The 144,179-nt window shown below is 37.7% G+C and overlaps 5 protein-coding genes across 6 annotated transcripts; 3 read left to right on the forward strand and 2 right to left on the reverse strand.

Annotated features, from left to right (window-relative positions):
- Positions 1-4,714: 4,714 nt before the first annotated feature.
- Positions 4,715-59,875, forward strand: LOC149847764 (alpha-L-fucosidase 2-like). The gene is made up of 10 exons (XM_089999860.1): positions 4,715-5,035; positions 5,321-5,466; positions 6,731-7,692; positions 9,003-9,135; positions 17,168-17,326; positions 21,141-21,365; positions 21,523-21,624; positions 21,865-22,000; positions 58,985-59,180; positions 59,315-59,875. Exons 1-10 carry the CDS (start codon positions 4,825-4,827, stop codon positions 59,619-59,621), a joined length of 2,577 nt encoding a protein of 858 aa, XP_089855986.1. The 5' UTR covers positions 4,715-4,824; the 3' UTR covers positions 59,622-59,875.
- Positions 59,876-65,191: 5,316 nt separating this feature from the next.
- LOC149847765 (uncharacterized) lies at positions 65,192-74,090 on the forward strand. Its single transcript, XM_089999978.1, has 3 exons — positions 65,192-65,376; positions 65,481-65,599; positions 73,878-74,090. Exons 1-3 carry the CDS (start codon positions 65,231-65,233, stop codon positions 73,883-73,885), a joined length of 273 nt encoding a protein of 90 aa, XP_089856104.1. The 5' UTR covers positions 65,192-65,230; the 3' UTR covers positions 73,886-74,090.
- A 3,728-nt stretch (positions 74,091-77,818) lies between these two features.
- On the forward strand, positions 77,819-78,346 carry LOC149847766 (zinc finger protein 7-like). The gene has a single exon (XM_090002179.1). It carries the CDS (start codon positions 77,819-77,821, stop codon positions 78,344-78,346), a length of 528 nt encoding a protein of 175 aa, XP_089858305.1.
- A 21,194-nt stretch (positions 78,347-99,540) lies between these two features.
- LOC149847767 (cyclin-A3-1-like) lies at positions 99,541-102,495 on the reverse strand. The gene is made up of 8 exons (XM_090002180.1): positions 102,196-102,495; positions 101,418-101,644; positions 101,258-101,333; positions 101,063-101,139; positions 100,584-100,617; positions 100,323-100,472; positions 100,105-100,239; positions 99,541-100,019 (listed from the first exon to the last, which is right to left on the reverse strand). The coding sequence occupies exons 1-8, from the start codon at positions 102,493-102,495 to the stop codon at positions 99,951-99,953; spliced, it is 1,068 nt and encodes a 355-aa protein (XP_089858306.1). The 3' UTR covers positions 99,541-99,950.
- Positions 102,496-104,613: 2,118 nt separating this feature from the next.
- Positions 104,614-136,469, reverse strand: LOC149847768 (homeobox protein HOX1A-like). 2 transcript variants are annotated; one of them, XM_090009437.1, is made up of 9 exons: positions 136,384-136,469; positions 133,899-134,642; positions 129,046-129,211; positions 128,798-128,921; positions 128,602-128,714; positions 128,087-128,473; positions 117,790-118,122; positions 105,843-105,932; positions 104,614-105,769 (listed from the first exon to the last, which is right to left on the reverse strand). In XM_090009437.1, exons 2-9 carry the CDS (start codon positions 134,429-134,431, stop codon positions 105,380-105,382), a joined length of 2,136 nt encoding a protein of 711 aa, XP_089865563.1. In that variant the 5' UTR covers positions 134,432-134,642; positions 136,384-136,469; the 3' UTR covers positions 104,614-105,379. The 2 variants fall into 2 exon arrangements, with proteins under 2 accessions (XP_089865563.1, XP_089865570.1); XM_090009444.1 differs by lacking the exons at positions 104,614-105,769; positions 105,843-105,932 and adding an exon at positions 117,648-117,699.
- Between the last annotated feature and the right edge of the window lie 7,710 nt (positions 136,470-144,179).

Raw genomic sequence — 144,179 nt, forward strand, 5'->3', positions numbered from 1 at the left:
GCAACTGGAGTGTTGTGCGATCGTAGAATGCCATTGCGGTTGAAGGGAAAGTTTTATAAGACGACAATTAGGCATGCTTTACTATATGGTACAAAATGTTAGGTTGTCAAGAGACATCATATTCAAAAAATTAGTGTAGTTGAGATGCATATGCTTCGATGGATGTGTGAAAATACAATAAAAGATAAGATTAGAAACGAGGAAATACGTAAGAAGGTAGGTGTTGCATCCATTGAAAATAAGATGAGAGAGAATCATTTACGATGGTTTGGACATATTCGACGAAGACCTAATGATGCTCCAGTTAGAAGGATGGAGAAATGAAAAAATATATTAGTTAAAAAAGGTCGGAGTAGGCCTAAGAAGACTTGGATGGAGATGATAGGAAAGGATATGAATGCTTTGAACCTCACCGACGACATGACATTGGATAGAAATTATTGGAGGAGAAGGATTCATGTGGAAGACCCATAATGATTTTCTTATTTGGTTCATATCGCCGACCCCAATTATTTTGGGATGAAGGCGTAGTTGTTGTATCAAATCAAAACCATCTGCACTTTTTTATATGTAAAGTGTATCTGAATTCAGCCCTACTTTATCGGATTAGGACCAGAATCGGATGTATTCCACACAATATCAATTTATATTCAGAGTGAGGTGTAATACGAGCCTACGAGATCCATTTTCACACGTATCATATACACGAGTCCATTGCCAAAATCAGCCTTTTTTCTTCATACACAAAATTTGAATAAAATCACATCTAACTTGATTCAGGCCCGTCATGGAGTGGATCGTAATGTATCCAAATCATATTCACCAACATAAACACAAAAGAGGAAAACACGGAGGCACCTATATCGGATCCGCATCCTTTTCTATAAGAATATACACCTATAAGAATACAGAGTTTGGACCTGGATCTGACCCGATTGAAGATATTCCTCTATCGTTTTCCATCTCAGGTCCAATGATAGGTAAAATCCTATTGCACAAATTCAATTGATGTCCACTTGGAAGCGCAACACCTGGTAATTGTGCTGTGGGTCCCATAGTTTTGTGGGACCCTGAAACACCCATCCACCAAAGTATGCCCCCCCCCCCCCCCCCCCCCACACACACACACACATTTATTGAGTTGATCACCTGATCCGGATTCAAGGTTAGAAAAAGGGTAAAATCCATTTAGGGGCCAACTTTTGGAGCACGGATCGAGTCCTTTGACATAGGATGGGTTCCATCCTCCATTCCGTCCAATGAACAGATAGCATTGGCCCACATTTTCAGCAGGATGTGGACTAATCTTAGCCGTCCAGATGCTTCGGCTCACTGGCTAGGATCGACATAGAATGGCACTCCTATGTCAAAGGACTAGATCCAATGAGCAATTTTTGTCCCTAATTAAAAAGTTGGTAAAACCCTTGAGGTCCCTCATGTCCACTACCGAACACGGATCCCATCATTTGAAATAGGATGGATTTCATCCTACATTCAATCTTAGCCATCCAATAAACGGCTAGATGGTTCTGCTGGATGGCTAGGATTGAATATAGGATGAAACCCATCCTATTTCAAATGATGGGATCCGTGTCCCTGTCCACCGGGGATTACACCCAGCTTCGACCTTGTCACAACACTTTGTTGCATAGTTTGAGTTTTTGACATCTACTTTGAGGCAGAACCAAAGAAAGGATTTTATAATTGGGGAAGTGGTCCATCATACATATGTGGATCCAATTATTAAGTCGTTTAGCCCACAACTCCAAAGGAAAGAAACAACATTTTGCATTGCTTACATTATCTGGCACTTATTAGTGCTGCTAATCACGTTTTCCAGCTAGGGTTGTCTGATGGGCTTTGCCGGACATTCAAGGCCGAATCCCAGACCCACCCACATGGATCAGACACGCTCATTATTTTGGATTAACAGGATCCAAGTGTTAACTGGACCTGCAGTTTGTTAGGACATTTGATATGGACCTGGATCCGATCAAGGACCCGATCCAAGTAAAACTCACAAGGAATAAGAGTGGAATTCAGGCCAATTTGACAAATCCCGTTCTTGGGAAAATCTCACTATGTAAAGAAAATGTTGGTTTCTCTAAGAAAATCCTGGGAAAATGTTAGCATATATAAAAATATAAATATATCATACATATAAGAATATAAATAAACATATAAATAGCATAAAATTCTGCAAATTTTATTGTTATTGTGTTCATATTGCGATAAAACCATTATATCCAAAAGATATTTTAAAAATATCGTGTGTGCTTTTGTTATCATATCAGCATCTGAAGATATAATATCATGAAAAAAATCACATTTTCAAAATATATACGTATAGCCGCTATATTTGCTACATAGATTCGAACCATAATAATCTTTGGCCATTCGTATTCTTACCTATACATGCTTATGCCAATTCCAGTTTTTCTAAGCATTCCCACGTTTGAACTGACCTGGGTCCGGATCAAATCCAACCCGTTTACTTCCCTACAATGCTAGTGGACCACATCATGAGACAGGACCAATAGCAAATATCATATTATATTTTCACACCACCATGGCGTAGGTTGGTCCACTAAAGCACAGCAGAGGAACATGCCAGGGAATCGATAAACGGAAAAAAATGAACCCAACACCTAGTTAGCCATTGAGCTTGCGTGTTTGGCTAATATGCACCATTGAGTGTCATAAAAAATTTGCATTGCACTACAAGAAAAATGCTAATTAGCGACCAAAATTTATGGTGAATTTTTCTGTTGTAAATTTGCGATGGAATAGCGAGAGAAAACTCTCCGTTGCTAACATTCGAAATATTTGTGAAATTAGCGATGAAAAAAATTCTATCGCAAATTCATCGCTAATTAGCGACATATTTATACCGAAAAAATTATGTCTTAAACTCCGTCGCAACTTGGCGACAAAAAGTTTGTGTCGTTATTCCCGTCTCTAAGTCGTGACAGATTAACGACGATATTTTTTCTTCACCAAACATTACAAGAAAAAATGCTAATTAGCGAGAGATTTTTTCGTCGCTAATCTGTCTAATCTGTCACTAATTAGTGAGAGAATTAGCGAGAGAATTTTTTCGTCTCTAATTCGTCCCTAATTGGCGATGAATTAACGATAAATTTTTTTCGTTGCTAATCCGTCGCTACTTTTTAATTTAAACCGACCCATTTAGGGCACAAAATTTTCCTTCTCTTCCCGTGCAAAATTTAAACCGACCCAGTCGTTCGATTAAAGCGTCGGACGACAAGCTTCTCTTTTAGATTGTCTGGCTTCCCCGAGAAGCCTCGCAGGTGATGGCTGAAATGTGACTTTGTGGCAGAGGAACGCGAGGAAGAAGAAGAGTTGGAGTCACACCTCTTCCTCTCCAACTGAAGCATCAAAGTCTTAGCCACGCTTTCCTCTCCGTCGTCCTCGTCATCCACTAGGCAGGATGAGAAATCGATCGAGAATCGGCCTAGCCTCCTCTGCTCACTTTTCAATCGGCTATTGAACGGTCGCAGGTCGGCGAACTCAAAACCGTGGTGAGATTTGATTGAATCACGTTTCTTGGATGCTCTTTTATTTTTTTGCCGTGTCTCAAGAAATTTTTTTTTTGAGATAAAATAAAAAATGGCTACAATTATTAATAAAAATCTATTTCATATGGACAAATCAAACTATTTTGCTGCAGTCAGAGCTGGACCAGGACTGGGCTAAAAAAAATGGATAAAAATCTATTTCAAATCAGGGCTGGGCTTTAAAAAAAAAAATTAACTGTTTCGGGACCCCGCCCCGTTCCGCCTCTGCTATGTGCTGTCGATTAAGGGAGTATAAACTTCGTTGTGTTTTAAACAATATCGAAACTTTAGGTACTTTTTTTTTTATCTTCAAATCTTGATGTGTGTTTTAAAACTTTGCTAAAATTTAACAAAACAATGTCCGTCCATGTTAGGGTTGTGTCAAGTACTCTTGTGTATTCGAGTCGTGTTAAAAACTTGAAATTATTATAAAACCATACATGTTTGACTGACAACCGAACACTATAAAGTTTATAGTGTTCACATAACATGCAGTCACACTGCATCATGAATCGCCCACACTTACGCACCCATCTTGGCATTTCTTGAGATTGAGATGGGCATGGTCTCCATCTTGAGATGGGTGGCTGTCAGAGGGGCACAGCATCATGTAGCATCGCTGCATAAAAAATACCCTTTAAGTTTCATTGCTTTGGATGCCATCTACGAGATGAACGTCAACCCGATTATTTTTTTTCAGCCCTTCATTTTTTTCTGCTTTACATGCTGTTCATGTACAACGTTTGGGTTGCCGTTGATCACAAGGATGAACGGCATCCAACGGCCTCTGATCTGATCGCGTCTCATGTGACGTCTAGCTAGCATTTAAATATGCCAAAAAGGCGCAATCTTTTTGGTATGCAGAACAGAATCAGCCACTTCACATTTCACACCTACTATCTGAAGCAAAGACATGGGTCCCACCAATCCCTTTTTTTTAAAATCTGGCATCGGTCCAGTCACCAACAGTACCAGCCAAAGCTTATAATAGAGTCAAGGGTCCAGGACCAAAACGACTTCTTCAACCTTCTTCTCTACTTAATAATTCACTGTTACAGTAATAAAAACCTGTTTCAGGGACAAGGACAAGGTCCCCCAACAAAGCCAAAAACATTGATTGCTCACCGGTTGCTGCCCACACCGCTTAAAATGCGCGCACCCGTGAGCCCCGCACTCCTCAATCACCGCCATCACCTACGCGTCCTCTTTCCGCTGGTCTGTGCTGCTTTGTGGACAACTGGAAGGAATGGAGGAGGACAAGATGATGGTTGCAGAGGAGGAGGGCGGATGGGTGGTGGTCCGATGGCCGCCGGCGGTGGAGACGACGGAGGAGGAGGCGCTGAAGATCGTCTTCCTCGAGCCCGCCAAGCACTGGACCGACGCCTTGCCCATTGGCAATGGCTGCCTCGGCGCCATGGTCTGGGGCGGCGTCCCCACCGAGACGCTGCAGCTTAACGGTTGGATTGGATACCTCTCTCTCTCTCTCTAAGCAACCAACGGGTTCTAGAAAAATAAGTAACTTCTGCTGGGCATGTATCCTTTTTTTACGAACCAACAAACAGATTCACAATTCACAACCAACATCTCTCTCTCTCTCTATCTGTCTGTCTCTCTCTCTCTGAGAGAGTTTTTGTTTTTTTTGTGGTTATATGGTGAGTGGAAGAAGAAGAAGAATTTTGTGAGGAAATGGTTTTGGTTTGTTGGGGTGGTGGGATTTGATTGTTTTGGATGATGCGTCGCAGAGGACACGCTGTGGACGGGGGTGCCCGGAGATTATACCAACCCCAACGTGCCCGCTGTTCTGACTCGCGTTAGAGAGCTCGTTGATCAGAGTCGGTTTTCTGATGCAAATCAGGCGGCGTTCGATATGGACGATCACCCCTCTGATGTGAGTTTCTTCTATTCTCTCTGATTGTTGGGTCTTGCTTTCTGTTTTCGGGTTTTGTGATTTGAATTGTGAAGGTGGTGGGGCTTGTTTCTTTAGGAGTTTTGCTGGGGTGATGGTTTTTGGCATTGTTTCGTTGGGATTGTAATTTATGGTGTTCGAATCAACGTTTGATATGGTTCCCTTATTGACTCAGGAGTCGTCTTGGATGTAACTTAGTTCCATTTTGATGCCTTATATCTGATTTTGGTTTGCACCCATCGTCGCCTCTTACGTCCTTGACTTGCATTTTGTGTAAATATCGGACTACCACTTTATGCACTCTGGTGCAAGTGCTTATGAAACTTCTCTAAAAGTTTAGCTTCTATTTTCTTCCATCCTTGTTTGTTTCTTTTTTGCTGGTCGATTGTCGGGAAGATGATTTTACTCGCATCAATGTTTGCGGACTTCGTAAGACGCAGAATTTTTCCTGATGATTTTTCTATCTGTGGGTGATGTGAAAGCGATATGCTTTGTCTCTGTATGTTTATGTAATTATTGCATAATACGAAGAGAAGATACTAAAGGTAATGTGCTTCTTTCTTACATAATTTGCCTGTTTTTGCAGAAATATGAGAATGTAGTATGAATATTTGATTTGCAAACATGAATATGCAAAAACATAGTGGCAGTTTTAATTTAAGTTATATCAGAAATTGATAACAGAAAGTTTTTTTTTTTTATTTATAACCAGAAGAAACTGCAACCGACAGGAAGACCTGGTTGCTCTGTCTCAGTCTGCCATACTACGGTCATCATGCTGGCGGTGTAAAACTCCGAGGATAGGACCCTCTTCCCCGGGGGCTATGTTGGGCGTAGGCTCACACAGAAGGGTGACACTCATGGGAATCAAACCTTGACTGCCCATCTAGCGGCCAAGGCCCCACCCCACTATGCTAACCCTCTATGGGGCAACAGAACTTTTTTAATAAGTAACTCCATTAAGGATTCTGCTAAGCCTTATTGAGCATTTGAGATGCAAAAGAGTTCAAATTAATTAATGTCGTCTTGCACTGTTAATACAGAATTTTCTGTGTGGCAACTAGGACGGCACTGTTGTCTGCAGCTATTCATGTGTTGAAATAAAATGGAATGTATATTTGATATGTTCTTGTGTTGAAATATAAATATAACGTGTGCACTTCTTCTTTAACTCATGCAAGAATAGTGTTTCCCTGTCTATATCCAGCCTTATGAGAAATTGATGTTTTACTTGTCATTGGTGAAGGTTTATCAGCTTCTTGGTGATATCAAGCTGGAATTTGGTGATTCACACATTGGTTATGCTGCAGACACATATCTAAGAGAGCTTGATTTGGACACAGCAACAGTTAAAGTGAAGTATGTTATTGAAGGTGTCGAATATACAAGGGAACATTTCTCATCCAATCCACATCAAGTACTTGTTACAAAGTTATCAACGAATAAATCAAGCTCCCTTTCTTTCACTGCATGTTTTGACAGTAAAATGCATCACAATTCATATGCCAAAGGTGATAATCAAATTATGATTGAAGGGAGTTGTCCTGGTAAAAGAATACCTCCAAGAGTCTACTCAAATGATAATCCAAAGGGTATCCAGTTTTCTGCCATTCTTGATTTGCAGATTGGTGGTGACAATGGAGTGATACAAATCATTGATGGTAAAAAATTGAAAGTTCACGGATCAGATTGGGCTGTCTTGCTTTTATCAGCATCATCATCATTTGATGGACCTTTTGTCAAGCCTTCTGACTCTACAAAGGATCCAACTGCATCATGTGTGACTACAATTGATACTGCTAGAAAGATTCCCTATTCAGAACTTTATGAAGGCCACTTGGAAGATTACCAGAGACTCTTTCATCGTGTTTCGCTTCAGCTTTCTAAAAGTGCCAAGGCATGCAAAGATGATGCAGTACATATATCTACTCATGTCGTTCATCAGACTTCTGAAATGAATGGCGATGCATTTGCTAATAAAAAGAGCAATTTTTTGTCAAAATCTAATTCTACAGCAGCACGAAGAAGTGACACTGTTGTATTATCTACTGCTGACCGAGTGAAGTCTTTTAAAATTGATGAGGATCCATCTTTGGTGACACTTCTATTCCATTATGGTCGGTATTTGCTCATATCATGTTCAAGGCCTGGAACTCAGGTTGCAAACTTACAGGGGATCTGGAACAAGGACATTGAACCCCCATGGGAGTATGTTATTCCTTAATGGTGTTGATTCTTGTTTTTTCCTTGATACTGTTCATTCTTGTATGTTCTTGGGGTACTTAAATTATACTGAAGAAAAGTTGGCACATTTTGTAAAGTAGATGAGAATTGTTTGTTAGAATTTTAGCGCTTATTCTGTGGCATTGAATCCTCTGAAATGCATATGCCGATGGTAATTATTCAAGTTGAGAGCCTAAGATATCAACTTCTAAGTCCATTCTTCATATTTCTATAATAACATATTAGGACCTATAGATAGCCCAACTATTGGAGCGTCTTGAATTGTTGGAAAAAGTCAATCTTGGAAACTTTATTGAGTTATTTCAGCAAATGTTAAATATTTTTATGCATTCTTTCTTCCACTTTATCATAGATTAATGCCTGATGAAGCATAACATACTGTCAGTTAAAGGAAAATTTTCTTTCCATCCCAAAATAAAAATCTGTAAGCCTGGTCAGGCAAACTGTGAATTTACCTTTGTGTTTTTTTCAATCTAGAAACATACCTTTTATGCCTTTACTATTGAAGGTCAAGCATGTGTTTTTCACTGGTGGATGTCGATGTCTTTCATTAGATATTTCATTGTTTTGATGCTCAAAATTTGATCTTCGTGTATTTAGGAGCATGGTTTTTGCTTTCATTAACTGCAATTTGAAATGCCACAGTGCATAAAATCCAATAGTTGCAACTGATGAAGTTAGTGAGATGCTTGCTGGAAACAATCATCAGTGTGAGCTAAAGAACTGTAAGAGAACTCCTCAGAGAAAGCAAGATTTACTGGTTAACTTGTACTTCTTGCTTTATTGCTATTAAAATGGCATAGTGCGTGTGATTCAATAGTTATCATCAGTTGGCTGCTGTTAGTGAAGTGCCAGCTGTAAACATTCCTCTTTGGCTGATGAATTCCTAGTGAGAGTCATGAGGAAATGAAATTGGCCCACATTGTGCTACTGAGGGCCTGATAAATTCTAAAATAGGTACCTGCACTCCATCCTGACCTAAAAAGTTTGCTACAAACCTTGAATACTGCTCATGATGGGACTTCATGAATATTAAAAAATATGTAACATTCTTTAAATGTGAGGGACACGTTCACTTTTCCATGCTTATAGCATTATGACCTACTTGTCTTCTTCACATTCTTCAAATAGATTACAGTTTTGTTCTTTTCTTGGTAAAAGTTCTTATAAAAGTAATGACTGCATATTCTGTCTGTTCTTAGTTTCATGTTTAATTATTTCTGCTCAATGTTTGGTGTCGAGAATAACTGCAGTGCTTTATTTGTTCCTTTCAGCTGCGCACAGCACTTGAATATCAATCTTCAAATGAATTATTGGCCTGCCCTTCCTTGTGATCTTAGTGAATGCCAAGAGCCCTTGTTTGATTACATGTCCTCTCTTGCAGTAAATGGGAGAAAAACATCCAAAGTGAGTGAACCTCATTCTCTATCATAACAATTTCGTTCTGTTGTATGTATGTATATGTGTGTGCCTCTCTCTCTCTCTCTCTCTCTCTCTCTCTCTCTCTCTCTCTATATATATATATATATATATATATATATATATATATATATATATATATATATATATATAGAGAGAGAGAGAGAGAGAGAGAGAGAGAGAGAGAGAGAGAGAGAGAGAGAGTTAATATTGTTAAAATACTGTGTATATGTTTACCTAATTGTTATACGTATATTTATACAATGTATGTATATTAGGGGTATTTTGGTTATTTAATAATATATAATTTAGTACAGTCCAATAGGAACTGTAAAGTCTTTTGTTTTCTTTAATTTTTTATTTTTTATTTTGTAAAGTCAATTGGACTGCCTTCATGGCATGTGAGCCCACTATGTAAATTATGTTTTTTCTAAAGCATTTGTGTGTGAATACAAAATCCATTTTTTATATTGTGCTTTTGCGCATTTTGTGCCTTTTGTGCTCTTGTGGAATTTGTGATTTTGTATATCTCTTTTATGAGATTGTAATCGGTCCATTAGAGACCATAGTATACTTGTGCACTTGTGTAGCCCTTCGTGGCATTGTGATTGTGTGTTTCATTACATGGTATTAGAGCTAGGCTCTTGAAGTGGTGAAAGCTATCTTGGGATTGCTCTTTTTTTGGTGGTGCTCTTCAATCCTTAGTCCTCAAACACAAGTCTTCTTCATTATGGGAGAAAGAGATTCCGCCTCCGTCATCTCTTACAAGCTCAACGCAAACAACTATTTGATGTGGGCGACCGCTATGAAAAATCACATCAAAGGTAAAAAAAACTTTGGGGGTTTGTTAGTGGAACCACTAATGAACCTCAATTTAAATTAACAAGAAGAGGAGGAGATCAAGTCAAAGCCCTATTTGAAGAAGAAAAAAAAAACTTTGCATGAATACCAAAACAAGTTGGAGGATTGAGAAGCTAGTAATGCACAAATTCTCTCATGTTTCATAAATACCATGGAGTTCACGATCGCCATCAACATCATCAAGTTTAAAAGGGCATGTGATGCAAGGATCTTCCTAAAGAGCACCTTCATTCAAAAAGATATGGCTAGGCCATTTTTCTTCAAGATAAAGGTACATAATACCAAATAAGGAGATAAAAGTGTAAGAAACTTTTATGGTATTTTATCTCCTATTTGGGATGAACTAGCTATGTTAGAACAAAAATGAGAAGGTTTGGCTATTGAAATGAGAAGGTTATAAGTTGAAAGAGAAAACCTTTTCTCTTTTCTTTATAGTCTTCGACCAAAATTTGAGCAAGTTAGGTCCTCTTTGCTTCATAGGACTTCTTCTATAAGTGAGGCTCTTGCTTAAATTTGTCAAAAAGAAATAAAACTTAGAATGCACAAGTCTAATGATGAGGTTCTTACTGTATCAAAACCCAAAATTTTTGTAAAAACTTATAAACCACCTCACTTTGAAAGAAAATTCAATGGAGGACATAATGGGGGAGGATACAAAGGAGGATACAAGGGTAAAATTACTTGTCATCATTCTAAAGAACCGAGGCATATAATACCGGATTGTCCCAAGCTCAAGAAAGTGACCGTCGTAAGTGAAGAACCTTAAGAATTAAAGAAAGGGGGCAACTTCAATGATTTAACAATTGCCCAAATAGCGGAGGTCGTCTCACAAATTCTTAAAGCCACTCCTACATTCGGTGCCACCATCTTCTCTTCTTCTCCTTCGGGTAAGTCTTCTTGGATTTTGAATTCAGGAGCCTCTTTTCACATGACTCATAATGAGTTTCTATTATCCGATTGCACTAATTCAGATTTTTCATGTGTATCAACCGTCGATGGTACTTCTTTAAAAGCTAAAAGTATAGAAAATCTCAACAATATTTCAATTTTTTTTTCTAAATGTGAGGGTTATTCCAAAATTAGATTTGAACATTTTTTCAATATCTCAAATTTTCAATTATGGGTGTAAAATATTCTTCTCATCTAAGGCTTGTTGGGTGCCGGATCTCTAGTCAGGGAAGCTGATTGGGCAAGGCCACAGAAGATGAGATCTTTACTATATAGATTCCTTACGTTTACCCAAAAACTCTTTTTGTAATAATATAAAAGACATTAATTTATATATTTGGCATAAAATATTAGGACATAAGTATATCCAAATTATCTCATTTTTGAAAAAATTTTGTAAGGATAAAAAATTTGCATGTGAAGATTTTATACTTGGAAAAATGCAAATGATGCCTGTTGGATCTAAAACTTCCTTGTCTAATGAAATCTTTGAATTAGTGCATTCAGATGTATGGAGTCCCGCTCCCGTTATGTCAAAAGGTGGTTATTCATATTGTGTTATATTCATAGATGATTTTAGTAGACATACTTGGATCTATTTCTTGAAATTCAAATCCAAAGTTTTTTCGTGTTTTAAAAATTTTTATAATCTCTTTAAAAATTAATTTAAAACAAATATTAAAATATTTTGCTCCGACTAAGGCGAAGAATTTCTTTCAAATGAATTTCAATTGTATTTAAAAACTCATGGTATTTTACACCAAAAATCTTGTCCTAGGACCCCCCAACAAAATGGTATTTTCGAAAGAAAGCACCGTCATATTATTGAAACGATTAGGACCCTTCTTATTTCAATTTTTTTTTGGGCCGAAGCCACTCTCACCATGGTATATCTAATAAATATAATGCCTTCTCAAACTTTAGAAAACAAATCCCCTATTGAAAAACTTTTTAAAATGTCTCTCGATTTAAAAGACTAAGGGTCTTTGGATGTAAATGCTTTGCGCTTCTTGAAAAATATAACAAACTCTCTCTTAAAGCTATAAAATGTGTTTTTCTTGGATATGTCAAAAATAAAAAAGGCTATCGATGTTATGATCCAACAAATGATAAACTTTATATCTCTAGAAATGTAACATTTCTTAAAAATGAAAATAGATCTGATCTTGAAAAACCTAAGGAAGAATCTGAGTATCCTTCTTATTTGATTTGTTACCTAAATCAAATAATGAAATTATTGATAGTAATGACATTGATCATTTTGAGTCTATTAATGGACCAAGTAAAGAAAGAGAACCAACTCATAACATCTTACAATACTCTAGACGAGATAATGAGGAGCATCTACCAATAAATGTTGAAGAATCTAGTGTTAGAATATTTGAACGGATACATAGACCTCCAACTAGGTTTGTCTCCTACGAATCATTTTCTCCAAACTATAGGACTTGCCTTCTAGCAATTCATTCATATCATGAACCATCTAACTATAAAGAAGCTAAAAACATAAAAGAATGAGTAAAAGTTATGAAAATAGAATTAGATGCATTACATAAGGCTTATACTTGGGCAGTCCAACCTCTTTCTAAGAAAAAAAAGACAATAGGGTGTATATAGGTATTTAAAGTCAAAACAAAGAGTGACGGGTCTCTACAAAGATATAAAGCAAGATTAGTTGCAAAAGGATATTTCAAGGAATATATAATAGATTATGAGAAAACATTTGCTCCAGTAGCTCGCATGACCATAGTTAGGACTCTAGTTGCAGTAGCATTCATTAGAAAATGACCCATATATCAGTTAGATGTTAAGAATGCTTTCTTAAATGAAGAAGTTTACATGGATCCTCTTCCTGGTCTGACTATTGAGAATGAAATGGTTCTTTATCTTCAAAAACCTTTATATGGGCTTAAACAAGCTCCTAAGGCATGATATGATTGTTTTAATGGAACTGTCTTGAATCTTGGATTTAAATCCTGTTATACTGACACTGCCCTTTTTGTAAGATCTACAGGGATCTTACTTATCATTCTGCTTTTGTATGTTGATGATATGATCATCACTGAGAATGATCAGAAGGAAATTGAAGAAATTAAAATTATGTTTAAAAAATCTTTTGATATGACTGATCTTGGTTTTTTGAGATAATTTTTAGGAATTGAAGTAGCATACTCATCAAGAGGGTACATTTTGTCTCAAATCAAGTTTGCAGTTGATATTGTTGCGCGTTCGAGAATCACAAACACAAAATATGCCGATGCTCCTGAAGTGATAAATGCTAAAATGAGAGCTGAAGATGAAGTTTTATTAGATGATCCAACTCCTTATAGGCAACTTATCGGATTATTAATGTACCTATATATTACCAGGCTAGACATTGCGCATGCAGTACATACTTCAAGTCATTTTCAACATGCGCCCACATCAGTTCACATAAGTGACGTATTAAGAATAGTTCGATACATGAAGAAAACTATATCTAAAGGGCTATTCTTATCCTCTTCATCATCTTTAAATCTTATTGCTTATACTGATTCTAATTGGGTAGGAGATCTCAATAACCGTCACTCAAGTACAGGTTTTTGTGTGTTTATAGGTGATTCTCTCATTTCTTGGCAATGCAAAAAATAATAGAAAGTGTCTTTATCTTTCACCGAAGCTGAGTATAGAGCGACGTCTACAATAACAACCGAGGTCGTCTGGATGAGATCATTACTTTCATATATGGGTGTTGATTATACTGTGATAACAAAAGTGCTATATATATAGGCAACAATTACACATTTCATGAGCGAACGAAACATATTGAGATGGATTACCACTATGTTTAATAAGAATATTTGAAGGGGATGATTACTTTACTATATATTCGGTCCGAGTTTTAAATTGCGGACTTCTTCACCGAAGCTCTTCCTCTATCAAGATTTTTGTATCTTCTTAGCAAACTTTCTGTGATTTCACCGTAAGTTTGAGGGGGAGTGTTAAAATACTGTGTATATATTTACCTAACTGATATACATATATTTATATAATATATGTATATCAGGAGTATTTTGGTCATTTAATAATATGTAATTTAGTATAGTCCAATAGGGACCGTAAAGTCTTTTTGTTTTCTTTAATTTCTTGTTTTTTATTTTGTAAAGTCAATTGGACCATTGGGGGTAGTCCAGATTAGTTGGACTGCTTCCCTTCATGGCATGTGAGGCTCTATAAATAGAGCCTCACCCCACTATGTAAATTATGCTTTTTCTAAAGCATTTGTGTTAATACAAAATCCATTTTTTATATTGTGCTTTTGTGGATTTTGTGGATTTTGTGCTCTTGTGAAATTCGTGATTTTATATATCTCTTTTATAAGATTGTAATCGGTCCATTAGAAACCATAGTATACTTGTGCACTTGTGTAGCCCTTTATGGCATTGTGATTATGCACTCTTGTTTCATTACAAATATTTGGTGCTATTGAAGGCACAAAATTATATAGAATTATTGAGCTATAAATCATAGGTTCAAGCTTTATATACTCAATCTGACCACATAGATGTGTTCAGGATGGTTTGTTTGATAATGATCAAACCTTGGATTGTGTTATTTCGATCCAAAAATATGATTTTTTTGAGTCATGAAATTTTAGTGTATTGTGGACCGTTATTTTTTGAAGCCCTTAAAAAGCCTTCTTATGTGTCGCAATCATATTATTCAAAACTCATTTCCCACTAAACAAAACTTGTAGATCACATCCACAAAATAAATCTTAAACCTATGATTTCCTGTTCAATAGTTCCACATAATTCCGTGCCTTCAATAACACCAAATATTAACCTTATATATATATAATGTCTGAGTATGCCCAACAGATTATTTGGACCATATGCAGTGTTATCAAAAACGTGCCTTGAGGTGCAAAAGGCACGCCTCGCCTTGAGGCGCTGCCCTCTGTGCCTCAAGGCGCAAGCTTGAGGCACATATTTTTTTTTTACAACAAGATTTCTTAGACATAATCAACAAAGTTTTTGTAGGTTAATCTCATATATTTTCCAGTTATTTTAGTTATGTAATAAGTTTCTTAGTATATTACTATATTTTAACTTTTGTTGGTTAATCTCGTATATTTTTCAGTTATTTCAGTTATTTCAGTCATGTAATTAGTTTCTTAATATATTTTAACTTTTGTTGGTTAATCTCATATATTTTTCAGCTATGTAATATGTTTTTTAGTTACTTTTATATGTTAATCTCATATTTTTTAGAATAATCTCATATATTTTAACTTTTGTTGGTTAATCTCATATATTTTTCAGTTATTTCAGTTATGTAATCAGTTTCTTAGTATATTTTAACTTTTGCTGGTTAATCTCATATATTTTCCAGTTATGTAATCAGTTTTTAGTCACTTTTATATGTTAATGTCACATTTTTTAGAATAATCTCATATATTTTAACTTTTGTAGGTTAATCTTATATATTTTCCAGTTATTTCAGTTATGTAATTAGTTTCTTAGTATATTTTAACTTTTTTTGGTTAATCTCATATATTTTCCAGTTATGTAATCAGTTTTTTAATTAGTTTTATATGTTAATCTCATATTTTTTAGAATAATCTCATATATTTTAACTTTTGTTGGTTAATCTCATATATTTTCCAGTTATGTAGTCGGTTTCTTAGTATTTTTTATCTTTTGTTGGTTAATCTCATATATTTTCCAGTTATGTAATCATTTTTTTAGTTACTTTTATATGTTAATCTCATATTTTTTAGAATAATCTCATATATTTTAAGTTTTGTAGGTTAATCTCATATATTTTCCAGTTGTTTCAGTTATGTAATCAGTTTTTTTAGTATACTTTAACTTTTTTTGGTTAATCTCATGTATTTTCCAGTTATATAATCAGTTTTTAGTTATTTTTATATGTTAATTTCATATTTTTAGTACTTATTTGAGATTTTCTATTTCTTATTGGTTGTTATTTCATCAATAAAACATTTTTTATTTATTTGTATTTTTAGATATTTTTTTATAATTTTTTTAAAGTTTTCAAAAAAATTTTTTGAGGCTTACCCCTCGCCTCAGTTTTTGGTGGAGCGCCTCGCTACGCCTCAACGCTTTTCACAACACTGATCATATGGGTTGTCTGCTATACTGGAAGCACCCTTATAAGGGGGAACCACACTTCCGATGCGGGAAGCCTGGGGGAAACTCGCTTCTCAAACCACTTCCCCATCATTTCCCCCCTTGCTTCCCCCTTTCTTTGGTGTTTTTCATGTCAATATTTATTTTTTTCGCTTCCCCCATGCCTCCCCCTCGTTTCTCACTCATTTCCTTCAAGTTTTCCTTTTTCGCTTCTCATACGCTTCCACAATTGCTTCGAAAACGAATGCCGCTTTCTGCTTCCCACTACTTTTTAACATTGCTTCCCCGCTTCCACATCATGCATCACTTTCCGTATCCATTTGGCTTCCTGGTAACTATGGTCTGTTCCATTTCCATTATAATTTGGCTTTGTATCAAACCTAATAAGTATGCTACTTATAATAGTATGTGGTATTTGAATTTCATTCACTAGGTAAACTTGGTAAGTAGAGAAACTTTTAAGAACAAGTAAAGATGCCTTTATGAAGTCCTGTTGGACAAGTGGAACCATCAAGAAGTTCTCAAAAGAATGGCACCATTGGAATCGTTTGTGCATATTTGTGGTAGAAGTGCATCATTCTATTAACATGTTCAAAACTTTGTAGACTTGTATATTAATTTTGATGTTTCTGTTTGACACTTTGCAAATGGATCTAGGTTTGGATATTCAGGATTAGATAAGTAATTAATTTAAATGATACTGAAATGAAATACTGGGATTAATAATATATTGTATTGTAGAAATAGTTGTATTATGCATATTGCAACTTGCATAATTTCTCATGTACGGTACTGTTCTTTTGTATATGCATATATTTTTGTTAACCATTTTCTTAATCAAGATGCTCTAGGCTCGTTTTTTCATGCCTCTTTTTGTTGGGTTTTACTATCAGACAGCAGAAATTTGTCAAGCGCATTTTTATATTGCTATATGTGATTTATGAAACTTATATATGGCATGATGTTTCCTTTTTAATGGATGCTGAGAAGATCCAACAATGCTTTTCTTATTTTGAATTGCATTTCCTTTCTGGCCAGGATTCATGTGATGTGATGTTTAACTTGTTTGTGCATAGGTCAACTATGAAACTGGTGGGTGGGTTGCTCATCAGGTCTCTGACATTTGGGCAAAAACTTCTCCAGATCGAGGAAATCCAGTTTGGGCCTTATGGCAGATGGGTGGAGCATGGCTATGCACTCATCTTTGGGAGCATTATACTTTCACTCTGGACAAGGTGTGATATGAAATATGGTTTCATTTGAATGGTGTTTAAAGCTGTTATTGTATTCAAAAGTGCACATTATGGGTGCTTTGAAAGATGAATGACTTGCTTTCATACTTTCCTTCTTTTCTTCTCATTTTTCTTGATTTCTGTTATATTAGTCTTTGAAGAAGGGATGTTGAGACAAATTTTTGAAGCTAGGAGTTTCTATGAAGATTATTTTGTATGTGGTACATGTGGTATTGTAATCATTGAATGCAGTGTTCTTTCTTGGATATTACCATTTGTGTGGCGAGTATGCCCAGTAGGCAATTTACTGCAATCTTATTGGTAAAATATCTGTTGTGAGGCAGAATAAAATTTTAGTGCAGTATGTAGCCTTGCATTACATACGAGAGTCTTATAGACCCAAAGAAGGATAAAAGTATATATGAGCCATATGACAACATTTATTGAGTAACTGAAACTGATCTTAGTATTGCATTAGGCTGTTTGAACTTTGGATGATTAAACAATTGCTACTTCTAGAGATTGAGAAGTTGAAATAAGGTAAAAATGTTAGAAGTGAATATTGGTCATTCCCTAATTACATCATCATCATCAAAACCAGTGTTATCAAAAACGTGCCTTGAGGCACAAAAGGCGCGCCTCGCCTTGAGGTGCGGCCCTCTGTGCCTCAAGGCGCAATTTTTTTTTTTTTTTTTTTTTTACAACAAGAATTCTGAGACATGATCAACAAGATTTTTGTAGGTTAATCTCATATATTTTCCAGTTATTTCAGTTATGTAATCAGTTTCTTAGTATATTACTATATTTTAACTTTTGTTGGTTAATCTCGTATATTTTTCAGTTATTTAAGTTATGTAATTAGTTTCTTAATATATTTTAACTTTTGTTGGTTAATCTCATATATTTTCCAGTTATGTAATCAGTTTTTTAGTTACTTTTATATGTTAATCTCATATTTTTTAACTTTTGTAGGTTAACCTCATATTTTCCAGTTATTTCAGTTATGTAATCAGTTTCTTAGTATATTTTAACTTTTGTTGGTTAATCTCATATATTTTCCAGTTATGTAATCAGTTTTTTAGTTACTTTTATATGTTAATCTCATATTTTTTAGAATAATCTCATATATTTTAACTTTTCTTGGTTAATCTCATATTTTTCAGTTACGTAATCGGTTTCTTAGTATATTTTATCTTTTGTTGGTTAATCTCATATATTTTCCAGTTATGTAATCATTTTTTTAGTTACTTTTATATGTTAATCTCATATTTTTTAGAATAATCTCATATGTTTTAACTTTTTTAGGTTAATCTCATATATTTTCCAATTATTTCAGTTATGTAATCAATTTCTTAGTATATTTTAACTTTTTTTGGTTAATCTCATATATTTTCCAGTTATGTAATCAGTTTTTAGTTACTTTTATATGTTAATCTCATATTTTTAGTATTTATTTGAGATTTTCTATTTCTTATTGGTTGTTATTTCATCAATAAGGCATTTCTTTATTTATTTGTATTTTTAGATAAATTTTTATATATTTTTTAAAGTTTTCAAAAAAAATATTTGAGGCTTACGCTTTACGCCTCGCCTCGGTTTTTTGGTGGAGCGCCTCGCTACGCCTCAACGCTTTTCACAACACTGATCAAAACATATCTCAACTGCATGGGTAAGGTCACACCATTAGACTGAATGCCCAAACTCATGTTTATAATTGTGTGTTGCACATTGTATTTCTGACAGCTCTGACAAGCTTTGAGTTGGGGATAACTTGGTCTCTGAAACATAAAGGCAATTAGACATGACTGAATGGCAAATTTATTTTAATATTTTGTATTCACCACTTATGGATCATGTCATGTTGTTGCAATCCTCAACAACTTTGTTGCGGAGTATTAGAAACTATCTATGTTTTACAGCCTTATGTTTTCTAGTTCTCAAAATTACATTTTACAGTGGATTTATAGGGATAGGGTAGCCCCTAGTGCAAATGACTTTTGCATCATGTGCAGTCAGCAGTATGGAGATGCCGAGTCTAAGACCTTTATAATTAATCCATATTTACTTTATTCACTGGACCAAGCAACTGTATGCTGGTTATGATTGCTTGAGGAATTCAGTGCCAGTACAGATATAATTACTGTAGATTCAGGCAGTGGGTAACTGATTCAATCTCTGAGTAGGCAACAAGGCCAAAGGCCATGAATGTTCAAGGGGACCGGAAGGAGACCCGCCATAGATCAGGCTCTAGGAGTAATAGAGTAGATAAGTTTGTTGATATTTATTCCACTAATAGTCCAAACTGTACATTTTGTGAGTTCTATATGAGGAAAATGGTGGTTCAGATGTCCAATGAGGATCAGGTCATTGTTTTGATCGATTGTTTGTGGCCATGGAATTGAATCTGTTCATTTCCATGTGCAGGTCCATTTGTTTCCAGCTATCAGTCTGATCTAGGTTGGATCTGGTCCATTTTCTGTTTTACCCTGATCTTACCCAGATCTAACCAAGCTTATAAAGTGGATCACTTTGCAAGATCTGGCCAGGTTATGGATCCTTATTTTAGACCTGACTTGGAACTGCATCTGGATTTGCTTCATCATAATGTCAATAAATATGTGGATCAGCCATACACCAGCGTGTTACATGCATGTTTGCAGTTGAGGAGTGAGGATTTGCATTAAATGAGAAATCTAAACAACTAACAAACATGGTTGGTTCTTTCATATTTCAGGCAGGTCATATTATCATGCATGTCATATGTCATGAATATAAGATACTAAAATTCTGTGAATAACACTATGATACTTTTCAGGATTGAGAACCAGATCTCAGTCATCATCCCTATACCTATCTAGGTTGTTTACAAAAAGTCTGGCTTTTAACTTTCTATTTCCATGTTTTCAAAGTGGTGAGATATTTTACAAGGCAATGGAGTCTTCATCAGGGTCAATCTCAACTCCAAGGACCAAAATCCTTCATCTATATCTGTTAATTAAGAAGTCATTCAACTCAGTGCTAGCATCAGAGCTTGCTGTAATAATAATTAATCCACTTTCTTTTTGTTTAATAATGACATTGTGAGAACTTGCATATATGTAAAAAGATTGTTTGGAACTGTTATGAAGACTAGCACAAAACAAAAGCTATCAAACTTGTTGCATGATTTAAGCTATATATAGTTTCATTTGGATGGAGATGATAGGAAAGGATATGAATGCTTTGAACCTCACCGAGGACATGGCGTTGGATAGAAATGATTGGAGGAAAAGGATTCATGTGGAAGACCCAAAATGAATTTCTTTTTTGGTTCATATCGCTGACCCCAATTGTTTTGGGATGAAGGCGTAGTTGTTGTTGTTGTTGTTATAGTTTCATTAAGGGGGGTCACTCCCATGATACGTTGATAAATTAAAGGGCAATCTTTGTTATATGAATCTTATCTTTTTGACACATTTTTCTCTATCATTTCTTTAGAATAGTTTGCTTGGTTCTGGTTATATGTATAGCATGGATCAGTTTTTTTTTTTTTAATTCGGTGAAATATTGAGTGGGTCAATTATGGTATTACAAATTACAGGATAGTGGTCACTGCTGGCCTCAAAAGGAAACAAAGTTATTCGACACTATGCCAAAAGCATATAAGTTATAACTTTTGATGGATATTCATGTCTAATTTATTATGAGCCACACTGAGGGAATGAAAAAAGAGCAAAGGATCACTGTGGAACTTGTTTTTGAGACACCATAGTTATTTATTGTCTTCTCAAATTATCTTTCAGTAGGTGATTTTTGCTTCTGTTTCATCTCCTGACAGGTTTTCCTAGAAAAGAAGGCATATCCCCTTTTGGAAGGATGTGCATCTTTTCTTTTGGACTGGCTAGTAGAGGGTCCAGGAGGATATTTGGTAACTAACCCATCAACTTCTCCAGAGCACGAATTTATTGCACCAGATGGTAAGAAAGCAAGTGTAAGCTATGCAACAACCATGGACATGGCAATTATAAGAGAAGTTTTTTCTGCTATGGTTTCTGCTGCAGAGGTACCTTTTATGCATTACAGTTTCTATATTCTATCATTTCACAATGATTAGACAAACCCACATTATTTTCTTTGGATTGTTTTGGTACTTTATAATAAGTGTTTTACATTTAAATGTTAGGGCATGCTTTACAAGTTACTTGACACGGCATTGATAGGTTTTGGGAAGAAGTGAAGATGATTTCATCAAGAAGATCAGAATGGCAGGCTTAAACCTCTACCCGCCCAAAGTTGCAAGAGATGGTTCAATAATGGAATGGGTAAGAAAAGATGGATTATGCATTATTTAATTGTTTCTGTTTTATACTGTCTAAGTTCCTTCAACTGATTGTTGAGAGTTGCAATTTACAATACGATACTGCTACATATCAAAAATTGCTGAATCTGTTGATGCATGTATTGCAGCTTTATTTGAGAGTAATGATCTCTATTTCAAAGAAGAGGAATGTTATCTTCTAAGAAGACTGTATGACATGTCTGTTTGTCAATGTTAAAAATAGGCCCAAGACTTTGAGGATCCAGATGTTCATCATCGGCATTTGTCACATTTATTTGGCCTTTTTCCAGGCCATTCAATTTCCCTACGGAAGACTCCAGACTTGTGTAAAGCTGCTATAAGCTCCCTCTACAAAAGAGGTATGCATCAGAAAGTGCTGGTATTTTTATCCTTTATGCTTGCAAGTTAAGTTTCTGCTCAAACTTGATTATCCTGGAATAGTTGCTGCAGTGGTTGGTTATATTAAGCTCAGGTTAATTGCATGTGCATAAATTCTCTTCGTACTTCTAATTGATACTCTTCAGATAGATAGCCTGTTCATCAAAACTGTTATGAAAATGCATTTTTTCTTAATTGCTTTCTTCCACATGCAACCTTGTTCTTTTCTCTTTTTCCCCCAAAAATATATCCAAATGAGTTCAATGTAATAGTCATAGTGATAAATGTAGATACACAAGTAAAAGCAAACAAATATAGATAAATATATGATGTCAAAATCAACTGTCAAATGCTATATCACATAAGTGCGGGTGCGGAGGGTGCGACATGGCAATTTCAAAAAAATTGGGTGTGGGGGTGCATATATATATATATATATATATATATATATATAAAGCCATGGTTGGGTTTCTCGGAACTCGGTATCAGATCGCCCGTTTGCAACTCGGTGAATCGGGCGAGTCAAGTTTTTTTTTTAATTTATTAAAAAAATATAGCAAACTCATATTATGATTTTGTACCAAAAAAATCAAATAACTTAAGGTCCTAAATCATTCATAAATACTAGGAAAAGCAAGTTTTGATAAATATGGTTCATACTTAGCTAATTTTAACATCTAAAATGCAATATCATATAATTATTGCATATGCATTCATAATAAAAGTGTGCTAATGATTCAAAAAAATGTTTATTGAGCATTATAATTCAGCTAAACTTCATTTTCTGAAAAATAAAAAAAATGAAACACACTAACACAGGTTCAGGCAAAAAACTAAGTTTTAAAAAGAACGCCCAATTGGAGTATCATATTTTTTCCCTAAACAGAACAACATAATGAAGTATCATAATTTTTTCCCTAAAATTGCATTATACTTGAATACCTTTTCCTAAATCATTTGCAGTTATGCATTATCATGTTTAATCCTGGACTTCAGTTTTTCACTTTTTCCCCAGTAAGTGAATCTACTATTTAAGGCAGTTTAACCACCAATTACTTTTCATTTCTTCAGCTGATACTTACGACCATTAAGAACAACTAAATCAGGTTTCAGATAAAAAAAATGCTAGCTGTCCAGACCCATTCCCCTGCACACATGGTTTCCTCGTGAATACTTAATTTGGACAAAGAGAAAGCACAAGCATTCTACTGAACCTTGAGCCAAAGTAGCCAATATATCTACACAGATTCAAGCATGCGTGAGCAAAACCCTTGAAAAACCAACGACTGACCACTGAATGCCAAAGTAGCCAATGAATGCCTGACCAAAAAAGTGAACTTGCACAGATTCAAGCATGCAATCAACCAAATAGCCAATGAATGTGTGAACAAAACACAGATTCGAGCAAGCAATCAACCAACAACTGGAAAAAGAAAACAGTGAACTTGCACAAATTCATTCTCCTTGAAAATCATGCGACACAAGAATCAAGATCCATGTTCGCATCCAACATCAAGCCTCACACTCACTCAAACCCCCCAAATTTTGGCCAAGAATGTAAAAAAAAAAAAGAACAGAACATCCGATTACCTAAGGCTCACCAGGAACCACAATAATGCAAACGGTGCATCCCTGGAGGCGCTACGGCCGAATTACATGTGATTTTGAATTGCATGATATGTTTTATAACAAAGCTCCAACTGAGGAGGTTCTGCCATTAAGAGAGAGAGAGAGAGAGAGAGAGAGAGAGAGAGAGAGAGAGAGAGAGAGAGAGAGAGAGAGAGAGTTACCTGTTACTTGATGACGAATGACCTTCACTGCCACCGGAAACTCAGATGCATCACGCCGGTCGTCGAAAACAACCTAGAATGGTGGCAGATCTGGAGGTCGGAGGGGGACACTGGGACGGACCGTGAGTGGAGGGGTCAGCGGTGGCTAGGGTTTTATTTGTATTTGAGTGAAGTCGTGAACAGAGGTGATGACTCGTGAAGTTCTTTTTTTCAACTTCAAGTTTTCATTTTTCAAAACTCAGCCGAGTCGTATCAGTTTCGGGAATCAACACGTTTTGGATTTTCAACCCACCAATAGGCCGATTCAGCAGTATATAAATTGCACCTAACTTGGCCGAGCTGAATCGTGACTCGTAACTCAGCCGAGTCACCCAAAATTTGGCTTTGTGATTTTTAGTAAAAAACGAGTTATACCATTTTATTGACTCTGATAGGCTCCGATCCGAGTTGACTCGGCCAAGTCCCGAGTCAACTCAGTGAAAATTCTAACCATGTATAAAACTGGACTTGGTTAGTGTTAGCTGAATCTACTTTTGGGACAGAAATGAACCTCAGTGTGGTTGGCTTCACCTGATACAAAGGAAGCCGTCTCCAAGTGCTGTACCTGCAGGGGTGTGGGTGCGAGGCAGGTGCATTGCCCTGTTAGAAGAATCCATGTTACATAGGCCAAATGCATTTTGGCTATGCTTCCGTGCATGTATTTTCAGTAAGTGAAATAAAAGTATGTTGGAAAAGGATAAAATTGGACGTGAGAAACTGATGGATGGAACCGACAATGTGATAATGGCAACCTTTATTAATTTGGGTGTGTTCACCTTGAATGAGAAAGTTGCAGCTTGGCAGGGACCTGAAGGAGCACTTCACAACTATGGGAAAATCTGTGGGTTTTAAATCTACTTATCGATTAAAAGCCAAATCCTAAATTACAGCTCATGGCTGTGGAGAGAATTTGTAGGTATCAAATTCAATTGTCAAGGTTGGGGCAGATCCATTTCCTAGTTCAAGTACTGCAGACACTTTCCCTTTAAGTGTTTGTTTTGATTATGGTCTTTCTATGCATGAGCTATGGCATTGGACAGCTGTATGAATCTTACTAACTTCTAGTTGATGACCATTTGATTTTCTAGTCACCTGTCAGTAAATGATAGCTTATGACTTGATGTTAATAGTTTAACGGTTGTTATGTCTTGGTACCCAATGTTAAGATCAATGTACTCTTTTGTGTATATATATATATATAAATAATATATATATATATATATATATATATATGTCTTCAAGTTTGAAAATATAAAAATAATCAACAGGAAATCAAAGTCTTCAAGTGTCTTCATTGGAAGTCTCCATCTTTATGTCGAGAATTTTGCAAATACAAGTCTCTCAATGTCTTCTTTGGTGATTGTCTACAAACATTTTCATTGGCCATCTTCATCTTCATGATATGGTGCATCAAATATATTCCTTTATCAATTTATCACATCTTTAAGAACATGCAGAGAGAATAAAAAATAAAGGTTCCAACTATCATAACCCAATAGTTATAAAATTAAAAAAAACAATATACTTTCAAAACAAGAATAACACTTAAGTAGAATTTTCAAAATAAGGATAATAATTTTTAGAAAGATAAGAAGAGTGTTCCTCAAAGATCAATTTTTATGAAATCAAACCGTAAACTCAAAATCAACATATTTTTTAAGAAGACATAAATGTTGATCAATAAGAAGATGTGATCACTAAAGGATACATAAATCATCAAGAAAAGATAAACAATCATGCATAAATAATATCTCAAGCATTTCAAATAACATGCATATAAAATATAACAATTCAAAAAGCGACCTCACGAAGAGAGGAGCTAATTAAATTCATGCATATAATAATGTGAACAAGCTAATTAATATGAAATACACATATATTCAATTAAAGCATATTTAATGATATGAAACAACAATAAAAATAACTATTTTTATCAATAAAATGCACATAGAATGCATGAATTTAATGTAAAGAAACAAGTATCATTCGATTACGAACCAAAGTGTTCAATATCTAGTGGACAATAAAGTGTTTACTTAAGAAACACACTCTCAAAACCCACAAAAGGGCACACACAAGAAAGCTCACAATATAAAGAATAAATTTTTTATTAAACATCTCCCAATATGCAAAAATGCTTGAAATTTTTATCCATAAACATCTTCCATACAAGGAAAAATAAGTAGTAAAAAAAGTTTACAAATTTCAAGGTAAGTTTTTAAAAATCCCACATAACAAAGAGAATGATATTTGCAAATCAATACCAATTTGCGAAAAATATGAAGAGATTTAAATTCTCACAAATATCAAGAAGTGATATTTTGTAAACTTCAACAACAGTTTGACCACCACAAGCAATCACCTCACTAAGCTTCCAAACTTCAAAAATCAAGTGTATCAGTGACTAGAACAAGAGCATAATCGTCATGCCATTAAAGGGCTAAAAATCACACAAAAGTGTGAATAAATATCTCTTGTCTACGTATAATGATACTCAAAACAAGTGTATCAACGACTAGAGCAAGAGTATAACAAGAATGCTACTAATGGCCAAAAACACACACATGATGGTGTAAATAAACATCTCTTGTCTATATATAATGATGCTCAAAACAAGTGTATCCACGACTAAATAAAGAGTATAACCAATGGGTGCACATAGCTATTGAAACATATCTCTTGTTTACATATAATAACATTTAAAACAAGTGCATCAATGACCAAAACAAGAGTATAATAAGAATGTCACTAATGGGCTAAAAATACACACAAAGGTATGTATAAACATCTCTTGTCTATATATATTGACACTTAGATAAGAGGCATAATAGGAGGAAACACACGAGGTAAAAGAGTTTGTAATGAAAACAAGCTAATATCATTAATAAGAATATCAATCTTTAACAATCTTTCGAAACACCATGGTTTCAAAAATAGATAGCCATCACAGATACACATAATTATAAGCTAAGTCACAGGGATTCGGCCAACCAGGTGCCGCACCTGCATCGACGCGGGTGCGCGTGCGGCACCCGGTGCGGTCAACGCACCCAGGGTCATTTCTGCCTAATTTTTAGACCTTAAAAAAAAGTATGCCCAATGAAATGGGCTGCATAGAGAAGGATTAGGGCAAATTTTTTTTGCCCTAATCCTCTCTTGTTCTCCTCCCGACCTCTCCGCTGGACCCCGACGTCGGCGACGACCTCTTTGTCGGACCCCAACGCCGGCGACGACCTCTCCGCCGGAACTCTCCTCCTCAGGTACTCTCTCTCACTCGCTCTGTCTCTCTTCTCTCTGTCTCTCTATCTCTCTCACTATCGTAGACACTCCACGTTCTTTATGGATGTCAAGAGCTTGCTGGCAAAGTTTTGTGGCTTCATCAAATTGCAAAGTCTGCATATGGGCTTCGGCCAAGTACCTGCAAGTTTCTGCAACTCTTGGATTGGTTCCTCCCAGAACACATTTCTGAATCTCAAAACCCATAGTGTAGCACTGAATGGACTGTTCAAGTTGACCTAGCATTGCGAACCTGTCCCCCAATTGCATATACCCAGAAAAAACAACAAGGGCATGATCTTGGCCTTCTTCCAGGACTGAGATCTCGATTGAATGCTCAAGATTAGGGATAGCCTTAACATATTGTCTCAAACTGCAATGGATTGCATTGCAGCTAGAACATACCAACTCATAACCAGATCCAAACTCGGTTTCCCATTTGCACATTTCTCAAATGATTTTACAGCCAAAATTATATATATATATATATAATTTTTTATATTTTTGCCGCAACCCCGCACCCAAGTTTTTTGAAAGTGCCGCACCCCCGCACCCGCACCCATGTGACATATATTATAAGTATTCATAATAAATACAATGGCCAAAAACAAATAAGTGATTCAACACACACAATCAAAGATCACATAACTGTCAGTTAGAGCTAAACTACATTAAAGAGGGCCAAAACATATATAGAGATTCTCAAAGTACCATATAGAAAACCAAGTGTATACACAAGTACACCTAATCATGGATACTCATAAAGAGATCAAAAAACTTATATATATGTAAGGGATAGATTAAGGCATTAAGGGCACAATATAAAAATTTATATTTTATAAATAACAAGTATGCAATGAATCAAAAGTCTTTTAATCAAGAATACACATGTCCACCAAAGATCTAAGTGGACAAACATATTCATCAATAATGGACAAGTACTAAAGTGAACCATAAAGAAAACACTTATAACACCTATAAAGAGCAAACACAGAATTTTTTTATGATTCTCAACTTAATATTTTATTAAAAACTAAGTATGCAACATAATCCCATGCAAAACATGTAAAATAATGCCATGAGACTAAGAAAATAACATAATCATAAGTACCACAAGAATGATCAATAAGAGAAACACCTAATATCATAACTATTGACCCACAAAAGATATTTATTAAAGTGAATGACTTCCCATAAGAAATTACCCTCAGTACCTTATGCACGAATAAAAAATCTTATTCATCATGTAAGGCAATCATAAGTGTACAATGATCAAATATTAATATAAAAATTATTTATTCATAAGTTAGATCATAATTTTTAACACTTCATATGCTATTTTTAATACACCAAGAGTAAAGAGAAAAATTAAACACAAGTTTAAGAAAGATTTCATAAGATCATACTTGTGAAATACACACAACATCATTATTTTAAAATATCTTAAATTATTTTAAAATATATGATCATTTTTCAAAAGAGAACAAAACAAAGTTCAATAATAAATACGAACATAATTTGACATTTATAATTATGACTTGTTCAAATAAAGTATCTAAATACCAATAATACATGCTCAACATACATGATTATATACATATATATCAAATAAAGCAAATTTTGAAAAAAATTAAGATTCAAACATGATTTAAAAAACATACATATATAATTTCACAAGATTAAACAAATAAACCTTATAAGATATTTAATAAAATCAAGTGCACCAATAATTAAAAAAACATTTACAGTTTTTTAATATATATATATATATTTTAAAGATATAAGATACATACTGGGTCAAGGTTTTTCTTGAATCCAAGCCACACAACGATCATGAATCTTTCGTGAAGCACAAGCTCAAACCAAAGAATCCCAAGACCCAAAAGAAGAAGAATTTCTTGACTCTGATACCATGTAACGAAATAGCGGAAAATGAAAAAACAATGCCATTAAGGACTTACAAGATCACAATCACAAAAGTGCACAAGTACAAACCAATGTCACTAAGGGCTTACGAGATCACAATCACAACGTGCAAAAACACAAGTTCACTATAGGACAATACAATAACCAATAAAGGGCGACAACAAAAGCACTAAGTGCATATAAAACATTAAAGAACTAAATAAAAAATACAAAACATAAAAATATTTATCTTTATTGAGCATAAATGCTTAAGAAAAGCATTGAAAAATGAAAGGAGATAAAAGCCCCTATTTATACACATACAAGAGAGAGGGAGACCTCAATACAGCTGTTGGATTCCAACAGCTGTATTAAATTACCATGTAATTTTTCCCTTTTTTATTTTTTCCTTTTTTCTTTCTTTTTCCCTTTTTTCTTTTTCTTTTTTTATTTTTTATTTTTCACTTTGGAGGACCATAAGGGGCCCCACCCATCTAGTCGTTGGGGCCCCAACGATCATATTTATGACCGTTGGGGCTCCCAACGACTAGAAGGAAGCCCCCTTTATGGTCTCCTTTTTTAGTTCCCCTCCTCTATAAATAGAGGAGGCTTTCTCCTTGTAAAAGCATGGGGTTTTCACCCTTTTCTTTCTTTCTTCAATAATATTCAACTTATGACTTTAAGTCATTTTCTACTTTTGTGAGTTTTGTGTGTACACCTTTAGTGTTTGTGTTCTTGGCTCTTGTGGTCACTCTTAAAGAGTGCCTTTGCTCTATTGGTGCTTCCGCCTCTTTTCATTACATGGTATCAGAGCTCGGTTGGTGATTGGGCTTCTCTTTATTATCTTGGGACGTGTGCCTCTCAAGCTTTTTGAAGAAAGAAAGAATATTTGGTGCCGATGGAACGTGATTCTAAAGTTGAGCTTTCTTTTAAGCTCAATGGGTCCAACTATCTTATGTGGGCCTCCGCTATGGAAAATCATCTAAGAGGTAAGAAACTTTGGGGTTTTGTTATGGGAACTACTCCCGAACCGTCTCTTGTTCTCACTAAAATCGAAAATGAGGTTGAAAAAGCTTTAGATGGCGATGAGCGCATCAAAGCTATCAATGACCATCAATCCAAAGTTGAGGATTGGGAGAGTAACCATGCCAAAATTTTGGCATGGTTTATGAACAATGTAGACCTTAAAAATTGTGCTAATATTGCCAAATTTAGAAGGGTCAATAAGGCATGGTTTTTCCTTAAGGGTATGTATACCCAAAAGGATTTTGCTCAATAATTTTTTTGTCAAGAAAAAATCCGTTCCACCAAACAAATGGATATGAGTGTCCGAGACTACTTTAGCTCTCTAACCCCTCTTTGGGATGAACTTGCTCTTCTTGAGCCTAAATGGGTGGCTCCAGAAGATATTGAGTTAAGAAGGGAACAAATTGAAAAAGAACATTTTTTTCAATTTCTTCATGGTCTTCGGTCGGAATTTGAACAAGTTAGGGCATCCCTTCTCCATAGAAGCAAAGCCTTACCATTGAAGACGCCCTTGCCGAAATATGCCAAGAAGAAACTCGACTTGGCCTAAGCATTAAGAGTGATGAAGTTTTGGTCGTTACTAGGCCCGGATCAAATGTAAAAGCATATAGACATCCTCACTTTAACAAAAATAATGGGCCTAGAAAGGGAGTGATATGTCATTATTGTAATGAACTGGGACACATTAGACCGGTTTGTCCCAAACTTAAGGGAAAAGTAGCTGCGGTTGGAGAAAATTCTCCAAAGAAGGAAGAAGAAAGTGCCAAAGAGGGAGATATCAAAGAAACTCTTAATCATATCTCCGAAGTTCTCCAACATCTTCTCAAGACTTCTTCTTCAACATCCGGAGCCGCCATCGCCTATTCTTCATCACCTCCAGGTATGTGGATACTAGACTCCGGTGCTTCTTTTCATATGACATCTCATAAAAACTCTCTTTCAAATGTTTTTTCCGAACCCATATTCTCTTATGTTTCAATGGCCGATGGAACATCTTTGAAAATTGAAAGTATTGGAACACTTGATTTTAAAAATTCTCAAAACATTTTTGTTCCTAAAGTAAGAATCGTTCCAAAAATTAATCTAAATCTTTTTTTCGTTTCCCAAATCACCGATCATGGATGCCAAGTCTCTTTCTCACCTAAAGATTGCACCGTGCAAGATCTCCAGTTAGGGAAGCTGATTGGGCAAGGCCATAGAAGGGGTGATCTCTATTTTATGGATTTTTTAACTCTTCCATCTAAGTCATCTTGCAATCTTGTAAAAGACAAAAGTATTGGAATTTGGCATGAGATACTTGGTCATCCAAATTTTGTAAAAATGTCTCTTTTTCCTTTTTTGAACAATACTTGTAAAGACAATCACATGACTTGTAAAAATTGCATTTTTGGGAAATCTAAAGTTACTCCATTTCCTCAAAGAAGTTACTTCACCACTCGGCCTTTTGAACTTGTTCATTCCGATGTGTGGGGACCTTCCCCTATTTTGTCTAAAAGAGGATTTTCGTACTATGTGGTCTTTATTGATGACTTCACTCGATTTACATGGATTTACTTCCTAAGTCGCAAATCCGAAGTTTTCTCCTTCTTTAAAGAATTTCATGCGATGGTTAAAAATCAATTTTTGGGAAACCTATCTAATTCTTAGGTCCGATTTGGGAGGCAAATATATGTCCAATGATTTTCAAAGCTATTTAAAAGAAAATGGAATTTGTCATCAACGTTCTTGTCCTAACACTCCGCAACAAAATGGTCTTGCGGAAAGAAAGCATAGACACATAATAGAAACCACAAGAACGTTATTAATTTCAAAAAATATTCCAAAATCCTTTTGGGCCGAAGCGGTTCTAACCTCAAAATACCTTATCAATAGAACCTCTTCATCTTTTTTGAAAAATCTTTCTCCATTTGAAAAACTTTACAATATGTCTCCCGATTATAAAAGACTAAGAATTTTTGGATGTAAATGCTTTGTTCTAACTCACAAAAATGATAAACTTTCTCCTAGGGCTATTGAATGTATTTTCTTAGGATATGGCGAAAAACAAAAAGGTTATCGATGTTTTGACATACTCAAAAACAAACTTTATATCTCAAAAGATGTCACATTTCTAGAAGAAGAAAATGGTTTTTCGCATCAACCAAATGAAAATATTGATTATTCCTTTTTATTTGACTTGTTGCCTCAAGAAAACATCATAGATGATCATATTGATCCTAATGAACCACTCATTGAAGATCATTTTGAACATCCAAATGATGATCAAAATTTAGAAAAAAATGTTTCAAGACAAATACAAGTCTACTCTAGAAGGAATGAAAGAAATCCACCTTGTGCCCTTGAAAAATTCTCTCAAAGTGAGTCGATCGAAGAAACCTCTCAAAGAAGATCAAATCGTATTTTCAAAGTACCAAATAGATTTGTTTCTTATGATTCTTTTTCTCCAAACTTTCGATCATGTCTACTTGCTCTTCACTTCTTTCATGAACCATCTCATTACAATGATGCTAAACAATATGCTCATTGGAATGAAGCTATGGAACTAGAACTTAATGCTCTTAAAAAGGCACAAACTTGGGAAATCATTGATCCTCCCAATGGCAAGAAACCCATTGGATGTAGATGGGTTTTTAAAGTAAAAACTAAGATTGATGGTTCATTAGAAAGATATAAGGCTAGGTTAGTAGCCAAAGAATATGCCTAAGAGTATGGGGTAGATTATGATGAAACTTTTGCCCCAGTTGCTCGAATGACTAGTGTTCGAGCTCTTATTGCTATAGCCTCTGTTAAAAAATGGCCAATTTTTCAACTTGATGTCAAAAATGCCTTTTTGAATGAAAATTTAAATAAAGAAGTTTATATGGAACCTCCTCCAGGTATGAATTTAAATGAAAAAATTTTAAAATTAAAAAAGGCCTTATATGGACTTAAAAGCTCCTAAAGCTTGGTATGACAAGTTTAGTAATGTATTAATCAATTTAGGATTTTCTTCTTGCTATACTGACACTGCTCTTTTTGTTAAGAAGACAGGTGACTCCATTGTTATGCTTCTGTTATATGTTGATGATATGATCATCACTGGGAGTGATAGGGGGTAAATGATGTAACGTCTATGTTAAAAGAAACTTTTGATATGTCTGATCTTGGATACTTGAGATATTTTTTAGGGATTGAAGTAGCTTATTCCGCGCGCGGATACATCCTATCTCAAATGAAATTAGCTGCAGAAATTTGTACCAAGTCAGGAATATCTAATGAAAAGAAAGTTGAGACTCCCGAAGTTATCAATGCAAAACTGAGGCTTGAGGATAGTGTTCTTCTTGAGGATCCAACCCCCTTCCGTCAATTAATTGGATCCCTCACCTATCTATCCATCACACGTCCAGATATAACTCATATGGTTCATGCAGCAAGCCAGTTTCAACATGCACCCACTTCGGTTCATATGGTGGCCGTAATGAGAATTGTGAGATACGTCAAAAATACCATTTCCAAGGGACTATTCTTATCCTCTTCCTCATCTCTTGAGTTAACTGCTTTTACTGATGCTGACTGGGGAGGAAATCCCAATGATCGTATCTCAATTACGGGTCTTTGTATTTTTTAGGTGAATCTCTCATTTCGTGGAGATGAAGACGCAACAGAAGGTCTCACTATCATCCACTGAAGCTGAATATCGGGCCATGGCAATGACAACTATAAAAATCGTATGGCTCAGAAGTCTCCTTGGTGACATGGGCGTCCCCATTTCCACTCCCACCAAGCTCTGCTGTGATAACAAAAGTGCGATATACATTGCCAGCAATCACACTTTTCATGAGCGGACCAAGCATATCGAAATGGATTGCCATTATGTTCGAGACGAATATCTCAGAGGAACTATCACATTACCATATGTTACTTCAGAATATCAACTGGCTGACTTCTTCACCAAGGCGCTCCCAACTCCACGATTTATGTTTCTTCTTAGCAAACTTTCGGTCTTCTCCCCGTAAAGTTTGAGGGGGCGTGTTAAATTATGTATATTTTAATATATATATATACATATACTTATATATATATATATACATTCGTATATATATAAGTATATATATACATATATGTATATATACATAATTTATTTTCTTTTTCTGTACAACCAAAAACCCGATAGGGGTGTTTTGGTAAATTATCATGTAATTTTTTATTTTTTATTTTTTTTATTTTTTCTTTCTTTTTCCCTTTTTTCTTTTTCTTTTTTTATTTCTTATTTTAAACTTTAGAGGACCATAAGGGGCCCCACCCATCTAGTCGTTGGGGCCCCAACGATCATATTTATGACCGTTGGGGCTCCCAACGACTAGAAGGGAGCCCCCAACGACTAGAGGCTCTCTCCTTGTAAAAGCAAGGGGTTTTCACCCTTCTCTTTCTTTCTTCAATAATATTCAACTTATGACTTTAAGTCATTTTCTACTTTTGTGAGTTTTGTGTGTACACCTTTAGTGTTTGTGTTCTTGGCTCTTGTGGTCACTCTTAAAGAGTGATTTTCCTCTATTGGTGCTTCCGCCTCTTTTCATTACAATGATCATCACCGGAGGAGATAAACATGGAGTTGAAAATATTAAAAAACTTCTCAGGAAAATTTTTGAAATGATTGATTTGCATTTATTAAAGTATTTTTTAGGAATTGAAGTTGCTTACTCTCCTAAAGGGTACTTATTGTCTCGGTCTAAATTTGCCTTTGACATTGTCTCAAGGTCTGGAATCATAGACCAAGATGCGACTTGATAATGGAGAACCTCTTGAGGATCCTATTCCTTACAAACAACGTATTAGAGCACTCTCTTACCTTTCAATTATTAGACCTGATATAGCACACGTTGTACACACAACTAGTTAATTTCAACACTCTCTTTTGTTCACATAGAACAGTCTTGCGTATTATTAGATATCTTAAAAAATCTCTTTCTCGAGGCCTTTTTTTGTCTGCTTCATCTTCATTAGATTTAATTGCTTATATTAATGCCGACTAAGAAGGTAATCCCAATAACAAACACTCAACCACGGGTTTTTGTGTTTTTTAGGTGACTATCTGATCTCGTGATGATGCAAGTGTTAAAATGTAAAACTGTACACATATGTATATATAATAATATTATATTATTATATATATATAAATACATTTTTCATTTCTTTCTTTTTTGTAATTTTTTTCCTTTATTTTTATTTTTTGTCTTTATGTCATCTAGTTCAGTTTGAACTAGAATGACTGTTGCTAGTCAAGTCCTGTCCAGACTTGACTAGCAATAGAGCTGTTGGACTGACACAGTCCAACAACTCTTAATAGAGTTGTTGGACTGTGTCCAACAGCTCTATTGAGTCTTCTTTCAGCTGTGTATATAAAGGGGTGCAGCCCCTCTTGTATTTTATTCCAATGCTTCTTAAGCAATTGGTTTTTCATATCAATAAAGAATACATTTTTATTTTTATTTTGTTTCCAGTTATACCCTTTTTAAGGGTTATGCTTTAGTGTCATTCTTTACACTTGCCCTTGTTAATCTAAGCTCGTGTTTCGAAGATCCCCATTTCATTTTATGGTATCAGAGCCGCGGAAGTACTAAATCTTGAGGAAAAGCTTCCTCGGTTTCCGTGCCCGTTTGCAAAAGTGTTCGCCACTTGAAGAGAAGTGTTTTATCACTTCATTAGAGAAGATTTCACATCTTGTTGTATTGTTTTTTTCTTTCTTTCTTTTTCATTTTCCTTCTTGTTTCTCTTCTATCTCTATTCTTTCTCTCCTTTTAATCGATGGATGACAATGATAAAGTCACCATCATGCCTATGAAACTAAGCGATACGAACTATGTAACATGGGCTTCAATCATGAAGCACCATATATGGGGAAAAGGCTTATGGGGGATTGTGGATGGTTCCGATTCGGAACCTAAGCTATCTCTTACTAAAAAGGAGGGAGATAAAGAGGTCCCTCTATCGGAAGAAGAGAAAATCAAGGCTATTGCCTCATACGAGAAGAAATGGAAAGAATGAAGAATATCTCATGCGAAGATAATGTCATGGCTTATCAATAGCGTTGACATTAAAAAATGCTCAAGTCTTGCCAAATTTGATCATGCCGATAAGGCATGGGAATACCTTAAGAATATGTATTGCCTTAAAGATATTGCACACGTGTGCAACCTCCAAGAAAAAGTTCGAATGATGACACAAGGAGACAAAACTATTCGTGAATATTACAATGGGTTGTCCGAACTTTGGGAAGAACTTTCCCTTTTAGAACCAAAGTGGCATTGTGCCGAAGACATCGAGCTTCGTCAGAAACAACTCGATGCTGAACATTTTTACCAGTTTATCACTGGATTAAGGCCGAAATTTGAAACCACTAAATCGGCCCTACTTCACCGAGGAAAAATTCCTTCTATTGTTGAAACTATTGAAGAGTTAATAATGGAAGAAAATCGTCTCCGGAAAGGTTCTTTAAAAATTGAAGATGATTCCGTTTTAGCCGTGTCTAGACCAGGGAATCATGTTCGATCATATAGGCCTCCTCACTTTAACCGACAAAATGGTGACTATGATAAGAAGAAAGTTATTTGTCATCACTGTCATGAACCGTGACACTACAGGCCACAATGTCCCAAACTTAAGGAGCTGAGAGAAAAAAGAGCTGCATTTGCTGGATCGGAGCCTAAAGATCAGGATGCACCAGTTTCCCTGGCCCAACTAATGGAGATTCTTCAGACTCTCATCAAAGGTGCCTCTTCCTCGTCTGAAGCTTCAACCGGCGCAGCAACCTCATCTTTTTCTGATCTAGGTAAAATTTCTTGGCTTCTTGACTCTGGTGCATCTTTTCATATGACCCCAAATAATCAAAGTCTATTCAAATGTGTTAAAAATAAAACAAGTGTGTCAAAGGTCTTTACTGCTGATGAGACTTCTCTTGAAATAGAAGGAATAGGAAATTTTGAAAAAATTTATAAAACAAAAAAAAATTTATTCCAGAAATTAGACATGTTCCCAAATTAAATTTAAATCTTTTATCTGTATCTCAAATTTCTGATTATGGGTGTAATATTTCTTTTTCTTCTCATGGTTGTTGGGTACAAGATCGCCAGTCAGGCAAGCTGATTGGGGAAGGCCATAGAGGAGGACTCTATTACATGGATTTTTTGGAAATGCCGAAGAAAGCTTTTTGTTATAATATTCAAAAAATAGAGTTGGAACTGTGGCATAAGAGACTTGGTCACCCACATATAGCCAAAATCTAACATTTTCCAAATCTAGGGAAATTTTGTAACTCTGAATCATTTGATTGTAAAGATTGTATTCTCGGCAAAATGAAAAGATTACCATTTCAGAACAGAACCTTTTTCTCTTCAAGACCACTTGAATTAATACACTCGGATGTTTGGGGTCCTGCACCAGTAATTTCTAAAGGAGGATTTGTTTACTATGTTATTTTTGTCGATGATTTCTCCCGACATACGTGGATGTACTTTCTCAAACATAAGTCTGAAGTATTTTCATACTTTCAAACTTTTCATAATATGGTTAAAAACAAATTTCAAAATGATATTACTATTTTTCGCACAGATTCAGGGGGAGAGTTTTTATCCACAGATTTTCAAAATTATCTTAAATTGCATGGCATCACACATCAAATATCTTGTCCTTATACACCTCAACAAAATGGACTGGCAGAACGAAAACATCGCCATTTTATAGAAATCACTAGGACTTTATTAATAGCAAATCAAGTCTCGAAAGACTTTTGGGCAGAAGCTGCCTTAATTGCCACCTATCTCATTAATAGGATGCCATCTTCTTCGTTACAAAATATCACTCCCATTGAAAAACTTATGAACATTTCTCTAGACTAAGAATATTTGGGTGCAAATGTTTCATATTTACTGACAAAAATGATAAACTTTTCCCTTGTGCGATTCCCTGTGCCTTTTTAGGATATGCTGAAAACCAGAAAGGTTATAGATGTTTTGACTTCAAAAATAATAAACTATATGTGTCTAGAAATGTTTCCTTTCTTGAAAAGGAGAGCTTCTTTGATTTTAGAAAATTAAAAGACGTCACTGAGTACTCCTTTTTGCTAGATCTAATATCAACATCTGATGAATATGACCTTGATTGTAACTTTGATGATGATAAAAGAATTATTGATCTTAATATTGAAAATGAAGAAGTTCATAGAGATACTAGTATTCAATATTCCAGGCGACAAGAGTCTAATCCTCCATGTGCACTTGAAAAATATTCTAACATTCCAACTAGACAATCATCCTGAATCTCGAGGCCTCCAGGAAAGTTTGTATCATACGAGTCTTTCTCACCCACATATAGGCAGTTATTGCATTAATTCACTCATATGAAGAACCATCCACATATTTTCAAGCAAAAAATGATATCAAATGGATAGAAGCCATGAAAGCTAAATTAGATGCACTTGAAAAGGCTTCTACATAGAATATTCAAGATCTTCCTTCAGGGAAGAAAACTATAGGATGTCGATGAGTTTATAAAATTAAAACCAAGAGTGATGGTACTCTTGAAAGATATAAAGCCCGTTTAGTAGCCAAAGGTTATGCCCAAGAATATGAGATTGATTATGAAGAAACCTTTGCTCCGGTGGCTCGTATGACTACTGTCTGAACCTTATTTGCCTTAGCTTCTATCAAAAAATGGTCTATTTTTCAAATGGATGTCAAAAATGCTTTTTTAAATGGAAAGCTAGTTGAAGAAGTATACATGGAACCCCTCCTGGTCTAAGTATTCCTAAGGGTAAAGTCCTTCGCTTAGAAAAAACTCTTTATGGACTTAAACAAGCACCAAAAGCTTGGTATGATAGGTTTAGTCGTGTTATGATTGATATTGGTTTTCAATTCTGTTTAACTGACACTGCTTTGTTTATTAAGAATTATGATGCAGGGATCATTGTGCTTCTTCTCTATGTGGATGATATGATCATCACCGGAAGCGATAAACAGGAAGTTGAAACAATAAAAAAACTTCTTAAATCTCATTTTGAAATGACTGATTTGGGCTTGTTGAGATATTTTTTAGGCATTGAAGTTGCTTATTCTCCTAGAGGATATTTATTATCTCAGACTAAATTTGCTTTTGATATTGTTTTCAGGTCTGGTATTACTGATGATAAGAAAGTTGACACTCCAGAAGTTGTTAATGTTAAAATGAAGATTGATGATGGAGAACTTCTTGCAGACCCTACTCCTTACAGACAGCTTGTCGGGGCACTTTCCTATCTATCCATTACCAGACCAGATATAGCACATGTTGTTCATACAGCAAGTCAATTTCAACATGCTCCTACTTCTGTTCATATGGAAGCAGTCATGCGTATTATCAGATACATCAAGTCCTCTCTTTCACGAGGACTTTTCTTATCTTCCTCCTCTTCTCTTGATTTAATTGCATATACTGATGCTGATTGGGGAGGTGATCCCAATAACAGACACTCAACCACTGGCTTTTGTGTCTTTTTAGGGGAATCATTGATCTCGTGGAGGTGTAAAAAGCAACAGAAGGTATCTCTCTCATCCACTGAAGCTGAATACAGAGCCATGACAACCACGACCATGGAAGTAGTTTAGCTCCGACGACTGCTTGCTGACATGGGAGCTGAAGCAACAAAGGCTTCACAAATGTGTTGTGACAACAAAAGTGCGATCTACATTGCCAGTAACAGAACATTCCATGAACGCACCAAACACATCGAAATGGATTGTCACTACGTCAGAGAGGAATATCTACACGGGATAATTGATCTGCCATATGTCACTTCAGAATATCAGTTAGCAGACTTCTTTACAAAGCCTCTCGCTGCTCCCCGATTTCACTTTCTCTTAGACAAACTTTCGCTCATTGTACCGTAAGTTTGAGGGGGAGTGTTAAAATGTAAAACTGTACACATATGTATATATAATAATATTATATTATATATATATAAATACATTTTTCATTTCTTTCTTTTCTGTAATTTTTTCCTTTATTTTTTGTCTTTATGTCATCTAGTTCAGTTTGAACTAGAATGACTATTGCTAGTCAAGTCCTGTCCAGACTTGACTAGCAATAGAGCTGTTGGACTGACACAGTCCAACAACTCTTAATAGAGCTGTTGGACTGACACATTCCAATAGCTCTAAATAGAGTTGTTGGACTGTGTCCAACAACTCTATTGAGTCTTCTTTCAGCTGTGTATATAAAGGGGTGCAGCCCCTCTTGTATTTTATTCCAATGCTTCTTAAGCAATTGGTTTTTCATATAAATAAAGAATACATTTTTATTTTTATTTTGTTTCCAGTTATACCCTTTTTAAGGGTTATGCTTTAGTGTCATTCTTGACACTTGCCCTTGTTAATCTAAGCTCGTGTTTCGAAGATCCCCATTTCATTTCAGCAAGAAGTAGTAGAAGGTCTCACTTTCATCAACCGAGGTTGGATATCGAGCTATGACAACAACGATGAATGTAATTTGGCTCAGAAGATTGTTAGCTGATATGAGAGTTCAAGTGACCGGTGCCTTGCGCATGTGTTGTGACAACAAGAGTGCGATCTACATTGCTAGCAAGCGAAATTTTTATGAACGTACTTAACATATTAAAATAGACTGTCACTACGTTCGAGAGAAGTATATTCATAGGACTATTGATCTGCCTTATGTTACATCAAAATATCAGTTAGCAGATTTCTTCACCAAACTTGTTGCTCCGAGATATCACTTTTTTTTAGACAAACTTTCGGTTATTGTGTCTCAAGTTTGAGGCAGAGTGTTAAACTGTACATGTATATATTTATATATATGGTGTATGTATATATATAATATATATTTATATATGTGTATTTACATATGTACATACAAATGTATGTAAATATGTTATATACATATATGTATTTATTTATTTATTATTTTCTTATTTATCTTTTATTTATTTATTTATCTAGTTCATTTTAAACTAGTGGTCCAACTAGTCAATATTTAGTTGACTAGTCTTGGAGCTAGTCCAACGGTTACAAATAGAGCCATTGGACTATCTCTAACGACTCTATTGAGTCTCCCTTCTCCCTTTTCTCTTGTGTATAAATAACGGTTATCCCCCCTCTCTCTCAATGTACACATGCTTCTTGCATGTTTTGTGATAAATAACGAGATTATCTATTTTTAGGTCTCTTGCGGATACCTCTTTTGTGGGTTTTGGTTGTGTGTCCTTAGTGGACATTTGTTGTACTTGTTCACTTGATTCTTTGGACATATTGTGGTTGTTTAGAAAACACTTGTTTTCTTATAATAAGTTCCTCACTACATAACTGTTAAAATGTGTACTCAAAAACATTATTGTAAGTATAAATATATATACTTATATACATAGAAATACGTATACATATGTTATATGTATACGTATCTCTATATATAAGTATATATATTTATATACATTTTTCCCTTTTTACCTGAAAAGGGTATTTTAGTCCTTTTACATTTTGCGCATATTCCATTTGGAATATGTTGTATCTTTTTCTTTATTTTTATATTTTTCCTTTTTGTAATTACAAAAAGGTGCCTTGGGGGTCTCCCCAATAGAGTCGTTGGGGAGCCCCCAACGGTCACAATTGTGACCGTTGGGAGCTCCCCAACGACTCCTTCGGGGAGCCCCCTTGCACCTCTCATTTCTTGTATAAATAGGGGTGTTCCCCCTTGTAATTTCCCAAGCTTGAGAGACTCAAGCATTTGCTTTTATATATTGAAATACATGCATTATTGCATGTTTATTATTTATACGCTTTTTGCGTATTTTGTTCAAGTGTTGTGAGAGTGCTTTCGTGCACTTCTTTTATAAAGTTTTTATGCTTGTTTATGTATTGTCTCTTCGTAGACAATTTCACATGGTATCAGAGCTCGGTTGGTGATTGGAGATCGTGGGATCCGCCTTTGTTCGAGTGCCTCGAAAACCATGCCTTCGGATCTTTTGAGATTGAAGTGGTGGATCTTGCTTCTCAAATATTTTAGAAGGATCTTGTGCTAAGAAGAAGTTGAAACATCGTATTGGTACGTCTTTTTTCTTCTTCTCTCTACGTTTTAATGGGTGCGAAAGAGTCTCACTTTGCCCTTGGCTTCAAGTTGAATGGGTCCAACTATCATATTTGGGCCGAGAATATGGAGGCCCACATAAAAGGAAAAGGATTGTGGGGTTATGTGCAAGGAACAATTCCGGAACCGGAACCCAAGATAACCATAATGGACGGAAGTGAAATCAAGATTCTTGAGGGAGAGGAAAGGATCAAAGCTCTTGAAGAATACTCAAAGAAACACGACGAATGGGAAATGAAGAACTTTAAGATTCTTTCTTGGTTCTTCGCATCCGTCGAAACAAAGATTAATGCCAACATTATCAAATTCAAAAAAGCATCGGAAGCTTGGCATTATCTCGAGAAGATGTATACATCAAGAGATCTATCTCATAAGTATTACCTTCAAAAGAAGGCCCTCTCCCTTACTCAAGGTGAAATGTCTATTAGGGAATATTTTGCCGATCTTTCCTCTATTTGGGATGAGCTCTCTATGCTTGAACCAAAATGGAGTGGAGAGGCAATTGAACTCCGCCACAAGCAACTTGAAGAAGATCGTTTCTTCAATTTTTTGAATGGGTTGAGACCGGAATTTGAGCAAATAAGGTCATCACTTCTATCCTCATTTACTCCTCCCTCTCTTGAAGATGTTCTCACCAAATTAAGTGGTGAGGAGACTCGTATGAATTTATGTAAACAAGGACCAAGTGTTCTTATGGTTCCTTGTAATCATGAAGAAAATAATGAGGTTAATGCCGTATCAAGACCCCGAAATAATGTAAAGACCTATCGTCCTCCTTATTTTAAATTCCAAAATCAAGGAGGAGATGGTGGACAAAGAGGAAAGCGGGACTATAGCAAGATTATATGTCATTTTTGTAAAGAACCGGGGCATATCAAGCCCGTATGTCCCAAATGGAAGAAGCTTCTCGCTATGGCCACCACCGGCGCACCACAAAAGGAAGAGGCATCATCAACTGGGTCACTCTCGTTGAACCAAATAATGGAAGCCCTTCAACCTCTTCTCAAGGGAGCTACATCCGGTGCTGCCGTGTCGACTTCTTCCATTCCAGGTAAAGTCCCTTGGCTTTTGGACTCAGGTGCATCCTTTCATATGTCCCCAAACATGTTTTCACTTTCCGATTATTCAAAAAATGCTTCTCCATCCTTTGTTTCCACTGCGGATGGAACTTCTCTTGAAATTAAAGGAATAGGTAATTTTGAAACTCAAGATTTTTTTATTCCAAAAATTAGATTTATACCTAAACTTAATTTAAATCTTCTTTCTGTTTCTCAACTCTCGGATCATGGTTGTGATATTAAATTTTCATGTGATAAATGTTTAATACATGATCGCCTGTCCGGGAAATTGATTGGGGAAGGCTTTAGAAAAGGCGATTTATACTACATGGAATCTCTTCAAGTTCCAAAATCTTTTTGTAATGTTGCCCGAAACAAAGATATAAACATGTGGCACAAAAGACTTGGTCATCCTAATATCACCAAGTTATCTTACTTACATTTTGCAAAAGACCTATGTAAAAGTTCCTTTTCTTGTAATGACTGTATTCTCGGAAAAATGCAAAGTTTACCTTTTGAGCAAAGAACTATGTTCTCATCAAAACCCTTTGAAATTGTTCATTCCGATGTTTGGGGACCGGCACCTGTTGTCTCAAAAGGAGGCTTTTCTTATTATGTTATTTTTGTGGATGATTTCTCTAGATATTCATGGATCTTTTTTCTTAAATTCAAACATGAAGTTTTTTCATGCTTTAGAACTTTCCATTTAATGATCAAGAATCAATTTAATAGTAATATAAAGATTTTTAGAAGTGATTCTGGAGGAGAATATCTCTCCAACCAATTTAAAATATATCTTGAAGATCAAGGAATCATTCACCAAAGATCTTGTCCTAAAACTCCCCAACAGAATGGGTTGGCCGAAAGAAAACATAAACATATCATTGAGACCACTAGAACCCTTCTTATTTCCCAAAACATCCCAATTTTTTTTTGGGCTGAAGCAGCTCTTGCTTCTGTTTATCTGATAAATCGTTTGCCTTCTAGAATATTAGGAAAAATATCCCCTTTTGAGATTTTGTATAAACTCGAACCGGATTATAATAGGTTACAAGTCTTCGGGTGTAAGTGTTTTATACTTACGGATAAGAATGACAAACTCTCTCCCAAGGCTATCCCCTGCGCTTTTCTTGGATATTCCGAAACTCAAAAGGGATTTTGATGCTATGATCTTCGAGAAGATAAATTATATGTTTCTAGAAATGTAACTTTTTTGGAAAATGAAAGTGGATTTGAAAAAAATGTTTTTCAACAAGAAAATTTTGATTATTCCTTCCTTTTTGACTTATTATCTAGTAATGATGATACATCTAGTGATGATGATATATCATCAAACCATGATGTGAACATTGAGAGTAATATCGAAGAGCATAACCAACAAGAAGACAGGATTTCAAATGATCCTATAACATACTCTCATAGAAACCAAGACACCTTTAGAAGTGCTATTGACCAATATAGTGAACTTGGTCCTGTTCTCGATCACCGAAGGTCTGAGAGGAATAGGAGACCTCCCACTCGTTTTGTCTCCTTTGATTCCTTTTCACCCCGATATAGGGCTTGTCTTAGTGTCATTCATTCTTATTTTGAACCAAGAAACTTTGAAGAAGCAAAGAAATGTATAGAATGGCAAGAAGCTATGCAAAATGAACTTAATGCTCTTAAAAGGGCTGAAACGTGGGATTTTCAAACTCTACCTATAGGAAAGAAAACTATAGGTTGTCGATGGGTTTTCAAGGTTAAAACTAAGAGCGACGGATCCCTTGAAAGGTATAAGGCTCGCTTAGTTGCAAAAGGGTATGGGCAAGAGTATGAGATTGATTATGAAGAAACTTTTGCTCCTGTAGCCCGAATGGTTACAGTTAGATGTCTTATCACTATTGCATCTATTAAAAGTTGGAATATCTTTCAAATGGATGTGAAAAATGCCTTTTTAAATGGTGATCTTAATGAAGAAGTGTATATGGATGCTCCACCTGGCATGGAGATCCCTAAAGATAAAGTCCTTCGTCTTCGAAAGGCCCTTTATGGTTTGAAACAGGCCCCCAAAGCCTGGTATGACAGATTTACCAGTGTAATGCTGGAAAATGGCTTCTCGTCATGTTATACTGACACTGCTTTATTTACTAGAAAATATAAGGCAGGGATTGTAATATTATTACTATATGTTGATGACATGTTAATTACATGTGATGATGTTAGGGTATTAAGTCCGTCTTGACTTCAAAATTTGAGATGTCAGACTTGGGTTTTCTGACATATTTTCTTGGAATTGAGGTTGCTTATTCGCAACGTGGTTATTTTTTATCTCAGTCTAAACTTGCTTGTGAGATTATTGACAGATCAAGAATTTCTGATGACAAAGTATGCGAAACTCCTGAAGTTGTGGGAGCAAAAATGAAGATTGACGACGGTGTTCCTCTAATCGACCCTACTCCTTACAGACAGTTGGTAGGATCTTTAATGTATCTCAGCATTACTCGACCCGATTTGGCACATGCTATACACATCGCCAGGCAGTTTCAGCATGCTCCTACAACCGTTCATATGAGTGTTGTGCTTCGCATCATCAGATATTTGAAGGGAACGATGAATAAGAGAGTATTCCTATCCTCTTCTTCTGAATTAAAATTGCTTGCTTATACTGACTCAGATTGGGGAGGTGACCCTAGTAACTGTCACTCCACCACTGGCTTTTGTATTTTCTTAGGAGAATCTTTGATCTCATGGCGATGTAAAAAGCAACAGGTCTCTTTATCATCCACTGAAGCCGAATACAGAGTCATGACATCTACCACCATGGAAATAGTATGGATTGACGTCTTTTGGAAGATATGGGAGTAGTTGTCAAAGAACCAACAAAGCTTTGCTGTGACAATAAAAGTGCAATCTACATTGCCAAGAACCACACATTTCACGAGCGAACAAAGCATATAGAGATGGACTGCCATTATGTCAGGGAAGAATACTTGAAGAAGGTCATTGATCTACCATACGTGACGTCTGAGTATCAACTTGCGGACTTCTTCACAAAAGCTCTTTGTTCGCCTAGATTTCATTTCCTTCTTGACAAACTTGCGGTTATCACACCGTAAGTTTGAGGGGGGGTGTTAAAATGTGTACTAAAAAACATTATTGTAAGTATAAATATATATACTTATATACATAGAAATACGTATACATATGTTATATGTATATGTATCTCTATATATAAGTATATATATTTATATACATTTTTCCCTTTTTACCCGAAAATGGTATTTTAGTCCTTTTACATTTTGCGCATATTCCATTTGGAATATGTTGTATCTTTTTCTTTATTTTTAATTTCTTTTATTTTTATATTTTTCCTTTTTGTAATTACAAAAAGGTGCCTTGGGGGTCTCCCCAATAGAGTCGTTGGGGAGCCCCCAACGGTCACAATTGTGACCGTTGGGAGCTCCCCAACGACTCCTTTGGGGAGCCCCCTTGCACCTCTCAATTTTTGTATAAATAGGGGTGTTCCCTCTGTTAAAATATGATGTATATTTATATATATATATCTATATACATAGATTACGACACATACACATATATATAATATATATATGTCTATGTGTCTATCTATATATATAAATATATATATTTATTTTGTAAAACCCGATAGGGGTATTTCTGTAATTTCACCCTGTACACGCATATCATTGATATGCTTTTCTCCTTTTCTTTTTCCTTTATTCTTTTTCCTTTTTTTTTGCTTTTTTCTTTTTTGTTTTTATTCACTTGAGAGGGGTCCACATAGAGTCGTTGGACCCCTCCAACGGTCATAAATATGACCGTTGGAGGGGCTCCAACGACTCTATGGGAGCCCCTCCTTGGGTCCGTTGCTGTGTATAAATAAGGGGCTCAGCCCCATGTATTTGCTAAGCTTCTCTTGAAGCATTCTATGAAGTGAGATATATTTTTTTATCTTCTTTTTGTGCTTGACCACTTTTGTGGTTTATTTTGCCCTTTAGTGGCATCTTGTGTATGTGCGTGCTTTCGCTTGGAGACGTTGCTCTTTTCATTTGGCACTTCATTACATGGTATCAGAGCCTTGGCTAAGAAGACTTCATTGGATTCTCCATTGACAAGTAATACCTCTCCACTCTATTGTCTTATAAATTTTTCTTCTAATGGCCAACAAAGATGCAAAAATCGATCTCTCATTCAAATTGGATGGGACCAATTATCGCATGTGGATGGCCGCTATGGAGAATAATCTCAAAGGTAAAAGGCTTTGGGGTTATGTATGTGGAACCATTTCGGAACCACAACTAAAGTTAACTAAATTTGAAGGAGGTGAAGAAAAAGCCTTGAATGAAGAAGAAAAAGAAAAGGCTATTCTTGATTACTCTTCTAAAATGGAAGATTGAGAAAGTGAACATGCTAAAATCTTGGCATGGTTCATGAATAACGTCGAATTGAAGATTTGTGCAAATCTTGCAAAATTCAAGAAGGCTAATGAAGCATGGTTTTTCATGAAAGGTATGTACATTCAAAGAGACCTTACTAGGCACTTTTTTCTTCAAGAAAAGGTAAGAGCTACCAAGCAAGGTGATATGAGCATTAGGGACTATTATAGTGCCCTATCCTCTTTATGGGATGAACTTGTCCTTCTCGAACCGCAATGGGAAGGAAGTGCTATTGCTACGAGACAAGAACAAATGGAAAAAGAGAGGTTCTTTCAATTTATTCATGGGCTTCGTCCCGAATTTGAACAACTTAGAGGATCTCTACTTCATAGAGCCTCTACTCCTCTAAGCGATATTTTGGCCGATTTATGTCAAGAAGAAACCCATTTGGCCTTGAAAAGGGATGTTGATGAAGTACATGCCGTGTCTAGACCCGGCAACAATGTAAGATCATATAAACCACCACATTTTTGGAAGAATAATGGTGGAGGAAGGAAAATCATTTGTCATAATTGTAATGAACCGGGCCATATTCGTCCCGATTGCCCTAAATTCAAGAAGAAGGTAGCTTCCGTGGGAGAAACTCCTCCAATCATCAATGAAGATTCAAAGAAGGATGGTGACATAAAGGATTCCATCGCTCATCTAACCGAAACTCTTCAACAATTTATGAAGATGAACGCCTCTACATCATCATCCTCACCTTCCACTTCCGGTGCCGCCATTTCTTCATTCCCAGGTATGTCTTCTTGGATTCTTGATTCGGGTGCCTCTTTCCATATGACTCCAAATGCATCACTTTTGTCAAAACCAAGTCTCAATAAATTTAAATCATATGTATCCACCGCCGATGGAACTTCTTTAAATGTTGAAGGTATTAGAAACCTTGAGAAAATTTATGACCAAAACAAAGAATTTTTTGTTCCCAAAATCCGAATCATCCCAAAACTTAATCTAAATCTTTTCTCCGTCTTTCAAATTACCGATTTTGAATGTAATGTCTCTTTTTCACCAACCCATTGCTATGTGCAGGATCTCCGGTCCGGGAAGCGGATTGGGCAAGGCCATAGAAGAGGGGACCTTTACTATATGGATTTTTTGTCTTTGCCATCCAAATCATTTTGTAATCATGTTCAATCCAAAGATATTGAGACTTGGCATAGGAGACTTGGGCACCCTAGTATTTCTAAATTGTACCTTTTTCCATTTTTGAAAAAATTTTGTAATACAAATACTTTTACATGCAATGATTGTATTCTTGGGAAAATTCACTCTCTTCCATATTCTCATAGCAATTTTGTGTCAAAAAGGCCTTTTGAACTTGTGCATTCCCATGTATGGGGACCGGCACCCGTTATGTCCAAAGGAGGCTTCTCTTACTATGTTTCTTTTATTGATGATTTTACTAGATACACATGGGTTTATATTATCAAGAATAAATCCGATGTCTTCACCAATTTTAAAGAGTTTCACGCCCTTGTTCAAATCCAATTCCAACACAATATAGCCATTTTTAGATCAGACTCAGGAGGAGAATACATGTCTAAAGACTTCCAAAATTATTTTAAAGCAAATGGAATTTTGCACCAACGATCTTGTCCTAAAACTCCGCAACAAAATGGTCTTGCGAAAAAGAAACATAGGCATTTAATTGAAACCACAAGAACTCTTCTTGTGTCTAAATGTGTTCCTAAAAACTTTTGGGCCGAAGCTCTTCTTACCGCAACATATCTTGTGAATCGTATGCCCTCTTCCTCTTTGAAAAATGTTTCGCCCTTTGAAAAATTATTTAAAATTACTCCCGATTTTAATAGACTAAGAATCTTTGTATGCAAATGTTTTGTACTTAGTCTAGGACAAGATAAGTTGTCACCTAAAGCTATTGAATGTGTGTTCATTGGCTATGGTGAGAATAAAAAAGGCTATAGATGTTATGATATTCGAAACAATAAATTATATGTGTCGAGAAATGTAAACTTTATTGAAGAACAAAATGGTTTCGATATCCACACATCTAAGGAAGACATCGATTATTCTTTTCTATTTGACTTAGCTCCTAGAATTGAATCTCCTGAGGCTATTTCTTGTGATACTAGTTGTGATGGGATTTCACATTATAATGATATACAACTACATGATAATACCTCCCAAAATGAAAACCTTAATGATATAAATGTCTATACCCGGCGGATAGGAAATAAACATCAACCTGCTATTGACAGATACTCTCAAGACTTTTCTTTAGAAGAATCTACTGACAACAATCTACCTAGGAGATCTTCTCGTACCTGTAGGCCACCACAAAAGTTTGTGTCCTATGAATCTTTTTCTCCGAATTATAGGACTTGTCTTATGTTAATACATTCATATCACGAACCTTCCTCTTTTAAGGAAGCTAAAGATCACCCACATTGGATTGAAGCCATGAAAATCGAATTAGAGACTCTTAACAAGGCCCAAACCTGGAGCATTATTCCTCAACCTTTAGGGAAGAAGGCAATTGGGTGTAGATGGGTATATAAAGTCAAAACTAAATGTGATGGGTCTCTTGAAAGATACAAAGCTCGTTTGGTAGCAAAAGGCTATGCCCAAGAATATGGGATTGATTATGAAGAAACCTTTGCTCCCGTGGCCAGAATGACTAGTGTACGAACCTTAATTGCCTTAGCATCCATCAAACAATGGCCTATATACCAACTTGATGTTAAAAATGCTTTCTTAAATGGAACTTTATGTGAAGAAGTTCTTATGGATCCTCCGCCGGGTCTTGAAATTGGGAAAGGCAATATTCTAAAATTAAACAAAGCTCTTTATGAGTTAAAACAAGCGCCAAAAGCTTGGTATGATCTTTTTAGCAAAGTAGTTCTTGATAATGGTTTCTCCTCATGTTACACTGATACTGCTTTGTTTGTTAAATCCTCTAATGAATACATAACCATTTTGTTATTATATGTTGATGATATGATTATCACAGGTAATGATAAGAAAGGTATTGATCTTATTAAAAATATTCTTAAAAAAAAATTTGATATGTCTGATCTGGGTTTTTTGAGGTATTTCTTAGGAATTGAAGTTGCATACTCCCCCAAGGGGTATGTCCTATCTCAGATGAAGCTTGCCTCTGATATTATTGCTAGGTCTGGGCTAACAGATGACAAAAGGGTGGAGACTCCAGAAGTGATCAATGCCAAGATGAGAGCCAATGATGGCACTCCTTTAGCAGATCCCACGCCTTATCGTCAATTGATTGGATCCTTAACATATTTATCTATTACCAGGCCTGACATTTCCCATGCTGTTCATAGTGCAAGCCAATTTCAGACTGCTCCTACCACCACTCACATGGCAGCAGTAATGAGGATTATCAGATATCTAAAAGATTCAATAACTAAGGGAGTATTCTTATCCTCTTCTTCACCTCTTACTTTACTTGCGTATACTGACTCTGATTGGGGGGGTAACCCCGATGATCGTATTTCGGCCACAGGTTATTGTGTGTTTCTTGGGGAGTCACTTATCTCCTGGAGGTGTAAAAAACAGCGTAAAGTTTCTCTCTCATCTACTGAAGCCGAATATCGGGCGATGGCCACTACCACAACTGAGATTATATGGTTAAAAAGCTTACTTAAAGATATGGGTGTCTCATTCTCAACTCCCTCAAAGCTATGCTGTGACAACAAGAGCTCCATTTATATTGCTAGCAATCACACTTTTCACGAACGAACGAAGCATATTGAGATGGACTGTCATTATGTTCGAGACGAGTTTTTACGAGGCACCATTCAACTTCCATATGTTCCTACCGAATATCAGTTGGCGGACTTCTTCACCAAAGCTTTGCCTTCGCCTCGCTTCTACTTCCTCCTTAACAAACTCTCGGTGATCTCACCATGTGTTTGAGGGGGGGTGTTAAAATATGATGTATATTTATATATATATATCTATATACATAGATTACGACACATACACATATATATAATATATATATGTCTATGTGTCTATCTATATATATAAATATATATATATTTATTTTGTAAAACCCGATAGGGGTATTTTTGTAATTTCACCCTGTACACGCATATCATTGATATGCTTTTCTCCTTTTCTTTTTCCTTTATTCTTTTTCCTTTTTTTTTGCTTTTTTCTTTTTTGTTTTTATTCACTTGAGAGGGGTCCACATAGAGTCGTTGGACCCCTCCAACGGTCATAAATATGACCGTTGGAGGGGCTCCAACGACTCTATGGGAGCCCCTCCTTGGGTCCCTTGCTGTGTATAAATAAGGGGCTCAGCCCCATGTATTTGCTAAGCTTCTCTTGAAGCATTCTATGAAGTGAGATATATTTTTTTATCTTCTTTTTGTGCTTGACCACTTTTGTGGTTTATTTTGCCCTTTAGTGGCATCTTGTGTATGTGCGTGCTTCCGTGCTTTCGCTTGGAGACGTTGCTCTTTTCATTTGGCACTTCATTACACCCCCTTGTAATTTCCCAAGCTTGAGAGACTCAAGCATTTGCTTATATATATTGAAATACATGCATTATTGCATGTTTATTATTTATACGCTTTTTGCGTATTTTGTTCAAGTGTTGTGAGAGTGCTTTCGTGCACTTCTTTTATAAAGTTTTTATGCTTGTTTATGTATTGTCTCTTCGTAGACAATTTCACAATAACTCTCAAAACACACATAAAGTACCTAATGCTACCCATCACCTATGTCACAGGGATTCGGCCAGCAAGGTGTTGCACCTGCGTCGATGCGACTCGAGTGCGGGTGCGGCACTCGGTGCAGTCAAACTGATACTAGGTGTGGTCAACGCACCTAGGGTCATAATAGTCCAAATATGGACTCTAGAAAAACACACAATAAAATGGGAGTTGGGCGGGGGATTAGGGCGAAAAAATCCCCCCCCCCCCTCGATGCCTCCCCTTCCCCTCTGAGCCGTCTCCAACCCAAGCCCATCTCCTCCGGTGACTTCGGCACGACGACTGCAGGTATGTCTCTCTTAATCTCTGCTTCAATCTCTCTTTCTCTCTCCCTGTCTCTCTCGCTCTTCTCGTTTAAACCCCCACCCCGCCTCTCTCTCTCCCCCAACCTTCTACTCTTCTTCCTGGGGCATGTCGGAAGGGGGTGGCTGAGGCCACTCCCCCGTCACCCTCTTTTCTTCCTCTCTGCCTCTACTGGAGGCAGGGAGGGCACGACTCGACCACTTGCGACGGTGGTGGCCAGGTTCGCCGCCTCTCGGCCATGCCACTAGTGGTGGGCAGGGCTTCGAGCCCTACTTTTTGGGTTGGCTGCGGGTTTCGGTCTTCTCGAACCTGAGCCCTGCTCTGCCCCTCTCCCCTTTCTCCTGCGCTTGTTGGTGGACCGAGCCAGCTCGATCCTGTCCCCTTCCTCTTGTTGGTGGACCGAGCTAGCTCGGTCCTGTCCTGGTTTGGGACCGGGCATGGCTCAGCCTGACTGTCGAGCCACCCTTGTGCTCGAGCAACAACAACTTCTGTTGCTGCTGTTGTTTCGAGTCGGACCGAACCGAGCTGGGCCCAGCTAAGGTCGAGCTTAGCGCGCTTTTGTCCAACACCTAGAGCTGGCTCGGCCTAACTGCTGAACCATCTCCCCTTGTTGTGCTCGAGCAACAGCAGCTTCTGCTACTGCTATCTCGAGTCAGGCCGAATCGAGTTGGGCCCTGCTAAGGTCGAGCTCAGCCTGATTCGGTCCATCACCCTAGGCCTACTCGGGTGCATCGAATCTGACTCGGGGTGGAGACAGCTCGGTCGAACCCTGCCAGCCCTCCCTCTGCCTGCTCTGTCAAGCGCAGCGGAGCTAAGCTCGGCTAGCACCGAGCCCAACTCGGTTCTCCTTGCCCCGACCCTGCCAACCCTCCCTCTGCCTGCTCTGTAGCTGAGTTGAGCTCAGCTAGCATCGAGTCCAGCTCGGTTCCCCTTGCCCTGGTCTGGCTAGCCATCGAGATCGGCTCGGTTGAACCCAACCTTGTTAGGGTAGGTTTGCCCTGACCTGCCAACCCTCCCTCTGCCTGCTCTGTAGTCGAACTGATCTCTTCTAGCACCGAGTGGCTAGCCGTCGAGATCGGCTCGGTTGAACCCAACCCTGTTAGGTTGGGTTCGGCTCCTAGCCCCTTGGGCTGTCGAACCCAGCCCTTTTAATATGAATTTTATTTTAATATAATATTTTTTTTTGTTTTAAGGATGAAAATGACGGATAAAGGGAAAATACTTGCGTCATCCTCATCCCCACATGTAAGTTTTGTTGCTAGTGTTGTTGGTAGTGGTAATAGGAGTGTTGATTCAAGTTTGTTAGTTGCATCATGTCATGATGGAGGCTTACTGTAGACACATGTGAATAATCTTGAAAAAGGTGATGGTAATAAGAGATTTTGATGCAAGCTTTGTGAGAGAGATTATGTTGGGTATTACACAAGAGTTAAGGCTCATTTGTTAAAGATATCAGGACATGGCATTTCATGACTCAAAAGAGTTGATGAGGCAATGCAAAGACAATACAAGATGAATATGAAAAGAGGAAGACAATGAGTGATTCTTGTGCAATTAGTATACCCTTTTTAAGCCACCAAGAAGATGCTAAAAAAAAAGTGGATTTAGGAGGTAAATGAACGATACAAACATCATTTAATACATATGGAAGAGAGAAGATAGATAGAAAGTAAGAAGGTATTTTTATTCTAGTTCACTTCCATTTAATGCAAGTAGAAATCCTTATTGGAAGGATATAGTGTTACCTCACTGACAAATTGTAACTTGAGTGGCTATGTACCTCCAAGCTCAAAAAAAACTATAAACGACAATTCTTGCAGAAGAAGGCAAATGTTGAGAGATTGCTAGAGATTAAGAAATTTTTATGAGAACAAAATAGAGTTTTCATTGTTTCTAATGGGTGAACAGATATTCAAAGGCATCTACTAATTAATTTTATTTCTTCTTCGCTTAGTGACCGAGTATTCTTGAAAGCAGTTGATGCATCAGGGCTAGGGGTGGCAAAAGCTGACCCGACCCACCAACCCGCTTCTTAGCCGGGTTAGGGTTTGGCTTAAACGGGTTCGTGTCGTAAACGGGTTGACCCGCCTAACCCGTTTATTAAACGGGTCGGGTTCGTGTTAGGGGTATGCCAACCCGCCAACCCGTTTAATAAACGGGTTAGGCGGGCAGGTCAACCCGTTTACACGAACCCGTCAACCTGCAACCCGTTTATATATATATTAACTTCTAACCCTACGAGAGTAGTGTTAACGTTAAAGTTAGGAGTTAGAGTTTTATATTAATGTTGGTACTCTCGACCCTTTCTCTTCTCTGAAAACCGAAGAGGGTTAAACCCTCACCTATTCTAAAAAACACTGTTGCAAGTTTTGGCGACGATACACCGGTGGAGTTCGCCCCAGTCAGCCAACGATGGAGTCCAACCACTATGGGCCTCGACCGATGCCTTAGTGGGTGTTGATCAAGCCGATTCTGCTTTCACAACACGTTTGGGGCTTTTCCGGCGATGAGATGGGTGATCTTTGACGATTCAAGCTGGACCTTCCATCGAGTGTTGTCGTCAGACTCCCTATCCCTCGAGATGTCCTGAGAATTTTGGCGAGAAGGGTCTCTAACCCTTCTTCTCGCTGTTTCCTTCTTCTTAAAAGAGGGGTTTTCTTCTTCTTAGTTTGATCTTTGATTTAAAGGGGGTTTTGGTGACTCTCACTGCATAAAAACATTGAACAAGAATATTTGCAAGCCGGAAAAACACACGGTGGCCTCTGGCGACCACTAACTCTATTTTGTTTTTCCTGTTTCTTTTTTCTTTAATGTATTTAGGGAACACCCTAGAGCAGTCACCTGGATTCCTTTGTTCACCGAATTTTCGATGATCGTCAACAGAGGGTGTCAATAATCGGAAAACAAAAACTGGCTATTATCTAAACCCCTTTCCCCTTAATATTTTTTTCTTTTTCCTATATATATATATATGCTGTAAAAGAAAATTTTATCTTTTTTTTTTCAGTTTTCACTAATTGTGTTATTCGGGTTAGACAGGTTATTCAGGTTACTCGGGTCGGTTATCGGGTCGACCCGTTTAATAAACGGGTCGCCGTGTCGTGTAATCGTGTCCTGTCGACCCGACCTGTTTATTAAACGGGTTAATCGTGTCGGGTCGGGTTACCCATTTAATAAATGAGTCATGTTCGTGTTTGCCACATCCGACCCGTTTAATAAATGGGTCGTGTTCGTGTTGAGGTATTCTCACCCGCCAACCCGACCCGATTGCCACCCCTAATCAGGGCAATATAAAAATGCTGAGTATTTGAAGGAGTTATTTATAAAAGTAATAAAAGAAGTGGGTGATCAGAAAGTAGTGCAAATCATCACAGACAACGCTCAAGTTTGTAAAAGTGCAGCATTGAGTTTGGAGAATGAGTATTATCATATTTTTTGGACTCCTATATAGCATACAACTTAAATCTATCCCTTAAGAGCATCTACAACCCCAAAGAAGAAGAAAATTCACCAGCATATGCTCTATGTTCATGGATTGAAGAATTAGAAAAAAATGTCAAAAGCATTATGAATTTTGTTGTTAACTACCATCATGATAATGTCATATTTAATAGGCATTCTAATATGAAATTGTTGAAGGTTGCTGAAACACATTTTGCGTTCATTATTGTAATGGTGAAAAAGATTAAGAAAGTCAAGAATGCTTTGGTTAACATCATGACTGATGAGAATTGAACATTTTATCGTGCTAATGATGTTGTCAAGGCTCAAAAAATTAAGAAATTCATTGTTGATGATGAATTTTGAGATAGAGTCATATACTTCCTTGAGTTTATGCAACTTATTTGGAAAATGTTGAGAGAAGTTGATAAGGATGAGCCCATGCTTCACAAAGTTTATTAAATGTGAGATAATATGATTGAAAAAATACAAGTTATAGTTTTCAAGAATGAGAGAAAAAATCCTGCATTGGATGATTCAGAATTTTTTAATGATATTCATTCAATTTTAATCAAAAGATGAGATAAGAGCAACACTCTTTTGCATTGCATGAGACATCCTTTCAATCCCAAATATTATGCAAAGAAGTGACAGGAAAGTGGTGTTGGTCGTGTCTCTCCAAATTTAGACCCAGAGCTATCAAGGCATAAAAATATGTGTATGACAAGACTTTATTGATAATCACATATTCTAAATCAAGTCACACAAGAGTTTAAAAAATTTTCATCTTCGAGGTTATATAGACATGCATTAATAGCGAGAGAGGAGGAGAATATAGATCCTATCACATGGTCGTTAACATATGAATCAAAAACACCTCTTTTTCAACGTCTTGCATTGAGATTGCTATCATAGCCTGCTAGTTTATCTTGTTGTAAAAGAAATTAGATCACATGTTCTCAAATCCACAACATGAAGAGAAACAAATTCACTAGCAAGCGTGCAGAGGATTTAGTCTATGATTATTCTAATCTTCAGTTACTTTCATGAACCAATAAGGAATGCAAGTACTAATTGCTCTCTTAGTTATTTGACTATTTCTTAGTTTCTTCATTTAAATATGCAAGTATTTAACATTTTCAAATTTAGTTTGTAATGCAAACAAGAATCATCCAAATTTTAGGATGTAAACCCAGAAGAGTGTGACTTAGAGGGAGGGCATGATTTCAACATTACAAACATAGACTTATCTTAACCTAGTCTTCCTTCTTATGATGCATTTGATGATGAAGAAAAAAATTATCAGGATCATTACTTTATCGTCATATACATTGTGTAGGATATACTTTTGATATGTAATTATGCATTGTTTGTTTCTTTTATTAGTATACTGCATAATTTATTTCTTTTCTGCTTTACTTGTTTGATTGTTTCCATAATATATTTAGGTTGATATAATTGTGGTATTAGTTTTTATGATGAAAAATAGAATTGTAGATTGTTAATTTGATTTATTTCATGCATAATGAATTGATAATTGTTTTTTTATTTCATTAGTGTTACTGTTAACTGTTAAAAATTATATACACACCCCCACACCCAAATTTTTTTAAAGTGACACATCGCCGCACCCGCACCTGCGCCCGCACCTATGTGACATAGCCCATCACTCTCTCACCCTTACACATGCACACACATCCCTTTTTATAGAGAAGGAGAGGAAGTAGAGGAAAAGAGTGAAGAAGCCCTCTCAAATAACTGAAGGGAGAGACCTCCCAACAACTAGAATTCTAGCTGTTAGGAGCCTAGTCAAACAAGTTTGACTAGGTCCCAACGGCTGGAGTTCTAAGTCCTCTCTCTCTCTCTCTCTATATATATATATATATATATATACACACACACAAAAGAGTACATTGGTCTTAACACCCAATATATTGATATAGTAAAAGATGTAAAATGTAAATGTGCTTGATATTATTTTCGTGTATTACATAATTTTCATTTTCTTTATCATTGTTTTGATTATGGTCTTTCTATGCGTGAGCTATGGGATTGGACAGCTGTAAGAAACTTACTTCTAGTTGATGGCCATTTGATAGTCTAGTCATATCTGGGCACTTAAGTTCGTACTTCACCTGTTGGTAAATGATAGCTTATGACTTGATGTTAATAGTCTAACAGTTGTTTATGTCTTGGTACCTAATACATTGATATCGTAAAATATGCTTGATATTATTTGCTTGTATTACATAATTTTCATTTTCTTTATCATTATGTTTTTGTCAAATTTTTATTCTTCTTCCTGTTTTTCCTCTCATGTACGGCTTTTCTATTTTCCTATATCACAAAAAATGGTTTACTTGTCACTTTGCCCCACATTGTTCATTTAGTGTTTAGGTGGGCCAAGAGGTCATATAATCCATTTTCAAGAGAATGAAAACAGTTTTAACTGCAATCATTTTTCTCTCTCTCTCTCTCTCTCTGCATTCACACGTGCACACTTGTGTGCCTGCATGCCTTGGAATTAGCATAGTCGGCCCAATCTTTGTATACTGCATAGTGTGTATGCCATGCTGGATATATCTGTGACAGGAATTACTTGTGAGATGTAAAAGATAAACAGAAAAACCCTACACCTAATTCCTTGATGCTGCATGACTTGTAAAGTGAATTTATTGGTGTGAATTACTGAATAATCGCCGAATGCCTTCCATGGTTCTGATTGAGATTCTAGAACTAATTGAATAAATATTCTGATGAACGTCCATGCCATGTTGAATTCCTTTATTTATACTCTACTTTCTTGCAAGTTATATGAAAGCTTTGCACACACCCCAATTTCATTTTATTCCTATATCATGTTCTTGTGTTTAATGTTGCCAGGGGATGAGGGCCCTGGCTGGTCTACCGCTTGGAAGATGGCTTTGTGGGCACGTCTTCATAGTAGTGAGCATGCATACAAGTTGATATTTCAACTGATAAATTTGGTTGACCCTGATCATGAAGGAGATTTCTTAGGTGGTGTTTACAGCAACTTGTTTACTGCACATCCTCCATTCCAAATTGATGCTAATTTCGGGTAAAACTTTTTATATCCTTCTGGGTCTCCCACTTACAAATTAAACATTCAATAGAGCCTAGGAATTAAGAAATCATGAAAATACATTGGAAAGCAGGGATCTCTGAGCTCGTTCATGTGGTTGTGAACTACAGGTTTACAGCTGCAGTGGCAGAAATGCTTGTGCAGAGTACTGAAAAGGATCTTTTTCTACTGCCTGCACTTCCAAGAGATAAATGGGCCAATGGCAATGTTGAGGGATTGAAGGCTCGCGGGGATGTGATAGTCAATGTTAGCTGGAGGGAAGGGGAGCTTCATAAAGCAACTCTCCTGGTCAAGAATCACAATGTGACAAGAAGATTGCATTACCATGGAGCTGTTGTGGCTGCTAAATTAAATTCTGGCTATACATACTCGTTCAGCAAAGAACTGAAGTGTATCAAAACGGCTGTCCTTTCTTAAGCTGATTTTTGTCCAGTTTCACCATTCACAGTCTGGTTTCACACTTTCAACAAATGCTTTTGATATCCCATACACCTGCAGAAAGAGGCTGGTATTTTTCATTCGGCTCAATAATTTTGTTAACCTCAAGAAGATTTTTTTTTTTTGAGTTCTCCATTATGTCTTTAGACGGTAAATTATTGAAGAAATTTGTCCCCATTGATGTACTTATTGCAGGAACTGGTTTTTGATAATTGAGTTTCTATTCATTAAAACCCTCCTACTTTTCAGTCCATCCGTGAAATGATGTATTTTGGTTGCAGTTAAATTTACATGTTTTTAGTACTTATTGATTTAACGGCGGAATCCTATTGATTATTGCACTTTAATTTGTGCTTTTAAGCTACGAGGTTTTTCCAAGGGTATGCAAAGTACAGTTGTAGTACACAATGAGAGAGTTTCTGCTGTTATTCTTTTTTCCTGTTTGAAGCTGGAACATGTCAAGATTTAGATTTGTTCTGGGCAAAATATCAACTAAATTAGACAAATGAGTTGACTAAGAGACAAAAGCATAGTGCTACCCTGACCTTAATGGCATTAATAATGTTCTGTTTTATCTCTGCAACAGAGTTTCTAAACACAGTCTAAGTGGAATCCTGAGCACTTCCCGTTTGATTGCAGAATAGTTCTCTCTGGACACTACTGGCTGGACACAGGTGTCTTGGACAAGTCAGCTTTTGTTTTGGGCGTTCTTTTTTTTTTTCGTTTTTATCCAAAGTATTTCGGACACCACTACTACATGGGAAGGGGGTGTAACACCTTAGGATACTGTCTTGTTTTTTTGTTATTAATAAAAGAATTAAGCAAAAGGGATAGACATAGGATAGATCCTAGAATTAAGTGGTGGGCACTGAAAGGAGCTAAACAAGGAATGTTTGTAGAGCAGGTAGTTAAGGAAGTTGATTGGTGTCTCGAGGAGGATTCAGAATCAATGTGGAATAAGATAGCGGGTGGTATGAGAAAAGTAGCTAAGGAGGTATTGGGTGAGTCTAAAGGCGGTGCACCACTAGGTAAGGATACATCATGGTGAAACGAGGATGTCAAATTAGCTATTAAGGTTAAAAGAGAGTGTTATAGAAATCTAAGTAAGAGTCGTGATAATGAGAATTTGGAGAAGTATATGATAGCAAAGAAGGAAGCTAAAAAAGTTGTTCGAAACGCGAGGGCTAAGGTATATAAGGAGGTTTATGACAAGTTGGATACCAAAGAAGGCGAGAAGGATATTTATAGGCTTGCAAAGATGAGAGATAGGAAATCGAAGGATTTGGGTATGGTTAGATGTATCAAAGATGAAACGCAAAGGGTTTTAGTCAAAGATGAGGAGATTAAGGAGAGATGGAAAGATTATTTTGATAAGCTATTTAATGATAGTCATGCTCAAGATCTTGGAGACTTCTCCATTCCTTTTCATGAGATAAATCGTGACTTCATGCGCAAGATTCAAAAGAAAGAAATTGCAGAGGCTTTGAAGAAAATGAAATCAAGAAGGGCAGTTGGCCCAGATGGTATACCTATCGAGGCTTGGAAATGCTTGGGAGAGAAAGGTTTAGAATGGTTGACAAATCTTTTTAACTTGATTTGGCGAACAAATAAGATGCCTAATGAGTGGAGGAAGAGTACTTTGGTGCCTTTATATAAGAATAAGGGTGATATACAAGATTGCACAAACTATCGTGGTATAAAACTCATGAGTCATACTATGAAACTTTGGGAGAGGGTGATTGAGTCTAGGTTGAGGAAGGTTGTCATGATATCGGAGAATCAATTTGGTTTTATGCCTGAAAGATCAACTATGGAAGCTATACATCTTCTTAGACAACTTATTGAAAGATATAGAGAGAGGAACAAAGATTTGCATATGGTTTTTATTGATTTAGAGAAGGCATACGATAGAGTACCTAGGGACGTTCTCTGGTGGACAATGATGAAGAAAGGTGTTTCTCTCAAGTACATTAGTATAATTAAAGATATGTATGAAGGAGTAGTAACCAATGTCCGCACTTGTGGAGGGGTGACAACCAATTTTCCGATAACGGTTGGGTTACATCAAGGATCTGCTTTAAGCCCTTTCCTATTTGCGATAGTGATGGATGAGCTTACGAGATCAATTCAAGAAAATGTACCGTGGTGTATGTTGTTTGCTGATGATATTGTTTTGATTGATGAGTCTAGAGCTGGGGTTAATGCTAAGTTAGAATTATGGAGACAGACATTGGAAGCTAGAGGTTTTAAGTTGAGTAAGAGTAAGACTGAATATATGGAATGTCGGTTTAGTAAGCAACGAAGTAGGGATGGGAGTGTAGTGAAGCTTGGTGAGCAAGATATACCGGTGAATGATTATTTCAAATATTTGGGATCCATCATTCAAAAGTATGGAGAAATTGATGGAGATGTAAATCATAGGATAAAGGTTGGGTGGATGAAATGGAAAAGTGCTACTGGAGTGCTGTGCGATCGTAGAATGCCATTGCGGTTGAAGGGAAAGTTTTATAGGACGACTATTAGACCCGCTTTACTATATGGTACGGAATGTTGGGCTGCCAAGAGACATCATATTCAAAAAATGAGTGTAGCTGAGATGCGGATGCTTAGATGGATGTGTGGAAATACAATAAAAGATAAGATTCGGAACGAAAAGATACGTAAGAAGGTAGGTGTTGCACCCATTGAAAATAAGATGCGAGAGAATCGTTTACGGTGGTTTGGACATATTCGGCGAAGGCCTAATGATGCTCCAGTTAGAAGGTTGGAGAAATGGGAAAATATATTAGTTAAAAGAGGTCGGGGTAGGCCTAGGAAGACTTGGATGGAGATGATAGGAAAGGATATGAATGCTTTGAACCTCACCGAGGACATGGCGTTGGATAGAAATGATTGGAGGAAAATGATTCATGTGGAAGACCCAAAATGAATTTCTTTTTTGGTTCATATCGCTGACCCCAATTGTTTTGGGATGAAGGCGTAGTTGTTGTTGTTGTTGTAATAAAAGAATTAAGCCTTCAGTTTACATAAATATATCCTTGAAAACTGAATTTTATACAATATTAAATAAAAATTGTATAAACTAAATATTAAACAAATACATGTCTGTGCTAGGGCTGGTAAACGAACTGAGCAGCCCATGAATCAGCTCGGTTCAGCTTGTCATGCACTCGTTCATGATCGGTTCGTATAACTGGCGAGGTGAGTCATGAACAGCTTGTTTAGCTTAAACGAGTCAAGCCCAAACATATGGTGTTTGGCTTGACTTGGCTCAGCTGAGCTTGTATAGATAAAATATGTATATATTTTATGTGTAATATATATTTTTAATGTAATATACAAAAAAAAGAATACAATATATATATAGGATACAGGATCCGTTGCTAAATGAAACATTTTATCAGATTTCTTGTTTTTTTAAATTCTTACTGTACAAATGTGATCTATGCCTGTTTTTACACGAATCAGTTCTTGGAGGATTTGATTTTGATTGTTGGATAGTTTTTTATAAGGTTTTTGATTCTTGGATAGGTTTTTATATGGTTTCAAAAATCAACAGTTTACAATTTTCATAAATTTTTGAGGTTCCAAATACCATTGTTTTCATCCAAAATGCATTATCCAAGTATCGATTTCTAGTAAATCAATCATGCTTAACACATTTGTGTGGTTAGAATTCCAAAAAAAAAACAAAAAATCAGATAAAATGTTTCATTTAGGACGGTGCCATATTTACCACTGATCCTTTATCCGTGTGTGTGTATATATATATATATATATATATATATATATATATATATATATATATATATATATATAATGTAATACAACAACAAACACAACAACTACACCTTCATCCCAAAATAATTGGGGTCGGCGATATGAACCAAAAAAGAAAATCATTATGGGTCTTTCACATGAATCCTTCTCCTCCAATCATTTTTATCCAATGCCATGTCCTTGGTGAGGTTCAAAGCATTCATATCCTTTCCTATCACCTCCATCCATGTCTTCATAGGCCTACCCCAACCTCTTTTAACTAATATATTTTCCCATTTCTCCATCCTTCTAACTGGAGCATCATTAGGCCTTCGCCGAATATGTCCAAACCACCGTAAATGGTTCTCTCTCATCTTATTTTCAATGGGTGCAACGCCTACCTTCTTACGTATCTCATCGTTCTGAATCTTATCTTTTATTGTATTTTCACACATCCATCTCAGCATACGCATCTCAGCTACACTCATTTTTTGAATATGATGTCTCTTGGCAGCCCAACATTCCGTACCATATAGTAAAGCAGGCCTAATAGTCGTCCTATAAAACTTTCCCTTCAACCGCAATGACATTCTACGATCGCACAACACTCCAGTTGCACTTTTCCATTTCATCCACCCAACCTTTATCCTATGATTTACATCTCCATCAATTTCTCCATACTTTTGAATGATAGATCCTAAATATTTGAAACAATCATCCACCAGTATTTCTTGCTCACCAAGCTTCACTACACTCTCATCATTACTTCGTTGCTTACTAAACCGACATTTCATGTATTCTGTCTTACTCTTACTCAACTTAAAACCTCCTTCTAATGTCTGTCTCCATAATTCTAACTTAGCATTAACCCCAACTCTAGACTCATCAATCAAAACAATATCATCAGCAAACAACATACACCACGGCATATAAAATGTAATAATTAACATAAATTATTTTACACAAACAAACTCATTTTTCGCTTCTCGTTCAAGCACGAGTTGAGTCCGAGCTTGGTCAATTGGTAAACGGACCGAGCCCCAATCAGCGCATCCTACCTTCTCTAAAAATCACACATTTGTGTCTCGGGCCCATGTCCCGTTGGCATCCGTATCAGAACCATGGACATAATCTGGAACTACAAAGCAGCAGCCTCATATATGCAGTAGCGCTGCATAGAAAAGCTATAGCCTAAAACCCTTCCGTCGTTTTCAAGAAATCACACAATTGTGTCTCAAGACCATAGCCTATTCGTATCCATATCCGTACACATTGACAACCCGAAAGTCACTATGTTACAAGTAACGTCATTTCGGCCACGTTAGGCATGGCCCCTATCTTAATATGTTCAAAACATTATTTCAATAAAAAATATGTTTTTAATATTAAAATACTAAAAAATATTATTTTATTAATTAAAAATTATGTAATTGAACTAATTTTTAATTGAAATACTCTTTTAAGTGAAATATGTAATTGAAAGATTGATTTTGGTTAACCACAAAATAAGTGAAATATGTAATTGAAAGATTGATTTTTTTTTTATGAATTTGAATTATAAAAAGAAACTGGATATGTTATTGTAAATAACACCAATTATTAATTTTTCTGTGCCCTCGTGTCCTGGTAACGTCTCATCGTATCCGCGTATCTTTGTGCCAAAGCTCGTGACCACAAAGCTGCAGCCTCACGTATACAACAGGGCTGCACAGAAAAGCTATAACCCTGGCTAAAACCCCCTCTTAAACCCTTCCATGCAGTCGAACTCGAAACCCAGAAAGAAAGTTAAATACCCTCTCTCTCTCTCTCGTTCCTTTGTGGTGAAGACGATGGCTTCTCGCTACAGCTCGGTATCTCGCTCGATAATTGCGGCCGCTCGCTCTTCTTCCTTCCGCCGGGCCTCCACCGTCACTCGCCCCCGCCTCCCTTCCTCCTTCACCACCCAATCCCGCCGCTTCTCCTCCTCCACCATCAGGTACGATTCCAAATCCGAACCAGAAGAAGAATCCCCAATTTTTTGTTTTCGTTTTTCCGCCATCGCTGCGAAACCTTAACTCTGATCGTTCACGCCCAGTTCAGGTCGCCGGTGGAGTTGGGGTGCGTCCCGTCGCTCTTTCCCCTGCACAACGCCGTCGCGGCGAGCCCGCTCACCTCGCATGTCTCCATCAACGTCCGAGCCTGCTGCGAGCTGTCTCAGGGTACCCCCCTCTGTCGTTCTTGCCCAGATCGCTAATCCCCTAATTCTTCTTTTTCTTCGCTTTGTGAGTTTTTGCTGTTCTTCTTCCGCTTCTTCTTGTTTCTTTGTTTTTTTTGTCTTTGATTCTTTGTTTCGACTCTGCTCGTGTTCGCCTGTTATGCTTTCCTGTCTGTTTTCTCCCGATCAGAACCTGGATAAGGGTGTTTTCGAAACCGCGATGGCCTTGCCGAAATTACGACATTGCCAAGGTCTTCATTTTGCTTCCTTCATCCTTGCACATTTTTTATAATTATCTCATTGGTCGTGTGTCTTTTTTCTGATGTATGGGATGATGAGCGTAATGCATTTGTATGGTGTGATTGATGAGCGTAATGCATTTGGTTTTGATGGTTATCGATTGGTTCTTGTAACATGGGAAAAACTTTAGTTTTGTAATTGCAGATGTCGGAAATGATGCGGCTAATATACCTTCGGTACATCCTCAAAATGAATGAATCGCTAATTCTCTAAAAAACGAGGCTAAACATTGTCTTTGGCTGCTACAGCGGAAACCTTCCAATAGTCACCCACTTCCTCTTTGATGCAAGCTACGGCTACCTTTCCATCATGAGTACAACTCGTGGTTGTTGTTATCTTATTACCTGAGCTTGAGGCATAGACATAGGTGGGATAGGGATAGGGCTTTGCTTAGCATATGGAAAGAAGCTCTATAAGCCAATAATACCTGTTGCTGCAGCCTCAGCCTCAGCCTTAGCCTTACCTTAATTAATTGTATATTGAAAAGAAAAGGATGGTATTTTTGTAGCAAACTGGATTTCAATAGGGGAAAATGGGATTTTTTTTCCTTGGTGTCTTTTTGACTTCCATGGACTGAGTGATGGCACATTCTTGAATAATTGTGGGCCTTTGTCTGAGATCCAAGTTTTGATTGAACCGTTGGGATAGGTTCAGTAAAATTAATGTGGCCTAGAATGATGGCTAGCCCTGAAAAATGGGATTATTTTTTCCTTGGGGTCTTTTTGACTTCCATGGACGGAGTGATGGCACATTCTTGAATATATATAACTGTATCCTCATACCCACATTTTTTAAAATTGCCGTATTGTACCCTCCATACCCGTGCCCGTACCCGTACCATTACCCATACCTGTACCCGTACCCATGTGACATAGATTGCAAGTTATTATGATCATGTGAATCAGTTCTAGATTAGTTTAATGTGTGCATATCTATGTCACATGGGTGCGGGTGCGGGTGCGACACGGGTGCAGCGCAATTTCAAAAATTTTGGACACGGGGACTCGGCTATATATATATATATATATATATATATATATATATATATATATATATATATATATATATATATATATATATATATATATTAGGACTCGGGTCGGGTCCCGACCCGGATCCGGACCGGGTTACCGTTTTAACCCGGACCCGATCCGGGTACTTTTAATACCCTATTCCCATGCTTATTTAAAGCACGTAGGGGAGGGTTTGCATTACGCAAAACCCTCCAGCTGCTCTTTCTCTCTCCCCATCGCCCGACCTTCCCCCTCGTCGCTCGCTCTCCCTCTCCGTTACCCTCTTCTCCCCCTATGCTCTCTCCGGAAGAGCCTTCCCGGAGCTCTCTCCCTCTCTGCCTCCCTCTTCTCTCTCGAACCCACCCTCTCCCGAGCCCTCGTCGGAGCCCCGTCTCGCCGGCAAGCTCAGTCCGACGAGCACCTCTCACCTCTCGTCTCTCCCGTTCTCTCCCCGAGCAACCCCGATTTCCTCTCTCTATCCTCCCGTTCGTTTCCCCCCTGTGCGCACCTTGCCTGCCGGAGACTCACCTTCCCTAGCAACCGCACGCCGGCGACCGCCCTTTTCTGCAGCGACGACCCCCCTTTCGCCGACTCCTTTTTCAGGTAATCCCCAATCCCTCTCTTCTTCTACTGTTGTTTTCTTCTGCTTCTGTTTTCTTTTTTTCTTCATCTGTCTTCATCTTCTTCACGGCAGGACGACAAGGGTTTTGCTCCTGTCGCCTGTTACTTCTGGCTGGCGGGGGAAAAGCCCTTGCCGCCTTTGCATTTTCGGTCAGTAGGGTACAAACCCCTGCCCCCACCTCGCTATCTCCCTCTTCTTTTTCGCAGTGGAGGGGGTCAAGACCCTCCCTGCCACCTATGTTAAGTTGGTCGGCAGGGGCTTTGGCCCCTGCCTCTTGCTTTCCGGCAGGCCAGCAAGGGCAACGCCCCTGCCGCATGTGCTTAGTCGGTCCACAGTCTTCTTCTTCTCCTTTCCTCGTCCTCTTCTGTTCGTCGGAGGCCTGACTCCCCTCTGGTAAATCCCGACACCCCCCCCCCCTTCCTCATCTCCTGGCTCGTCGGAGACGCCGGCAGGAGGTCGTCGACCTCCTGCCTCCCCTCTCCCAGGTGCGTTGATCGAGTCTCTAAAGTGGACGAACTCGGCCCAGGTGCATTGACCGAGTCCGACACTTGTTGACCGAGTTCGTCCCGTGTCCGAAGCCGCACCCGTGTTGGGGCGTGTCGACGCGGGTGCGTCGACCCTCTAGCCGAGTCCGTGTGACATAGGTGCATATTGTTCTCCTTGTTTGTATGTTATGCATGTAATGGTCTATAAGTGTATAGTAGCAAAATAGATAACAAATTTTGTAGGTTCTATGAGTATACTACTGGTGTTGAAGTGTGCTTTTAGTAAATAAAAATTTATTATTTAATGTTGGTATTTATTCTTGGTATTTTTGAGTCTTTTTTCCTTTTGAAAAATAAAAGCATTCTAACATGCTTCTCATTATGGCCATATTTTACTTCCTGGTTCTCTTTTATTGCTTCACATGGATCTAAACATCAGAAAATGTCCTTGTTCTTTACTTCTGTTTTGGCGAACATTTCTTGATTTGACTTCACAAGCATGCTCTTAATTACAATCATGGGCTAGACAATTTTAATTTGAGCTACTGTTGTTTACTAAAGTTATGCTTTAGTAGACTAGAAACTTTGGTGTATTGAGGCTCAGGGAAATATAGTATGAAATTAAAATGGTGATTGATATGAACATGTTTAAAATTTAAATGTTTGGGAGGGGATCTCCCTATGAAAATTTTAGACCACTAATCATTGGGTGCTGATAGTAGGAAGAAAAGGAGGGAAATAAATCAAGTTAGAAAACTAGAAGCCACTTGCTAACCTATGTCACCTGGGTACGGGTACGGGTACGGGTACGGGTACGGGTACGGGTACGGGTACGGGTACGGGTACGAGTACGGGTACGGGTGCGGGTGCGGGTGCGAGTGGTACAACACTGAAATTCCAAAAAATGTGGGTACGAGGACACTGCTATATATATATATATATTAAATATCACATAAATTCAAAATAAACTAAATATATATGTTATTATCTAAAATATATATTATATACTGAAAATATAAAGTTATAAACTGAAATATAATTATAAATTAAACACAAACTTGTATGTATGGAGGGAGGGTAAAATGGCATGTCCGGGTGTCAATGCATGTTGACACGGGGATACGTGTCTCGACACAGGTACAGCGGTAAAAATGGACTGTCCGGGTACCATACCATGACAAGAGAGAGCATCAAAAGATTTTTATAGTATCGACAATGGTAGAAAAAGTGAATACAAGGTTTGTCAAGATGAGAATAATAAACTTACATCAATAGGAGTTTAGATGTGGCAGAACATGAATATTTTTTACTTGTAATATGTTGCTTTACATCATGTTGAACAATGGTAAATGTATATATGTGTTTTCTACTCAATATCTCTGTACCTTCATTAGTACCAATTTTTTACCTATGTATATATATTATGTGTGTGTGTGTGTGTGGCCATACCCCATATTGTATTTTTCAGAACTGCCTTGTTGTGCCAAAGTATCAGCATTGTGTCCTGTTCCCTTATCCATCTCCATGTGACATGGTATCATAGAATAATATCTCAATATTTCAGAATATTTCTTATACATGTTAACTGTTCTTTTATGTAATTTCTTTTTTATGTTATTTTTTGTCAGTTTGTTGGAGGGTTTTAAATTAGAATATGTTGACACATTCATTTATTAACAAGAATATCTAGCGTATGAAAATGCTAGGATAAGGATCAAATTGGTATATGGACCAAGTTGGTCTAAGTTCTAATGCATGCTACTGTTATTATAATCTAAGATAATAACAATTACTAAATCAAGATTTTCCATGGCATCTAATGTTTTGAAAATATTGCATTTTATTGTGATATTTTCAATGGCTGATGTATTACGAAAAAATGTGACATTTTCAAAATATTTCCTATTTTAAAAATGTCACCTTTTTATTTCTGTATTAGTGCAATAAATCCAAATTTTCTGATGTTGTTATCCTTTTTTTCATATATAAGAATATATGTTTTATATTTTTATATACTAATATTTTGCCAGAAATCCAAACATTTTAGAATTTCAGGAGATTTTCTCTTGCTGAGATTTTCCCAAAAATGAGATTTGTGACTGTGTTCACACTCAGCCCAACAGAATCCACACTTGTTGCTTCTTCTTGAGCAACTTGTAAACGAGTAGTAACATGAACTGGTCAGCTACGTGTTTGACTGAGAACGATAACCTTGACAAGTACAATGGTTAGGTTGATTTGGTATGGTTATGGAATCATTTTAGGTTCTATGTTAAGTTCTGGCATGGTTTTGGGCGCAGATGTGTGTGTGTGTGTGGAGAGAGAGAGAGAGAGAGAGAGAGAGAGAGAGAGGGCTGGTGATTAGCATTGCACTTATGGTTCGAGCATCACATGCAGTAGAAAAGCTCTTCAGTGGTGGAGGCAAAACATGATTGTCTTTATATCCTAAGGCTCAGTTTAGGAGATAGTAAATTAGTAATTGAGTGACTTTGATGGAAACGAGTTAGAAGGAAATGGTTAGAAATGGATTTTGAAAGAATTAGATGAATACATCTTGTTTGACTGACAACACCTTCAGTTCCTTCAAGAATTTAGGCTAACCATTTTTTTGGTTCTCTATCTTATTTGGAGACATCTCTTTGTTCATATGGAATGAGAGGAGAATATATATAGCAAATAAGGTAAAATGAGGGTTAGTAAGTAGCAAGATTTACCATCCTTATTTACTGGCCTTAAGTTTCCCATTTCAACCGGAATCCATCAGGACGTGTTTGATGGTGCAGGTGAAATACCCCCAAGATAAAACTTTTCATTTTTAGTAGGGTTCACATGTGCATCAAATATGTCATAACTTCACCCTTGTTTTGTGCCGCTTTTGGGGAGATAATCTCCTCATAAACGGGGTAAAAAAGTCACATGGAGGACCACACAATTTTTCCTTTTTCCTGCAGTATCCCTCCCGTCAAACACGCCCTCATAGAGAAAGATTTAGCAAATACATTCTCTCTGTGAGGGAAACTAAAATAGAGAAAAAAGAGGAAATGGCAGACGTGGACTGCCTCCCTATTTTCGCAAATATTCCAATTGCATCTTCCCAAACAGGTTAGAGAGCAGTCCACATCAGCCATTTATTTCGGTGTGTATCATTTTTGTCTGATCACCACTTTCCAACAGACCCTAATAGCAAATGTATGCATTCAACTTTATATTGATTTTGTTCTCATATGGATCTGGAAACTGATCTAAACAACTACAAGAGCCTAAATAAATCCAAGAAACATGTCTAGAATTGAATGTGATGAACCAACAACAACAACAACAACTACGCCTTCATCCCAAAACAATTGAGGTCGGCGATATGAACTAAAAAAGAAAATCATTCTCGGTCTTCCACATGAATCCTTCTCCTCCAATCATTTCTATCCAATGCCATGTCCACAAGTGCGGACATTGGTTACTACTCCTTCACACATATCCTTAATTATACTAATGTACTTGAGCGACACACCTTTGTTCATCATTGTCCACGAGAGAATGTGATGAACCAACCAAAAAAAGTTTTTTCAGAATAGTCCGTGTCTTATAGGTTATATTATTGCAAAATATTATGTGCTGTTGTATTAACTCTTTCAAAATTTCTCCTGGGATTAACAGCCATCCAACCTTGCTGATGGTAACCACAAAGGGTAATAAAAAATTACAACGCCACCCTTAGTGAAGGACAATTTTGGAAAAAATAATAAGGGTTAATTTTGCTAAAAATGGTTGTACATTGGTTGGTTTTGGGCCAGTTTATTTGGATCAGTTACAAATCGGTTGACCTATTTGGACTGGTTTAATGCTCAGACGAATTTCGGTCGGTTTCATTTGGATTGGGTTGTAAAAAGGCTTGAATTTGGGTCACAAATTAGGTATTTAGAATTAGGAACTTGGATGGGGTATAATAGTCTTTTTATGTTGTCATCTAACCATGGTTAGTATAGCATCCTTCTGATAGAAGGACCAGTCTGCACTGACGGCAGAAAAGGCAGGGATAGTTTTGTAAAAACACACAAGGTATGGACTATTTTGCAATATAGCCGATAAGGCACAGACTAATTTTCCAAGAACGAAAACAAAAACAACACAAACTGTGGGTTCGTCTGCATCTGGCAGTGTTTACTGCACAATACCAGCATCACACTGAATAGGCATTGAACTCATCTCCTGGCCAAAGTTCATCTAAATTGAGATTATGAACCTGAGTCTAGGTTCTTTTAGACCAGTCTGATTAGATCCCCATCCATATGGGTTTGCTTGCATTGTTGAGGTTGTAAACTCCCGACCTTTGTTCAATATCCATAGGACAGAACAATCTATTCTATGGGCATGAACATCGTATTCAACTGGGTTCATGACACATCTTATGGTTAATCTTTCACCGTCTGTGTTCCCGGTTCTCCTATGCCATGATGGGATGGATTTTTGGATCAAGAGAACTCTCAAGCCAATGGAAACTGATGTCACACGGCTGTACTTGTTTTGTAGCATTTGTGGCAGCTCTCTCTCTCTCTCACACACACACACAAGTGATGGAAAAGAAATGCCACAAAAAGAACAACCATGTGATATCAGTTTTCGGTAGCTTGTGAACTCTATTGATCCCAAATTCTCCATCAATCATAGCATAGAGGAACACAATGATATTGATGTCCATAGATTACTATTTGTCATGGATATCAAAGGCTTAAAGTGTTAGGTCTGAGAGAGTACAAACTCAACATGCAAACCCATCCTCTTTTGTGTGTCTGTGCGCACATGTGCCTGGGCATGTATGTGCATGCATGTGTGTGTGTGCTTGTTATATATCATTATGTGTATTAAGCAGGATACTCATTTAAAAAATTAATTGTATTATTGGGGGACAGTTTGGCCTTCTTAATTTGCTTGTACATCAGTTTGATAATAGTTATGATAATGCTGATATATGTTGATTGTTTGAAGTTGTCAATCATATCTCATATCATGTAGCTGGGGTATTTGAGCTTTCTTGGGTATTCACTAAGTCGACCACTTACACATTGTAACACTGGAGCATCATTTCCCATATTCACTTGCAATGATTTTTGTAGGACATGTTGCTAGGGCTGGTAAACGAGCCGAATGAGTCTAGCCCATCTTGTTCAGACTCGGCTCATGTTCATAACTAGACGAGCCACAAGCTGGTATGTTAAAAAAACATGTATTTTAACAATGATAAATGGGATTTGAACTGCAGACCTCTCTCTTTTACTTGTCATAAGTCTTTACCAAAAATACAAAACTAACTTTTATGACAGATATTGCACTAAAATTCTACATATTATAATCTTACGAGCTTACACTAGCTGAACCAAGAATATTGTAAATGCCAAAAGCTGTTTGTTCAACCACAAAATCAGCATCTTCAAATGAGATGGATTGGCACGTTGTCATTTGTGAAACTTTGGTTAGGTTCATGTTTTGAAGTTTGAATATTGCCTGCATAATAATGTAGGAAAACTGTTTAGAAGCACGTTTTACATCAGATGCTTAGATTCCTCAATTCACCTTTGTTTCTTCTCTTTATTACTGTCTGTACGAGTGTTTTTTGTGTGGCCCACTCTGCTGCAGCTTCAACCATTATGAGTTTATGATTATCCATTCACTTGCCATTTCACAAAGTTGAAAAGCCATTTTGTTTATTTTGGAGGTAGTACTATAAGAACAATTTTATTTATTTTGTTTGTGGTGTTATTAACCTGTATTTTTTCTTTAATGTCAAATACTTGTACATTTATAATTACCATGGTCATTATTGTTATTTCACGTGTAGCTAACCCTGATTCTCAATGATCATGGCAGGTACTTGATATGTCTGTGACCGGAAATATAATTTGAATGGTCACAAATGGTTATTTAGTTTCAGCCGGCGTTGCTTCCCTGCTCATTTTGTAGCTACCAAGAATAGGAGAAACCTGAACAAGATGTTATGTTGCCATTTTTGCTTTTGGATTGAACGAATGCCGACTTTGAGCAACAAAATCTGTTTTGTTTGGACCATTTTAATCTCGCGGCTATTTCAACTGTTATTATTTAAGAAACTATCATTGAATGCAGATCCTTTTTTTTCTTTTTTACACCCCATACATACAAACTCGAAAATTAATGAGGTCTCAAAGGTGGGTCTACATTTTTTGACCATTGTCTTGGCCCTAGGACATCTTTTGTCAAGAATAGTGTTGGGTGTTCCAAGACACTAATCCTGTTTGCTTGTTGGGGATTTGGCCAGGAAGGTAGGTCCATTTTTTTATGGCAGGATGCAACGATATAAGTAGTTTGCATCATTTATGATAAACATCCTACCAGTCAGCTGTCACTTCAAAGTGTATCGTTTAGTCTTTAAGTTTAACAAAGAGCAAAACGGCTGAACGTGTTCAATAATGAAATCCCCCATGGATGTCATAACAGTGGTACAGGAATGTCAATACTACTTGAGTTAGTTGTGAAGAGCCCTAAACTCCTTGAATGAAGACAGTTACTTTCATGGATATCAGTATTTTCTTTATAATTTATGTTCAAATGCAGTAGATAATTTTTGTTAGTCTTGTGAACTTGATATGCTTGATAACATATCTACTGTTGTTTTTGGCTTTTCTTGTGATGTTTGTCATGGCATGAGCTAGAGAGCCATGTTCTTTGTTATGCTTGCCACTGGCAAAGGCATTCAGCTTTTCCTGCCCCAGATTATCGGCCAGCCCCTTCGCGTCCATGGTCACACACACACAAGGGCACATTGTTGGCGATGGATATGGGATTGACATATGATCTATCACTAATGAAAAACGGTTTGAATGTGAATTGAGAAACGGGCATGTGTGGTGGGCATTGTGTCACATAGCTCAGAAGTATGATTTGCAAGTTGACTCATCAGCAACAAAAAGATGCATATCCATCACTTTGATTGCCTTACAACTGTTCAATTATGAACAGGATGAAATTACCCTCCAAGGTTTCTTAATGTAGTGTGGTCCAGCCACTGTTGTTTATCAAATAAGGCATCCTTTATGCAACTTTAGCATAAAGAAAAAAAGGAGAAAAAGTTAACAGGTTTTGAAGTTGATATGGTGGAATCATGATGTAATCAAGAATATAGATAGTGGCCTGAAATATTCTGGGAAAAATAAAGAAAAAGGGAATTGAAAGCACTGTTTGTGGCCCTTCTGACTTTTAGTGCCTTGTGGGTAAAAGAAGAGTTGCAGGTCTTATTCCTCTTCTGTTTTAGAAAGGAAAATGCTATGAGGATTTTGGCACAAGAAAGGGTCAAAGAATTCAATCCATTAAACCCACTTTGTCCTACAGGTCTATAGCTCTCAGTCTATATCATGAGTCTGGATCGGGTGCAATCACATGGCACAAAATTTGTGCATTAAGCACCTGATTGCCCTCCATCAGGCCTTGGGCCCCACAACTGACAGGCCTGTCCCCAAGATGGAAGGTGATCAGGTGCTTAATGCACAAATATTTGTACCATCATATTGCACCTGATCTTTTCACCCATATCATGGGTCGGTTGACTAGGACAATCTTTCTCTACGAGAAATGGTAACCGGTTCCACCGGAATAAGTGCATCTTTGTTTTCACTAATAAACAGTCTTTCATGCCCACAAGGGCTCCACTCTCCTGGCTAAGGATGGCAGTGGACTGGGGGAAAGCGGGGCCCCGCCTCGCCCCGTTTGGACCGGGGATGAAGGGTATGAAACGGGGATGGAGGCGGGGATGGACGTACCCTTTTCCCTGCCACGCCCCATCCCCGCCACTTTTCCCTGCCACGCCCCATCCCCGCCACTTTTCCCTGTCCCGCCCTGCCTCATCCCCGTTTGAACCGGGGATGGAGGACATGAAACGGGGATGAAGTCGGGGGTGGAGGTTAAAATCCATCCCCGCCGGGGACGGAGGCGGGGATGGAGATTCTAATCTTGAGGGGGGGCGGGGGTGGAGACCTTGTCCCCCGCCCCGCCCCACTGCCATCCCTACTCCTGGCTAGGTGGGTCATCTATGGTGTTCAAGTTGAAGTTGAAGGATGTCAAGAGCTCAATGCCTGGTGTGTGTGTGTCTCATGCTGCAAGGTTGAAGCCAATAAAAAACTATCTTTTGCCTGAACAAGAGAGTCCACGACATAAAGAAAAAAGAATAAAAAACTCGTTTTCTTTGCATGTGACATCATTTAAACAGAAAAAACAGCTAAAACATTATGTGAGAACATTGTTGACAAGCACAGCAGCACGGTAGACCCCGTGTGTGTGAGCATGCATGCACACGCGTGCATGTGTGTGTGTGCGCGCGCACACATGCCCGCTATTGGATTTATAAAAACCCACTCACACGGCATGAAATGATTATTGGGTAGATATCAAACCATATTTCAAAAGAATGCCAATTATTGATAACTTTGGAAGTGAGATCATGCGTTTTCTCTTGCATGGTTTAAGCCATGTTGGGGTTTTCACCAAGATATTCTTCAACTCTTGCCACTTCCCTCGGGAACCTACTACAGAAAGATTCGGGTATGGTATAAACCCAACCCTTCAAGCCAATTGGCTGCAGCATTATTGTTGGCAAGCATATCTACCGTGCATATCCGTGGCACCATAGGTAAGTGGGAGTCCATGGCTGAGACAAGTGCACTACGTAAGCTTTGACTGATCAATGGAGAGAGAGAGAGAGAGAGAGTCCATGGCTGAGACAAGTGTACTAAGCTTTGATTGATATATGGAGAGGGAGAGAGAGAGGGGGGGGGGGTGGCAAAAGTAATGCCACTATTCACATGACTCAGCGATGAGCAGTAGGTGCTTTGGAAGGTGGACTATGCCTATCTCCACTTCTGCAGTTCCCAACAAAAAGATCCTGAGAATAAGTACAAGTGGTTCTGAATGCACTTCTCCCACCACCCTACTGTGCATATACTTACTGCCCACTTCTAGGGAAGAAGTCCAAAACTCATATCAAGACACTACATACGTATTCCTTTTAGTAATGAGAAGAATAATAAAGCACAGCCACCAACATTTCATCACCATTATTGGTAACCCTGTGGGGACCAAGTTATTAAAATATTATCAATGATAATAAATGGCATCTCTGGACCAATCGAAAAACCAACAAGACATGCATAGTCCTCCTTTCATGGAGGAGCCCACTTGCGCCCCCTTATGTCAGAGAAGACCCCAACTTTTTTGGTTTTTACTACCAAAACAGTCAAGATGATGAACATTATCTACTATATCTGATACCTTTTATCTAGTTCTTCACTTGATCTGACAGTTGACAAAATCAACAGGCTGACCTTTAATGAGAAAGAAAAGCCTGCTGAAACAATCTTGGATTACAGAATTAAAACTCATGTAAAACTTCTGTTATTTATAGTAAAGTGAAAGAGAAACTCATGTAAAGCTCTATCTACATGTGCAACCGTGACATGACATTGTTCTTGCTTCTACTATACCAGGCATCACCCAATGGGACCCCCATGAGGAAAAAAACAAAGGACCCCCAAAAAAATAAAGAAGAAAAAGAAAAAAACTACACTTCTCTTCATCTCTTCATCTGATGCTTGTTCTCTATTCCTTTCAACATATTCCTCCACCCCCCTTTTATATAAGGCAGCTTTATAGCACACTGCAAAGCCTTCCAAATCATCTTCTACCAGTTTGAGAGAGAGAGAGAGAGAGAGAGAGAGAGAGAGAGAGAGAGAGAGAGAGAGAGAGAGAGAGAGAGAGAGAGAGAGAGAGAGAGAGAGAGAGAGATGTCATCAACAAGTAAACCAACTTCACAGGAGGATCACAGTTCATCATCATCATCATGGTTGAACTTGAGCTTGGGAAGCAGTGAGACAGATGGTGGTGTGGATGCATCATCAACGACACCTTCAAAGATATACTCTTGCAACTTTTGCATGAGGAAGTTCTATAGTTCCCAGGCTTTAGGTGGCCATCAGAATGCTCACAAGAGAGAAAGGGGTGTGGCCAGGAAAACTAGAAGGTCTGGAGCTGGGGCAGGCATGAGCATGCACATGGCTTTTCATGCTCCTCATGTTCGCTCATTGGGTGCTCACCCTCATGCACTAGTTCACAAGCCTGTGCACAGAGAAGGCACGAGCGCAGCGAGGTTTGAAGAGAATCTGGGCTCAGCCTGGTCACCTCTAATGTTGGAAGAAGCCATGGAATTCATATGGCCTGGAAGCTTTCACATGGACCCTGCTAGTGGCAATGCGGTTACTAACATGCCCATGGAACCAGAATTAATCAAGCTGGACTTGTCTCTTAGTCTTTGAATAATCCATCAACATTTCTTTGCTTTGCTGTTTTTAATTTTTTATTTGTTACCAATATTGGAAACAAGATAGCTCATAAAAGAATTTGGTAGGTATAGTACTATTGGTTGGTATTCCATGAAAGCCTATGAGCTTTCAAAACCACACAAAACTTGATATAAAGCCCTTTTTGTTATGTGATCTATCATCTTTTTTTCTTCTTACCAAGTCTACTGAGCAACCACTTAAGAATAAGAAGTAATTTCATTTGTTTGTTTGGGTATGGCATACATGTTCCTCTGATGCCTCTGTTTTGGCTAATCTCTAAAGTTGTTTGGGCATGACATACATGTTCTTGTGATGCCTCTGTTTTGGTAGGTACATATAAAGCCTGAAACTAAAGGTGTGTTTGCATCGTGGACACACGTTGATAGGATGCGTTGGAACGTTCACGCACGTCTGTGAACAGGACAGGATGCACTGTCCTGCCCTGTCTAAGCACCCCCAAATTTTTTGTTTTGTCCAAGAGTGTCCATTCTCTGCACGTCAAATAACTATCCCTGGAATGCACCAATATTACATCCGCATGTCCCTCATTTGCGTCTGTGAGTCCCTCTCTGCGGACATGCATGGGGCCCACACTTGGTGCATCAAGCAGCAGACATCAAGCAGCAGACGACGATTCAAATGCACCCTAAAGTATACCCAGGACAGTCGCAGAGAAATTTATCTCTAAAATAATGTCAAAAGTTTCACTATACCGATCAACTTGATCATTATAGAGTTCATTATACATAAGTTGTCACAAACCTACTTCTTCAATAGGCCAGTGCGGTGTGACGGTCCTTCCTTACCACCGTAAACCTTTCGCTCGCTCGCTCGCTTGCAACTGTGAAAACTTTAATAATTGAAAGTGCAAGAAAGCGAGAGAATAGAGAGGGAGAGAAATTGCAATCACTCGAAAGTAATCACAACGAGGGTGAACAAAAGAAAGCTCTTCGCATTTACATTCATTCACATTTTTGCTCGAAGGTTCGTTACGGTTCAGATCTACCGGCTAACCCTTCAGGGTATTTTTCAACCTGAACCAAAGTACATGGGTGGCCTGAAGAAAGTTACAAGTGACTCGACACTTTACATCAAGACCCAACCAAAACAAAACAAACTCTAGACACAACTGTACAAAGTAGGTCGTAGGAGAATAGACTTCTCCCTTCAAGTCATGCATCGCCCTCGGCGCCATCTGCTTCGTAGTAGGCCATGACTTCGGTCGGATAGCGGCTCTTCATCTGAAATGTTGGCTCCCATGTCGGCTTCGTTGTCTTCTCTCACTGTACCAGATACGTCTTCGCTTTATGCAAATAATTGACCTTGTGGCAAAGGATCTTGTTGAGACGCTTCTAGACCCGTTGTGCTGCCAGGGCTCTCTGCAGAATAAGAGCGCATTGTGGCACGCTACGTTCCAGATCCCCCTCGTCTGCATGGAACAATTTTAGGTTGCACACGTGGAACACCGGGTGCACTTTGAAGTTTGAGGGTAGGTCCAACTTGAATGCTATTGTCTATTTTCTTGGTGATGGTGAATAGTCCCTCGTACTTCCTGATCAGTCCGCGGTGCCGTCCACGAAAGATGCATGTGCGATCTGAGTAGAGTTTCACCAACACCTGGTTCCTAACACGGAACCCAGCAAGACGATGGTGCTTGTTCGCCCATTTCTTCATCCTCTTGGTCGCTTTGTGCAAAAATGCCTTTTCCAGCTCAGTTTGCTCATGTCAATCTTAAACAAATTGATAGGCAAAGAATGTCCTTCCCTTCTCCTACACGATTAGAGTATGCGGGATCAACGACTGCTATCCTGTGGTTATCTCGAATGGGTTGTGGCCTGAAGACTCACTCTTCTGAAGATTGTAGCAGAATTAGGCCACATCCAGGAGCTTTATCGAGTCTTTCTTATTGAGGCTAACAAAGAGTCTATGGTATTGCTCCATTAGTTCGTCGATGTGCTTCGTTTGTCTATCGATCTGTGGGTAAAAACTTATTGAAAATAGTAGATCAGAGCCTAGTAGCCGAAACACTTCATGCTAAAATTTCCCCGTGAAGCGAGCATCGCAATCGCTCACAATGCTTCTTGGTACACCCTAGTGCTTCACCACATGCTTAACGAATAACTCCACCGTCTTCTCTATAGGGCACTCTTTGTAAGCTGGGATGAAAGTGACGTATTTAGAGAAACAGTCCACCAACACCATGATGGAACTGAAGCCATCTACCTTTGACAATCTAACAATGAAGTCCATGCAAATGCTTTTCCAAGGATGTTCTAGGATAGGTAGAGGCTCAAGAAGGCCGGTAGTCTTCTGGTTGGTCCTCTTATCTTGTTGGCAGATAAGGCACATTCGTATATACCCCTCCACATCGTCTCTCATTTGCGGCCAATAGTAATCGCGCTCAAGGAGTGTTAAAGTCTGCTTCTGACATGCCCATAAAGTATCATGACACTCCTTAAGCAATTCGCGATTAAGGCAGGCTTCCCCACTGCGACACGAATACGCGTTCCCCTTTAGTCACGATGAGGTCGTCCCATAGCTAGAATCACCAAGACTTTTTCGTCAACACCAGAGAGACAAGGTGTTGCACTGTTGTGTTCTACTGTATTCTTTCGCAAATGCGGTCCAACAATACACTCTCCAAGCGACCTTCAGAAGGCTTCACCCACACAACCATCAGTTCTACCTTGTGACTTAGAGTGTTAGCAATAACGTTAGTCTTCCCCACCTTATACTCCAAAGTGAAGTTGAACTCAGCTAGAAACATTTGCTACCAAGCATGCTTGGGTGTCAGCTTGTTCTGTGTTTGAAAATAGCTCATGGCGATGTTGTATGTCTTGAGGATAAACTAAGTAGCCAGAAGATAGCGCCATCAGGTCCTGAGGCAGTGCACGATGGTCGTCATTTCATACTCGTGTACTGTGTAGCGCCTCTCCGCATCCTTTAGCTTTCAACTCTCATAGGCAATTAGATGACCCTCCTGAAAGTGTACTGTAGTACCAAATGGTGCTTTAAAATGATGAATAATGCCTGCCTCCAACATCTCATCCAGCTGCCTGCACAACTCCTTCAATTTGGTCAGCCCCATGCGATAAGGGACTATGCTGGGGGGCTTTGCTTCAGGTGTCAATTTTAACTTGTGGTCGACCTCGTGTCTCGGCGACAGACATTTTGGCAGTTTCGAGGGCATCACTCTTCGAAACTTAGCTAATAGTGGGGCAATGGTCGGTGACACTGCTACTTTCACCTTCCTTTCTTTGTTGCGCATGGCAACTAGGAATGTTTGATTTTCACGCTTGACACCCTTTTTTAATTACATAGCAGATAGCATTGAAGACTTACCTCCAAGAGTAAGGCACTTCACTGTGTGTGAAAAGTTTGACCCCATGATTCTCAATGAGTTGAACTTCGACAACATCATCACATTCTAGCTATGAAGAAACTTCATGCTCAAAATCATTCTAAAGTCATTCAAGGACACCATTGAGAAGTTGGCTTTGTCGGCTCAACTCCCAATTTGGATAGCCATATCTCTTGCTTCACCATGGATTGACTTTGCCTCAGAGTTCACTGTCTTGATGGTCCTCTGCTTTGACCCAGGCTTCAAGCCCAATCACTCTGTCTTTTTTCACGAGACAAAGTTATGAGTGACCCCGGAGTCTACAATTGTCATAGTAGACTTTTCATTCGCAATGACTTTCAGATACATGAGCGCTTTGCTAACTGACATGCTCTCGATTGTGCAACTTCTAACTGCGTTGATCGTTTGCATGACTCCCATCCTTGGTTGCATGACCTTGGCGTCACTACTCTCCGCCTGCACTGCATTGGCCTACCTATCGTCCTTCACGAGGCACTTTGGACATTGTCTGCCAATATGTCTCTCACCATAGAATCATCAAATCACAACCATCCCTTTGTTGTCGTTATTGTTGTGCTTTTTATAATTTTGCTTATTGTCAGAATGGTGCTAGGTCGACGACTCACCTTTAATGTCACATCGATCCTCCTTCTTGCCTCCGTGGTCTGGCTTCTTCCCAACCTTAGTCGATAGAGTGAAGGACTTACGTTGTGTATCCATTAGTCACTCAACCGTAACATACACATCTTCCAAAGTCTAGAGATTGCTCCTTTCCACTTTGGACTGTGACCAAGGTTGTAGTCCTAAAATAAACCAGTTGAGTTTGTCTTCATCCAGCATATTGGGTACGTCTAGCATAAGCTTCTGGAACGTCCTGATGTAGTCTTGCAAGGCTCTAGTGTGTTTGAATTTTGCCACCATCCGATAATCTTGGCGTTGTACGTTTCTTAGCATAAAGTAGTTTTGCAGTGCATTTTTGAAGACTTCAAATGTATCAATCACGTAGTAGCCTATTTTCATGTCTCTACGCTTTGTCTTCACGAGGCTATAACATCTCCGTCGAGCAGAGCTATTGTCGCCTTCACCCTGAGGTCTTCGGCTAATATATTTTGAATGTCCAAGTAGTCTTACACTTAGAACTATTGAATTTAGCTGGCCTCGATACATCTATCTTTGATAGCCTATCGTCATTGAAGGTAACTGTCCACTGCAGAGTGAGGTTCTTCAACTGAAGCTCCTTAACTTTAGTTTGCAGGGTAGTCACTGTTGTAGTCAGCGAAGTAACCTATCTCATGAGCATGTTTTTTTGTTCTCATAGGCTCGTGACCTCATCATCCAGTCCTTTGAACGACTCAACTGCACGTGAAATCACTTCTTGTGAATTCACATCAGCTACCAGTCTGTTGACGGTTGCAGCCATCTGCTCATGGCTCCGAGGTGAACTCATCTCTTCGGCCTCAACAACTGCCTTTTCTTTGATGCTCCGAAAGTTGTAACGATGTGCCACGATGCCTTGCTCATAAATCGTTGCTTGTCGGCGCATCTCACAACACTGACTCTTGAGTTCCTTTCTCAGCTCGAGAACGGGCTCTGATATCACATGTCACGGGCTTACTTCTTCAATAGGTCAATGCGGCACAACAGTCTTTCCTTACTGCAGCAAGCCTTCTGGTCGCTCATTTGCAGCTACATAAACTTTAATAACTGAAAGTGCACGAAACTGAGAGAATAAAGAGAGAGAGAGAGAAATCGTAATCACTTGAAAGCAATCACAATGAAGGTGAACAAAAGAAAGCTCTTCACATTTACATTCATTCATATTTTTGCCCGAAGGCTCGTCAGATCTACAGGTTGACCCTTCAAGGTATTTTTAAACTTAAACCAAAGTACATGGGTGGCCCGAAGAAAGTTACAAGTGACTCGATACATCAAGACTTAACCAAAGCAAAAGACTCTAAACACAACTGTATAAAGTAGGTCGCAAGGGCAATGTCACTGAAAATCTTGAATTTGAAACTATTTAGCTCAATGATGACTTGCTACCAATGAGAGAGAGAGAGAGAGAGATTTTAATTGTAACTTGCACATGATTGAATCCATTATCTTTCTGGCCTAGACATTGGGATCTATACGTTGGGACCAATCCTAAGAGAACTCATATCAAACTCAGACTAAATCCAATAATAGGTGCATCTCCTTTCCAGATAGGACATCAATTATTTCTGTCCAAACCATTGAATATCTGGCACATATGCTCCACGTTATACTGCAATAAAACTCTTCAAGATGTCATTGGCCAGATATGTCATCACATCCTACTGTATGGACACAGGGAATTCTGTCCATGAATTATTAATAATTTCACAAAAATGGTAATTTAAAGAATGATATTCTGGTCGTAGGGCTTAGTCATCCATGTCATCTGGTGAATCTCTTGTTGGTTTCCGGGCTTGGCAGGGCCAGGATGGCAACAAAGAATGGGTCAGTTTTAGGTATCCAAGTGCTATACTAAGGCATCCAATGCCTGGGCCAACATCATCTGTTCCAATACCAGAATTCAAGGTGGGAGTGTCATCAATGCCGGCAAGCAAATCTGAAACAATGGATACGCTATCGCAGCTGGCCCCATTGGCATCTTCCATGATCACCAATAATTCAATAATCACATACACTTTTGCAAGGTTGGCATACAATCTAGTAAAAGAATAGGGTAGTCTATGAAGATATTAGAGAGAGAGAGAGAGAGAGAGTTATATCTGGCAATTCAAGAGTTCTTGAAAATTTACAAGATGGCATGTAAGACTTTTTTTTTGGAAAACTATTTAAAGAAGGCAAACAAATTTTTAATGGCATTGTTAGAAAACATGGCGAGGATGTTAAATTAGAAAAGTAATGAAGTATCTAATTTTTTACACCTATTACCCTTCTACTTTTCTAATATTTAAGATATCTAGATAAATTTGGTTTATGCATGTATTGTCAAAGCTCAGTAGTTTTAAGTGACACCACTTTTTCTTTTTATATTTACATGAAGAAACCGTTCCCAGGATGAGAGACAGTCACTCTGGCTCGGCCTGTTGTACTTACTATCATTGTCTTGGCAGCCTAAAACTCCTGCAGAAAGTCGCTTCGGCCTAGGCCCCATCTCGCTACGCTTGGGGCTTAAGTGACACCACTTACCATGTCTTTTCTCATAACGGTTTTTGCAAATTACTCTTTACCTTATGGTCTATATAGCAAAATACTATCTTATTTATGTATTTTTGCAAAATTGTCCAGGCCTTTTTGTTAACCCTCGAAAAATGGTCCTTTACACTGTCTACCTCCTTTTATGGTAACCGTTAAGGGCAGGAAAAATGATGGCCTCATTTTCAATGAAGGATAATTTTGAAAAAAATGAATAAGGTAGGGACCATTTTTGCAAGATTACTACTGTTCAACCACTTATGGTTAGGGATTTAGATGAGCGTATATGATCTTTTGTATAATCATTTAACCATGGTTAGTCCAACGCCTTCCTAATAAAAGGTAGGGATGCTGGAACGGACCAGATCCAACTCTCCCATGTATTTAGCTATTCTGGATCTGAACCGTTTGCATCCCTAACAAAAGAACCAGTCTGCACTTACACAGCAGAAAACGCAGGGACGGTCTTCAAAAATTGCATAAGGTTGAGATTATTTTGCAATATACCCTATAAGGCATAGAATAAATTGTAAAAAGCCCTTTTTACATGAGGTATTCTCTCTCTTCTATCTCTCTCTCTATATATACATAATCACGAGAATATGAGAACTGAAAATATGAGAACTAATGTGTGAACCGCAATTTTCATGGATTTTTTGTTCTTTTCTCATGAATCTAATCGTATATGATCTGTTATACATGCTTGGTTTTATAAAATTTTGATACATAAACGAGATTTTTTAAGGCTTTAAAATCAATGGCTCATAATCTTTATAAATATTCAAGCATTAAAAAATAGAGATTTGCAAAAAAAGTATTGGAAATGCCCATATTTCTAGTTTTCATATTCTAGTTCTCATATTTCAGTTCTCATATTTTAGTGACTATATATATATATATATATATATATATATATATATATATATATATATATATAACAGGGATTATTCTGCTTCCTTTTTCATATGGTCACCATTAGGACCTGCTAAAAATCATAGTCATAGGTGTTTTATGCAATTTAAACCATTAGAAGTGTTTATTGTTGCTTATTTATTAGGAAATAGGTTTTGTTTAAAATTAATTTGGTGAAAAATGTGAATATTTTATCATAAAATTTTAGTACAATATCAACCATTGATTTTTTTTACCTCTTTAAAATATACATATAAGCATAAAGATGCGTAATCAAATGCATATTTCTATTGATTAAACAACGATAAACACATCTAATGGTTCAGATCGAGCATAAAACATCTAGAGCAACCAATGGGGGCTTTGCTTGCCTTGTAGGAGCAGCAAATGCACATCTCCTTGCGTTGGGATGTTGCAGGTTCAAAACCCAATGGTATAGTTGTATAACTGGTAGGGGTCTACCTAACCTCAGCTTGCCTTCAAAAAAAAAAAAAACAGCTAAAGTTATGATTTTTGGACAATTAATTCAAATTTCAATATATACTTGAATAAATGAAAATCCTTAAATTATACATAAAAATAATTTTTATTTATTAAATAATCGTTGAAAATTTATGAGTATTACAATATATATAAGGGCGAAGCCAGGAATTTAAGCCAGGGTGGGACAAATGCATAGTGACTCGGGAATTGGCTTATGAGGAGGGTGAAGCCGCAGAATAGAGAGAGAGGGGCCTTGGGTTGTCTGGACGTGGTGTCGCAGGGAGGGTGGAGCCACAAAGTGAGAGAGAGGAAGAAAGAAAGAGAGATTTCAGTAAAAGCTGAAAGGAGAGGATCATCCCGACTTTGTGATCGGGACCTTATGACTGTCGGTCAAGGCACCAATGCTCACCCTAACCCGATCAGGGTGGGCACTAGCCTTACTCCTCTGTGGGTCAAGGTGGACATATGCCCACCATGAGCTTAATGTTGCTCTCTCTCTCTCTCTCTCTCTCTCTCTCTCTCTCTCTCTCTCTCTCTCTATATATATATATATATATATATATATATATATATATATATATATATATATATATATATATATATATATATTCTACAATCAATTGTAAAGTGACAGGCCCCCCTTTTTATTTTATTTTTCTCGTATCTAACACCATAGATGTGATCTACATGTTTTATTTAGTTTGAACCATCTTTCAGGTCACCGGAATCTGACCTGACCTGTATAAGGTTTTTCCAACAATCCAAAAATCAACAACTATGAATATATCAATTTTTTTACTTACAAAAACATGTTTTTTTGTCAAAAGAACATGATCCAAGAGTGGAGTCTTACTAGCTCTAGTATGTTGAACACATCTATAAGGTTAGATTATGTCAAATCAACTTACATCATGAGATTCCAGCTAGATTGTAGCAAATATATATAGGATAAATATTGGCTACTAATGAAGGTAAGGAACTAATGAGTAAAAATTACTTTTTTCTTGAAAATTTTCCAGTTTTTGTAAATCAAGTGTTACCATGTGAACAACATGGTTTGTTTAGTAGGAAACTTGTTTTGAATAATGTGATTATGACAAGTAATTAAGTTTTTAAAAGGATCCAAATATCAAGAGCCCACAATGTGCCAAAATTTCATTACTCAAAAGATAACATTTTTACATCAGAAAAACACATTCTAAGTTTTGATCTTTAGCAAACAAACCATGTTGAATACATCTGTGGTTAGATTGAGTCGATACAACTTGCACCTATGATTTCTAGCTTATTAGTTTCTTACCTTCAGTAATAGCAAATATTATATATATATATATATATATATATATATATATATATATATATATATATATATATATATATATATATATATATAGAGAGAGAGAGAGAGAGAGAGAGAGAGAGATTAAAAATGACAGATTTTGAAAGGGGAGCAGGTGACCCCAGATAGGAACACCAACATTAAGTGGGGAAAGAAACAAAAGTCATGCATGGCCCATCATGTGGACGTAACCAGCTAAATGATAAGGTTGCCAGGACTATGGCACAGTAAGAGTACGAAAGTAGTTTTGTGTATACTTATTTTCAGTAATCACCACCAGAGATTTGAACAGGCCATCTAGTTCTACGAGAAAGAAATAACAAAGTAGGATACACTGGATAGTAAACGCCAAAGACAACACTGTATAGTGAATTTTAGTTGGGTGGATCCCCAGCAGCTCAACTGCAAGCATAAGCCAAATTATTACTGGGTCAGTTGTTCCATTATTTTCCTCATGCAGAAAAAGAGAATAAAATCATAACCCATCAAGCAAAGAATGATATTTATATCATCATTGACATGAACGCACTAGACTCAAAAGGATACTACTGGCTTGCTACGGATAACATTGCTCCCAAAGTGATGGCACAAGAATAGTTCAGAAACTAGCAAGCAAATCTGAAAGATTTAATCCCCAAAATAGCTACGATCACTCTAAACCACTTCCACATATTTTCGATCTCATTCCCTACAAAATGTTAAAACTTTAATGGTAATGATACTTCAGATGTCCTCACAAATGTTCAGCGACTAATAGCCACAGAAGCAGCTCAAGGGAAGTTTTGTTAGTGCTCTCCTTGGCAGTTATGGTGTACCACTGTATATTTATGTCTTCCAATATGGATTTATATTATGACTCACAATATGAATCACTGGACTTGACCATCCCTTCATCAGTTTCCCCAGGATGTCTTTCTGATTCATGTCTCCACTGTAAAATTTTGAATCCCAAAACTATTCACAGGGTTCAGCCACCTTGTCAGCCGATATAGTTTTCTAGATTGAGGTCTCCAAAGTCCCAACTCCCATACAAACGACCCAAACATGTGCTTAAGTTCAACACTGGAATCATACTACCAAGTATGAAGCAAATATTTCTTAATTAAAAAAATTACAGGTCCGAGAACATCACAATTTCTTCCCTACATGCATTGAAATTTGGCATTTGTCAAGCTCTATAAAGTGCCTTTTTTACAGGTCCGAGAACATCACAATTTCTTCCCTACATGCATTGAAATTTGGCATTTGTCAAGTTCTATAAAGTGCCTTTTTTATCCTTTTTTTCCCAGCAACTAACAGCAGTGTCTATTCTTTAAAATCACAAGGTACATAATGGTCAGGGGCAAAACAAAGCATGCCCCCTTTAATGCCCAATTTTTTTTCCTTAAACTCATTTTAAATTTTCCTTTTCCTAAAGGCAAACACAGTGGAAGACCTTTTTTCAAAACACGGGTTTCAAACCAAGACCTCAAATATATAAAAATACTTTGTACATCTTTGCAAAATCATCATTTTCTCTACTTACCATTACGGCACTCTAGCTATAAGGCAACATTACCATGTTCACGCCTAACATTTCGGTACCGACCCTAAGCTAATCCTAACGTACCATTCTGGCACCGGGTCAATACCCAAAACATTTTAAATTTCATACACAAGGTTTTGGTACAAAAATACTTTTCATTCATTTCACAATATATAAGTTTACACAACACATATGTACACGATAGAGTAGAAACTATCGAGTCCATGTTGAACCATCCACCTGATATAAGAACTTGAAAATGTCAAAGTAAAGAAGGATGATACTACAACATACAACACAACAACAACAACTATGCCTTCATCCCAAAACAATTGGGGTCGGCGATATAAACCAAAAAAGAAAATCATTCTGGGTCTTCCACATGAATCCTTCTCCTCCAAACATTTCTATCCAATGCCATGTCCTCGGTGAGGTTCAAATCATTCATATCCTTTCCTATCATCTCCATCCAAGTCTTCCTAGGCCTACCTCAACCTCTTTTAACTAATATATTTTCCCATTTCTCCATCCTTCTAACTGGAGCATCATTAGGCCTTTGCCGAATATGTCCAAACCACCGTAAACGATTCTCTCTCATCTTATTTTTAATGGGTGCAACACCTACCTTCTTACGTATCTCCTCGTTCCGAATCTTATCTTTTATTGTATTTCCACACATCCATCTAAGCATACGCATCTCAGCTACACTCAATTTTTGAATATGATGTCTCTTCGCAGCCCAACATTCGGTACCATATAGTAAAGCGAGCCTAATACGAATCACAAGACTAGCATAACAAGAATCTATGGTTGGAAAGCCTGTCATCGCCAAAACTCAAATCCTAACACTAAAAGAATCGACCCTTCACTCTTAGGAGTCGACCTTAAAGTCTAAACCATAAACTGCAACACAGAGAAGTTAACCCTCCCAACATAAACACATGGATCGATCCACATGCTACACAACACAAGCTGAAAGTCAACCCACATACACTAGTGTCAACCCGAGATCCAACAACCTCAAATTCAAAGGATAAACTCGACGTCAACTTCCAAACTGAATCATTCCAATTCAAGAAAGACAATCTAGCAAAGGCTTCTAATGATATAATTCAATCATCCTAAGCTCACAACTCTAGCATAACATACATTCATGCCTCATATTCTAGAGGTTAAGGCAACCCGAGCTAACACTTCAAGTATCGTAACATCACGATACTAGCATCTTGGCCAAGACACAACTACTGCAAAAAAAAATGGCAAACTATCGACATAACAACGTACCCAATAGGTACTAGCACTTTAGGCCAAAACTCAGAATACCCCTCTAGTACGAGCTACAAGAACAAAACATCCACATACACTTAGGCACGGATAAAAAAACACCACAAAGTATTGTCTTGATACTTAGATCTGGGCCAAGACGCGACATACATAATGACACTCAACACAAAGGCCAATTCAAGATACCTACTCGGTACCATGAATTAACACCCAACGCAGATCATATACACATACGGGTCAACACCCAACAAATCGAGTTTATGCTCATCAATTTTAATCATCATTCATGCATCATTCATCTCAATTTCATATTGTCACTCTTGCAATATCCAACAATGGAATAGTTTAGGTCCAAGCATCACATATGTGGAACACCACATTTAATCATGCTCATATTTAATACAATCCTCTATGTATTGCCAACCTTGCAATACAATATAAAAAAATTGTGTCACATATGTACCGCAATTACGTCTTGACACACTTGCAATACGAACCACAAACAACGCAAAATCCATACATATTCAAACTACATAATGTCATACTTGAAATACGATCATAACAATAGACTTTCATGAATATGTACTGCCCCACTTGCAATACGCGCAAACAACTACCTCACATGCATTCACATCTACGTATTGCCACATTTTCAATATGTTAACTAAAATGAAAGAACATAAGCACATCCATATGCATCACACCACACATGCATGCTTGTGTACTCATGCATCTAACACAAATTGGGTCCCTCCTTGAACCACCAAACTCATACTAGTGCATCATTGTGCACATACCATGAAACCCAACAAACACCATGAATTTCCAACATGTACCGGCCCTACAGATCCTATCCTGACTATTCTCTAAAAATCCCATAAACTAGGCTCAATGACTAAAAACCCAAGTTTTATCACAATAAAACCAAACTTTGCATCTCCAGGAGTCAATCTCTTCATTTTAAGAGTCAACCCTCACACTAAAAAGTTCACTCCTTCTTAGTAGGAGTCAACCTTCAGCATAGAAGAGTCAACCCCTGATCTACAGAAGTTGACTCTCAGCCCAAACACCTATTACGAAAATGAAACTCATACATAGAACTCAAAATCTCAACAATTGCAGGTCCCCCTGTTTTCAAATTGATTCACTTGGATCCTAGGCTTAGCGGCCCTTACACGAGCTCAAACCACTAAGAAAACACATTCTGATAACACAAAAGTCAACTTTTCTGAGAATAGGAGTCGACTTTCTCACAACAGGTGTCAACTCTCTGGACACAAGAGTCGACTTTGTGAAAATAGGAGTTGACTATTAAGAAACAAGAGTCAACACACAGAAAGTAGGAGTTGACTCATAGAAAGTAGGTGTCGACCCTGAGAGAAGAAGGGTCAACCCAAACCCAGTAGGAGTTGATCCCCAGAATGTAGGGGTTGACCCTTGAGGCCAACCGCATAGAACAAGAAGTAGCTAGTCAACTCCTAAATTGCACGAGTCGACCCCTGACAACACTAACTCGAGTTTCTATTCTTGAAACCCAAAAATTACAAGGGTTCAAGCACTTGATTCAACTAAAAATCCTTCCCAACTCTTCTAGGGGTGTCCCAAACTGATTTGCACCAATTTTTTTCAAATTGTCATGGATCCAAAATCATATATAACTTCATAACATGCAGGATCATGATAAAAACAGAAATATCAATGCATGAATCCATATATTGCATGTCATCTTCCAAACCAACTTAATTCTAAACATGGAATAATCATAAGCATGCTATACTCAGATTTTTCAACATGAACTCACATGAAAATCATCTAAACATGTTTTAACATGGTAAAATCTCAAACTATGTATGAATTCATAGATTTCTCATAGTCATGTTAGAATCATAGAAATACATGATTTTCTATTCCAAACACTAATTTCTTATGTACATGAAGAGCTTAAACACCACCATAACTACTACTCCGCTAGCCAAACTCCTCCCACAACAAGCTAGGGGAGATGGGTGAAGAAGAGAGGAGAGAGAGTGTGTAAGAGAAGAGAGGGGATTTACATCAAACAAGAGAGAAAGAGTTAAGGGGAGATGAGTCGTCATCCACAAAGCAAAAAGAGAGAGGGGAGGGGGCCCATATGGCAGAATAAAAAAAGTGAACTTTTCATACTGCCCCTAAAAGCAAATTCAAAGTCAAGCATGCCCCCTCCATACCAAAAATACCCTTATTTGTATATCTTATTACTAAATTATCATCTTTCATAAAAATCAACATTTTTTCCAACAATACCAAGCATATCTTCATGCCAAAAATACCCTCAACCTTTCTCCAAAATACTGGGCATGTCCCTTGTTCAAAAAGTCATGATAAAAAATGACTACTATGTCTTCAAATCCAAACGGTTCCGATTCAAACTTATATTCCATCATTTTACGGTCCGCTTTTAACGATGACCAAATATTCATCAATATTTAATGTCAATCCCAATCCAAAGGCTCGTATATAATTGAATAATCTCATAAATAAAGGGTCCCCCCCCCGCCCCCACACACACAGAATTAAAGAAAAATATATATTTATAGGCCTGGACCCATACACGTTATGTGGGTCCAGGCACCTCCAAAAATGAAAACAAGAAAACTTCTTGCCATCTTGGGTTTTTAGTTTTTAGAACTTACTTCGACAAGGAAACGTACAAGAATAAAAGAAATGTTGGCTGAAATTCCTCAGTTGTTTCCAAAAATCAGAATCACCGGTCTATAGTGCAATTTTTTTTGTATCAGGGATAGTGTATATCTTGGATTGTATTATTTTATTTATTTGAGATCTCACACAATGGGATAATATACCTTTATACTTTAACATATATATTGTGAAGAGCACTTCTGCAGTCCGTCTTTGAGAGAAAGAAATCAAGAAGCCTCACAGGCCAGTCTTGTGCAAGTTCAGATCTCTCTCTCTCTCTCTCTCTCTCTCTCTCTCTCTCTCTCTCTCTCTCTCTCTCTCTCTCTCTCTTGCTAAATTGTATTATCAGAACTCAACTAGTATATGATCTGTGCTGGTAAAGATATCTTTTAGAGACATTTTAAAAGTTCTATATGCATTGCACTTATGAAAAGTTATTAAACTAAATGTAAATTTCAAAACGATTTCATATTTTTTGAAATTCACAAATATGTTTTTTTATAACTAATTCAAAGCACAAACAAAAAATACTACTTCGATGCATACACAGAAGCTCATTTCCTATAGCACATCCAGCAATTGTATATAGATTTTATGGTGTTAAAAAAGGTATAAAATGTGACAGTGTTTTAGCCTTTTTCTTTCTCAAACACTCTTGGTCATGCCAATTATTGGTGAAGTACTGAATTTCTACGAGGCCCAAAAATGGTGCCCCTGCCATTGTAGCCTTTATTTTTTCAAATGACCATTATATATATATATATATATATATATATATATATATATATATATATAGTCACCGATATTGCCGATATTTTGAAAATATCGCGTTATTATTGGCAATTTCAAGGTTGCTGATAATATCGAGAATATATAGCGATATTTTTATTTATTTTTTAATTTAAGTTTGCATCACCCATTTTTTGTTTATTTTATATTTTAAAACCTTTAAAACATGTTTCTTTATATATTTGAAAGAAAAATAATACAAAACTTATTATTTTCTTAGGCTTTTTGTTGTTATTTGTATTTTTTTAATTGTTTAAGCTCCCAAGATATTCCCAAGATTTATCAACTTTTGAAAATCTCTCCGAGAAATTACCTTTAACGATACAGGTGACTATATATATATATATATATATATATATATATATATATATATATATATATACAAAAACCCAAAACAGTGGACCCTCAAACAGTCCAATCGTGTGCCCGTCGATGTTCATCTGGATGAATTAATGCACTGGGCGGAAAAACAACCTTTAGCGGCGGTGCACGTCTAATATAAATGGAAGAAATGTCGTCCACTGTTACTGCCATATATATATATATATATATATATATAATTTCTGGTTCCGCCCTTGAAAATGGTGCATTTGGAGCACTGTTTGTTGACTACAAAGATGATGCTAGTTTTTTTAGTCTTCTGCAGGATGATCGAGAGACGTTGGCTGATGAGGCTTGGATGACTATATGCATCTGAATCAGATGGCAAGCCTCACCGAGTAACAGCACAGCAGTGCATATAATCAATTTCACAATATCGTGCAGGCAATTGCGAATTCAGAAGCATAAATGCAACTAATGATGGACCTATGGGTCTTCATATTCCAGAAATTATTAATACAATAAATTTTCAGCACTGTGTACTACATAGGAATGGTAATAGCAGAAGAATGCATACAAATGCCAACCAACATAAGGCTCTGTGACAAATAGACATCGGAGTAGAGGAATTGAAAAATGGAAGGCCTTCAATTCCTGGAACTGGCAAATACCTCCTAGAGAAGACATTGGCCAACTCCACTTTTGGAGTGCATAAAAAGGACCAAAATCTTCAACTACCTCCTTACTTCCTCAAATGCCTCCCCAACAACTTTCAGTCACTTTGGAAATAATCTGACCCAACTCTCCAAGTTCACAATTCCTGCCCCAACTACCAGCTCCCACAAAGAGCCTTACGTCAGATGTTTTGAAGAGAAAACAATTATAGACACAACCGATTCACATGATCTGAAATAAATTAAACAGCAAGAATATGAAATAGATGAGAAAGCATGTCACTATGTTTAATTGGACGAATACACATGGGAAAGAAGGCTAAATAAATTGCATGGCAGAATCAGAATGTGAAATGCACGAGAAAGATGTGATTATGCTCAATTGGATATTCTCAATTATAACATACCAGAATATGTTGAATCTATAAGGTTGTCCCTTTTACCAGTAACTTGTATGGAGAAAAACGTAGAGGATAAGCAGAGTTACCAAATGCTGTTATACTTACAGCAGACAGCAGCATTCTTATAGTACCATAGATACTTTTCGTGCTTATTTTGTGGAAGCACAGAAAATCCTAGTGTCTCCATCAGCACCACATCCACTCTAAGCTTCAGAGCAAATAAGTAAGCCTACCAAGCAATAGATCCCAACTTTGCGCTGTAGAAATCTGTCGTGGCCTAGCAATTGTATCAGAATTGTCTACCAGAATCAAGGATACAAAGTTTACAACAAAAGAAAGCCAAAAAGAGAGTGCTTTACATGATTGCTCCCGTTTCCATTTGCTCTTAACATCAAACTGCTATTTAAGAGATGGAAAGACTTTAAGCAAAAACTCAATCACTATGTAGTGAGCAATTTGGATAAAGGGCATGTTTAAAGAGAGCAAAATGAAATCGAACGGTTCAAATGACAGTAGAGGCTAACCCAGAAATGCATGAGAAGAAATACAGCAACTTGGCAGTACTCTGGAAATTAGAATCGAAAAACGAAAAAGCTCTCTCACTAGATTATGTACCAAATGAAAATTGCACACCTTGTGATAAGAACAAATGCCTCTCAACACTCACCTCCTTAAGAGTAAAACGCCATTATCTGCTGACTCATCTTCATACAGCACCACCTGTTTGGATTAAGCAAACATTGTTAATCATGGATTATATATAAGAACTGAAACATTGAACTATAAATAATCTGTAAACAGATTTAGATCAGGGTCAGATGAGGCAAAACCTACGATGACCCGAGTTATGGAGAGTAAAACCAGTACTGGCTGTTAACATGCTTGCCTACTCCAAAGCCTATACAGATGGACTTTGTCCCAAGCAGATAAAAATGCATGGTTAGGTCAGAATGAAGATGAACAGCTCTTTTTGATGCTAGAGGTTGCAAGTAAGAGTGTTGAAGCCAAAGGTGCCCCATAAACACCAAACCATGTTATGATTGAGGTAAGATGTGGATGCGTGGAACATGTGTTCAGAAGATAAAGCATGCATGGCTTGGTTTTCATGTCTTTGATGCATGTTGTGTTGCTGTTGTGCAGTACTGTAAAAATTGTATCATATGTCATCATTCATATACCTTGTACTGTCAGAAATACAAGGTAACTAAAGCATAACCTCATTCAAACCTAAATAAAACAGATGCCCAGCTTAGAAATATTAGGCGATACAAAGCTTAACAGTAAGCAGTTGTGAAAAACCAAATACTAAGAAATTCAGCAATTGTGCAAATGGCTTCTCAAGAAAAAACACCAAAAAATAAAAGGAAGAATAAGAAGTTTTTTAACAAAAAAAGGAGGTTAAATTCAAAACAGAAATGTTATAGGTTGGGAAGTAGTTTACCATATGCTGAAAAAATGAAGACAATTCATTTAGGACATGCTTCTTTTTCTGAAATGCCAAATGCTAATAAGGCATTACACATTTCATGCAGTTTCCTTAAGATTCAGAAGCCTTACTGTTCATCATTCATCGGAGGCGCCAACCTCAAAATTTCAAAAGACCCAATTTTTTTTTTGCTGTCAAACTCAGAGTTACCAGAAGATTCTTAGATAGGTGAGAAGCTCACTTCTTGGAAACTCGCTTACGATACTCCTTACTTCCTAAACTTGATGAGAACCTTGATTCTCCAACGCTACTCTTATGTCTTATGTGTTCTCTTACTCAACTTTTCACGTTTTTGTATTTTCTCACTCCCTTCCATGTGTTTTCTCTAAATTGGTAGTCATCAGTTTTAGATTTTTGTTTAAAATTTAATTCTTACACTAAAAAATCATAAAATTTAATATTAGTCACTTTTATTTTAGCTTTTATTTATGTTTTATTTTGATTCCCATTCAATTCTTATAGATTTTTTTATTCCTACATTTTAAAATGCATCGCTTCTTGCCTTTGCTTCCGCTTTCTAATCTGGCAACCTTGGTCAAACTAGATATTTCCTTAAAAAAAACGTTGTGGTATCCGGGCTGGATCGATTTCAACCAAGACACGACCCTCAAACGATGAGATACAAGAAAAGGAAGCCGGACAGCAGAAAACCAACTTCAACAAGGGCAAGGAATCGATTTCTCCTGTGTTGGACTCATTTGGACGCTTTGAAAATTCCACTCTTGATTATTCTCAGACCGGACCTAGAAGATTCCTGGTACCCATTCTAAAACATATTACTTTACCGGCTATGGACCAGGTCCGGTTCACATAATCCTTATAGGACTGGAGAATGATTTTTCTCATGGTGGGTCTGATCGAATTTGGGTCCAGGCCCAGTACTGGCACTTCAATGCCAGATTTAAGCCCAAACCAGGTCCTGCACCGGCAAGTGGTTATCCAACAGAGGGGTTCCTCTCAATTCCTTCCATATTCATTTATCTTGGGTTTCTTCTGTCATTTTCATTGATTTCTCTCAAATACCGCCAGCCAAAGTAGGGGCAGGCATCGAGCCTGCCAGGCAAGACCCGACCCAATACTATATTTGTTAAGGCCCAATAGGCCCCAACTCTGGACTGTTGACAACTTTACTCTCATCCGGGTTAGGGTTTGTCTCCAATCTTATGGGGCTCAGGCCAGGTCGAGCAAGGGTGGGCCCCTTTAAACCCAATCCATGATGGCCAGGCAGGCCGGGCTTCATTGATACAGTTTCTTGCTTGTACCTACTACCAGCCTGTTTACTTATTGGACCAGGTTAGGCCCGGGTCTTTTGGGGCTGCATTATCAACCCAATACTCACCCCTATGCAACCCAAACCCTTAAAGTTTTTTTTGTTTATTGACAGAGAAAGCTGGGGTTAGGCAGACCCCTACCATTTATACAATTAATACCATTGGTATTCGAACTTGCAACGTCCCAGCACAAAGTGACGTGCACTAACTGCTCCTGCCAAACAAGCCGAGCCCCCCCCCCCCGTTGGTCAAACCTTTAAAGCTTTGTTATTCAATATCTTCTCCCTTTTCGAGAGATCTTTGGATTTGTAAGTGTGCTTTGATTATGCATTTATTTCTCACGGTTGTTGAGAATCAAGCCGGCGCTGAGTTCAGACTCTTAGCCAAAGGGTTTGATGATATTGATGATTTTTAAATGATTCCATGAACTTCTTTGAGCCAATTGTGGAATTGGGAGGTCAAAACACAGAATTATCTCATTAGGCAATTTAATTCGGTTATTTGTATCTGTACTAATTACCAAATGTAACTGAATAGGCTGTGGGGGAACTGTAGGTATGGCAAACTGAGCCACCACAACCAGGTTTTTGTGCCAGGTGCAGTTTCGAGTTATTAATAGAAAAAGTTTACCAAATGTAACTTGGGGTCAACATCAGCTAATTCTTTCCAAATCCTTGTTTCAGATTTCTTCACAAAAAAGAAGATAAATGCCAAATCTTTCTTTAAAAAGGATTCTGATTTCTTTTGAAACCTCCAGCAATGTCCTACCAGACAACTCCTGGACTCCCACGAAGTCATTCCATTGCTTCCTCCAAATACCAGCTGCCAAAAGGAACCAATTGAGGTGGACAGTGGGTATTTAGCTTGATAGTACAGTGGAGACTCGGAACTAAGTTACTCAACTCAGACAAAAATTGGCAGCACAATGGAAACATGAAAATATTCTCTTTTGCAACCTGAAAGGAATTGAATGTCTTTGTTCGGATGTGCAAGTATGTGTCTTTCATCAAGGTGATTGATGCCTCAGCAACTGAAGTGTGGTAGGTTTTGAAAGTATTTCCATGTTTAATCAAGATGATTAATTCCTGGCAAATTGAGTATATTATAATGAAATAGAAGCTGGCTAAGTATTAGTTCCAAATTACTCTTATATAGTTTACGTGACGATATCTACTTCAACAGTTTCACAATCTAATTCTTACTGCTTAAATTTAACATTCAGATTGGGATCAACTATGATCCAGCCCATGTGCCAACCATTCAAATCCCTGTCTCAAATCAAAAGTATGCATGATTTACGATAGGTGAAAACATATTAGCTAGTCATCAACCATCAAATATGTGAATGCAATTGATTGAAAATATGAAGCATGGGACACCTGCTACACCACAATATTCAGAGTAAATGCAAGGGAGAGAATGCCCGTGTATTCATTCTTGTAAAATTCAAGGAAAACAAAAATCTGTAAATTATCAGAGATATTCTGTGTACGGGTGGGTGGTTACCTCTTCTATAACAGCCTACACCAGCTAGCACATACACTATTTTTTTTCATACAATTGCAAGATGTTCCATCCCATCTTGCAAGAATTCTGAAGTTACTATGCAATGTCTTTAGTGATAAGCATGCACCTAGATTAGGAATTAGAGCTTTAGCATAATTACAGAGGCTCCACTAAAATGCCTCTCTGACAGGTAACAGAGAAGGGATCATGGCCAGGACACTTAATCCAAATGCTTCACAAATTCTCAATGAGAAGCCTTGCCTTCAATAAACTCCTCCCATATAGGCATCCACCAACAACAGTTCAATATGAAGCCCCCCCTCAAGAACCTCAAAAACAGAGAAACTACAGGACCATCCATCACTTGAGGTCTTCGAAGAAGCTAGATGGAATCTCTTCAGGAGAAGTCAAGGTTGACACACACTTGAACTGTCATAACATGCAAGTGAAGTCAGTTAATGAAATAAGAACAAAGTCACAGTTTCAACACATAGTTGAGAAAAAAAGGGCCTACCCTGTGCTGATTGTATTTCTCCCTCACAGATATTAATGTGCAATGCCTTTTGTTCAATTGCAAGTCATGTATAGTCTTGATGCAATCCTTAAGCTCAGATGGTTTATAGCCCGTATGATTTTGCAAAGCCAAGGTCTGTTACAAATTATATGTTTAGATTCCCTCCATGAATACATTATGCTAGTATGGGATGAAAGAAACAAAGTTTATAGCTTTACCCAAGGATGAGTCTTTGGATGGATGGTGAATCTTGCAACAAATAAAATCGATGCAGCTATTTGTGAAGGCAGGAACTGGAGACAACTATACTCTAATAAGCTCAGTTCAGCTAGGTAATTGCACAAAAACTCCAATAGCAAGCTAGGTGACTGCAAGAATGATTTAATGAATTAGGAAGACAATCACAAACCTGAAAAAAAAGGATGAACAACATACAAGAGCCTTTATTCAAGCAAACATTAGCCTGAAAATCCACATACCTTGTTTCTTCCTTGAGCAGCCATTGTGAATCGTCTGAAGAAAGACCAGGATAAAAAAGCAACATCAATCAAACCGTTTGACATGCATCACAAGAGAACAATAAACCGGCCACAGTTAACAAAATAACACTTACGCCTAGGCTGAACCTAGAAGTTTAATCTGCTAATCTAGAAGTTCAAATTAAGGGCCAATAAACTAGACCGCTCAAAGCACCATTTGGAATCAACATATTCTTCGCCATCCATATCAATAACGAGAAGAAATGAAAAACCGTGGTGGCCAACCTGTTTCTCCAGATACCATGAAAATCTTTTAGGTAGCAATTGAGACGTCCTCAGAACAGGACAGACTCTCTCTCTCTCTCTCTCTCTCTCTCTCTCTCTCTCTCTCTCTCTCTCTCTCTCTCTCTCTCTCTCTCAGACACACACACACACAATAAACAGAAGCATAATGAGGATATTAGAGGCAGTTTTCTTGCCTTAAGAAGTTCTTGATTGTGGGATTGCTCATCTCAAAATTCAAAAACATGAGAATTTTCCTCTCCATCTCCACCACCTTCACATACAAAACACATCAATTACTCAAAAGATGCCTAGAGAATTATATTAGATCTGATAGATCACCCACAGAAATGACCCTAGTAAAGGAAGAATAAAAGAACGCCCCAGAATACCTCTTCTTTGGTGTAGGTATTGTCAGTAACATAGCAGAAATCTTCAACATGAGGAGGACTAATCTCTTCATATTTGCTGCAGTCAAGAAAACCATACGTCTCAATAATCCAATAGGCCAACAAATAAGGAAAAGAAATGGCACAAAGGATGAAGACGTACGAGGCAATAAGCATGCAAGAAACTCCCAATAATTGAAGTTTCTGCCTGTGAAGCGCATTAGCAGAGAGAAACCGATCTACGTAGGAGACGGTGAGGTAAAGAGTATCGGGAAGAAGCTTGTATTCTTCTGCAACTTCGACTAACCAATCCATTAATATAGATCTCATGTTTGCAGTAATATCGTTCTGAACGGACTCCATGTATTTCGGGTTTGGCCTTCTCTTCACCTGCATGTCCCAAAACAAGTCATTCCCATATTAATTGAACAGCAAAACCCCATGAAACACCCCACAGAAAAAAAAAAACCTTAGAGAAATATAAATCGAACCAGAGGTCAATAACCAGCGGCTCAAGAATCTAATCGTAAAGCGATAAATCCTCTTCAAATATTGATACGATTGACAACAAATTCACATAAAAATGAGGAAAAACCCGCTTCTGCAAATCGATGAAAAACAAAAGCTACGTCTCAGTACCCGGAAAAAAACAGAAACCAACGAAAGAAAAGCAATGAAGAAAAATCAAACTATCATGTTGGGACAAACTCGATGTCTCAACAAAATCGGAAACGTGTGTGTGTGTGTGAGAGAGAGAGAGAGGGAGTGGAAAACACCATCCAAAAACAGATTGGAACATCAAGCTAAACAAACAATTCGCATAAAAAACGAAGACCAAGAACAACCCAATTCCAGAATCGATTAAAAAACACCACCCAATTCACAAAAGGTGAAGACCAGCAAAGAAGCAACAAAAAAACTCGAAATATCATTTTGGGTACCTCTGAAGACCGAAGATACTGGTAGATCTCGGACGCATACGGCCCGCACATTTGTGGGTCATCTCCCAAAGGATCGACAGTATCGACCCCAGTGCGCTTCTTCGCCGGCTTCTTCCTGGATCGGCCGGGAGCGCTCAGCCCAGCGGCACCGGAGGAGGTACCGGCGAGGTTGGTGAGCTCGCCCAAGACTACGCGCTTCTTCTGGGGAGGGGCGGTGGCTTCAGCAGCAGCATCAGCGTTGGCGGCCCTCTTGGCGCTCGCTCGCGTGACTCGAAATCGGTTCTCTTGGTCGGCAGACATGACGATGGTGGCGCAAGCCAAGCGAGCAACCAAGAAGAAGGAGGGGGGGAGCTCCCAATCTCTGTGAAGAGCTTCTGCAGACACCCTTTTGAATGGCTGGCTCCTTCTGCAATACCGGTATGAAAGATGGCGCCCTTTTTTTCTCCCCCGCGTTGTGTTTGCTGTTTTCAAAATTTTGGTTCCCACCCTCTCTTGCTTGTTTGGGTTTTTGCTGCTTTTGGATATTTGAAACTTTGAGATTTCATGTTAGGACTTAGGACCGACCTGTTTTCCCGGGCCTTCAATTTTTTGACTAAGTTTTTCTTGCTTCATTTTCAAACTCCTCGCTTGTCTGGCAGGAGCAGGAGCAGGAGCAGGAGCAGTCAGTCCACATCACCTTATGCTGGGACGTTGCAAGTTCGAATCACAATGGTTGCCTAACCCCAAATTTCTCTCTAAAATAAACTCTTTTTTTTTTGTCCCCCCTTTCTCTCTCTTCTTATCGCATTGAGTTGCTTACTATTGCAGTATTGCTAGTGTCCCCAAAAAACTTCACTGTTGTTGATGGGTCCCATTTTCTTAGCCTGAATCAGTGGATGAAGAGTGTGAGATGACCCTTGTAGGGCTGGTAAAGGGTACAGTTTATATCTGGTATTCGAACCCGAATTCTCACGTATGGCATGGAAAGTGACGACCCCAGAAATACTTGGGCCGGGTTTGGGTCATGATTTTTGTCAGGTACATGACCCGACCTGGCTTTTTTGCCGGTTACTCAGTTATATATATTTTTAATAAAAAAAAAATTCTAAATTTATGCAAGTTCGGGTTTGGGATTCTATTTTCGTGACCCAGCAAAACCTCAATCTACTTATTACTTATATGGTCAGGTCCGGATCAGCCTCGTTGACCACCCTATCCTTGTGGGTCCCATGCAGTATTGAAGTGTTAATATGTTGAACAAGTGTGAGTTTGGGGTTGAAGGCATTGCACTGGATCCTGGTCTTACTGTAACAAATATTATTGATATCTTTTTTTTTAAAGACAAGCTGGGGTTAGGCAGACCCCCACCAGTTATTATTCAACGTACCACTGGGGTTTGAACCTGCAACGTCTCACCACAAGGAGACGTGCAGTGACAACTCTTACCAACCACCAAGAGCCCCCGTTGGTAATTATTATTATTATTATTATTGATATCTTGATTCCTATAATCTCAAACAAGAAAAGGTTCCTTTATCATTGCTTATTAATGGTTCTAAGGTGAAAAATTAATCCCTATGATCTCAACAAGTAAGAAGATTCCTTCAAAGATCATCCATCACCCACAAGAAAGTAGCTAATCAGTATCCGGCATCAGTGCACTAAACAAAACTCACCGCCAGGAATACTCACAAATGGTCCTCTGATACCAAAACAGTCTAAATCTCATTCTAAAGAAAAATATCGGCAAGTCTCGACATCTTAGAAGATCTAGCTTTTCTAAAGGACATCTCGGAAAAATACCAGGCTATATAAAACATAAATCAATTTGTTCAACTTTCCAGGGTTACGTACAACTAAGGCTTCATTTGGGTAAAATGAAGACGCTCCCTATATGTTTTCCTCTCTTCGAATAAGATTGCAGTTTAGTTTACTGTGCGATTGGAATATGGGCCTTGTTAGATGGTTGATTTGACTATTCCAATAAAGAGTTTTGGGTGACTGAATTCTATATTTGTTTATGACCATTGGCGATTATTGAGTTTCCAATGTTTGTTTCATTGATTTTCTCACATTAAACCTGCTTACTGTGGAAATTAAAATTTAAAGTTTTTTCAAGTTCTTTTAAAAGAGCTTGTAAGTAATTTTTTCTACCAAATGTACAATGTCAATAAACTAAACAAATGTGAATAGAATTTAACTGGTGTTTTTACATTCGCCCAGTATTTTAAAGCCATGAAACTATGAAATTGGCTAGATCACGTCAGAGTAAATACCTAGTGATCCTTGTACATGGCAAACTTTGAATCATTAATTTCGCAAATAAACGGCCTGGATCATCAGATTGGAGAGAGAGAGAGAGAGAGACCAAACAAGAAAAAAAATCAAAATCTATTTTTTTTCTCTAGATTTCCAGGAGGCATCCAAACGGCGTATGTTCAAATTTAAAAAAACTACAGTTATACAAACCCAAAAATTTTAAAGCTGTATTTGCAACCAAACAGGCTCCAATTGATTCAAATATTTTAATCCACAAAAGAAAAAGAGCGGCCAAAGGAAGGTTTTTTCCCGCAAGATTTTCAGCATCCCTCAGGGATTGAAACCAATGCCCACCGAACATTAAAATTTAATCCCCCATTGTTAGGTTAGCATCAATTTTCCTTTAAACTGCACGCTCTCTAAGTCCCTTTGGGAGGATAGACCACAAGCCTAACAGAAGTGAAAATTGGACGAATCGTTAGCAGTTAAAGTCAGCCCCGCCCATCGCCAAACCTGTGAAATCCATGAATTGTCTTATTTCCCACTTCCCTTGAAGGTTGGGATTTCCTTTCACCACCCTTCTCTCTCAATCATCGAGCTGGTGATATATAACACACGCTAGTTGCCTGGTTGCATGTAACAGAGGTAACAACTTGAAGGTTTGCATCACTCAAAACTTCCGTCTCAACTGCATCAACCAAGCTCCCTTCCTCTTGGGGTAGCACTCCTCATTCCATCCTTTCATATTCAGCCTGCCAGGTTCAACTTGCAACAGTTATGTTCCAGTTTATCTTCTAACTTTGGGCAAATTGTCACAAAGTTTCAGACAATTTGCACGAATGGATAAAATGGTAAACCAATGCAATGCAGATTTTGAGCACCGGGCAGCTATCAGCACTCAAGGATTAGCTTTTCTGCTTCTGGTTTCTGCTTCATTTTTTCGTTCTTACCACTCAGGAGTAAAACAAGCTGCCTGAATTGTCAATGAACACCCTACACCACCATTGCTTGGCGTTTTCAAGTTTCTTGTACTTTCAGCAGAAAGCATACCTTCATTTCCGCCAATGCTTCTCTCATTCCTTGTCGGATCTTGATGACAGATCAACTGCTCATTCCCCTTCGCAGCAGCCATCTGGTCATTGCAGCTGTGATCATTTGCTATACCTTCCATCAAATTTTCCGTGCCTGTTTTCACCTCTTGGCCACCAACTTCAACTGACAGGGCTTGTCCTTCAGTATTATCGGCATGGCCAAGAGCATGAGCAGTTTTCTCACTTGATCTGTGGCTAATTGCTCCTCGTATACACCTTCGAGCATACTCAAACCACTTGTTGACCTGAAAATAATCAGCAAACATACAGAGGTGACTATTCCCAACAAAAATTTAATTAATGTAAATAAGGGCACACCTGCTTTACTTCAACCCCGAGCTCACTTGCCAATTTCTCTTTTGTTTGCCTGGTGGGATACTGGCTTTCTCTCAAGGATTCATAAAGCCTCTGGACACCATACAACTTGGATCAGAACTTTAAAATATGAAATTTGTTGGATAAAAAAGCGAAGACAAATGGTGAATCCAGACAAAAAGGACAACAGCCATACACAAGCAGCTCTTATAAATAGGCAAATTAGAAAGAAAAAACATTAAAACCCACAGAATCCATAGAAGTTAAAAGGATTATAAAGTTCATCTACATACAGAAACCATTACATGTGAGCCACCATTGCTACACACACACACAAACACAAAAAGGAAAAAAAAAACAGGAACCCTTCACAGGGTACAAGTATTCTATGCCCTGAATAAAGAAAGCAGCAAACTCTTTCCACAGCAGCATTTGTAAAAATCAGCCTGCATCAAGAAAATACAGAATTGCCTAGGATATTCAGTTAAATCATGAAAATAGATCAAATGAAAGGGAAAATATTCAGTACAAATGAAGGTATGGAACTATTGGTGGGCAGAAATCGTCGATGCAAGACTCACTCTAACCACATAGATGTGTAACATATTTTGTTCGCTAAGGATTGGACCTTGTATCATGGTGTTTGATGTAAGAACATGATTTTTTGAGTTGTAAAATCTTGGCACATCGTGGGATATTGATTTTTTATGCTCTTGAAAAAGGTTCTTGCATGTCACAATCACACGATTTAAAACCAATTTACTATTAACCAAGTGATGTAGATCACACCTATAGGATCGGATCTACCAAAAAATTGAAATTATATAAAAAAAAGGGTGATTTCTACTCGATAGTTCCATATCTTCATTAGTACCAACAATTTACCCAAGATGAAAATATTTACCTTTTTTACTTACACTACCTCAAAGGTACTTTAGATAAATGGGCAATCTACACATTTAATAACAATTGTAATATTTCTTCATATTGAAGATTTGAAATCAGAGGGACTAAATTCTGAAGTCCCCAGAGGGTTTGAATTTTTTTTTTTGAAAGGCAATCTAGGGTTAGGCAGACCCCCACCAGTTACACAACATACCATTGGGTTTTGATCTTGCAACGTCCCAACACATGGTGACGTGCACTAACAGCTCCTACCAAACATGTGGAGCCCAAGTTGGTGGGTTTGAAATTTTTGGTACTGAGCATACCTTGAAAAACACTGCAGCTGGAAGTTGAAAATCACAGATCTGGAGTGAATCTGTTTATCTCCTTCAACATCCACCCAAAGAAATGCAATAATATACAAAATCATAGAGATGGCAGTGCCCTCAAGACAAATAACAAAAGATACAGTAGTGAAAAACAGAAATAGCTTTAAGTTCAAAGGCAGCAAGTGAAGATCTTGAACAATAAAAAAATTATTGCATCTTTGTCCTTCAATGTAAAGCAACTGTTATGACTTATTAAAAAGAATACGCCCACAGGTTATAATTAATCAGTCTTATTTGGCTCAGTCCGGCCGCAACTGTGTCTGTCTTTCCGCTCCTTGCATTAAATATGTCAGCAGTAAATACTAATCCCTTTCCAAATTAGATAGAAACTTTGATGTTTCGGCATTGTTGCAAAATACCAGCTGGCTTATAACTATAGTGATTGATCATGGACAAAATCCATCTGTCTTTGGGTTATTGAGACGAGTTTCCAAAAAGAAGCACTTTGTACTCCTAATCAGAAACATCCAATACAGATTCTATAACAGATAAGTCTCCAATTTTCAGAGAATCAACACTAGCCGAGGCATACATGTACCTATATATATATATATATATATATATATATATATATATATATATATATATATATATATATATATATATATATATATATCTGTGTGTGTGTGTAATTTTAACACTCTTGCTCAAACTTACGGTAGGATAACCGAAAGTTTCCCTAAAAGGAAGTTAAACCGAGGAGCGAAGAGAGGTTTGGTATAGAAGCCCGCCAATTGGTACTCTCATGTAACATAAGGCAAATCGATAGTTCTTTGAAGATATTCCTCTCGAACATAATGGCAGTTCATCTCGATATGCTTCGTTCTTTCGTGAAACATGTTGTTGCTGGCAATGTAGACAACACTCTTGTTGTCGCAGCACATCTTTGAAGCTCTAGTCCTTCTCAAAATCAACCATCACGTTGAGTCCTTTTCAAAAATTGGTTTTCACCGGTTTCTTCAAAACCAACCCTCGGGTTGAATCTTTTATCAAAGTTAGTTTTCATCGGATTTTTCAAAAATCAACCCTCGTGTTGAACCTCTTTTTCAAAATCAATCCTCGGGTTAATCCGCTTCTCAAAAATAAATTTTTATCGATCTTTTCCAAAACCAGTTTCTAAACTGGGCTCTTTTCAAAATCATGTTTTCAAACCAGTCATTTCAAACTCAACCTTGGGGTTGAACTTTTCTTCCAAAATTATGTTTTCAAACTGGTTTTTGCAAATTCAACTTTCGAGTTGATCTCATTTAGACTTTTGAGTCAATTCAACCGTCAGGTTGACCTACATCAAAATCATTTTATTATCAAAACTCGATCTTCGGGCCCATTTTTACAATATTCAACCTACGAGTTGACCACTCTTGTCAATGCCCAATTTTTACAAGCAAACCTTCAGGTTACCGTCTTGTCAATGCCCAATTTTTACAAGCAAACCTCTGGGTTACAATTTTATCAATGCCAATCTTTTACAACTCAACCTTCGGGTTGTAATTTTTGCCAACGACGGTCTTTCAAGATTCGACCCTCGAGTTGAACTCATTTTCCAATTGGCCAAACATTTTAAATATCAATCAATTTTCTCTTGCGAATGACCCTTTTTCTAGGGAGAGTTTGAGAGAGCTCGTTCCTTTTGCATGCAATCATTTTTTGTTCGCAAGAACCCTTTTTTCAGGGAGAGTTTGAAGAGACTCGTTTCTTCGTGGACGGTTTGCAAAACAACAACCAATTTTATACAAAGAAACCCTTTTTTCAAGGAGAGTTTCGACAAAAGCTCATTTTCTTTTGTGGCCCTCAATTTTTTTTATTTTGGCCTCCCCATCATAAAAGATCTTTTTTTCAGGAAGAGTGTGATGGACTCGCTCTTTTATGATTATTCATCGACCTTACCCACCGACCGCCTTTTCATAAGAGAAGCCTAAGATTAAGGAGTTTTGACGAAAACTTAATTTCTCTTCGACAATTCCGTTTTGCAAACACCACCTCTTCAATCTTGATTCTCATATTAGCCAGCAGTCACCTCAACCACACAACTTCCATTGTGGTAGTAGCCATGGCCACTTCAGTTGAAGAGAGAGACCTGTTGTTTTTGTCACCTCCATAAGATCAATGATTCACCTAAAAAAACATAAAAACATGTGATTGAAAGTCTATTGTTTGGATCACCTCCCTATAAACAAGTAAATCTAATGCATAAGATGAAAACATAAACATGCTTCTAGAGAGAGAATTTTTAAGATATCTAATAATATGCAAGACATAAATGAAAAGAAGTCGTCGTTATGTATATGCAAGACCCGCCCCGATTCATATACTGGATCGGGTCCAGACCCAATCAATGTATAATGTATATTAGCATGTTGTAAAGGGGTATTTCAGTACCCTAGTATTATATACTCATCATATAAATAGAATGAAGGGCGCAACTACAGATGATTGACTCTCTCTCTCTCTCTCTCTCTCTCTCTCTCTCTCTCTCTCTCTCTCTCTCTCTCTCTCTCTCTCTCTCTCTCTCTCTCTCTCTCCATGACAGGTTTGTAGACAGATCAAGGACTCCCTTCTTACATGGTATCAGAGCAGCGTGACGTCGGGGAGTGAAGAGCTGCCTCGTCTTCATCCTATCAACGTGACAGTCGACAGGCGAGTGGATCTAACCACGTCTGGATGTAGAAGGCTTGATCTCGGTTTCACGGTGACAGCTCTCGTTTTGGTTTCACGATGACAGGCACGTGAATCTGTGTTTCTCGTCACAGGTTCCTCTCTCTTAACTTGACCCCATGTGTTTCTCGTCACAGGTTCTTACCTTGTGTTTCTTGTCATAAGTTACGGGTTCCTCTCTCTTAACTCAACTCCTGTGTTTCTTGTCACAGGTTCCTCTTTTTTAATCTGAAATCATACTTCTGGTTTTATTTCAGATCACTCTGGTTTTTCTGTTTCAATACATTATTTGTTGTTTTTCAATACATTATTCTCTGCTGAGTACAGAGAATAAAACCTCAAATGTTTCGTGGGTTCTGAATCTATTTTATCCTTTCTCTTTCTGTTTGCCGAGTATAATCACGTGAAATTGATCAAACACGTGAACTTGTTTTCCCTGCTTTTCTGTTAGCTGAGACCTCCTTCTACCATCTGTTAGCCGAGTGCCCTGTTTTCCCTGTTTTTCTGTTAGCCGAGACCTCCTTCTACCATCTGTTAGTCGAGTGCCCTGTTTTCCCTGTTTTTCTGTTAGCCGAGACCTCCTTCTACCATATGTTAGCCGAGTGCCCTGTTAGTCGAGTCCAGCCACGTGTTTTTGACCAAACACGTGAAGCTGATTAGCCGAGCCCTCTATTTTGTCTCTCATACCTAAGTGTCAGTTCAAGATTTCTCTCAAATGAATTTTACTCATACGCAGTCATGCCTGTCCTCAAGTTTTCTTGGTCAACTATTCTCTGAAAAACTGAATAACTCAAATTTCTTAACCAAGAAAAGATAGATCATCCCATTTATAAAGAGTCAGGACCTCTCTGGTCATCTGAATGGATCGGTTTCACCGCCTCTAGAATTCATTTCGCAAGAAAAGGCGGGCGATAAAGGTGAACAGTCTATTGTTCTTCACAAGAATCCAGAATATGTTGCTTGGATGAACAAGGATCAATCGCTAGTGACATACATCACTTCAACTCTCTCACAGGAGGTCCTTGTTGCCCTTCCTGATGATTGTTCGGCCAAGGAACTGTGGGATAAGTTAGTTCAAACATATTCTCAAATTTATGAGGCAAGAATCATGTTTCTTAAGCGAGAGTTTCAAATGCTGAGGAAAGATTCCGTGTCTATTATGGAATACCTGAACAAAATGAAAAGCATCACAGACCAGTTGGCTATTGTTGGGTGTCTTGTCAGTGAAAAAGATAAGGTGCAACAAACCTTGAGCGGATTGGGGCCAGACTATCATGTTATGACGACAACCTTACTATGTTTACCAGAACTGCCAAAGTTTGAAGATCTTCGCGCAAAATTATTGCAATATGAAATGACTCTGAAAGGATCTTCTGAAGATTCTCATGGACATTCAGGAGCCCAAGATGTGCTAGCTATGGGAATGAGTTATGGTCGAGGAAGAGGAAGTTCTTTTCGAGGAAAGGGAGGCCAAGGGAGAAATACCTATGGAGGTCGTGGTATACTTCCAACACCCAATATACAAGGACAGAGATCCATTTTCACATGTTTTCTATGCAACAAAAAAGGGCACATTAAAGCAAATTATTGGTTTAATCCTCAAAACAAAGGGAAACCTCCACAAGCAGAGGCTAGGAAGGATGGAGAAGTAAAGGAGTTGTTGTTGGCAGCCTTGGCAGGATTGAATATGAAGCAAAATGACAAAGGCATTTGGTATGTCGACTCCAGAGCAGCTACTCATGTCACGGGTGATGTAGGTAAGCTCTTGACTCTTACACCTTATGTTGGTAAGAATAGCATAGTCACAAAAGATGGATCTCATCACTCAATCTCACATATTGGAAATGCCATTATACCATGTCAAAGTCCTCTCTTAAACTTCTAAGTGTCATTCATGCACCTAATATTCAAAAGAACATTGTTTTTGTCTCAAAACTCGTTGATGATGCTAATGCTTTAGTTGAATTTACTCACTCTTCTGTTTATGTCAAGGATCTTCGCACGAGGAAGACATTCGCTGAAAGAAAACGATGGGGCAACATGTACATCTTTCAAGAAGATCCTTCCTCCATTCATTCTAACTATTCATCCTTGAAGCCTCACCAACGTCAATTTTTTGATCCTGATTTTATATTTACTATTTCTGAATGTAATAAGCCAAGACTTTGGCATAGTCGTCTTGGCCATTGTGGTCGTCATTTTATTGAAAAACTTGTCTTAAATAATCTCGTTCCTAAGTCCAGTATGAGTTCAGAGATCGTTGATACAAAGTGTTCTAGCTGTCATTTATGTAAGAGTCATATTTTACCATTCGCTACCATTAATAAAAGAGCTTCAAGGCCATTTGAGGTCATTTGTTCAGATGTCTGGGGTCCTGCCCCAATTACTTCTCTTTCTGGTAGTAAATACTATCTTATTTTCATTGATAGTTACTCGCGTTATACTTGGATACTTTTTATGAAGCACAAATCAGAAGTCTTTGGATTGTTCCAGAGATTTTATTCTTTTGTTCAAAATCATTTCTCTACCAACATTCTCAATTTCCAGTGTGATGGAGAAGGTGAATTCTCTGCGAGTGATTTTGTTAGTTTCCTTCAACATAATGGGATAAAGAGAAAAGTGTCTTGCCTGCATACGCCTCAACAAAATGGGATTGCTGAGAGGAAGCATCGACAAATTGTTGAGACTGCAATGAGCATGATGCACGGGAGCAATCTCCCTGTATCATTATGTACTGAGGCTTTTCACTCCACAGATCATGTGATAAATCGACTGCACATGAGTATCTTAGAGAATAAGTCACCATATTTCTCTCTATTTGGCATACAACCTGATTATCATGAATTACGTGTGTTTGGGTCTGTTTGCTATGTTCACATTGACAGCTCACTAAGGCACAAGTTCCAAGATAAAACCTTAAAATGCAGGTTTATAGGATATGCAGAAGACTACAAAGGGTACAGGTGTTATGATCCCCTGAGTAAGCGTGTCAAAATATCAAGGAATGTAGTTTTTGATGAAATGAACTTTGATGATCAGACTACTAATTCAACCCTTCATGTTGATAACTCAAGCCCCAGCGTTGAGGTATACTACCCATGGTTAAATTCAGAACTCTTTTCTAATGGTAAAGTAGATTGTCCAGCAAATTGCAGTCAGGAGACCCATGAGGAATCAACCAATGAAACTCAAACGAAAGAGACTGTTACACATGACTTGGAGCCAACAAGGTATAAGGGTGTTGTGTACACCCGGCGAGAGAAAGAGCCCTCATTCATTCCTTGTACAAGTACGCACTCATCTGATCCCGCTTCACAGATGATGGATATCAGAAGATCCTCACGGATTTGACATCCACTTGACAGGTGGGTAAGTTATAAAATAAATTCATTGGATTTTCAATTGTTTTTTACATCCATAAGTAAAGAGGATGAGCCCCTCATGTTCTATCAAGCTGCGAGCTCTAGAAGATGGGTAGAAGCAATGAATGAAGAAATGGAGGCCTTACATGAATGTGGGACATGGGAAATTGTACCTAGACCACTAAACAGAAATGTTGTTGGGTCAAAATGGGTGTACAAGATAAAGTATAAACCAGATGAGAGCATCGAAAGGTACAAGGCTAGACTTGTAGCCAAGGGATTCACACAAGAGGAAGGACAAGACTTCGATGAAACCTTTAGTCCTGTAGTTAAAATGGGGACCATTCGCATTGTGTTGAGTCTAGCCATTAAACATGGATTGACATTGAGCCAGTTGGATGTAAAAAATGTTTTTCTACACGGGGATTTAAAAGAGGAGGTCTACATGGAACAACCCACTGGATATGCAGAACGAGACGCCAAAAAATACGTATGCAAGTTAAAGAGAGCACTCTATGGTTTGAAACAAGCTTCTCGTTTCTGGTTCGACAATTTTTCTCTAGAGATACAAAGGCATGGCTTCTCTCGGTCTCTTCTAGATCACTCATTATTTATTCACAATGAACAAGGTATCACTACTCTTCTATTGATATATGTAGATGACATCATCATCACATGGAACTGTAAAAGTCACATTGAGCGGGTGAAGAAGTTATTAAATCAGAGATTTAAGATGAAAGATTGGGGAGAGCTGCGATATTTTCTTGGGGTAGAAGTTGATAAAGGAAGTGATTCACTCACCCTTACTCAACACAAATACACGTTGGACATTCTCAACAGAGTGGGCATGACAGATTGTAAGCCGTTAACCACTCCAAGTGTCATCCATCAGAAACTGAGTTCAAAGGAAGGGCACATATATGGAGATCCCACTAAGTATCGCAACTTAGTTGGCATGTTGCAATACCTGACTTTTACTAGACCTGACATAGTATACTCGGTTAATCAGGTATCCCAGTTTATGCATGAACCTCGTATGTCGCATATGGAGGCAGTCAAACGTATACTTTGTTACCTGAAGGGTACAGTTGGTGATGGGCTGGTATACAACAAAAGAGAATTAGATCCAGGCGGGGGCCATGAGATCATCATTTATGCTGATGCTGATGAGGTAGGTGATCCAGATGAACGACGATCAGTATCCGGTTATTGCAGCTTCATTGGACCAAACTTGGTATCCTGGAGCAGTAGAAAACAAAAGGTGGTTACTAGGTCAAGCACTGAGGCGGAATATAGATCGATGGTTGCTGCCACAGCTGAGGCTACATGGATAAGACATCTCCTGACAGAAATGGGAGAACCGATTGCTCGATCACTGCTACTGTGTGACAATCAAAGTGTCATCAACATGTCCTTCAATCCCATCCACCATAGTCGAGCAAAGCATATTGAAATAGATCAACATTTTATTAGGAAAAAGGTTGAAGATAAAAAGATTGAGCCCATGTATGTGCCAACTGAAGAACAAGTTGCTGACATTCTCACTAAAGGGTTGACAAAGGACAAATTATGGTTTCTGAAGGGCAAGTTGTTCATGGTTCAGGACCATATACAACTTGAGGGAGGCTGAAAAGAAGTCGTCGTTATGTATATGCAGGACCCGACCCGATTCATATACTGGATCGGGTCCAGGCCCAATCAATGTATAATGTATATTAGCATGTTGTAAAGGGGTATTTCAGTACCCTAGTATTATATATTCATCATATAAATAGAATGAAGGGCGCAACTACAGGTTCAAATTTAATTTAAGAATGTATCTAAATTTTGGAATGACACTTTTTGAGTTCGAAAGATCATTTTCAAAACTTTTTATTCCTTTGATTTCAAGAGGTGTGCCATCGGCCGTAACCACTTTTGACACACTTGAGTTGCTATAGCATTCAGATAAAATATCATTATTTGGGGTCATGTAAAAAGATGCAACAGAATAAAAAAGCCAAAGAATCTTACGTGGGGTCCGAATAAGATGGTATTGCGGCCCCAGCTGAGGAAGATGACTCTCTAAGAAGAGGTTAAAGGGCTTCAACTAATTGAGCTAAATACAGGCTTTCAATGGATGATTCTTGAGATGTGGGAATATCCTTGTTCTTTGATTCTTAAGAAGAGCCAACCGAAGCAACCTTATTTTCAAATGTCCCTTTTAATTTAGGACGTTGAGGCTTAGTGTGCCCCGATTAATAACAAAAATAACAAATGATTTTCTTTCTTTTATAGTCATTTCCTTGTCTTCTATGGTGAGGTGACTTATATGTACGAACATATTTTTCCAGTTGAGAAACGGTTAACATCTTCACTTTTACTCACATGCTTTTCAATTTATTTTCTTTCATACTTAACTCTTCTATAGTGTCTTCAATAGATGACACTTTTCCTCTATGAAGAAGAATAGACTTTGTATATTTAAATTCGCCTTAGACCATTAATGAATTGATAAAAGTGTTCCGCATCTATTTGCCCTCGGCAAAGTTCTATGTTTTCGAGACAATGCCATTTCGGCTCTAGAAGAGCCAATTCTTCTCAAAGTTCAGATACGTCATTATAGTATTCTATAATAGTTTTATCCCCTTGAACCATAGTCTGAACTCTCACAGGCACATTGCATACATGTGCCATATCTTTAAAAAAATACATTCTAAGACTTGTTGGCATGCTCAAAGAACATTTTTTTACATCCACACTACTAATAAGCCAAGACATAATCTTGGCATGTCCCATCCTCCACTTATTCTCATAAGTGGTTATAGCCTAGGTTCCAGATCGGATCCATCTACTAATCCCCATAATCTCTTTCTCCAAATAAGGTGTTTCATGATAGAAGCCTATGTTATATAATTGAAATCATTGAGTTTTATGAGTTTAACGGTGACATAATCATTGTCATCCATTTTTACAAAGGCTAAGAGAGAAAAAGAGAAACAAGTGAGGAAAGAAGAGAAGAGAGATAATGAGCACAAGCACTCCTCCACCAAAGAATTTTGTGATCACTTGAACGATTGCAAGATCACCAACACTTTTGAGGAAGATACTTCAAATGAGCTTCACCACTTCCAAGCTTTGATACCATGTAATAAAACAAGAAGACTTCAATCACGAACCAAAGGTTCTCCAATCTTCAACGAAAGTGTTCTCCCAAGGAACACACTTGCAGCATCCACAAAGAGAACCACAAAGTGTTCCAAAGGATCATTCTCACAAACTCCACAAAGGGGATAAAAATATAATTTATTAACAAAGAACGTGCCAAAAGGCATACAAAACAAAGGGGAGAATACCCTTATTTATACACAAGGGAGAGAAGCGAGAGAGAGAGAGTAGAGAAGGAGCAAGGCTCCCAACGGCTAGAAATTTTAGCCGTTGGGAGCAGTGAAACTAAGTTTGACTTCTCCCTACATTACATATATTATTAAATATATATGTAATATATATTATATATACATATAAATGTGCGTGTATATACTACCATATATGTATAAGTATAAATGTATGTACATTTTAACAACCAGAAGAGACATGCAATGTATGGGATGCCAAAGAAAAATGTGTTATTTTGTTTCCATGCTATTTCAATAAGGCAGTCAGTCAGTCTCCAAGTTGCTCAGAAGAGTATTTTTATTAGGATAGTGGGCGCAAAAACAACCAAGAGAACTATAGAAACCAAAACCATGCAGAGAAAAGTAATAGAATCAGGTTCACATAGAAAGATACTTTAAATTAATGCAGAATTAGGAGGCTGTCACATTCACAAATTATACATCATAAGTGTGCTCGCCACCGAAGCAATTAATAGAAACAATAAGAACCAAACTTTAGATAAGGAAGATAGCACACAAACAAGCACATACATGCAAGACTGGCCTAGGCTACATGGAATAGGCAAATCAAAATAATTAGAAATAGCTGGATATCTCCATTCAAAAAAAGAGAGCGCTAAGCATCATAAATTCATCCTAGAAAATACTAATCTTGCATAAACATTTCTCAAACAATTAATGGGTCATCAATGAAAAGAAGATAGCTAAAAATTACTATCTTGATGACAAAAAACAGCTGTTCATTCGCTATCAAGATGTTGCAGGCAATTTGAAAGATAAAAAGCATTGCACAACCACACCTCTAAGTTCTAAGAAAAAGGCCCTCAGAATGGTATGCGACCACATATGAGGTCCACACCTTCATCATCATATTAATTCCCAAAGACACCCTTGATTGCACATACATGGCAGCATAAAGATGCTAGTTTCATTTGCAGTCGCATGATGACTCTGAAATGAATTTCTTTACCAGCTTTCAAGTTGTAGCAGCTGAATTTGATTACCATTCACCGAATAATAAAGTGATTTCATGCCATAGATACACTACAAGTAAGGCAAAAAGCTCAATTGAGGGCCAAGAATCTCCTGGCATAACAAATTGAGAATCATAAAAATGAGGGATAGCCATTATACATCTTATACTGAAGCAGCTAACTATTTCATCTAATATGATGGTAAATCACCCAATGATTTCCTGTATGACAGAATAACAAATGTGACACAATGATCATGAAATAAGCCAATTCATCCAAATGGTGAGCTACAGAAATGCAACTTAAATTACCATAGATGCTTTTTGGGTGTACTTTTGGGGTCGAGGTGTCCAAAGAACATCTTGGACCCTATGACCTTCAAGTTCTATTAGTTGACGAGTCCTCTTCTTTTGGCCATTTGCAGTTACTGGGGTAGTCATCCCAGTGAGGGAATAATCATAAGGCAACATACACTTTTTCCGAGGTTTTTTTCCAGACATCTTGGTCTGCTTTGCATTGTCAATGTCACTGTCAAAAAAACTGGAGTTTTTTTCTGAAGTACCAACCTCCACATTTTCAGGGGTACCCGAGTCAACCCAATCACCATCATCACTTGAATCAGATGGGAGACCTCCATATGCCTCCTGAGAAGATAAGCACAGAAATAGCATGGGATTAAAGCAAAACTGACCAAAGACAGGCATCTAACGCAACAAGGAAATTACAGCACGAAAAAACAAAACATCAAGGGACCAAATGCCTCCAAAACTACTCAGGAGAAACAATGATCTATACAAGGGATATTTAGAATCCTCGTTGTCATCAAATCCGCCCATAATCACTACTTATTCAGCATACTGATCACCACTTTTACTTGTTGCAATACCTAATTTCTTATGTGTCTGAAATTGATCCTGCATATCATGTCCCATTTTAGACTTCACATTATTATTCTCTAATGAGCCCAGAAGTAATCCAGCATGTTATCAGATGCAATATCATTGTCAAGAGTTTTCAACTTTTAAAATTAGTTAAACTGTTGTTAAGGAGATATGGCAGACCAATCAACCATAGCAAATAATTTCCAGCCTCCAGGCCAGCTGATTAATTTCTTTCTTTTTTTGACAAACTTTCTAATTTATTCTAAATTTAATGGTACCATAAGTGCAAAATCAATTCTTATTCAGCTTCACCACAAACTAAGTCCCTTAATTCAAACTTCCCTTCCAGGATTAATTGTCAGGATCTTACTAGTTTTGTAACTTTAAAACTACAAAGTCAATGTTTTGTTCCAGGAAAGCTAACACGGACACTTCTAAAAAGAAAACACACCTGTGTCACACCCGTGTTGGTGCCGGTGCAACACTTGGACACGGCTTCCACAGTGACAGGTGTGGTCAGCCGCACCAGGGTTCATCTCTTTCTGAAACTGGACTCGGTTAACCCCAACCAAGTTCAGTTTACTTTTATATATGAACACACACACACACACACACACACATATATATATATATGTGTGTGTGTGTGTGTGTGTAAATCCACACCCAAGTTTTTTGAAATTGCCGTATCGCACCCGCACCTATGTGACATAGCTGGAAAATGACAATCTGCAAAATTTCTTCACTATTCCACCATACAAAATTGATGCCATGACCTATTTCATTCACCATTAACAAATTTTTGCTGCTTAATTGTTGATTACTGTGGTCATCATTTTAACATAAACTATTTGATTAACTTACACAACACAAGTTACACATACTAGACATTTCTAGAGACAACCTTAGTTGTCAAAGGCGGCGCCTAGGCGCAGCTCCACCGGCTGAGTGACCAGGTTTGGACGGTGGGGCTTTATATTACCGCCTAGACGCCGCCTAGGTTGCGACCGCCTAGGCTTTCTTTAGAGCCTAGGAGGTTTTTTTTTGAAGTTTTTTTTAAGACATCATTTGTTTTCTTCTTCAAGAAAGAGGAGAAGAAGAAGGAGAAGACATGTTATTGTTAAATTGTAATCCATAAGACAATGTACTTTATAATATATATTTTATATGTATAAAAGAAGATACATATAAATATATATTTCATATATATGTACATGTATCCATCTACTTATATATATAATATATATTTCTTTCTTGTATTAAGTGTAGGGGTATTTTAGTTATTTTACGCCTATGTCACAACGGTGCGGGCGCGGGTGCGGAGATTCGGCACTTCCAAAAAACCCGGGTGTGGGGGTGCGGCAGGGGCAAAAATGTCAATATATATATATGGGGTCGGGGTTCCCCTCCCTTACGAATCGATTTTTTTTTTAAAAAAGCAGCTGTCTGCTGCTTTTTTTTAAAAAAAAATCGAGCAGCTGACAGATCTGCTTTTTAAAAAAAAGAATCGAGCAGCTGACAACTGCTGTCAACAGATATTTTTTTTTTAAAAAAATCGCAGCATAGGGCAAAATTTTAAAAAAAAAAATCCAAAAAAAAAAATTGGACTTAAATGATCCTGGGTGCGGTCAACGCACCCAGAATCGAGTTGACCGCACCCGGTACCGCACCCGCGTCGAGTCGCGTCGATGCGGGTGCGGCACCCTGCTAGCCGAATCCCTGTGACATAGTTTTACGCATATTCATGTCGTTGAATATGATTGTAATTCTTCCTTTTAATTTTTCTTATTTTTGTAACTTTTTTATTTTTATTTTATCATTTTTTATGTATTATTTTTGTACACAGTCAGTAGCTGACTGTGTACAGTGTACAACAGTCAGCCACTGACTGTTGTACACAGGTAAGAATAAGAGACGTTGGGACTGAGTACTCCCAACGGCTCTAATTAGAGCTGTTGGGAATCAGCCCAACAGCTCTTATGAGTTGCTAAAGCTTAAAAATAAGGGTTGTAAGCCCATTGTAAAGAGTGAATTTCAGCAAGGAGTTGTCTCCTTAAGCTTATAAACACTGTGCATTTATTGCACTTCTTTTGTGGTGTAAAGCTTATAAACATTGTATATTTATTTTGTGTCTTGAGTATTTGAATTATCAAGTTATTTGAAAACTTGATTGTTTACAAGGATTCTTCACATGGTATCAGAGCAAGGTTGGAGAAAGAAAGATCGTGTGGATTTTCAAATTTTCGGGTGCCTCAATAAGTATGCCCTCGATTTTTTGGTGATTGGAGTGGATCCTCTTGTTTATCCAATATTTTAGAAGACTCTTCTAACAAGAAAGGTCTAAAAATCATTTGTGGTACGTATTCTTTTTCATCATCTTTCCTCTCTAATGGGTGAAAAAAACTCATTTTTCTCTCGGCTTCAAACTCAATGGGTCAACTATCACGTTTGGGCCGGAAACATGGAGGCTCATATTAAAGAAAAAGGGCTTTAGGGCTATGTCCAAAGCTCGATTCCCGAACCAGAGCCAAAGATAACCTCGATGGAGAAAGGAGAAATAAAAATCCTTGAAGGCGAAGAAAGAGCCAAGGCTCTTGAAGACTACAGCAAAAAGCATGAAGAATGGGAGATGAGAAATTTTAAAATCCTCTCATGGATTTTCTCATCAGTAGAAACAAGAATTAATTCCAATATTATCAAGTTTAAGAAGGTTTCTCAAGTGTGGGAGTACCTTGAAAAGATGTACACCTCTAGGCACTTGTCCCATAAATATTACCTCTAAAAGAGGGTGCTAACTCTTCATCAAGAAGAAATGACTATAAGGGAGTATTTTGTCGAACTCTCTTCTATTTGGGATGAGCTTGCTATGCTCGAACCCAATTGAAGTAGAGAAGCCATAGAGCTTCGTCATAAACAATTGGAAGAAGATATACTTTTTTAATTTTTTGAATGGGCTTAGGCCTAAATTCGAACAAATCCGGTCTTCTCTTTTATCCGTCTTCACTTCTCCCTCTCTTGAAGATGTAATTACTAAACTAAGTGGGGAAGAGACTCGTATGGGTATAAGCTACACCTTCCAATAATGAAGAAAACCTTCCAATAATGAAGAAAATGAAGGAGTTAATGTCGTCTCAAGATCGGGGAGCAACTTAAGGACTTACAAGCCTCCTCACTTCAAGAATCAAAACTCAAGTGGTCAAGGAAGGAAAAAGGATTATAGCAAGCTTTTATGCCATGTTTGTAAGGAACCGGGGCATATCAAGCCTATTTGCCCAAAGTAGAAAAAATTACTTGCCATGGCTACTACATCCCAACCTCAAAAGGAAGATTGTCCGTCATCTTCAAATGGAGCTTTCTCATTGCAACAAATCGTGGATGCACTTCAACCTCTTCTAAAAGGGGCTATTTCCGGAGCCGCCATGTCAGTCTCTTCTCATCCCGGTAAGACCTCTTGGCTTTTAGATTTGGGTGCTTCTTTTCACATGACCTCAAATTTTAGTTCTTTTTTCGAATACTCAAAAAATCACTCTCCATCTTTTGCTTCAACCGCGGATGGAACACTCTTGAAGTAAAAGGAATAATTTTTTTTGAAAAACAAGGGTTCTTTATTCCAAAAATTAGATTTATACCCAAATTAAACTTAAATTTGATTTCCGTTTCTCAACTCTCGGAACATGGGTGTGATATAAAGTTTTCATCTAACAAATGTTGGATACAGGATCGCCGGTCCGGGAGATTGATTGGGGAAGGCTCTAGGAAGAGCGATCTATACTATATTGATTCTCTTCAAATTCCAAAGAACCTGTTTTGTAATGTTGTCCAACAAAAGGATATTAATGTGTGGCACAAGAGACTTGGACATCCAAATATTGCAAAAAAAATTCATTTACCTTTTGTTAAAAGTTTATGTAAAAGTGGTTTCACTTGTAACGACTGTATTCTTGGGAAAATGAAAAAATTGCCTTTTGTCAAATATCTATGTTTGCAACAAGACCTTTTGAAATTATTCATTCGAATATATGGGGACCGGCACCCGTCCTATCAAAAGAAGGATTTGCATATTATGTCATTTTTGTTGACGACCACACGAGATATTGTTGGATTTATTTTCTTAAACACAAATATGAAGTTTTCTCAATTTTTAAAACCTATCATATGATGATTAAAAATCAATTTAATGGGAATCTAAAAATTTTTAGAACGGACTCTGGTGGAGAATACCTTTCAAGTGAATTCAAAAATTATCTTGAAAGTCATGGTATTCTTCACCAAAGATCTTGTCCGAAAACCCCTCAACAAAATGGATTAGCCGAAAGGAAGCATAGACATATAATAGAGACAACTCGAACATTACTTGTTTCTCAAAACATCCCAAAAGTTTTTTGGGCTGAAGCGGCTTTAGCATCTATCTATCTTATAAATCAGCTACCTTCTAAAAACTTGAACAATATCTCGCCTTTTGAAAATTTGTATACCAAAGAACCTGACTATAGTCTGTTGAGAATTTTCATTTGTAAATGCTTTGTTCTTACTGACAAGAACGACAAACTTTCACCAAAAGCCATTGTCTGTGCTTTTCTTGGATATTCTGAAACTCAAAAAGGGTTTCGTTGTTATGATATTAAGAATGACAAGCTATATGTTTCCAGAAATGTGAGTTTTCTGGAAAATGTTAATGGTTTTGAAAGGAGTGAACCCTTTAAGAAAACATGGATTACTTTTTTTTATTTGAAATGTGAACATGATGATGATAGTGATCATAGTGATGACGATTTCATTCGTAATGATGTCAATGACAAAGAAAATGGCTCTTCCCATCCACCTATCTCCCAACATAGAAATGAAGGAGCATTGAGAGATCTTATACCATATACCCATAGAGATAGAAACAGTTTTAGGAGTGCAATTGAAAAATTCAGTGAACCTAGCAGGTCCAATTCAACAAATGATGAAAACCTACGAAGATCTGAGAGAAGTAGAAAGATGCCTTGTAGGTTTATTTCATATGATTCGTTTACTCCTAAATATAGAGCATGCCTTAGCGCCATTCATTCCTATATAGAACCCAGAAACTTCGAAGAAGCCAAAAAGAATGATGAATAGCTGAAAGCAATGGAATGTGAGCTTTATGCTCTCAACAGGGCAAAGACTTGGGAGTTCCAAGATCTTCCTAAAGGTAAGAAAACAATAGGGTGTAGATGAGTATTTAAGGTAAAAACTAAGAGCAATGAATCTCTTGAAAGATATAAGGCTCGATTAGTTGCAAAGAGATATAGTCAAGAATATGGGATTGACTATGAAGAAACTTTTGCCCCTGTGGCCCGAATGGTTACTGTCCGATGTCTCATTATCGTTGCCTCAATCAACAAATGAAACATCTATCAAAAGAATGTTTAAAATGTCTTCCTAAATGGTGATTTGAATGAAGAGATATAAATGGATGATCTACCAGGAATGGAGACTCCCAAAAGGAAAGTGTTCCGCCTTCGAAAAGCACTTTATGGTTTAAAACAAACCCCCAAGGCTTTGTACGATATATTCAACTCCGTAATGTTAGAAAAATGGTTTTTCTTCCTGTTTAACTGACACTGCCTTATTTGTTAGAAAAAACAATGTTGATATTGTCATTCTGCTCTTATATGTGGATGATATGCTTATAACCGGAAGTTATTCTAAAGGGGTTAAAAGCATAAAATCAATTTTGAATGGTAGGTTTGAAATGTCTGATTTGGGATTTCTAACTTTATTTTTTGGGTATTGAAGTAGCATACTCTCATAAAGGGTAATTTTTATCTCAAACTAAACTTGCCTCTGAGATTATTGAGAGGTCAGGTATTACGGATGATAAGGTTTGTGAAACTCCTGCTATAGTAGGAGCCAAAATGAAGATTGATGATGGTATTCCTCTCTCCAATCCCACCCCCTACAGACAGCTTGTGGGATCTTTGATGTATCTGAGTATTACTAGACCAGATATCTCTCATGCAGTTCATACTGCAAGTCAGTTCCAACATGCACCAACATCAGTTCACATGAGTGCCATATTGCGGATTGTGAGATACATAAAGGGCACACTAAACAATGGAGTATTCTTATCCTCTTCTTCTGGATTAAAATTAATTGCTTATACTGACTTTGACTGGGAGGTTACCCAAATAATCGTCACTCCACCCCTGATTTTTGTGCGTTTTTAGGAGACTCGCTGATTTCATAGAGACGTAAGAAGCAACAAAAAGTGTCTTTATTCTCAACAGAAGCTGAATATCGTAACATGGTGACTACCACCATGGAGATTGTATGGATTCATCAACTACTAGAAGATATGGGGATTAATGTAGAAGAGCCCACCAAACTATGTTGTGATAACAAAAATGCAATTTATATTGCCAAAAACCACACATTTCATGAGCGGACCAAACACATCGAGATGGACTGCCACTATGTCTGAGAAGCATATCTAAAAGGAGTCATAGATCTTCCATATGTAACTTCAGAATATCAGCTAGCAAATTTCTTCACTAAATCGTTGTGCTCTTCGCGATTCAACTTCCTTCTTGGCAAACTTTCGGTCATTATGCCCTAAGTTTGAGGGGGGGTGTTAAATTGTAATCCATAAGACAATGTATTTTATAATATATATTTTATATGTATAAAAGAAGATACATATACATATATATTTCATATATATGTACATGTATCCATCTACTTATATATATAATATATATTATTTTCTTGTATTAACTATAGGGGTATTTTAGTCATTTTACGCATATTCATGTCGTTGAATATGATTGTAATTCTTCCTTTTAATTTTTCTTATTTTTGTCACTTTTTCTTTTTATTTTATCCTTTTTTATGTACTATTTCTGTACACAGTCAGTGTACAACAGTCAGCCACTGACTGTTGTACACAGGTAAGAATAGGAGACGTTGGGCTGACTCCCAACGGCTCTAATTAGAGCCGTTGGGAATCAGCCCAATAGCTCTTATGAGTTGCTAAAGCTTATAAATAAGGGTTGTAAGCCCATTGTAAAGAGTGAATTTCAGTAAGGAGTTGTCTCCTTAAGCTTATAAACACTGTGCATTTATTGCACTTCTTTTGTGGTGTAAAGCTTATAAACACTGTGCATTTATTTTGTGTCTTGAGTATTTGAATTATAAAACTTGATTGTTTGCAAGGATTCTTCACAGTTATTTGTACATTGCTAGTATTATTTCTATTGTTGAGAAGGAGAAGACATTATTTGCCTATTGCTAGTATTATGTTTATTGTTGAGAAAAAGAAATTATTTGTCTATTGCTTGTATTATGTCTATTGTTGTTGTTAATTTTTTTGTATATATGATTTATTTTTTGTGTATTGTTCTTTGCATTGTTAGTTGTATTGTTTATTTATTCAATTGTTAATTTGTTTGAGCAAGTTAAGGTTATGTAATATAATTGTTTTACAGTGTTCAACAACATAGTATTTGTCTATTGCCTATTGTTGATTGATTTTATGTTGTATATATGTTTCTTATTATGTTTTTTGTGTTTTTCTTATTTTTTTTATTTGGGGTACTGCTTAGGCCCCGCCAAGGCCTTTTTAGGGGCTCACCGCCTAGGCTCCGCCTAGCACCTAAGACAACTAAGGAGACATCTCCATTGAAGAGATTTGATTAAATAAGAAATGGAAACTGAACAGACCAACAAGACTGACAACATTAAAAGAACAAGTCTTAACAGGGAAAAGTAATGCTACAATCACTATGGATAATTAACAACTCTGCAGAACAGTGTCAGAGCCGACACAACAAAAGATCATTATATATATAATGATCTTTTATTTTGTCGACTCAGAGAGAGAGAGAGAGCATCATTGTAAAATTAAGAATCAGATGTTTATTGTTTTCATATAGCTATAGTCTAATCATCAGAAAAGAAAAGAAAAATAAAAAAAAACTAGAGCAGCATATAGATATTACTTGAAACATGACTTCTGGCAGAACTTTCATTTTTTCCGCATGAGATAAATAGAATCTACAGAAGCCTACTAGACGAGGTCACCGTCATGCAGCAAAAACAATGAAATGAAAATGTGTACGTTATTTATGTCAATCATAACGGGGTGTTCAAGCAGAGCACTTAACAAGTGGTCACCACATTTGCATCTTGACTTTACCTCAACATACACAGAATGTGCAGTGAGATGCAGGCAACACCTTTCATACACAACCACATATGATACAGAACAGATTATAACATATGAATAGGGGTGGGCATCGGGCCGGCCCGACCCACTAATGGACCAGGCCGACCGGGCTCTTGACCAGGGCGGTCCGGGTTTGAAGAGAAGCCCATGACCCATTTGCCCAACGGACCAATGTGAAGCAGGCCAGGTCCGACCCGACCTGGCCCAATCTTAAAATGCAGAAATGCTTGACTGAAATTATGGGTTAATGAGCAACTAATTAGGTAAATAGTAATAATTAACAAATAGCAGGTTCTCATGCAACTAATTAGGTAAATAGTAATGATTAACAAATAGCAGGTTCTCATGCAACTAATTAGGTAAATAATAATAGTTATCGATTAAAATTTTTATATTATTAAAAAAATTAATAAATAACTCAGGCCCATCAGGCCGGCCCGAGCCCGGCCCACGTAAATAATGGGGACCGGGTTTCGGCCCGGTACCTAATAGGCACGGGCCTACAATCATGGCCCAAACCTGGCCCAAGGCGGGCCAGGTCGGCTTGGCCCATCGGGCTGCCGGGCAGGTTGCCCACCCCTACACATGAAAGATATGTTCAACAAACTAAAACAACTGCTCTCCAGGAAATCTTGGTTTGTTGCATGGAAATTAATAGTGAATAAGTTGAGTCCACTTAGAATGGCTATGGAGGTAAAGGCGGCTGTGAAGGATAGCCATATTCTATTACCAATATAAAGAGTTAAAGCACCTTAGACTGGGGTTCCCCTTACCAACAAGGTACGAATGTTTATCGTATAAGCCTCAGGACCTCAACTTTAGATGGAGCTAACTTAATAGAATTGTAACCTAGGGCATGTTTGCAATGCCCTGTGTTTTTTTATTTTTTCAAGATCCTGTGACTGTAAATCATAACCACAACACTTTCTCAAAGTCAGTGAAACATGAGAAAGTGCAAGTTGTGATTGACAGCTGTGATTGCTCCTGCTTTGAACTTGCGAAAGTTGGTCACATGATTGACCTTGTATCCAAGAGCCACAGCCTGAACTTTCTCAGTTGTGTTTTTTCATCCCACTTGTGACAAAAGCAAACGTGACCTTAAAGTCCAACACCTGAATCAAGGAAATAAATATTAAAGTATTGCAGACTCTTCCCATGTATAATCTTCTAACACCTCAAAAGAACAACATGGCAGAGGAGAAGGCAGAATAAAGTTGGAATGAGCCATTATTCTAAACACTAGGGGGTTGTAGCTGAATTCCACACTATCCCTCATGGTCACCTTAGGGAAAAGAGGGGAAAAGGAGGGAGGAAACGAGAAAAGAATTCCATTCATTATGTCAAAGGGCCATTCTTTAGGCTATGCATAGAATGAAGGAGTAACTGCCAACGGACAGGAGATGTCCAAACTGCTGTGCCAGCATCAACTTGGAACCAAGGTCAGAAATAAGGCAATTCATACTGACATGATGAAAATGCAAAGTAACCAATAGTACAAGTTCAATTTTGTCAGAGCATTACTGTAGCTAAAAAACTTACATCGTACAGTTTCTTGTAATCCAAGCACTCGACATGCCTTTTCCTTGAAACAGAAGTAGAAATCTCGGTGTCACTAGCCACAGGCTTCCTTGACCTTTTTGGAACGGCTGCAGATGGAGTAGCAACCTCAGAAGAATCAGAGGACTTGAAACCCCGATCCTTGCCAAAAAAAACACTATGAAGGCTTGAACCACTTGAATCCGATGTGAAGTCGGATGAATCAGATGTGGAGTCAGATTCATCAGAACTTGAGCCCGCCTTTTCCACCACTTCAAGGTCTGGATTATCTGGGTCATAATCTGTATCCTCTGAATCATCCGAAGGAAGTCCTAAGTAATCAGATTGCTGAGTCCCATCAGAATTAACTGCTGCCTCAGGAAATACTTTCTGCAATCAGAGAGAAGACTATGGGGTTTAATCATGAGCAGTCCACGATGCATTAATAATATATACATGGCCTTCAATTCCTATAAAACAGCTGAACCACCATAAAATTCATCACTTTTCAAGTTCACCTCCCAACTGTCTTCAATGGAAAGCTCAGTTCCTTGGTAATCATTGAGTAAGGTGATTAAATCCAGCTTGCAATCACAGCCAGGGCACATCCAATTTTCATCTCCAGGAGGAACTGCAAAATAAAACTATAACAACCTCAAAAGATTCATTGGATAAAAATGTATTTGCTGTTATAGCACGACATTAGTACCATACTTTGTTCTTTGAGGAGAGGAGGTTCCAAACACATCTGATGAAATCCACGATCGCAAACACCATCACAGAGTATGATATCATTATCAGCAAATAAGTCCTTTGATTGACATTTAGCACAGAAAATCTGACACACAAAATGGATAAACTTCTCAGTTCTCACTAATGCATCACTTATCCTAACTTATGAACCACTGCAGTAATCCATGAATTTTCAAAATGTAACCAACTAAAAAAGACACTTTACATACGTCTTCACTGTAAATTTGTCCTTCAGAGTCGAATAAAGACTCCTGAAGCTTTCCTTCTGCACATAAGGACTCCAGATGTTTGAACAAATCACGTATTTTCATCTTGCATTTTAAGATTTCTGATGCAGCACGTTGGATCTCCTTCTCGGGCTTGACCTTTTCTTGACTGGATGTAATTCAGGGTACTTGCTATCAGATATTGCACTATTGCACACTAGAAATTACATGAAGTGAAAGCATACCAACAAATATCAGTGTTTTTTTCCAAAAAAAAACATGAGAAAATGACTGGCTGATATTTGCAGATAAAAATGCTAGAAATTATTTTTCTTTAAAATTTCTATTTACTTTTTATTTTTCCCATGTAAAATTTACTAAAGTTTGCTTTCTATTTTTAAATTTAACTTTTTTTATTTTCTACTAAAAAACATGAAAAATAAAAATTTCCATTTATCATGAGAATTTGGCTGCCGATATTTATTGGAAAAAAAGTTTTGTCACTATGGCTGAAAGCATCTCATAATCTCATATGCTGCCACTGAAGACTTTCAGAAATGGCTACCAAAAAATATATTGATACAGTGACTGACTACAAACACGAAGGCCCAGTTCACCTAAGCCATACTCTATCATCTTACCTAGGTCTGCCTGAAACGGTCTTGCATAGTACCAAGAAAGTGCCTAGGATCAACTCAGCAATGAGAGCCCACCATGCGAAAACCATGAAAATCATGGCTTCTCAATAGGGCATTTTGAAATTTGAATAGGGTTAAGAAGCATAATGGGAATGTTTCTCCCTTATTATCTTGCATAAATAGATTGATGGAAGCTTTCAGTTTATAGGATAAGATTCTACATGATGGTTCATAAACTAATATCAGCACATTTTTTCACGTTAATTTCTATATTTCTGTGAACTAGCGCACACGTATGCACAAAATCATATATGGCTGACAGAGTTATCTGTGAATTTTGCCACGGTATATGTGATACACTTTTCTATTCTGCACTTGTGATTCGCATGAGCATGACCCATGACTATTTGATCCACTTAGATATGTTCACCCCAACCATACACAAGTTTCTATCAGCCTGTCAAATCCTTTCTGAACCCCCAATGGCCACAACCAGGAAAAGAGAAATTGTTATAGACAAACAAGCCTGCTTGGTGAGTGACCAGAAAGTTGCACCACAGAACCTACGTTAATGGGACATGCCATTTTACCCTCTGTGTCTGTGTTGACACGTGTCGATAGAGGAACACACCATTTTACCCTCTGTACATACAAGTTTGTATTCAATTTATAATTTATAATTTATAATTTATAATTATATTTTCAGTTTATAACTTTATATTTTCAGTATATAATATATATCAGTGTTATTAAAAACGTGCCTAAAGGCGCAAAAAGCGCACCTCGCCTCAAGGCGAGGGGCTTTATGACTTGAGGCGCGTATATAAAACGCAAAACCCTTGAGGCATGCGCCTCATACGCCTTGAGGCGCACGCCTTGAGGCACACGCCTCGAGGCGAGGCGCTCAAACTGAGGCGTGTATGCCCGGGGCTTTTGTTTTGGTCAAATGAGGGTCAAAGCCCACATTTGACCAAAAATTAGGGTTTAAAGTTTAAACAAACCCTAATTCATCATGAATGCCTGAGGCTGTTCGTGATTTTATTTTATTTTCAACTTATCGCATTTCCTGTACGAAAGAAATGCAAAATGCAGGTGACTTTTGTTTGGTTGATGCACTGCTATGGACGCATCTATGGCTGGAGGAAATTCTTCCTGTATTTCTCTTTATGAATCGTGCATTTGGTGCATTCTTGTGCAGCTGCATTCTGATTTGGACTGTGATTTGTAACAAGTGTGAAAATTGTGAGTTACAGAAACCAGAAACAAAGAAATAAGCGATTAAATCACATATAGTTTTTGAATCAAGTCTTTGCTTCTCCGCAATCTGGTTTACCTGTGTTTCAACATTACTTGTGTTTCATTTGTAAAATGTGCTTTGGTGTAGCATGCTGTTTGTTGGCAGTTCTGTATTAAGTTATAAACTCTGTGCGTGCGTACGTCCGTGTGCAATGGGAAAATATTGACTACACTTGACTGTACTGTACACTCTAGCAGAAACATGTGGTGCAATCTGTGTATGAGAAATCTGAACCCACAGGTATTCAGCACAGTTCGTTTATTGGGAATAACTCTTTGGATGTAGTGGTTCCAGCATAAAAACATGATTTTTCGGGCATGAAATTTTAGGGTTCTGGGGGTAATAGATACTTGAAGTTTAAAAATATCTGCTTGTGCAATACAGCTGGATCACTAACATGTTTTTGACTAAGAAAATCATTTAGATCATATCCCTCGGGCTTGATCTAGACAAAGTCAATAAAATTGAAAAAGTAGGTGGTTTGCATTAGAGTACAATATAGTTGAGTGGAACATATATATATATATAGTCACTAGAACATGAGCATTTCCAACACTTTTTTTGCAAATCCGACCATGTGGATGTGCTTAGCATGGTGAATTTGCTATGAATCAACCATTGGATCATGTATTTTTGGCAAAAAAATGTGATTTTTGGTTGCTTGTGAAACTTGTGGATAGAGAAGACCAGAAAATATTGCTTTTGGGCAATGGTGCATCGTGTGGCATGTGGTTCAGTTAGGCATTTTTTCAGAACTTTCAGCACTGTGCAGCATGCGATAATAAAATATATCTCTACAGAGGGCTGTCTATTAAGAAGGGTATGTCCTATAATATTTGAGTGTATGTGTATTTCAGAGTTTGAAGATTTTGATGCTATAAAATGTAGCAGTAACTTGCTAAATCGTGCATGATATCCCAAATTTTGGTGCTGTACATTATGACTGGAGAGTGCACATACCAAACTATATCTTTGATGAATGTGTTATAGTTCAGGATTTGGAGCATAAGGACTGTTCAACTTCAGCCTGTTTTAATTATGAGTCAAAGAGGTTAGTGATGCCATAAGGTTTGGTTATAATCACAAGTGACTTGATTAATGTTGCTTATAGCAAGGGTTATTCAGTAAGGGCACTCTTTATCGCTTTACCATAGTTAAACCATAACAAAATGTATAGGTTGGCTAACAAAACCCATTCATGATGTGTTTATATGTAATCACTATGGTTGGTCAACATTTGGGAGTGATATATAATTTGTGACATCACATTTTTTTGCGGGTTACTTAATCTTTGATCTGGTGGAAATAATGAGTGTGATTCATTTGGTTATGATTTATTTGAGATTTTTTATTTCTTGTTGGTCGTTGCTTCATCAATAAAGCTGAATATATGGAATGTCGGTTTAGTAAGCAACGAAGTAGTGATGGGAGTGTAGTGAAGCTTGGTGAGCAAGAAATACCGGTGAATGATTATTTCAAATATTTGGGATCCATCATTCAAAAGTATGGAGAAATTGATGGAGATGTAAATCATAGGATAAAGGTTGGGTGGATGAAATGAAAAAGTGCAACTGGAGTGTTGTGCGATCGTAGAATGCCATTGCGGTTGAAGGGAAAGTTTTATAGGATGACTATTAGGCCCGCTTTACTATATGGTACGGAATGTTGGGCTGCCAAGAGACATCATATTCAAAAAATGAGTGTAGCTGAGATGCGGATGCTTAGATGGATGTGTGGAAATACAATAAAAGATAAGATTCGGAACGAGGAGATACGTAAGAAGGTAGGTGTTGCACCCATTGAAAATAAGATGCGAGAGAATCGTTTACGGTGGTTTGGACATATTCGGTGAAGGCCTAATGATGCTCAAGTTAGAAGGTTGGAGAAATGGGAAAATATATTAGTTAAAAGAGGTCGGGGTAGGCCTAGGAAGACTTGGATGGAGATGATAGGAAAGGATATGAATGCTTTGAACCTCATCGAGGACATGGCATTGGATAGAAATGATTGGAGGAAAAGGATTCATGTGGAAGACCCAAAATGAATTTCTTTTTTTGGTTCATATCGCTGACCCCAATTGTTTTGGGATGAAGGCGTAGTTGTTGTTGTTGTATAATTTTAGATATTTTTTATAGTTTTTTTAAGCTTTAATTTTGTTAGGCTTACGCTTTACGCCTCGAAGCTTATGTAAGCCTCGCCTCAGATTTTGGTGGAGGGCCTCGCTACGCCTCAATGCTTTTCACAACACTGATATATATTTTAGATCTAGCACATATATTTAGATTATATTCAGTTTATATATATAGTTGTGTCCCCATACCCACATTTTTTGGAATTGTCATGTCGTATGCTACGTACCCAAACCCATAACCAGGTGGCATAGCAGAGAACACAATCGTGAAGTATAAAATCAAGAGAGTTATTGCCGATACAACCTTGTAAATAAGGGCAGCAACAGACCAGCCTCGTTCCTGTTCTGGACAAGTCGCATCTTGGTCAAGCCCAGCCCACCGGAGGGTGGGCAAGGCTTGAGGCGTAAGACTATCCAGGCTAGGCCAAGGGCATAGACCACAGCCCAAGTGTGACCTGCAGGCCACTTGATCCATTTGAATGGATAGGCAACAAAATGGGCTAAGACGAACAAAGCCGCATCCAGACTGGGCCAAGGGCATAAATCCCAGCTCGAGAGTGTCTCAAAGACTGCCTAACCCACCGGAATGGTTAGGCAATGGGCTAAGCCTAAGCCTGTCATGGTCATATCAAAGCATAATCTATGGCTCAAACCCAGGCCAGACAGGGTGGACTGACAATGGCGCTTAAGCTGGCCAGGCCAATGCACACCTTGACTTGTAATAAACAAAGAATTAAAACAGATTCAGAGGAGAAGAAATTCTTACACTAAAAAACTACTACTCACATACCTTTGCCCATTCCATCCTTCTCCAGAGTAAGCGACAATCAAGTTCTGCTCATAATGTATTCGACTAAGTATATATTTGACACGCCTTCTGATTCTGGAAATTTCATCAGTTGATGTTGACCTTTCTTGTTTCCTCCTCCCACGCCTTCTACTAACACTAGGTTGTGATAAAACAAAATCGATGTCTTCAGGCGTCTTAGTAGTTTCATTTGACCTGACACCTGATGACCGTAAGAAATAACCTCTACTTGCGGATTTTGGTTGATCCTTCTTTCTTCTGAACCCAGATTTGCTCGAGTTCTTTGTCTCATGCTCATGTAATTCATTGCAGTTAAGGTTGGTCTCAGTAGTCTTCACATCTTTGGTTTCATCGAACAATTGCCCAGCATCAACAGGTGCTTGTACTTCTGCACTAGATTTTGTACTAATCTCTTCCAATTGTTCAGCATTTGGCCCTTTTCCTTCTGAAATCTGTGTGGAGCTTAAACTGTTCCCTGCCAGACAATGTTGCTGCCCCAGAGAAGCAATCTCCATTGTGTTATATTTGATTTACCTAACACAAGCTGCTTGTATTTGCAGTGAATCGTGAGAAAAATGTATGTATGGTCCAATTCACATAGAAATAAAAGCTACTTGGTCCTTAAGAAATGCATAATTGTGCACAGTATGGATATTGAATAAGGTATTGACAAAAGATCCACCAACATTCAGATTTTAAGCCACAAGAAAGACCATCCAGATATTCCTGAAGAGAGAAGAAAATAAAATGTGTTCATCAATGTACAAATTGGAAAAAGAAGACTCGGAGCGCAAGAAAAGGAAGCCGTCACAGGAAAGCTAATCCATCAATACACATTTAACAATTCACTGATAATGCATATAACTAACCCATGTCCATTGAAAACTTAAATAACAAAAGGTAAATTTGATCAAATAAATTAATCAAGTATAGTGAAGCACTATGAAGCATCCAGAAAATAACAAAACAAATGCAATGGACTTGCAAACCAAGAGTTCATGTCTAAGAAAATGCACACACAAAAGGAAATTTTGTATAAGAATTCAAGCTTCACCTAACAGCAAAAAGAGTGTCATTTGCAACAAGCAAATCTTTCTTAAATTTCTAAAAGGCTCGCTGATATATTAAAATCTCATGAACAGTTTCAATGTCATAGATTAACAAGCAATCGTTCTTTTCTGAACATTTCATAGTGGGGATTCCCTTTTTTCTTCCGCGCTTAATCTTCAACATACATGAATTCCAATTTCCCAGAGAATCCAATGAAAACTCCGAGAACTAAATTTCCACTATACATCAAGAAATTCCCAAATGTCACCACATTGTGTGGCATTCATTTTATGATCGTGGCATATAAAAGGCAACACCAGGTAGACTGGACCACTAAAAAAATGCCAAACCTACCCACCAGAAAATTTTTTATATTTTATTCAAAATTCTGACTGTACAGATGATTGATTTACAAGAAATAGACACTTGGATCATGAATGTTGGATAGAAAAAATGGTATTTGGAGCCTCCAAAATTTATAAAAATTGTACCCAGTTGATTTTTGAAACTTATAAAACCTATCCATGCAACGAATCAAATGCTCCAAGAACTGATTCCTATAAAAACAAGCATATAGATCACATCTGTATGACCAGAATTTTGAAAAGAACATCAAAAATTCAATAAAACGTGCGGCGGGTAGGTTTGACATGTTTTGTAGTGGGAAGGTTTTCATTCCTCTATATATGTATATACATGTATATATACACCACCCTCTGACATCCAAAGGGTTGGACCGCCATCACCTCCATCACCACCAACCCATTCATTTTCTTCTCACAAACTAAAAAAGCTAAAGCCAAAACCATGTCCGAACTCACTACCAGAACAGTTTCATGCCCAAACCACAGCTGCATGCTCACAAAGTACCCAAGAATGCAATAGAGTCAAATGCGTTGCCGCATTTTACTCCCATATCGAAATACCCAATCCCTAGTATCTCTCTTGTCACCCCAACAAACAACACGATCCATAAACAACACTAGCACTGTATATTCAGATCAACTTAGTCTGCTACAACAAAAAACGCAACGCATGCAGAGCACCTAACAAAGAAACATGGAATCAAACATAAAAAGACGCATGCATACATAAAAGGTCAGGTCTAACATCACCAAAGAAAAACGACAAAGAGACTCCAATCAAAAGTTCAAAACCAATACTGCAAACACCGAATAAAATGCAAGAAAATTCATCCAATTGCACCGGACACGATCCAACCGAGCATAAGACGCGACAGAGAAACACCCCAAAACTAGGAAACCCTAAACCTCCGATTTCTCAACTATCTCGCACAAGTCCTATGAATTCTTACGGTTAACAACGACATTCGGATACGCGGTGATTGAACGCAACAAGAGCATAAAAAGATGAAGCAAAAAAACGAAGATGAAGTAGAGAGGATGCAAAAACTTACCTAGGACTTCTCTTCCACACTCTTCGTCTTCTTCTTCGTCCCGAAAGAAGAAGAGGACCGAAGGAACAGAGAGAGAGAGAGAGAGAGAGAGAGAGAGCGAGTGGCGGAGAGTGGACAGGGCTTAAATAGGGTTTGTGACGTGTTTATCGGAACCCAAATATAAATTGAGCTCGATCGAAGATTTTCCCGCCTTTTCAGCCTCCTCTCCGGCCGGCACACGCTCACAGTCACAACACAACTATGGGCAAATGGGCCGGACTCGGTTCGGATTCGGTTAGATCCGAATTCTAAACTAAAATTCAAACAATAGATCTGAATTCGGATCCGAGTCAGATCCGAGGTGGTTAGATTGAATTAAAATCCGAAATACACGTGGTATTACTAATTTTGGAAAAAAAATAGAACAAAACAAGCTATTTACATGTAAAAAATGCATTCAAGTTGAATTTTGATTAGGATCAACTCCATATCAGAATCTAACCCAAATCTGACCTGATTGAACAGATCTCAATAAGAACCCAATGTGTGTGGATTTTACTTAAATGATCCATAAATGAAACAACATGTCAGACTTGGATGTCCTCCATCTACGCCTTCATCCCTGCACAGATTTTGATTTTAACTTTCATCCCCATTTCATGTCCTCCATAGGTGGGGCCCGTTTCCCCCAGGGATGGGGATGAGGCGGGGCGGGCGAAAGCATAAGTCCATCCCTGCACGGGTTTTGATGTTAACTTCTATCTCCACCTTTATTTCTGTTTCATGTCCTTCATCCCCGATCCAAATGGGGAAAATCAAGCCCACAAACTACGCACCCACATACATGAGCTGCAAGAAGATGGACTGAACTTGTTGCCTAGTGGTAGACATATGTTTGAACATCTTATATCTCAAATGCATGTATTGAGTTTTACTGTGAGGCACACATAGGAATGCACAATGAGCCAAGCTAGCTCAGGCCCAACTTGTTTAAACTCGGTTCGAACTCGTTTGAAAAAAATAAATGAGTTGAGCTTGAACAGGGGTTAAGGCTCGTTACACATAAATGAGCCGAGCTTGAACATGCAATCCATCTCCAATAGGCTCGGTAAACCCAATTAAGCTTGGATCATATAGTTATATAAAAAATAAATTTATATATGTATGTATTTTGTATGTAATGGTAACACAAAGATAGGTCTTACTCTAATGGATAAGTCATTGGTCATGTTAGAAAGTGGCAGGAGTTTAAATCCCACCGTTTTCTTTTCTTTCAAAAAGCATTTTACACAATTTGTAAAAAAATCAAAAATACTTTTTAAATAAAGGTTTTCAACTCGAGTCAAGCTCAACTCAAGCCTCTCTGAAACCATAGTTGTTCAAGCTTGGCTCAAACAACCAATTTTTCTTCACCAGGCGAGCTAGGCCAAGCTCGGCAGGAGCCCAGCTCATGTGTATCACTAGGCACACACCACACAAAGGTAACAAATAAGAATTTAAACAGTTCCTAAGTCCATTTGGTTATGTTTGTTAGAGACACTTGTATTTAATTACAATTCATGCTTGGATTTGGTTGGGTGATTGGACATCCGAATCCAACTTAAAATCAAAAGCCTTAGGTTTGTTAGAGACACTTGTATTTAATTACCATTCAGGCTTGGATTTGGTTGGGTGATTGGACATCCGAATCCAACTTAAAATCAAAAGCTCAACTCAATCATAAGAAAAATTGTATCCAGTTAGGGTATATGAAGTCTAATCGGATCCAATTTAATATAAACAAATTGCATAGAAATCTGTCATTAAACCCAAATCTTGTTAACCTAAATGGAAGTAAATCCAAGCCAAGTTCAACATGCGTGCATCTTACAAACGAATTACTGCATCTCATCCTTTGGAATCGAGAATATGAGATTCTTATTCATTTGTAATTTGCGTCACTTTGACTTGATTAAAGGAAGGAGAAGTGGAGAAATAAATCATCAATTAGGGGGTGGTAAACAAGCTGAATGCACCTAACAAAGGCTGTTCAAGCTCGATCATTCTTATAATGAACCAAATTGAACTTTAGCACACAACAAACCCAAGTAAAAAATAGCTGAGCTGAGCTTCGGTTGATCCATTGATTAAAAAAAATACATTTTATAAAATTGAAAAAATAGAGAATTGGACTCTAAACCTACTAAGCTAAGTATAAAATGACTCGTTTACAAAATAAATACAATGAGTTAAAAGATGTGAGAAATAAGATTCGAGCCATAAAACTTAAAACTTGTTGATGGATAATGTAAAAATATACTTAAAATATAAGTAGAACCAAATTGAACACTCATTCATACTTGGCTTGGCGAACCTATTCCGAGTGTTCAAATGAGCTCTTTACGAGTTGAACCACAAGTGGTTCATCGCATTTCTCAGCCATAGCGTCAAGTCAAAGATACACGTATCTTCATTCTTCAAATATCGAATCTGAGTTTCAAATTCTCACAGCATAAAAACTTCCCCAGTTTTTCCACTAGATTGCTAATCTCACCCAGCGTTTTACATGATCTGCTCTCTCATGAGTGAGGGGGCAGTGTGTGGACCCGAAAGTCTTGAGCCACAGAGGATTGATATATATATATATATATATATATATATATATATATATATATATATATATATATATTCAAGCATCCAGAATTTGTATTTTTCATTGAAAATACATGATTTGAGTCCTAGCAAATTCACCATGCCGAACACATCTACATGGTTGGATTTGCGAAAAAAGTGTAGAAAATGCATAGTTCACATGGTAGCTTTCATTTTTCCTTTGATATATATATATATATATATATATATATATATATATATATATATATATATATATATATAGTTATTTATTTTTTGCAGGGAATGAAACCCTCTCCAATGGAAACCCTTTCAAACCTCCCAAATGAAAAAAATTTGATATTTTTTTTCTTCAAAATTCTAACCGTACAAACATGTTCAGTATGATTGATTTACTATAAATTAACACTTATCATTAAATTTGGATAGAAAAAATAGTATTTGGAGCCTCAAAAATTTATGAAAATTATACACAGTTGAGTTTAAAACTTATAAAAACCTATCCATGCATTGAAATCAAAAGCTCCAAGAACTGATTCCTAGAAAAACAAGTATATAGATCACGTCTATATGGTCAAAATTTTGAAAAAATACAAAAAATCCAATAAAATGTCAATTGAGGAGGTTTGGGAGTGTTTTCCATTGGAAAGGTTTTCAAACATCCCTAGTTCGAGTTAGGCATAAATCTAGCAAAATGATCTCCATTTTCTAGTCATTTTTCTTGTTGGAGCCAAGAAAAAAAATTGAATTTTGTATGAAACCTTTATGCAAACTGCATCAGATTCCACAAATGCTATTTGAGTACATCTAGTCTCCATTTTTTTTCCCAACAACCAGAGAAAAACCACCTCACTCAGTGAGTTCACTGGCATAAAACCCCTTGCTCCATATTGGTAATTTTCTGTTCCTTCATCCACCAGATGAACGGCACCCAACCATCATGACAGGAGCCTTTTCTCTCAGCTGTTCAATCAAAAATGCTCTAGATGTTGTTTCAACTAGAGTATCAACGACTAGGAGTGTCAATGCTTAGGGTATGACCTGATCTCGATCCATACCGGGTACAAAAGGATCTGTGTTTGGTATGAAAAATGAAGGCCCGATTAATATATGGAATGAAAATGATTTTATGAAATTTCATACCAGACCCAGATCTGATTAAGATGGCCAACATATAGTTGAAAATATTAAAAATAGTATTTTACTGGATATGGGTCGGGTCTGATTTATTTAATCTTAACAGGATCCAGGTATGGTTTTACCTATGGTATTTCTGGTTAGATCTGGGTCTAGATCCCATATTAACACCTCTTACTTGGATCTGGGTCTTTCTGCCACGGGTCAGACCAGTTGACACCCCTGTCAACGGCTCAAATTTTTTGTGGGGATAGGGCCATCAACAGAATAAGCCCAAGGATAATACTGATGCTAATGGGACCAAAGCCAAGTACACTAGGGATGTCAATGCATCAAACAGTGATCTTGGTCTGACCTGACCCAGTGCACCAGGACTCAAGAGCACAAGATCTGAGACAGGCCTTTCTTCCATTAGATCAGTGATTACACTTTGTCATCTTGTGGGTATCTTGGTTCCACACAACTCGAGCGTGTGTACCCTCGGAACATGCACTGTAGCTACAATGCATGTTTTGGGTCCCCACTGAGCGCCGCGTGGTGCTCAGTAGGGTGTACGGAAGAACCGTACACCGCCGTACATCTGGCGCTCAGTGGGGACCCAGGAACACACATTGTAGCTACAGTGTGTGTTCCTACAATGCGTGTTCCTAGGGGGAACATATAACCTGCCCGCATACAACTCATAAGGCTCGAACATGGAACTGGTTGACCTGAATGACAGGAGATGGCACCAGTCAACTTGAATACATAGTTCCACACTTTGCTGTGAAGCCAAAGATGAGATTTGCAATAACTGCAGGCTCTACCTTATGCCACACAGACACTCCATTATAATTAGGGGTGGCAATCGGGTCGGGTTGCCGGGTTGGCGGGTTGGCATACCTCAACACGAACCCTACCCGTTTATTAAACGGGTCAGTTGTGGCAAACACGAACCCGACCCATTTATTAAACGGTCAACCCGTTTAATAAACGGGTCAGGTCGGGTTAACAGGTTGGCGGGTGGGTTCATGTTAGTGGGCGTGTTGGCGGGCGGATCGGTAAACGGGTTGGCGGGTCGGGTAAACGGGCTGACCCACCTGCCTAACCCGTTTATTAAACGGGTCAGTCGGGTTGGCATACCCCTAACACGAACCCGAACCGTTTAATAAACGGGTTAGGTGGGTCGACCCGTTTACGACACGAACCCGTTTAAGCCAAACCCGAACCCGTCTAAGAAATGGGTTGGCGGGTCGTGTCAGATTTTGCCACCCCTAATTGTAATCTCACCCAACCTTTGACAGCATTGGCTTTGATATATATATATATATATATTGATAAAGAAAGTTGAGGTTAGGCACACTCCTACTAGTTATACAACTAATACCATTGGGATTCAAACTAGGGTTGCATGACAGTCCTTACTGTTGAGAAAAAATAGCCTTTCTCTCAAGTGAAAATCAATGGAAGCAATATATATATATATATATATATATATATATATATATATATATATATATAAGAAACACACAAGATTTACGTGATTTCCTCAAATTAAGGTACGTCCACAACGATCGATAAGTCAATTCCTTCAACTATCTTCAAACAGAGTTTACAAAGTGGACAAAAGGCATAAGCCTTACAAACACTCAAAGGTGCAGAGAAATAACAAGAGAAAAGACCTCATCGAAAAGAAACAAATGTTCTGAAGAACCAACCACTTGAAACAACCTCAAAAGAAGTGAAAAAACCTCTCCTTGCTAGCCGAACCGCTCCTCTCTAAATGGAGAACAAGATTCACATTTAATGTAGAAGACAAAACGTCATCCACAAATCGCTATAAAGCTGAACCGTCATTCACAAATTGCTATCCAGCATAATACATAAATCGACCTTGAGACAATCAAAGGTCGTTCTTGAGAATCCCACTGCAATAATGAATATGCACGAACAAAAGGTTCTTATATAGTAAATAGATGGGTTCCACAAAAGAGGGAAACCCAACACTTACCTTGGGCAGTTGGCTAGGTTGTGCAAACCTAACAAGTGTCGCAACTTATCCACTTACATGTAAGCATCTCCTTCGGGTTTGAGCACCTATTCCTTCTGAATTCTTAGTTAAAGTTGGTTTTGGATCAAATGATATTGAAAAACACTATTAATGGTGATTTTCAATTATTTTGCGCTGGAAGCCAATTCCTCCAAAATTCTTTGGAACGGAGAAGGATTTGGCATCCGGTCCTTGATCTATTAATTAGGATTTCAATATCACCTGATCCCATCTAAGGAAAACTTAACTTGCGAAAAAACATCGAAATGATCAACTGTATTTTTTTTTTTTTGAGAATTTTTTCTCAAATGATCGCCTGTTAGTAAAACGAGAGTTGTTGCATTTAATCACCCGAGTTTTTCATCCTAACTCCTAAGCCAATTAATGATGTTGGTTTAGCCAAATAAGGTGATCAAAGTGTCCTTAATAATGATGTTGGACAGAAGCTGTGCAACAAGCTGCATCTATGTAGAATCAGTGCTGTGTGTCCCAAACATCGTCAAGGAGACTGTTAATGCTCAAGGTTTGGCACCCTGGTCAACCAGATTCCCTCCAGTGGCTGCTTGGTGGTGAGTTCTCGGTAAAAGAGGCATGAAAAACTATAAAGACAAGAGGGCAGCAGAAACCCACATTCAAACAGGTATGGACTAAAAAAGCTTTTTCGCGGGCTGTAATCACACTGCGATGGGCCTTAGAAGACTGCCTTCTCACACAAGTTAAGATCAAGCAAAAAGAGAGTACACCTCTCTAGCAGGTGCAGAATCTGATACTCAGCCAACGAAGATGCTAATCATCTCTTTTCAGAATGTGTTCTAGCGACAAGACTGTGGAAGCTAACAACCCATCTGTGCGGAATAAAGTGGAAACCATCTGACAACCTGCTCAGGGATATCAAGTATTGGTTTGCTGTCAAGATACCGGATACGATAGTGAGATGGAGTTGGGAACGGTCTTAATTTCCAAATCATAGTTTAGATCATCTGGAAAACCAAGAACAATCAGATTTTCGGAGAAAATCCGAAATGCCTCACACTACTGGAAAAGGAGGGTCTCTATGCAGTTAGGGAACATGTCATGTTATTGTTAAGACATAAGACCCCACAACCATACGATGGAGAAAGATGAACTGCTGCTGGCTTTCGCCGGATCCAGAGTGGCTTATGGTCAGCATAGTTGGGATCTACCACATTGAGTGGAGATTCAGATACACAATCCGATAACATTTTGTGTTGGAAGGTTGTTTCTCTATCATGGTCTCGATGGAAGAAAAAGAATGGTGTGGATGTGCCCAAATTCTGAAACTACTTAGCCTATACTCCAAAATCTTCATAGACTCAAGCAAACCAGACCTTGTATCAAAGATTCAACGGCTCTTAGAGGGTCGCTAGCATGGTCAGGATATTCTCCAAGAGGTACATACAATTTTGCACAGTTTTGATATAGTTAGACTTCAATAGTTGAATCAATTTGTAAACAGAATTCCTGTTTTTTTTGGCCAAACTGGCAAATGGAGGATTGAAAACGCTTAGAAAGATCACCCCATTATTGGTCCCCAAGAAGGGAAGATATACAGCTTGTAAAATTCTTTTCTCTTTTACAATGAATCTGGTAGGGGTCTGCCTAACCCCAGCGTGCCTTTCAAAAAAAAAATTAATGGTTTCACCTGCAAAAGAACATAAGCTGGATCGTTTTAGCAACAAAAGACAAAAAACAAAAAACAAAAGTGTTATAATACAAAAGTTTGAAGTGTTTTTATATACTTGTGATAATCTGCAGAGTTTTTCCCTTTTGAAATTCAACCAAAAAATATTTGAAAGTTTGAGGATAATTATTACAGTAGAAATATCGAAACCTCTTGATAGACAGTAACGATAGTTCCATTTATTCGTTTTCATTTGACTCTGTTTGGAGGGAGGATCAATTGATCAGACCAGATACTTTGCATAATATTTGTCACTATGGTGCCACAATATTGTGAGAAATTGCCTGAAAGTTTAAAACCGTAATTTTTTGTGAGATTTTTAATATATTGTGAGATTTA

The sequence above is a fragment of the Nuphar pumila genome, chromosome 1 (assembly GCF_984573655.1).
Source record: "Nuphar pumila chromosome 1, dmNupPumi1.hap1.1, whole genome shotgun sequence".
NCBI classification, from domain to species: Eukaryota; Viridiplantae; Streptophyta; class Magnoliopsida; order Nymphaeales; family Nymphaeaceae; genus Nuphar; species Nuphar pumila.

Bases quoted from the DNA above. Each gene is read 5' to 3' on its own strand.
- LOC149847766 (XM_090002179.1), top strand. From the start codon at position 77,819: ATGTCATCAACAAGTAAACCAACTTCACAGGAGGATCACAGTTCATCA.
- LOC149847767 (XM_090002180.1), bottom strand. From the start codon at position 102,495: ATGTCTGCCGACCAAGAGAACCGATTTCGAGTCACGCGAGCGAGCGCC. The intron at 101,645-102,195 runs GTACCCAAAATG...TGGGACATGCAG, and splicing joins AGTATCTTCGGTCTTCAGAG to GTGAAGAGAAGGCCAAACCC. The intron at 101,334-101,417 runs GTACGTCTTCAT...TCTTGACTGCAG, and splicing joins TCTTGCATGCTTATTGCCTC to CAAATATGAAGAGATTAGTC.
- LOC149847768 (XM_090009437.1), bottom strand. From the start codon at position 134,431: ATGGAGATTGCTTCTCTGGGGCAGCAACATTGTCTGGCAGGGAACAGT. The intron at 128,715-128,797 runs GTATGGTACTAA...TTTATTTTGCAG, and splicing joins TCCTCTCCTCAAAGAACAAA to TTCCTCCTGGAGATGAAAAT. The intron at 128,474-128,601 runs GTGAACTTGAAA...CTCTGATTGCAG, and splicing joins CCATTGAAGACAGTTGGGAG to AAAGTATTTCCTGAGGCAGC.
- LOC149847765 (XM_089999978.1), top strand. From the start codon at position 65,231: ATGGCTTCTCGCTACAGCTCGGTATCTCGCTCGATAATTGCGGCCGCT. The intron at 65,377-65,480 runs GTACGATTCCAA...CGCCCAGTTCAG, and splicing joins TTCTCCTCCTCCACCATCAG to GTCGCCGGTGGAGTTGGGGT.
- LOC149847764 (XM_089999860.1), top strand. From the start codon at position 4,825: ATGGAGGAGGACAAGATGATGGTTGCAGAGGAGGAGGGCGGATGGGTG. The intron at 5,467-6,730 runs GTGAGTTTCTTC...TCATTGGTGAAG, and splicing joins TGGACGATCACCCCTCTGAT to GTTTATCAGCTTCTTGGTGA. The intron at 21,366-21,522 runs GTACCTTTTATG...CGGCATTGATAG, and splicing joins CTATGGTTTCTGCTGCAGAG to GTTTTGGGAAGAAGTGAAGA.